The sequence below is a fragment of the Bos grunniens genome, chromosome 3 (assembly GCF_055505025.1).
Source record: "Bos grunniens cultivar Pamir isolate PY7600 chromosome 3, Bosgru_T2T1.0, whole genome shotgun sequence".
NCBI lineage: Eukaryota > Metazoa > Chordata > Mammalia > Artiodactyla > Bovidae > Bos > Bos grunniens.
Genome location: NC_141167.1, coordinates 50,481,918 through 50,626,096, shown reverse-complemented (window position 1 = coordinate 50,626,096; position 144,179 = coordinate 50,481,918). Strand labels below are relative to the sequence as shown.

The following is a 144,179-nucleotide window of genomic DNA, read 5'->3' as shown; positions in this document are numbered from 1 at the left end:
ATTGACTATGTGCTAGATCATGGAAGTCCCAACAGTTTTCTACCCTATATGGTATTATCTTAGATTTAACTCATGAAAAATTAAGGCTATGTCCTTTACTCTGTAGAACATACACTTTTATCTGTGTGCTTTTTTAAAGAGGCATCCAGTACTGTAAATGAAGTTGCTTGAGACAATGGCACTCCTTTCTAATACACATAATTGTGGGATATGTGAAGAACCAGGGACCTGTTAAAGTTTGGCTCCTGTGGCCTGTCAACTTGACTTTAGGAGTTCATTGTCAATGTGTGTATGTGTGTGTACCCATATGCTTGCAATTTACTGCCTAAATTTACCTGTTCTCAACTCAATTCTTTAGCTTGTTTATATTTTTCCCTTGATTATGAAACTCTTGACCTATTTGGTAAGTGTGGCAATTTCAGTAGTTAATCATGTAGAAAGTCTCATCAATGATGCTGAACAGTTTAATGAACTTCAGTATGCACAAATGTGTAACGTTAACATATAGCCTGAGGGCATTGTTCTTTGTCTTTCTTTAACAGAGGTATACTTTGTTCTAAGACTGCTTCAATTGGTCTTACAGTGATTCAAAAAAATTAACTGCAAGATAAAATCCATTTGAAGATTGAAAAGTGAAAAATTATTCTGAAACCATGATAAAACTCTTGAGCACCTCCCTTTCTTGAAAAAGGTCTTTTGACATACAATGCTGTACAGTACTTCCTATCAGAGCTTCTCAAAGTTGAACATGCATATACATTACCTAATGATCCTGTGAAAATGCAGATTCTCATCAAGTGGGTCAACAGAGAAACTTAAGATTCATTTCTAACAAGTTTCCAAATGATATTGGCATTGCTTGTATATACACCATATTTTTTGCATCAAGCTGAATATTATACTGAACTTTGAAACCTATTCAATATATGTAACTATCAGACTTATTCAGATATTTAACCCAGACTTATTTAAAAATTATTTTGTTGTTCAGTTGCTCAGATGTGTCCAACTCTTTGCCACCCTATAGACTGCAGCATGCCAGGCTATCCTGTCTTTCACCATCTCCCAGAGTTTGCTCAAACTCATGTCCATTGAGTTGGTGATGCCATCCAACCATTTCATATTCTGTCGTTCCCTTCTCCTCCTGTCTTCAATCTTTTCCAGCACAGGGTCTTTTCCAATGAGTGGGCTCTTTGCATCAGGTGGCCAAAGTATTGGAGATTCAACATCAGTACTTTCAATGAATATTCAGGGTTGATTTCCTTAAGATTTGACTGGTTTGATCTCCTTACTGTCCAAGAGACTCTCAAGAGTCCTCTCCAGCACCACAGTTTGAAAGCATCAGTTCTTTGGAGCTCAGCTTTCTTTATAGTTCAAATCTCACATCCACACATGACTACTAGAAAAACCATAGCTTTGACTGTATGGACCTTTGTCAGCAAAGTGATGTCTCTGCTTTTTAATATGCTATCTAGGTTTGTCATGGCTTTTCTTTTTTGGAGCAAGAGTCTTAATTTAATGGCTGTAGTCACCATCCACAGTGATTTTGGAACCCAAGAAAATAAAGTCTGTCACTGCTTCCACTTTTTCTCCATCTATTTGCCATGAAATGATGGGACTGGATGCCGTGATCTTAGTTTTTTGAATATTGAGTTTTAAGCCAACACTTTTACTCTCCTCTTTCACTTTCATCAAGAGGCTCTTTAGTTCTTTTTCACTTTCTGCCATAACGGTGATGTCATATGCATATCTGAGGTTATTGATATTCCTCCTGGCAATCTTGATTCCAGCTTGTGATTCATCCAGTCCAACATTTCTCATGATGTACTCTGTGTATAAGTTAAATAAGCAGGGTAACAGTATACAGTCTTGATGTACTCCTTTTCTAACTTTGAACAAGTCCATTGTTTCATGTCTGGTTCTAACTGTTGCTTCTTGACTTACATACAGATTTCTCAGGAGGCATGTAAGGTGGTCTGGTATTCTCATATGTTTAACAATTTTTGCAATTTGTTGGGATCCACACAGTCAAAGGCTTTGGCATAATAAAATAAAAGTTTTTTTTACCAACTTAAACATGTTTTGGGGAAAATCTGAGATAGAAACCAAAGCCTTTGACTGTGTGGATCACAATTTCCACAATTGTGGAAAATTCTGAAAGAGATGGGCATACCAGACCACCTGACCTGCATCTTGAGAAATCTATATGCAGGTCAGGAAACAACAGTTAGAACTGAATATGGGACAACAGACTTGTTCCAAATAGGAAAAGGAGTACGTCAAGGCTGTATATTGTCACCCTGCTTATTTAACTTATATGCAGAGTACATCATGAGAAACGCTGGGATGGAATAAGCACAAGCCGGAATCAAGATTGCCAGGAGAAATATCAATAACCTCAGATATGTAGATGACACTACCCTTAAGGCAGAAAGTGAAGAGGGACTAAAAAGCCTCTTGATGAAAGTGAAAGAGGAAAGTGAAAAAGTTGGCTTAAAGCTCAACATTCAGAAAACTAAGATCATGGCATCTGGTCCCATCACTTCATGGCAAATAGATGGAGAAACAGTGGAAACAGTGTCAGACTTTATTTTTTGGGGCTCCAAAATCACTGCAGATGGTGATTGTAGCAATGAATTTAAAAGATGCTTACTCCTTGGAAGGAAAGTTATGACCAACCTAGACAGCATATTAAAAAGCAGAGATATTACTTTGCCAACAAAGGTCCGTCTAGTCAAGGCTATGGTTTTTCCAGTGGTCATAATGGATGTGAGAGCTGGACTATAAAGAAGCTGAGCACTGAAGAATTGATGCTTTTGAACTGTGGTGTTGGAGAAGACTCTTGAGAGTCCCTTGGACTGCAAGGAGATCCAACCAGTCCATCCTAAAGGAGATCAGTCCTGGGTGTTCACTGGAAGGACTGACGTTGAAGCTGAAACTCCAATACTTGTGGCCACTTCCTGTGGACAGCTGACTCATTTGAAAAGACTCTGATGCTGGGAAAGATTGAGGGCAGGAGGAAAAGGAGACGACAGAGGCTGAGATGGTTGGATGGCATCACCGACTTGATGGACATGGGTTTGGGTGAACCCTGGGAGTTGGTGATGAACAGGGAGGCCTGACATGCTGCGGTTCATGGGGTCACAAAGAGTCAGACACAACTGAGCAACTGAACTGAACTGAGATAGAAGAGTATTTAAACATGGTGGGTCAATAAATAATGCATATAAAACATAAGTATTTGTTATTTGGTCTGTTACGTATTGAAAAGACTGTCTTTTCAGCAAATATGCTCTCATCATTTTGTAGAAACTGCTCTCTACATATTAACTTGATTTTGTACCACTTACCAGTAGATGGCAGTACATATTCAATCTTAAGAAAAGAGAGTTGGTATAATAACACAGTAGCCCCTAACATTCAGGTGTCATTTTGCGTGTGTGTGTGTGTGTGTGTTCCTATAAGTGTGCCCCAAATCCCAAGACAAAATCCCAAATTCTTATTTCTAAAATTGTCTTTGTTTGGTATAGGTTCTAAATATTTACCTTATTCAACTTGGATATTAATACACATTTTTATGTCATGGAATCAGAAAATCATACCCTATATGATGTCAGATGAGAAAAATAAAATTAGAGTCTATTAGATATTTAGTTCACATTTGTGTTTTGGGTGTGTTAGGAGGAGTAATTTTCTTTTAATGTAGGTATAAAATTGAAAAAAAAAATCTGGAACTTAAGTAAGAAGAGATTTTTTTGAAAGGGTTATTACAGCAGAAAGAGTCTGTTTTAATGGTGGAGAGGGACTATTGCAGTGAGCTTTGAAAGCATTCAAAACTTAGTCAAAAAGGGTTTTTCTTTCATAGGGAAAAATAAACAAGGCTAGTAAAAACAGAATGTGGGTAAGTGGGATGGGAGTGGATCAGGGATTGTGTTATCCTGAAGCTGCCTATTCTCAGGCGGGACACCTAGTAGGAGTTTTATGATGGCTCAGGTCAAAGTTCAGAGGTTTGGTGGAAGGAGAGAGGCTTAAGCAAACTTTGATTAACAAGCATTCTGTCCTTATTAATCAGTGGAGATAAGTAGTTCAGCTAATCATTTGTAAGTGAAAGAAAGAGATTTTATCTGTCTTTGTCATAGGTAAACAAGGGGAGCCTCGATTAATCTTACCTAACTCACCTGGGAAAAGTTGTTTCTTTACAGTGAATCACTGCCTGGAACACAAAAAGATGTTTTGTTTGTTTTAATTATTGCTGTTTTCCAGGGTCACAGGATTCTGATAAAGTTCAATATCGTCATAGGTAAAAAAGTTTTAAAACAAATTTAAAAACAAAGAGGATTTATTTTGGTAGTAACTTATTCTATAAATATTTATTGGAAAGTCAAGAATGGGTAGATGTGAGCTCCTGTCCTTAAAGAGCCATATGTTATAATTAAAAATTCTCCCCAAAGATCTTGCTGCATATCCAGTGCTGAATATTCTATAATTACCCAGGTAATTTGAAAAAAATGGTTTGATTTTTCCTAAATAATCTAGGCTAATAAGTCAAACTAGGTACTTAATAAATGTTGGATAAATGAATGGATTCTGCAATACACATATCATTACATATTTATATGTTTGGTCTGGAATAAATAGTAATTGACCAGAAAGTAAATTTTTTTCAAAATGTTCACTATTCCTTATGGACAAAATATTTTAGGTGTTTTCTATTGTTTAAATGTTATTTTTAAGGGTGTGTGCATGCTAAGTCACTTCAGTTGTGTCTAACTCTGTGACCCTATGAACTGTAGCCCGCCAGGCTCCTCTGTCCATGGGATTCTCCAGGCAAGAATACTGGACTGGGTTGCCATGCCCTCCTCCAGGGGATCTTCCCGACGCAGGGATCAAACCCATGTCTCTATGTCTCCTGCTTTGGCAGGTGGGTTCTTTACCACTAGTGCCACCTGGGAAGCCCTGTTTCAGGGTACACTTGCGTATTTTTTGTAAGTTTACACAGTCTAATTATTCTAGAGGTACAATACGACTTATAGTTTTCACTTTTATTCACTTAAAAACCTGGGGTTTATGGAGATAAGTTGAAAGAATGAAGGGATATTTCAAGCCCTGTCTCTAAGATCAGGATTTCAAAAAGAGCCTTGTCCTCCATCTGCTTATGAAGGGAATATGGTTTCCAGAGGAGAATGAAGGGCTAGGAATCATCATTTATATCTAGATACCTAATGAGATTTTTCATGTAATAATCCTAACAAATTTTGCAGGACAAATGGGTTCTGATAAAGATCTACAACAAAATTTTTTAGATTTAAGATACTTTTCAAAGTTAACATATTGTGGAAAAAAAAAACATAAAGGTAGGAGAGAGGATTTTGAGTAAATTCATTTAGCCAAAATTTGTTATTGAATAATACTTTGTTCCAGAATAGGGCCAGGTGCTGAGAAATATATGGCTGAATAAACAGTGGTCCCTGCCTTTGAATATTTGTCACCTAAAGGAATCAAGTGGTAGAGGTACCAGGATAGCATTCTGTCTGAGTGCAGGCGGAGCAACAGAGAGGAGCGGTTAATTCTTTGAAGGAGGGAGGTGGCCATCAAGAGAAACTAGATGAGGGTAAAATCTTCTCCACAAATTTGGCTCCCTACTTCCACAGGATGAAGTTGGTACTGGGAGAAGGGTCTCCAGCCATCCACTGCATCTTCCAGTCCTCCCTGCATCCACGTAGGGCTGTGTGTTCTCTCTAGTGGGGTCTTTGTCCAATGGAAGGTGAGCAGAAGTGATGTGTGCCCCATCTAGACTGGGCTTCTCCACTATGCCCCCTGCTTCTTCTGAGTAGAAGCAGAGGACTCTGAGGCTCCAGTGGAGGATGGAATCACTAGCTGGAAGAAAACATGGATTTCCTGAGTCAGAGTGTGGGAAAAAAATCACCTGTTAGAGAGGAATACTATTCTGTGGGTGAAAAATAAAATTATGTTATTTTAAGCCATTGAAATTTTGGAGTGTACTTGCTATAGTAATTATTACTCTAATTACCCTAGTAGTTGCTCCTAAATTGAGTTATGACAAGTTGAATTACATAGGTCAAATAACTTTAGGTTGCAAGAAACCTTATACATCTCTTCCATTTTTCATTTTATATACCTACAGAACACCCAGTTCAGTTCAGTTCAGTCACTCAGTCGTGTCCAACTCTTTGCGACCCCATGAATTGCAGCACACCAGGCTTCCCTGTCCATCACCAACTCCCGGAGTTTACTCAAACTCACGTCCATTGAGTTGGTCCTGCCATCCAGTCACGTCATCCTCTGTTGTCCCCTTCTCCTCCTGCCCCCAATCCCTCCCAGCATCAGGGTCTTTTCCAATGAGTCAACTCTTTGCATGAGGTGGCCAAAGTACTGGAGTTTCAGCTTTAGCATCATTCCTTCCAAAGAACATCCAGGACCAATCTCCTTTAGAATGGACTGGTTGGATCTCCTTGCAGTCCAAGGGACTCTCAAGAGTCTTCTCCAACACCACAGTTCAAAAGCATCAATTCTTTGGTGCTTAGCTTTCTTCACAGTCCAACTCTCACATCCATACATGACCACTGGAAAAACAATAGCCTTGACTAGACAGACCTTTGTTGGCAAAGTAATGTCTCTGCCTTTCAATATGCTATCTAGGTTGGTCATAACTTTCCTTCTAAGGAGTAAGCGTCTTTTAATTTCATGGCTGCAGTCACCATGTGCAGTGATTTTGGAGCTCAAGTAAATAAAGTCTGACACTGTTTCCACTGTTTCCCCATCTATTTCCCATGAAGTGATGGGACCAGATGCCACCCAGGACACATAGCTAATTCATGATGAACTTAGGTCTAGAATCTTGGGCTTTCCTATCAAATGTCTTTTTTTATTTTTTGTATGCCATGGCATTTTTATGTAACCCTTATGAAAATCACCTAATTTGATGTTTAAATATTGACTTTAAGTCTATTTCTTTAAGTCATCTGAGAAAAACTTATGATGGTTTTTCCTATAATCACCTTCTCTATGGTTTAAGTCAGCCATTTTTCACTCAAATATCTTAGTTTTAAGCCAAGATGTATAATTTATTGAACAGTTTCACATTCATTTTATTTAATCAGAATCATCTTAAAATATATTTCACATCTATTGTATCTTTTCTGAAATAAGAGATTCCAGAGTTGCTTGGGAGAAAGAATTCAAGGCTAGATATGAATATTATACTCAACTTATATATATGAAAATTATACTCAACTTAGATTTGTGATATACTTATTATGGGACCTCCTTGGTGGCTCAGATGGTAAAGAATCTGCCTGCAATGTGGGATACCTGGGTTCTATCCCTGGGTCAGGAAGATCCCCTGGAGAAGGGAATGGCTACCCACTCCAGCATTCTTGCCTGGAGAATTCCATGGACAGAGGAGCCTTGCAGACTACAGTCCATGTGGTTGCAAAGAGTCGGGATAGGACTGAGCAACTAGAACTTTCAATTTTCACTTTTTCGTATTTACCATAGATATTTCTACAGAAGCTGTGATTAACTTACATTTCTATGAAAAATGGTTGCTAACCAAGTATTTCCAGTCCTTCCTCCATCAAGGAACATGGAAGAATTGTGTTTCCTGATCTCCTTATTGGTTGGTGGGGAATATGACTGGTCTTATGCCATGAGCTGTGAGTGGACACTACATGTGTAACTTCCATGCCACAGCTAGTGCCAGAACTCTGCCATAGCAGTAAGCAGTGCTCACATTTGTGGCTGGTCCATCAACCTTTGTCTTTGAATGAAGGTGTCAACAACTGTCCCTCCTAACCCATGGTGGAACTATATTGGGAGTAATAGATAGAACTTTGTTGTTTTAGGCCTTTGGAATTTTTTGGTTATTCCTACAGCACAATCTAGCCTATCCTGACTGAAATCATAGCACTTCTGACATTATGAGTATGACATTGAACAATTCACTAAATTTCTTGGATTTCAAATCTATGATTTGGAAATTAACTGTTATTTGGAGACCAAATTAGATGATGGTGGGAAATAGTAGAGTAGGAGTCAGAAAGTCTGAGTTTTACTATCTACTCTGCCACTAACTTGTATAACTTAAGGTATCTATTTCTTCTTTCATTTATTCACAAAACGCTTATTAAGCACCTATGGTGGTAAAGTACTAGAAGACAAAGATGAATAAAACATAGTTTTTGTCCTCACAGGAGCTCACAGGCAATATGGGACAAGTAGATGTAAATAAACACAGAAATATGTTGAAAGCTATAGTAGAAGTGCAGTTTACTATGCAAAGCCTAGGGGAGACTGTTGCATGGCTACAGGGGAGTTAGGAAAGGTATCACAGAGAAGACATTTCAACTTGAATCTTTTCATTAGAAGAAGTAACATTTTTAGCAGGAGAAATAAGAAGTGAAAATATTTTAAATAAAAAGGCAGTAACTTTTTTCTTCTCTAACATTCACACGTCTAACCTCTCCCCACCACCCCTCCCCCGCAGCTCCCCCCTCCCCCCGCCACCAGACACAAGTATGCAATGTTTGTCATGGTATCCTAATGGACCACTTTCAAAGATCCAATAATCCTTCAGACATTATCTGGGACTTAGAGAAAGAATATAAAAAGAAGGTAAATGTGCTCTGTATTAAAAGATTCAGTTCTACGTAAATTGTGGCCAGGGGAAACAGTGCAGGCCTTTTGCACAGAGAATAAAAATTGCTTTAAGCTCAGTTCAGTCACTCAGTCATGTCTGACTCTTTGTGACCCCATGGACTGCAGCACGCCAGGCTTCCCTGTCCATCACCAGCTCCTGGAGTTTGTTCAAACTCATGTCTATTGAGTCAGTGGTGTCATCCAACCATCTCATTCTCTGTTGTCCCTTTCTCTTCCTGCCTTCGACCTTTCCCAACATCAGGGTCTTTTCCATTGAGTTAGTTCTTCACTTTAAGGTGGTTTTTGATTATTATTTCTAATGTTGTTATAAAGGTCTTCTCTGGTGTGTACGTGTCTTAGTAGTTACTCACCCCAAACTACACAAGGAATTAGGAAGTGTATTGACTGTGCCTCACACCATGACAGAGATCTTAGAGAAGAGTATAGATGGTGTGACAAAATGTTTCCTAGTGCACTCCCTGGACTCTGCTGCCAAAGCCTCATGGTTCTAAAGCCAGAACAACTTTAATGGTTATGGATGGATTGGAGTATCCTGGGGGAAGGAACTAGGAGTAGGATTGGGCTGAATACTAATCCTGGGATGCACTGAAGTATGCAGTTACTTCAGAGGGAGAGAGGAGAAAAGTCAGGATGGGAAAGCAAGTCTAGGAACAAAGGAATAAAGGATTCGTTTTCCTTGAACACAAGAAATGGTGATTCATAGCATCTAGATTTGTTTTACATTCATTTTAATTCTTCTAATTATCAACATTGCAATAAAGTCTCATATACAGAAGACTATTTGTCTTGATTCTTGTGGAGAATTAAGGGATGGACGCATAAAGGAAGGAGTGTCTGTCCCTATATCATTTTCCATTGCAGCTGCAGAAGATTAGAGCATCCTGAAGTATCAGGTGGTATCCAGCCATAGAGTTAATGATGACTAGAGCTGAGAGCAGAGGGAGTCATATCTCATACAACAGCAACACCAAAGGGATAGCTCAGGATCAGATATAAGACGTACTAACTTTCCCCCAAATATACCAGAGAAAGGGAGGCTAACATTCTGTGTTTACAATGTGAAAGTGCCTGTCATAGTTGGGTAAAACTTAATATTTCATTGTAGCTATAGCACAGGATCTATGGGATGGTAGACCAAAAACACAGACATAAACCAGGAGAGGGACCTAAATCATAAGGCAGTTCATATTGAGAAGAGATAGTAGGCTCAGTGTTAGTCCCACAGGATAGCAGAAAATTATTGAGAGCTTTAGTCAAAGAAAATTGTAATAAGATTTGTGTTTTGTAAAAGTTCTTCAGGAAATCTATGCAAGATGGATGAAAATAAAGAGCGTGTGCTAAGTTGCTTTGGTCCTGTACAACTCTTTGCGACCCTATGGACTGCAGCCCCCTACACTCCTCTGCCCATGGGATTTTCTGGGCAAGAATACTTTATGCTCTTTATGCTCTCCTTTAAAAAAATAACTACGTGTACATCTGCATTTTGATCCTGATTTTCTTTCTATCTACTTTTGGTTAACTTTGAATCTCCTACCTGCTCTTAAGATAGTAACAATCCTACTTGGCTTGGAATTATCTGAAAATGCAGTGGTTTTACTCACAAATATATCCTTGAAATCATTTATAGAGATAAATGCTTATCAATTCCATAATAACAGTAAACATTCAGAGAATAAAATACTAATAATTTAAAATTCCATTCACAGTAACCAATAATATAAAACATGTAGAAATAGCTCTAATAAGAAATGAATGAAAGCATGCTTGAATAAACGAGTATACCATATTTCTGGATGATAAGTCTGAATACTGTTATATATTACCTTGTCTAAACTTATATTGTAAGTTTAATATAATTAAAATAAAGCTCAAATTAGAATCTTTTTACCTTGATAAAAATATTTTAAAATTCTTGGAAAACAGTGCTCAGAAATAAATAACACAAAAGAAAAAGTGGAACTTATAATACTTTTATAGATTATATTACATTTAAATTTATTATAAAATAATGAGTGTATTTCCATGTGCTGTACACTGTATGTGCTTATGTATTTTATGCATAATAGTTTATGTCTGGGAGGATACTCTGGAGAAGGGAATCCACTCCAGTATTCTTGCCTGGAAAATTCCATGGACAGAGGAGCCTGGCAGGCTACAGTCTTTGGGGTCACAAAGAGTTGGACATGACTGAGTGACTAAACCACCGCCATCTTGCCCCTTGCCATCCCCTCTCCCTCTGGTAATCACTAGTTTGTCTTCTATGTTTGCAGGTCTGTTTCTATCTTGTTATATAGACTCATTTGTTTTATTTTTAGTTTACACATATAAATGAAAACAGAGCATTTTTTTAGTCTGACTTATTTCATTAAATATAATACCCTCTATCTAGGCTTTTCCATGATCCAGCTGATGTTGGCAATTTGATCTCTGGTTCCTTTGCCTTTTCTAAAACCAGCTTGAACATCAGGAAGTTCACGGTTCACATATTGCTGAAGCCTGGCTTGGAGAATTTTGAGCATTACTTTACTAGCGTGTGAGATGAGTGCAATTGTGCAGTAGTTTGAGCATTCTTTGGCATTGCCTTTCTTTGGGATTGGAATGAAAACTGACCTTTTCCAGTCCTGTGGCCACTGCTGAGTTTTCCAAATGTGCTGACATATTTAGTGCAACACTTTCACAGCATCATCTTTCAGGATTTGGAATAGCTCAACTGGAATTCCATCACCTCCACTAGCTTTGTTCATAGTGATGCTTTCTAAGGCTCACTTGACTTCACATTCCAGGATGTCTGGCTCTAGGTCAGTGATCACACCATTGTGATTATCTGGGTCATGAAGATCTTTTTTGTACAGTTCTTCTGTGTATTCTTGCCATCTCTTCTTAATATCTTCTGCTTCTGTTAGTCCATACCATTTCTGTCCCTTATCGAGCCCATCTTTGCATGAAATGTTCCTTTGGTATCTCTGATTTTCTTGAAGAGATCCCTAGTCTTTCCCATTCTGTTGTTTTCCTCTATTTCTTTGCATTGATCACTGAAGAAGGCTTTCTTATCTCTTCTTGCTATTGTTTGGAACTCTGCATTCAATGTTTATATCTTTCCTTTTCTCCTTTGCTTTTCACTTCTCTTCTTTTCACAGCTATTTGTAAGGCCTCCCCAGACAGCCATTTTGCTTTTTTGCATTTCAGATGACACCACCCTTATGGCAGAAAGTGAAGAGGAACTAAAAAGCCTCTTGATGAAAGTGAAAGTGGAGAGTGAAAAAGTTAGCTTAAAGCTCAACATTTAGAAAACGAAGATCGTGGCATCCGGTCCCATCACTTCATGGGAAATAGATGGGGAAACAGTGGAAACAGTGTCAGACTTTATTTACTTGCAGCAGGTAGCCAAATTGCATCAACTGGAGCTTCAGCTTTAGCATCAGTTCTTCCAATGAATATTCAGAGTTGACTTCCTTCAGGATTGACTGGTTTGATCTCCTTGCTTGAGAGTCCAAAGGACTCTCAAGAGTCTTCTCCAGCACCACAATTCCAAAGCATCAATTTTTCGGTGCTCAGCCATCTTTATGATGGTCCAGTTCTCACATCCATACATGACTACTGGAAAAACCATAGCTTTGACAATATGGGCCTTTGTCAACAAAGTGATGTCTCTTCTTTTTAATATGCTGTCTAAGTTTGTCATAACTTTCCTTCCAAGGAGCAAGTGTCTTTTAATTTCTTGGCTGAAGTCACCACCACAATGCTGTGATCCATGAAGGGGTTTGCCAACTTAGGAAGAGTCAAAAATATAGATGGAATTATCTAGGAAAACCTGTGAAAAAGCTTCTTGTTTAATGGAATGAATCTCCATGACATACACAGAAAACCCATAAAGTTTTGAGACTATTGCAGCAGCAAAATATTACCAGCTTTATCCTAAATGGATAGAGTAGATGAAAGAAGGCTGTTGGACTCTCCAAAGTCTGAACGAAAACAGGAAATAGGCTGACTGAACTACTCAGCTACAAACACATTCTAACCTTCATGAAAAAGAAAGAATGACTCAGAGTGACAGCACTGGCCCAGAGTGGTGAGACTCAAGTCACAGAGGATTATTCCTAGACCCTAAAATGCAATGAAATTGGATTTTGAAATTACTTAAGAGCAGTGACTTTTTCTCTTTCATTTTCTCTCCTTTTGAGTGAGGTTGTCTAAAACCTTTATGCTATGACTCTCTTAGCATTTTATTTGGGATGCAGTTAATCTGTTTCCTAGGACTATGTAAGAAGTCAGCTTGGATATTTAGCTGAAAATTTTTATAGGAAAAGTATTGAAGATGTGGCCTGGTTTCTTCTTGCTGCTTGTAGTAAAATGCAAGAAGAGAGGAGATGATAGAAAATAGATTTGAAGATGGCACACTTCGATGACTGAGGAAGTAGCCACAAACCAAGGAATAAGGAATAGAAGCAGAAAAAGGCAAGGAAATAGACTTTCTCCCTAAGACTCAGCAGAAGGAAAATTAATTGACCATAACTGCCTGGGTTTATTTCTGGGCTCTGTGATCTGTTCCATTGATCCATGTGTCTGTTTTTGTGCCAGTGTCATGATCTTTTGATTACTGTAGATTTGCAGCACTCAAGTTAGGCAGCATGATACCTCCAGCTGTTTCCTTTTCTCTTAAAATTGCTTTGCAATTTGGGGTCTTTTGTGGTTTTATATAAATGTTTAGTATTATTTGTTCTAGTTCTGTGAAAAATGTGGGTGGACCCAGACAGTATTATGCTCAGTGAAATAAATCAGACAAATACACTATGTTATCACTTATCTGTAAATCTAAAACATCAAATGAATATGCATAATAAAACAGAAACAGAGTCAGATAGAGAGAACAAACCAGTGGTTACAAGTAGGAGAGAGGGGAGGAGAGGGGCAATATAGGTGTAAGGGATTAAGAGACGCAAACTACTTTGTATAAAGTAAATAAAAAAAACAGTTATATTGTTTAGCTCAGGGAAATATAGCCACTATTTTATCATAGATTTAAATGGAGTATAATCTGTAAAAATAGTGAATCACTTATATTGTATCTGAAATTAATATTCAAAATATAAATCAGCTATACTTCAATTAAAAAAGGAAAAAGTTCACTTTTTATGTGAATGAAGGAACTGGTTAGTAATGTCTTTTTAGAATCGTAGAAAATTAGAAGCTGATATCTGAGATTTTTCTAATCAGATTACAAAGGATGATACACCAGCAGGATATGTCAACACCTGGGTCCACAGAGATTTTGATGAAGGAAAAATATTATTTCTTCCTGACTCAGAATCTTATTGTATTGATTTGAAACAAGTTATGGAGTATGGTATGCAGAATTCTGTGATGGCCCCCAAGGGTTCCACCAACTGGCATAAGATCTTCCTGTAATCCTCTCCTCTTGAGTGTGATCAGGACCTGAGGACATGATGGGGCAGTTATTCTCCTGGTTAGATTTTGTGATGCACGAGTGCTTACTTTGAGAAATTGAGGAGCAAGGTTCTGGCAGCTTAGCTAGGACCTGACAGGGGCCTCCAGTAGCTGAGAATGATCCACAGCCACTAGACATCAAGAAATGGAAGTCTCAGTCCTAAAACAGAATTATTACAACAATTTGGAAGAGGACCACAAGCTGCAGATGAGAATACAACTTTATCTGACCCCTTTATTATAGGGGTTAAGACCTGGAGCTGAGTACCCAGTCAAGCCACACTTTGACATCTGACACATGGAGAACATAAATTTGTGTTGTTTTAAACCACTAAATTTGCCTTTATTTGTTATACAATATAAGAAAACTAATACATGGGGTAAACTTTAGTATAAAATCCTCCTTTAAGAAAGAGTACTATTACCCTACGTAGCTTGGCCTGGTGCACTGTTCTGCTATTTACTAGTAAAGGCTGGGAATACACTTGTACCCAGGGGATATTCCACTTTCTAAACCTTGTCTTTTTCAGAGTGTCCCTACAGGAACTGGAGGAAGTAAGAGAAAACCATTGTAGGGTGCCAGCCAGGTTTCAAGGACCATACTTTCTACCTTTTCCTTATTTTACCCTCAAAAATTCACGGAGAGGCAGGTACTAGGAGCCCCATGTCTTAAAAGAAATGGACTCAGAATTATTTGGTCACTTGCAAAATGTGATGCCGTTAGCGAAAGTCCTATCCCCCAGATCCGGCTGACTTTTACTGTCTCCTCTTTGTTCATTAATATTATTTATTCCTTTTCTAGACATTCTACTTTAACTCCTCAGCCAACCCTAGAACAAATAACAAATATCTATCTGTGGCTGATAAACTGGCAACCCAGTCTATCCATAATTATTTCATGTTTCTTGAGAATAGAATAAAAAAAAAACTAGCACCTTTATTAATGTATAGAAATAACTTGCATAATTATACAATTAATATAATTTTTACAAGGTAGGGATTATACTGTTAGTCATATCATGAGTTGATTCAAAAGTATTTTCAAATGTCGAGGTGAAACCTAATATGAAACTATTCAGCAAGATATAAGGCAATTTCCAAGCCAACATCTGCACTTACAGTTACTTTGGGATTTTGTAGTCTTTAAATTGTCTTAGATTACACTCTTTCCAGTTACATGTTTTATGAGGTTTTATCTTTTTTTAATACAAATAACGCCTAAAAATCATCAGTAACATTTCAGGGAAGCTCAGAGCTGTAGAAGCAATTAGAGTCAAGAGGGAAGTTATCAGCCAGAATGAAAAGAGCTAAGAGATCACAGACATTGGCTGCATTCTCTCCTTAGAGAGGGCTTCATCAGTACAATACTCACACTGATGTCAAGATTAATGAAATTGCTAAGTCTGGGGCATGACAAAGACTTTGAATGCCAGTTAATGAAGAATATATAGCAAAATAGAGTTATTGGCTATACAAAAGTGCTATCTATTGCTTGATTGATCATTGTTAATAAATTTATTTTATGAATACTTATTTTTAGATACTCAATTTTTAAAATTAATTATTTACTCACTCTTCACATTGATGTTGTATGTAATATTGACATGCCTGATATATTCTTTTATTTATTAGAAAATAACTTTTGCTTTTTCTTTATTATGATACATTTTATTTTGTGCAGAATTATTCACCGCTTTTCAGGAATTTGAGAATCCACCTTCTATTGCAGGAGATGCAAGAGACATGGGTTTGATCCTTGAGTTGCGAAGATCCTCTAGAATAGGAAATGGTACCCTATTCCAGTGTTCTTGCCTGGAAAATTCCATATGCAGAGAAGGCTGGCAGGCTACAGACCATGGGGCCACAAAGAGTTATATACAACTGTGACTAACACACACAAATAATAAAACTTATCTTTTACTCCCACACTTTTTATCTAAAGAGACTTGAGGTATTACACAAGCCAACCTCACCCAACTGAGTCCCTCACCCTTATCACATCTAATTCAAACCAAGACTTTTCAGACTCCAACTAGGCCTGCCATCTCTCCTGTCAGAGATGCTTACAGAACTTTTGGAGAACACAAGAGGAGGATACTGGAGGAGAGAACAGAAGATGTTAGACCTACCAAGTGGGAAAGAACATAAAGTAATCAGCTCCATGTGTAGTGGTGGTGTTCAGAACTAAACACATACGTGAATAAGGAGAGAAAAGATGACAACAAAAAGACCTGGACTCGGAATCAAGCAGTCTGGATCTTAATCTTGATTCTAGAACATATTTGCTATGACCAGTGTGTTCTCTTAGCAAAACTCTGTTAGCCTCTGAACTACTTCATTTTGCACTCCAAAGCCAAATTTGCATGTTATTCCAGGTATCTCTTGACTTCCTACTTTTGCATTACAGTACCCTATAATGAAAAGGACATATTTTTTAGGTGTTAGTACCAAAAGGTCTTTTAGGTATTCATAGAACCATTCAACATCAGCTTCCTCAGCATTACTGGTCGGGGCATAGACTTGGATTACTGTGACACTGACTGGTTTGCCTTGGAAACAATTAGAGATCATTGTGTCATCTTTGAGACTGCATCCAAGTACTGCATTTTGGACTCTTTTGTTGACTAAGGTGGCTACTCCATTTCTTCTAAGGGATTCTTGTCCACAGTAGTAGATATAATGGTCAGCTGAGTCAAATTCACCCATTCCAGTCCATGTTAGTTCACTGATTCCTAAAATGTTGAAGTTCACTCTTGCCATCTCCTGTTTGACCACTTCCAGTTTGCCTTGATTCATGGACCTAACATTCCAGGTTCCTATGGAATACTGCTCTTTACAGCATTGGACTTTACTTCCATCATCAGTCACATCAACACTGGGTATTGTTTTTGCTTTGGCTCTGTCTCTTCATTTTTTTCTGGAGTTATTTCTCCACTAGTCTCCAGTAGTATATTGGGCACCTACCAACCTGTTGAGTTCATCTTTCAGTGTCCTATCTTTTTGCCTTTTCATACTGTTCAGGGAGTTCTCAAAGCAAGAATAATGAAGTGGTTTGCCATTCCCTTCTTCAGTGGACCATATTTTGTCAGAACTCTCCACCATGACCCGTCCAGCTTGGGTGGCCCTATAGGACATGGCTCAAGAGAATGCACTGGTCATAGCAAACACCCTCTTCCAACAACACAAGAGAAGACTCTACACATGGACATCACCAGATGGTCAATACTGAAATCATATTGATTATATTCTTTGCAGCCAAAGATGGAGAAGCTCTATACAGTCAGCAAAAACAAGACTGGGAGCTGACTGTGGCTCAGATCATGAACTCCTTATTGCCAAACGTAGACTTAAATTGAAGAAAGTAGGGAAAACCACTAGACCATTCAGGTATGGGCTAAATCAAATCCCTTACAATAATACAGTGGAAGTGACAAATAGATTCAAGGGAATAGATCTGATAGACAGAGTGCCTGAAGAACTATGGATGAAGGTTCCTGACATTGTACAGGAGGCAGTGATCAAGACCATCCCCAAGAAAAATAAAGGCAAAAGGCAAAATGTTTACCTGAGCAGGCCTTAAAACAGCCAAGAAAAGAAAAGACATGAAAGGAAAAGGAGAAAAGGAAAGATACACCCATTTGAATGCAGAGTTCCAAAGAATAGCAAGGAGAGAGAAGAAAGCATTTCTAAGTGATCAATGCAAAAAAATAAAGGAAAACAATAGAATGAGAAAGACTAGAGATCCTTTCGAGAAAATTAGAGGTTCCAAGGGAACATTTCATGCAAAGATGGGCACAATAAAGGACAGAAATGGTATGGACCTAACAGAAGCAGAAGATATTAAAAGAGGTGGCAAGAATACACAGAAGAACTGTACAAAAAAGATCTTCATGACTCAGATAACCATGATGGTGTGATCACTCACCTAGAGCCAGACATCCTGGAACGTGAAGTCAAGTGGGCCTTAGGAAGTATCACTATGAACAAAGTTAGTGGAGGTATGAAATTCCAGTTGAGCTATTTCAAATCCTAAAATATATGCTGTGAAAGTGCTGCATTCAATATGCCAGCAAATTTGGAAAACTCAGCAGTGGTCACAGGACTGGAAAAGGTCAGTTTTCATTCCAATCCCAAAGAAAGGCAATGCCAAAGAATGTTCAAACTTCTGCACAATTGCACTCATCTCACATGCTAGTAAAGGAATGCTCAAAATTCTCCAAGCCAGGCTTCAACAGTATGTGAACATGAACTTCCATATTTTCAAGCTGGATTTAGAAAAGACAGAAGAACCAGAGATCAAATTGTCAACACCAAAGCCTTTGACTGTGTGGATCACAATAAAGTGTGGAAAATTCTGAAAGAGATGGGAATACCAGGCCACCTGACCTGCCTCTTGAGAAACCTGTATGCAGGTCAGGAAGCAACAGTTAGAACTGGACATGGAACAACAGGCTGGTTCCAAATAGGAAAAGGAGTACGTCAAGGCTGTATATTGTCACCCTGCTTATTTAACTTATATGCAGAGTACATCATGAGAAATGCTGGGCTGGAGGAAGCACAAGCTGGAATCAAGCTTGCTAGGGGAAATATCAATAGCTTCAGATATGCAGATGACACTACCCTTATGGCAGAAAGTGAAGAAGAACTAAAGAGTCTCTTGATGAAAGTGAGAGGACAGTTAAAAAGTTGGCTTAAAATTTAGCATTCCAAAACAAAGATCATGGCATCCAGTCCCATCACTTCATGGCAAATAGATGGGGAAACAATGGAAACAGTTTCAGAATTTTTTTTTTTGGCTCCAAAATCAGTGCAGATGTTAACTGAAGCCATGAAATTAAAATACATTTGCTCTTTGGGAGAAAAGTTAGGCTCAAACTAGACAGCATATTGAAAAGCATATTACTTTGCCACCAAAGATCCGTGTAGTCAAAGCTATGGTTTTTCCAGTAGACATGTATGGATGTTAGACTTGGGGGTTAAAGAAAGATGAGTGCCAAAAAATGGTTGCTTTTGAACTGTGGTGTTGGAGAAGACTCTTGTGAGTCCCTTGGACTGCAAGGAGATCCAACCAGTCCGTCCTAAAGGAAATCAGTCCTGAATATTCATTGGAAGGACTATGCTGAAGCTGAAACTCCAATACTTTGGCCACCTGATGTGAAGAACTGACTCAATGGAAAAGACTCTGATTCTGGGAAAGATTGAGGGCAGAAGGAGAAGGAGTTGACAGAGGATGGGATGGTTGGATGTCACTACTGTCGCGATGGGCATGAGTTTGAGTAAGATCCAGAAGTTGGTGATTGACAGGGAAGCCTGACCTGCTGCATTCCTTTGGTTTGCGAAGAGTCAGACACCACAGAGCAACTGAACTGAACTGAACTGAACAACACAGTGAGCAAGATAAACCTCCATAATAAAGAAACCATAACATACAAGACAATTTTTTCCTTTTTTTTTCTTTCATAATAAAATGGCTTATGTTACTGTCATTTTCAGGTTAGCAGAAAAAGCAAAGAAAAACTGGGCAAGACACTTTATGTTAAAATAGTGTGAAGTCATGCACATTATTTCCATTTCCATTCCATTGGCTAAACCTAATTATATGGTATGCTTTTCCCACGTTGTATACATCCAAGGGCATCATTGGCACTGGATTTTGTGATCATGATGCCCCCCTGGTTGTGTGCAGAGTGGCAGCTCTGGCTTGGTGGCTTCTACTGCAAGAGAGCTGCAGTAGGCAGAATTGTGTTATCCATAACCTTTGCCCTCTAATGTTTCTCTAAAGATTATATTTAATTATATGTCAAAGGGGTGTAATTACGATTACTAATCAGCTGAATTTAAGGTAAATAGATTATCCTAAAATATACAGTTGGGTCTAATATAAGCAATGGAACTATTAAAAGCAGAGATATTTCTGTGGTTGAAACAGAAGGGAAATCAGAGATTCAGAGCAAGAGAATTCAGTATGCCATTGTTGATTTGAAGATGAAGGACTATGTATTAAGAAAACAGAGACCTCTCAGTTTTAGAAATGGTAAGGGACTCAATTCTGCCTACAATCTAACTGAAATTAGGAGCAGATTCTTCCTCAGAGTCTTCTGGTAAGAGCTTAGCCCAGCCACCATCCTGATTTTGGCTTTGAGAGGCCCTGGGTCAATAATGTAGCTGAATCTACATGGACTTCTTGCCTACAGAACTGTGACAGATAATAAATGGGAGCTGTTTTAAGCTGATAAATTTTGATAGTTTGTTATGACAGCAATAGAAATCTGATTCAAGAAGTTTTAAAATACAGTCTCTAGCTATGAAGTCAAATGTGAAGCCAAAATTTATTATTAAAAGGCAAGAGGAGAGAACATGTATTGCGGTGAATCAGTGGACTCTACAACAGCCACTCTTTGCAAGATTGTGGCCTCAGGTTATTCATCTGTGAAGATTTGACCTAACCAGAGGATCTCTGTGGTTCCTTTGCTATGATACAATATGATGGCAACATTAGGGGTAGAGTAAGTTCTGTCTTTCTATGTAGGCTGCCCTGCATAGATTAAGAACTTGGTGCTTTCATTGACTGCAAGGAGCATGGGTTTGATCCCCATCTGGGAATTAAGATCCCTCAGGCTGTACAGAATGGGCAAAAAAAAAAAAAAAAGGAGTGGCAGAATATAGTAAATTTTCTGTTAGAACTGAACCAGTTAATATTTGATTCCAAGACATATAAGTCATTGCTTATTTTCAGACTCAGGTGAGTCTGCTCTCAAAAACTGCACTGTGAAGTCTAATGAATTCCCCGCATATGGTAACAAATGATTAAACGATTGTATCTGAGGTTATGACCTTCCTCACCACTAGCTTTTGATTTTGCTTTTGTTCCATTCAAGGTCTTGTAAGATCTTAATTTCCTCCAATAAAGGTTTACTTAAGAACTGAAACTTATTAAACTCTGAAAGGACTCATAAAAATTCAGGTCTACTTTCCCTGTGAAATGCTAACTAAATTTCAAGTAATGCAGTAAAATAAAATGAAGCTTTTTTTTGTCTCTACCACATATCTTGTTAGTTGACAAGTTTGGAATTTAGTTTGTATGATGTTTCTTCCCAAGAATATGATGAGTCAGAAATTTCTGTAAGAAAACATGCTCCTCTATAGTCTCAAGCTGAACTCATCATTAATGAATTGTGAAGAGTCTCAGGCTTAAAAAAGTTTTTTAAAAATTATTTTTAACATCTTTCCATAAAAAAAATCACTTGTCACTTAGTTATAAGGTAGTAGAATTAAAAAAACAATTTAAAAAATTACTTTCCATATTTTTACTGGAGTTGGAACCAGATATCTGTTTAAAAACCACTGAAGAGGCCTTTTGTGTACACTCAAAATGATGTTGTACCCTTGATACCTGTGAATGTGACCATATTGAAGAGCAGATGATCAAGTTAAAGTGAGGTCTAAAGTGGGTTCTATCCTATATGGCTATGTCCTCACAAGGGGAGATTTGGACTCAGAGATAGATGGACATACAGGGAAGATGATAAAAAGACACAGGCAAAACATCATCTATAAACCAAAGACTGAGGCCACTAGAAGCTAGGAGAGAAGCATGGAACAGATGTATCCTCACGGCCCTGAGAAGAAACCAACCCTGCTGACACATTGACTTTGGACTTTTAGCTTCCAGAATTATGAAACGATAAATATCCACTGCTTAAGCCATCTAGTATGTGGTACTTTGTTATAGGCAGCCCTGAAAAATAACCATGAGTCCCAAGTTTAATTGTTTGCTAGAAAGAAATCTGGGCTTCCCCAATGGCTCAGCAGGTAAAGAATATACCTGCAATGCAGGAGACAAAGGAGACACGGGTTTGAGCCCTGGGTTGAGACGATCCCCCTGGAGGAGGATATGGCAAACCACTCCAATATTCTTGCCTGAAAAATCCCATGGACAGAGGAGCCTGGCGAGTTACTGTCCAAAGGGTCGCAAAGAGTTGGACATGACCAAGCACAAGCCCAGAAAGAAATCTATGCTAAACAGGAGAGGGCAAGTTATCTTCATGGATACTTTCCTCTGGATATTTCCTGAATGGATACTTTATTTTAGTCAATAAAAGTAGACATAAAGATGGAATTAACTAATATGCTCTTAAAATAGAGATGCTTAAAACATGCTTAAAATATCAATTGTCCCTAAGTCAATTTAAAAATACCATAGTTTTAGTTTTCTAGAACTATAAAAACTTTAAAAAGTTTATATATATAAAAAAATCAACCAAGCAAGATCAGCCTGAGGAACTCTAATAAAGTGGAGTCATACAACAAATTATCACAGACTTAAAAGACTTAAAACAACAAAATGTACCATTTCATAGTGTCTGTAGGTCAGAAGTCAAGCTGTGATATAACTAGCTTCTCTGCTCAGGGTGTTACAGAGTTAAGTCAAGATGCTGGCTGAGCTATTTTATCATTTGGAGCTCAGAACCCTCTTCCAATTTCCTTTGGGTCCTTGGCAGGATTCAATTTCTTGGTGCTGTACCACTGAGGTCTCCATTTTCTTGCTGGCTGGGGGTGGTAGTTTGCTATCATTTTAAGAAGTTGCTTATGATCTTTGACATGCGTCCCCCTGCTTTTTCAAAACTAGCTGTGGAATATTGTTTACTTTGCTTTGAACTTCTTCCTTCAAAGCCTACCTAGATTAGGCCTGTTGTTGTTGTTCAGTCGCTAAGTTGTGTCTGACTCTTGTGTGACCCTATGGACTGTAGCCCATCAGGTTCCTCTGTTCATGGGATTTCCCAGGCAAGAATACCAAAGTGGGTTGCATTTCCTTCTCCAGGGGATCTTCTGGACCCAGGGATTGAACCTGGGTCTCCTGCACAGGCAGACAGATTCTTTATCACTGAGCTACCAAGGAAGCACCAGATCAGGCCTATCTGGGATAATTTCTTTCTCCAGTCAGCTGTGCCATAGAACATGCTAATCAAGAGAGTGATAGTCCATCATATATATACACAAGTGTCTTCCTCACTCAAGGGCTGGGGAATTATGTAAGGGTGTGGATCATTGGGTGGTCATCTTAGAATTCTGCCTACTGCAAAACAAAGGTTATTCATTACAATACAGTTTAGGATGGTAGAAATGTAGCTTCACAACAGAGTACTACACAATACAAAGCGTAAAGACATTTGGTTACAGAAAGACACATTATTAAATTAGAAAAATGTCAAAAGCAGAGCAGTATAGAGCTATGTTTATCTTTGTGTAAAAGTTGGAGAAAATAAGGGTTTAAAGTTATTTGTTTATATTTGTGTACATTCACATAAACACTGAAAAATTAAAGGGAGTTGTTATATTTTGCGTATAGTGGGGGAATGGTCAAAGGTGGATAGAGATGTGAGTAAAAGCTCTCAATGAATAATTTTTTATGCTATTTTGATTGTTGAACAATTAAAATATATTATCTATTAAAACTAGAATTTAAAATTATAGGAAGCAAACAATTATTCTACCTACTACGTGCAAATCCTTGCTGGGTAAGGAGTAAAATAATGATTAAAGTACAGTTCCTGTTGTAAAGTAGCAGACAGTGTGCTAGTGGTCAAAAGTCAAATCCAGAATTGACTATAATTCAGATAAAGGAAATGTCATAACAGAAAGATTAGCAAACTAGTCACTGGTTTTAAAGGAGAAAGTGATTGCACCAAGTGCCTGCATAAACTAGTGTTTTAGTAGGATATACCCTTTTGTCTGTGAGAAAGGGCAGTTTAGATCATTGTCTATTGATCCACATAATTCAAACTTTCACATTTAAAGAACAAGAGGAAGCATTGCATCCCTCAAATCTCATTAGGTATCATTACTTTATTGATTTCTGCATATTGATTAGAAGGCAATATACAGTTTGCATGATTTAAAAAGTATGTTCTTTTAAAGTATTAGTGTGTGTGAAAGATAGAAAAATTGGATATATTTCTTTTATTTTTGTTAAGATTGCTACACAAAGAAAGGTTGCTGGTAAATTGTAAACAAGACATGCTTATTAGATCATTAGACTACCCAAACTCTCCTTGTCTACTTTAGAACATCATTATTTAAACCTGAATTTCTTCTTTAGTTATTTTAAAGTTCCCGTATTCATTCATATTTTAAGGAATAGCAAAATAAGTTCACTGGATTTTTATGTGTCTTGCTTCCTCAATTCCCTCACATCTCTGCTCAAATGTCAACTTTACAATGAGAACTTCTCTAGAATAACCTCACCTCCCTACCCAAGTGCCTGTACTCTTACCCTGCTTTTTCATAGCACTTTCCTTTGAAACTATTACATACATTGTTACATATATGTGCTTACTCTTACTCCATTACAATGTGTGGCCTATGAATGAAGCAGGGGCTTTGTTCTGCTTACAGTTGTGTTCAGCACAACTAGAACAGTATTTGGTTCGGTGCTTGAAAAAAAAAATCCATATTGAATGAATAAATAATCAATTTAAAAAAGAATCAACTCTGCTTTATATGCTCAAATGATCTAGGTTAATTCTTGCATTTCCTTTTTTTTTTTAAAAGGAAGTTTCCAGTAAATATTGAAAGAACTAAAGCTCAGTGCATCCTCTCTGCTTTGCTAGAAGCTGCCTCTTTGTGGAAGAAGCCTGAGGACAGTTATCAGGTCACTGCAAATATCCAAGGCGGATAACCTGCTAGGTTGCCTTTCTTGCAGTGCAATACAATGAAAAATAAATATCTGGTTTTGTCCGCAATTCCCAGCATAGAGCTTTTTGCAATTTAATGTTGCATATGCTAAAAAAAAAAGGCTTTCCAGGTGGCTCAGTGGTAAAGAATCCGCCTGTAGTACAAGAGCCAAAGGAGAGGCGAGTTTAATCCTTGAGTCAGGAAGATCCCCTGGAGGTGGGCATGGCAAGTCACTCCAGTATTCTTGCCCAGAGATCCCATGGACAGAGGAACCTGGCAGACTACAGTCCATAGGGTTGCAAAGAGTCAGATATGACTGAGCAACTTACCATGCACACAGGCCTAGGCCTGCTAATAAACTTACTCTTAGTGGCCTTCTAGATAGCTTTAGGATAGGGTCTTGTTACCCCAAAAGATCAATTGCATAATTAGAGTGTTAGAATTTTCAGCCTCCCCCCACCCCGGTTTTGGGGATGAGAAAGGGGTTAGAAAATGAGTTGAGTAATTAATTGCCAATGACTTAGATGCCCACTAACTAATAAATGGAGAAAACTCCATTTATTAGTTACAACAGGAGTCAGGGAGCTTTCCAGGTTGGTGAGTCCATCACTATGCTGGCAGGCTGGTGTGCCCAGAGAGGGCATGAGCTCTGCACCCCCTCCCCCTGTACTCTCCCCTGTACATCTCTACCATTTGGCTGTTTCTGAGTTATCTTTTATAATGAACTTGTTTTTGTAAGTAAAGTACTTTTCTGAAATCTGTGAATCATTCTACTGAATTATCAAACCTGAAGATGAAGTTGTAATGACCCTTGAATTTGTAGTTATCTGGGCAAAAGTGTGGGTAGCCCGGACACCCCATTTTCAGCTGGCGTCTGAAACGAGGGCAGTTTTGTGGGGTGGGGTCTGTGTCAACTGGGTAGTTGGTATAAGATTTGAATTGTTGAGCACCCAGTTGGTGTCAGATAATTAGAGAACTGGTTGATGTTAAAAAAGACATGTGGTTTTTTAGAAAACGCCAGCAACTGCAGTCTCTCGGAGTGGTTTTTCTTAAGCATCTCTTCAAATGTCTGTGGAAACAACCTCTTCCAGTTTCATTCTTTCTCTTAGTGGATAACTGCTATGTGGAGAAATTCCTTAAACTCCTTAGACTTTTACTTGAATAGGTAGACAGAGGGTTGCATAGGGATGATGGTTCAGTAAGTCCTGGAGGCATGTTTTTGGTGAGTTTCTTTTGAGGTTTTAGATGCAATTCCAAAGAAACACAAAAAGTCTTGATCTCCACCCTTAAATGAACAAATTAATAGTTAAATTTCTTATTATACATATTTGCTTGACTTTAATTTTGTGAGGACTTCGTAAAGGACTTTTACTTAAGAGAATATAAAAATTAATTCTAGGGCTAACTAGACTTATGGCTGATGTTTGAAAGATAGCTCTTAGATTCTCTAATTATTATCTTTGGAATTCTTAAAACTGGCCATAAATTATAATTAATTCAATTAAGGACAGATATATTTTGACACACACATATATGTGTCATATATGTATATATGCTTAAATAATTACAAAAATAAAATCTATTGACAACGTAGAGATACAACCAAAATTTGAGATTATGTAGTAATTCTAACTGAATGTTAAATTGACCTCTTATCATTTTAGAAGCAAATATAAAATGAGTATCATACTGTTACTTAAGTCTTCTTTGTCTTAATAATAAGAGACATGCTCTCTTTCACCAGAATTTATAGATACGTTAATGGAATTTTAAGTTTGATGGCTTTTGTAAGAGATGCTAAAGACAGAGAGGAAAATATGCTTTAACAGCAGTTTCACAGAAGGAAGAGAGGAAAATAATAAAAGCAACATTACCATTAGAGTTCTTGACACAATCCTGAAATTATACAAAGAACTTTATATATATATTATATATATATATATAATCAAAATTGAATTTATAGAAACTCTGTGAGGTACAGATATCTCATTTTGTAGAGATTTATGAAAATTATGTAGTTTTCCCAAGGTCATACCAGTTGATAGTAGTCAGAACTAAATTGAGGAACAGATCTTTTATATTCTATTTATTTTGATGTCATGTCCCACTTCAACTATATCCTCATTTTTTTTCATTTTTAATAGCAAAATTTATTGAATTATCAATTTGTATACTCTGTATTCCTCCACTTTCATCATTCCTTCAACTCTTGTTAATCTGACTTCCACAACTACCATTCTACTAAAATTGCTCATCATATTTTGTATCTGATAACAATTCACTATTTTCCTAAAGTCAGTGTCTGATTTTCTCTCTTCACTTTACTAGATGTCAACAGCATTTGACAAAGTAGATGACACCCTCCTCCTTGGAATTTTTCTTCTTCTGGATTCTATGGTAGTAAATTTTGTTGGCTTTTGTTTTCCCTTGTGACTCTGCTTCTCTTTTATCAATGACTTATCCTTCTCTTCAATGTCTTTGAACTACTTTTAAACAATGATATGCCATACATCTTGTTTGTGGGTACCATTTTTCTTTTTTACTGTATCTTCTGTTGTTAGGCAATTTCCTCCAATTTTATGGCTTTAAATTCAATCTCTTTGCTGGTGAATCCTAAGGCTTATTTTTACCTCAATCTCTTCTCTAAGCCTCATCTTACTATGAGTTATCTATTTGGATACTTAATAAATATCTCAGTTATTAACCATTTAAAGCAGAGGTCTTGGTCTTCCATCCCAACTTAATTTTTTCCCAGTCTTCCTGTCAAAGTGAATGCCATTAATATTTAGTATCTCAACCCCAAAACAGAGGAGTCAATCTTTGTTCCTCTCTTTCCCTCATTTCTGACAAACATCTCTAAGTTCTATAGACTCTTCCTTTAAAATGTCCCCAAATTGTCTGCTCTTTTATTTCTCCAGTGCTACCATTTAGTGTCATGTTGACAAATGAAATAGCCTCTTAACTGATTTCACTGTTTCCATTTGTTCACTTTCTTCCTAAACTGTGCCTTTGTTAAACCGGTCTTTACAGAGTATGTGTAGAACATTTGGAATCATATTCTCTCATCTCCTCAAAATCTCCAATTACACACAATTGCACTTACAATTGATTGGAGTCAAAAGGAGAAGAGGGTGGCAGAGGATGAGATTAATGCGCACGAATTTGAGTAAACTCCCAGAGATAGCAGACAGGAAAACCTGGTGTGCTGCAGTCCATGGGGTCGTGAAGAGTCAGATACAACTTAGCAAATGAACAACAACAACACATTTATAATAAAACTCAAATTCTTAGCTTACATAGCTCTCCGTGATCCTCTCCCGGCGTATTTCTCTGCCCTTATTCTATGTTCCTTTGCCTGGAATGCTTTCACCAGATTTTTGAATGGTTGGCTCCTTGTGACTACATAGTCTTGGTTTAAATATCTCTTCCTCAGAAAAATGTTTTCTGATTATTCAATTTGAAATAACTCTATATCACATCACACATTTATTTTCATCATAGGGCACTTGTCATTTCTTCATCTTGCTGTTTATTTTCCCTGTGTCTCCAGTGGAATATAAGATGGGTAATATCTGTTTGTTCTTTGCTATATTCACAGTGCCTAACAAAGGATTTGGAAAAATAGTAGGCTTTTAAGAAATGCTCATTGAATATATGAGTACATATCTGGAAAACAGTAGGCTCTTAATAAATGCTCGTTGACTATATGAATGATGAGATAAATGATTATCCTTCTTGTGTATTGTAGAAAAAAGATTGGGATTGAAATATACGCACTGCTGTATATAAAATAGATAACTAATAAGGACCTATTGTATAACACACAGAACTCTACTTCATACTTTGTCATGGCCTATATGGGAAAAGAATCTAAGAAAGAGTGGATATATGTATATGTATAGTTGATTTCCTTGCTATACACCTGAAAATAACACAGTATTGTAAATTAATTATAGCCCAACAAAAATTAAAAAGAGAAAAGATTGAGAACTGCCTGAAATAGATAGAAGGACATTTTTAATTGATTAAAACTTAAAATTGTACTGTTAAAATGAATTTTATTACTTTTAGGTAACCTAATCTAGATTAAGAAAGAATTGCATGGAAACCTGCTAAGGAACCAGCTTTAAAGAACAGAAGACAATGAATTTCATTTATACTATTGATTACTTTTATGCATATAGATGCTTCTAATGAGCTTTAAAGAATTATTTTAAATCAGATAAATATTTTCCTTATAATTCTTTTTCATATTATTCTTTGGCTTTGAAAGTTGCCTTTTTTTAATCCTTGAATTTACAAGTATACAATTCACTAGTCTATGCCTGAATAATTACACATTTTAAATAGCAGAGTCTGAAATAATGTGATTCCTGTAATGACAATGAAATTTTAAAATACTCGGTATATAAAAGTTATTTTCTGAATATCTTAGGTCATTTTTCAGCATGTATTTTAAAAAATTTTAAATGTATTGAACAAAAAATGATAAAAATAGATTTTAAAAAGGTAAATATCAACTGATCCTGAAAGATCAAAATTAGTTAAGATCAGGTTGGCTATCTACCACTACATTTTGTGACCAGCATGTTATTTGTTCTTATAGTTCATAATCGTTTGGTGACATTTTAATTTTCTTATAAAAGATTAATTAAAATCCTCTCAGTGAATCTCCCTTCCTGATTTCCATCCACAAATATATATTGATCACCAATTATATGTCAGGCACTAGGTTTGGTACTATATAAACAGTATATACACTATGTAACCCCATAAAGTTATACAAAGGGCTATATAAAGTTCATAAGCTTAAATACATTTGCTTGTGCTCTGTTTGGGACAGAAGGACAAGCAACAGGCGATAACTAATATCTTGACTGTGATTTTTTTCACAATTCGCATAACAAGCTGACTCATTTTCATCATGCCTAATGTTAATAATATGGTAGAAACTCTCTTAAAAAGGTAAAGTGAGCAATCACAAAAAGTGATGTATGCAAACTGAAGGTTTTGATTATAACTTAAACACATACTCATTTGCCAATAGCTGAATGATTTCTTTTAGTACAGGTCTGTTGATTGGGCTTCCATGAGGTCTTACATAAACCATTCCCACTATGTTTAATCTATGATTTTCAGCCTTAGTTTCTTTCAAAGGAGCAAGAATTTAGACACTTGGGAAGCAGTCTGTCTGAAATCTTTCTTTATTTTTATTTTATTTATTTTTGATGCTAAAGTGGTTGCACAAGCAAATAATTCAAGAGAATTTCTTTCTGTTGTGCCATCTTTATTCAACTCCCAAAAGTGGATTTTATAGAAAATAAAATCCACTTAATTTATAGAAAACAACTATTTTTCTTAAGTTTTTTTTTTTTGGTTTACAAGTTATTAAAATAGCATAATTTCAAAATAATGACAACTGACCTTAAAAGTTTCAGGCTCCAACTCAACTGATTCTTGGTAGCAAAAAACCCAAACTCTAGATGAAGAATACTTTTCAGTACTCTTTAGTATTAAAGAATGGCCTGGTGGTTACAAATATTCAGTGTGTGATAAACATTGTTCAGTATGTTTTCCTGAGGGGGTGGAGAATGTCGCTATATGGAAGATGTTTAAGAAGGTATTTTGTAATGGCATCTACCTTATAAAGTTTATGAAAGAGTTTAATAGATTACAAGAAAGCAACTAACAGAATGCCAGGTGCATAGTAAATGCTTAAGACATTATAATATTTCTACTTTGTATTTAGTATTATTTATCCCTTAATAGGGCTTCCCTGGTGGCTCATTGGTAAAGAATCCACCTGTGATGTCAGAGTCACAGGAGATGCAGGTTGGAGCCCTAAGTCAGGGAAATCCCCTGGAGGAGGGCATGATAACCCATTCCACTATCTTGCCTGGAGAATCCCATGGACAGAGGAGCCTGGCAGGCTCATAGTGTCACAAAGAGTTGGACATGACTAAAGCGACTTAGCATGCATGCACACGTCCCTTAATAAGAGACTAAAGGCTTTACTTTGGTATTTGTCTCTAGGACAATACTTGCCTATACCATGCCTCTGTGGGAATTAGGAGAAGTACTCCATCGGAGAAAACCAAGTCCTTCAGGTCCATGGTTTCTGAGAGGAGAATACTTCTGTGTGAATTAGAAAAACATGTTACTTCTTCTGGAAGCATGTCTTGGCCTGTGAACTGGCCTGTTACCCTCTTAGCTAGAAGTCTTTGTGTGATTAAAAATGACAGAATCCTCCATTGCAGGTCAGGATTGCAGCCCTAGTCTTACTGAAATTTCAGCAAGTATTCATTTTCCAAGGCAGCTCAGGGTTTGTGAACTGGTCTGCTGAGGTCAGTTGACCCAGCCTCTCCTCGTGCCAGAAAGAGAAATCCTTGTTCCCTTTAGGTGATCACATCCATTCTTCTCTTTTCATATCTGTGCAACTAGTCTGTGTATTTCCATCAGTGTTTTCATTGGAAGTTCACGTTGGTGAGGGAGTCTCTCTTAGATATCTGCCTCGGATGGAAAGGATGCAGTTTGAGTGTTGATGAGGGATGACTCTCCAGCTAACAAAGAAGTGCATCCTTAATGCATGATGTTTCACCTCTAAACAGGATGACAGAAGAGAAGAAAAATGCGGATTAAATACCAGCTTCCCATGTTTTTCTTCCTTGAATGGAGAACTGAATAACTTCCTCCTACCTGGTCTAAAGAATAAGTTTACACATAAACCAACCAGAATTTGCTTCTGCTTGGGAAGAACTACCCATCCTTTTGGTCCCTGAAGTGCTGCAGATTTCAGGAGGCAAAGACATTTAATTTCATGTAACTTAAACGTGGGAATACAGTCATCCTCTTAGATTTCTTGCTAGTACTCAAGTCAGACTTATAAAATATCAAGTGGGATTTTTTTTATCACTTGGAAACAACATGCACATGAAATGACAAGTTAGTCAAATTCTTTCTTGAGCTTAAATGATTTTCTCCCCAGTACTCTGGGTATAAACAATGTCTTTCAATGGGAAACATACTTTTCTACATTGAGATCTTCTTTTGCTGAATACTGATTCATAGTGGGATTCTACTCTTTGGGGCTTATTCATGAGTAGGACAGACATTGAAAGACATAGCAGACATGAAGGATGAACAGTTATTTGCTCTGAAAAATTTTCAGGGAATTGGAAGGCTTAGCAACAGGTTCTACAAACTGTGGTAAAGGGATGAAATGGTAGCTCAGTGGTAAAGAATCTGCCTGCCAAAGCAGAAACTGCAGGAGACTCAGTTCGATCCCTGCATTAGGAAGATCCCCTGGAGGAGGAAATGGCAACCCATGCAAATATTCTTGCCTGGAAAATCCCAAGAACAGAGTAGCTTGGCAGGCTATAGTCCATGGGATAGTGCAGAGGTGAACATGACTAAGCATGCACGCACAGGGAAAACTAAAACACACATGTTGACTCCGAAGGGCTGGCTGGCCTTTTGACTACGGGAAGACTGACGATTACCTTGTTGTTGTTTAGTCGCTCAGTCATGTCTGACTCTTTGAGACCTCATGGACTACAGCCTGCCAGGCTCGTTTGTCCATGGGATTTGTCAGGCAGGAATACTGGAGTGGGTTGCAATTTCCTTCACCGGGGAATCTTCCTGACCCAGGAATTGAACCCATGTCTCCTGCTTGGCGAGCAGATTCTTTACCACTGAACCACCTGGGAAGCCCTATGATTATCTTAGGGAAGGTCAAAAGCAAAGGTGAAAATAACATGGGGTTTGCTGATAAATGCAGGACTGCTAAAAGAACAAGCCATCAGTAAGAACAAGAGGGACATATATTTTAGCTGTATTTAAAAGAAAATACGCCTTTTTAATTTTAAAAATGCCAAGAAAATGAATAGTTTGTGCAACATTTTTCAGTTTTTACCTTTCCTGTGTTTTCAATGTTATCTTTTCTTAATTTCTCATATTTCCAATTTTATTCTTTCACAAAATATTTCCTAATCTATTCATCCAGAATTAATGCTATCTTGGTCTCTGAATGCTCTCTCTTAAGATATGAATGGTTTTCTAACTAAATTAGATTAATATGTGTATGTATTTTAGCTTTCCTACTATTAGATTCTTGAAGGCAGGACCAGTGTCTCACAAAAACATACCTTTGGAGAATGTTCCCCAAAATTTGGAATATAAATGAAAGAATGAATACCTCTGTTGTAGAACACATCACAGCATTTTAGATGTGAGCCCCTGAGGGCTGTAAAGATAAAAATGTTCCAGGGTAAGTATATCATATCTGACATAAAATATTAGGAAACCTTAAAAACATTATTAAAAAGGAAGGTAATGATAAATAGAACATAAGGTTTGTGTTTTGAGAAAACATGATGTTAGCTGAAACTCATTAAGTTTAAAGTCAACGTGAAATGACAACTTGGGTGAAACTGTTAAACCTTTGTTTAATGGAACTTAAACAATGTTAAATGGGACTTAACATAAAAAGGTTTTTAAGGTATTCTAGCCTTAAAGTGTGGAGAAGGCAATGGCACCCCACTCCAGTACTCTTGCCTGGAAAATCCCATGGATGGAGGAGCCTGGTAAGCTGCAGTCCATTGGGTCGCTAAGAGTCGGACACGACTGAGCTACTTCACTTTCACTTTTCACTTTTCATGCATTGGAGAAGGAAATGGCAACCCACTCCAGTGTTCTTGCCTGGAGAATCCCAGGGACGGGGGAGCCTGGTGGGCTCCCGTCTATGGGGTCGCACAGAGTCGGACATGACTGAAGCGACTTAGCAGCAGCAGCAGCAGCCTTAAAGTGGGACTTCCCTGGTGGCTCAGATGGTGAAGTGTCTGCCTACAACATGGGAGAAAGTTGGCTTAAAGCTCAACATTCAGAAAACTAAGATCATGGCATCTGTTCCCATCACTTCATAGCAAATAGATGGAGAAATAGTGGAAATAGTGGCAGACTTTATTTTTCTGGGCTCCAAAATCACTGCAGATGGTGATTGCAGCAATGAAATTAAAAGATGCTTACTCCTTGGAAGGAAAGTTACGACCAACCTAGACAGCATATTAAAAATCAGAGATATTTCTTTGCCAACAAAGGTCTGTCTAGTCAAGGCTATGGTTTTTCCAGTAGTCATGTAGGGATGTGAGAGTTGGACTATAAAGAAAGCTGAGCATCAAAGAATTGATGCTTTGGACTGTGATATTGGAGAAGTCCTTTGGATTGCAAGGAGATCCAACTAATCTATCCTAAAGGAGATCAGTCCTGAGTGGTCATTGGAAGGACTGATGTTGAAGCTGAAACTCCAATACTTTGGCCACCTCATGCAGAGAGCTGACTCATTGGAAAAGACCCTGATATTGGGAAAGATTGAAGGCAGGAGGAGAAGGGGACAACAGAGGATGAGATGGTCAGATGGCATCACCGACTCAATGGACGTGAGTCTGAGTGAACTCCGGGAGTTGGTGATGGACAGGGAGGCCCGGTGTGCTGCAGTCCATGGGGTCACAAAGAGTCGGACACGACTGAGTGACTGAACTGAACTGAGCCTCTGCCAGAGGTAGGAACATGTTGGTAGCCTGTAGGAAAAATAAAAGAGCAATATAGAAATATGTTGTAGGTACATAGAAATCAGTTTACCTGCAGTGTACTAAACTGAAGTGAAAGTCGCTCAGTCGTTTCCAACTCTTTGTAACCCCATGGACTATACAGTCCATGGAATTCTCCAGGCCAGAATACTGGAGTGGGTAGCCTTTCCCTTTTCCAGGCAATCTTCCCAACCCAGGGATTGAAACCAGGTCTCCCACACAGCAGGTGAATTCTTTACCCACTGAGCAACAACTGAAGGGTTGACCATAAATTTTTTAATGCTATTTTATAAGAAGTGCATATTTCATTAAAAGTGAGTAGGAGACAAAGTACCCATGTCAGTTTGATCATGTGGGTCAGGAATCATTGTCTCATATGATTAAAATATTGCTGTTGAATCATTTACATATCACCATTGCTGGGCAGATAAGTTTTATGGGAGATTAAAGAAATTCTCTCCTTTTAGAATCATGTTAGTAGCTCAACTGTCTTATCCAGGAGACTGACAAATGATGGAAAGGTCTAACTGAGTTTCATTTTAATGAAGACTACTTATTTGCAAAAGCAGAAGTAAATCAGACTACTGTAAAGGAGGAGGAAATGCTTGTGCACAGGTGTTGACACAGGTGTGTCCCATGGAGCACTGTGGCAAAAAGTATACTTGAGACTCCAATAGGATTGAAATAAAATTGTCAGGCTCTGAGGTAGAAACTGTCTTTGATCTTTCTTTTTACGGAAAAAAGCTCATTGTTTCTCACTGTGGCTTCCCCTTTCAAGTCCATTTGATTTTTCTCTTTCTGCTTCTCTGGGCATATAATGGAAGACCATTTTCTTACAGCTGCCACGTTTAGCTGTTGTCAATTCAACTAGCAGGAACCAGCATCTCTCTTTCATTAAATAAACTTCTGGCAGAGGTAATGTTAGTGATCTAGCTTAGTGTATACCTTGTCCAATCAAATATACTCAAGGAGTGTCAGATACTGCAAATTTAGCTGCCAAGGCTTGACCCTTTGGAGAGAAGTGAGTTCTTAGTGAAGGGGGGTGATCATTTTGTTTGAGAGAGAATTTAACAAATATTTCCTACTCTTTTCTTTCTTTCTTTCTTTTTTACCATTTAAACTTTTTATTTTGTATTGGAGTGTAGCTGATTAACATGCTTTGCAACCCCATGAACTCTAGCCCATCACAACCCTCTGTCTGTGGGTTTTTCCAGACAAGAACACTGTAGTGGGTTGCCATTTCCTCCTTCAGGGGATCTTTGTGACCCAGGGATAGAACCTGAGTCTCCTGCATTGCAAGCAGATTCTTTACAGCTGAGCCACTGGGGAAGCCACCTTCAGATGAGGGCACCGATAAGTGGTGAAATAATCCTTAAATGGGGCAACAGAGCAGAAAGTTAGCTGTCATTGTAAACTGTTCCCAAGTGTGTAACTCTTTAGTGCATGGAAATATATAATGCCTCCTGACTGCCTATACTCACACATGTCAGAAATTTGAAAGAATATTCCCCAGGTTGCAAGATCTACCAGTCTCATTGGCCTCCCTTCACCCAGATGAAGAAAAGTTGTCAGAGATGCAGGGAGACATGTGAGGAGAATGCCAGTTGATGATGGAGGAAGAGGTTAAAGTGCTGAAGCTGCAAGCCAGGGAGTCACAAGGCTGGCTGGAAAACCGCCAGAAGCTAGGAAGATGCAAGGACAGATCTTCTCCAGCAGGTTTCAGAGGGAACACAGCCCTGCCATCACCTTGATTATGGACTTTCAGCCTCCAGAATTGTGAGACAAAAAATTTATGTTGTTCTAAGCCACCCCTTGTGTGTTATTGTGCTATGGCAATGTTAGAAAACTAAGGCAATATGTAACAGGAAAGGCTGTAATCTTAGAGTTATGGCTGATTTTGTATAATCATTTGTTAGATACACCTCTTGAAGGATTGCCTTGGATATACCACTTCTCATAGCAGAATGACAAGAATTTATACCAGAGGTGTAGTCTAGGAGAATTGGATGAGAAAATAAGATGGGAAATTGAAGGGAGTTGAAATAAACCAGCAAGATGGTAAGAGGGTGAGGCAATGAGGAGTGGAGAAAAAGCCTGCAAGAGAGAGCTGGTAGCAGTTTTAGTAAAGGAGTGTCTAATACAGTTGATGTTAAATATCTGTGGATTCTCTGTTTTCAAATTTGCCTATGTGCTAAAATTTATTTGTAATCTCTCAAATAACTCCCAGTGCTTTTGTAGCTAATGGCAGATTAGCAAAAAATTCAAATCTTTGGACAAACTCATTCCCAACTGAGGTCAGTGAACAAGGAGCTATGCTGCTGCAAATGTGTATTTTTTTTTTTTTTTTGCAATATATTTAGTGCCACTTTGGGGGCATTTTTGGGGTAATTTCTCTGTTCAAAATGGCCCCCAAGCATAGTGCCAAAGTGTTGTCTGGTGTTCCTAAGTGCAAAAAGGCTGATATGCTTTGCAGAAAAAATAGCATGTGTTAGCTAAGCTTCAATAAGGTAGGCATCCTGTCAGTCACATATAAGGAAGGATAAGAAGAGAGACTGCAGCATCAACTCTACTAGAATGTCATGGTTAGTTTAGGATTCCTGTGGTTGCAAGATTTGACTGAGTTGAGCTACAGTCCAAGCATCATTTTTTCATTCATCTGTTTAAGAAACATTTTTTTTTTAACAGTGCCTGCTTTGTATCAACCAGTGTTTATGCCCTGAAAATACATCAGTAAATAAGTTGACCAGGTTTCTGTAATCATGGAGCTTACAGGTCAATTGAATATTCTCACAATAAACATATAAAAATGTTTAAGATACAAGCAATGGCAGGAATAGGTTTAGTGATGATCAGAGAAGCCAAACCTAAGGAAATGAATTTTAAACTTGAACCTGAAAGATGAAGAGAAGGCAGTCATAAGGATCCCTGCAGATAAAAATAATCCAAGCAGAGAGATGAACAAGGGCTAATGCCTTCGAGGAGAATAAACTTAACTCTAGGGACAAAGTGAAGACCAATGAGGCTAGAAGATAGCAAGTAATGGCTTCCCTGGTGGCTCAGACAGTAAAGAATCTGCCTGAGATGTGGGCAACCTAGGTTCAATCCCTGGATCATGAAGATCCCCCTGGAGAAGGGAGTGGCTACTCATTCCAGTATTCTTGCCTAGAGAATTCCAAGGACAGAGAAACCTGGTGGGCTACATCCCATGGGGTTGCAAAGAGTCAGACACAACTGAGCAACTAACATGAACATGAAGTGGGGACACTGCAGGGATTTAACTAAGTGAAATGGGCAGAACCTGGGATACCCTAGGCTTTGAAAATGCTTTTTATTTTACTCCAATTGCAATAGGAAGTTATGGGAGGAAAGGGAAGAGATAGGGGTTAACATAAAACTCTGGTTTGTTTGGAGGATGACCTTGGAAGTTAATGGGAGACCTGGGCAATTAGGATCCTTATTCCCTCTCTTCTGTTGGAAGTACACTCAGCCCACCATTTCCACAGCTGGAACCACTTTTGAGGATGCAACCTTAAGAGAGTAATGTGTTATTAAGATCACCTGGATGGTATAGTGATTAAATCCAGTTAAGTCCTTGCTATAAACTTGTCAGGTGGTTCAGAGGGTAAAGTGCCTGCCTGCAATGTGGGAGACCTGGGTTCGATCCCTCGGTCAGGAAGATCCCCTGGAGAAGGAAATGGCAACCCACTCCAGTACTCTTGCCTGGAAATTTCATGGATGGACGAGCCTGGTAGGCTCCAGTCCATGGGGTCACATAGAGTCTGACACGACTGAGTGACTTCACTTTCACTTGATGAGATTGTCAGATTCTTGTAGGTGTGTTGAGATCTACTCATCTTGCCAACCACCCAGGACAAGACTGTAAGTAAATACTCTTTTGCTCATGAAACCTGCCACCTACCAATCTGGAGGAAATGCTTCTTTCTTCAGTCTCTCCTCACTCTCTGTGTATGGAGGCCATCAACAAATGAACCTTTGGAATAAGAGTGGTGAGAAAACAGGGAATGAGAGAAATCATGGAGCTCATTGCAGATGTCCAAGAGACAGATGGTGGTGACTCAGACTAGAATTATAGCAATGGGGATGGTAGGTTTCCCAGTGAATTTGAGGTTCTTCTAGAAAGAATTTGGAGGCAAAGCAGAAAGGTTAAGAAATAAAGTAAAAGCTTATTTAAGCAAAGGTATGCTCTCAGAGGGAGAATGGGCAGAGAAGTGAGGAGCTGCTGCCCTGGGTTTTTTGGCAAGCTGGTTACGAGAGGCGTAAGAGGAAGGGGCACAATGTTCACTGGGAAAGGAGGAGTTTGGGGGTCGTTTTCTCTGATTTTCACCCCAGCTTCACTTTCCTGAGTGGACTTGGGGTTTTTGTTCTCATAGGTAAAGAATCTGCCTGCAATGCGAGAGACCTGGGTTGGATACCTGGGTTGGAAAGATGCCTGGAGAAGGGAAAGGCTACCCATTCCAGTATTCTGGCCTGGAGAATTCCATGGACTACAGTCGGGGAGGGGGGAGGGTCACAAAGAGTCGGATACAACTGACAGACTTTCACTTACTTATAGAAGTGTCATGGCATCCGTGCATGAGGGTACTTCTTACCTGCAAGGCTAATTTTATTGTGATAAGAGTATAATGAGCAACAGATTACATTTGGAGCAGGAGATTCTTGCCTTTCTCCACCCTTCTTTGTCTGCTAAGAAGACGGTTATCATCTAAAATGTGTGATTTCCTGTCAGTCGGGTGGTTCCTGTTTCCTGTGTCTGCCCATGGACCCTGCTGTTTACAAGATACGTGATTTCCTGCCACCTGGCCCCTGCCCCATTTCTCTGCTCATACCTAGCTACCTGCCTGCTGTAACAGTAGGAAGCAGTTGAGTAAACAATATATTTTAAAGATAAAGCCAATAGAAATGGCTGATGGATCAGAAATTGAGAGGAATCATGGGCATAAAAAGGCATAGTTAGGAAAAAGATGGCTTTGTAGGTACTATCATAGTGAACATGTATTGATCTCAGCCCTGAAGGCCTTGTGTCTGGGGACCTCCCACAGAATCAGCCCCACTGCCTAGAGTCAAGATCCAGAGCCCTGAATGAAAGGAGTACAAGGTAAGTCAATACTTAAATCACTTCTCAGATTGTATGCTCCAAAAATACCCATTTTTACCCCTGATAACCACATGGCATATGGGCTGAGTGGGCAGGATTCTATTTAGAATCCTGTGAAATGTACTGTAACCCAAAGCAGGAGCCCATCTAGCATATTAGCAAGCATCATTTAGAACAAAGTAGGAGGAGGGGGCATCTATTGTGTAATGATATACAGTGTACATCTATTGTGTAATGTTTTGGTGTAACTCAGTTGCATATTGGACATAACTCTGCAGATAGGCAACCCATAAAAGCTGTACTGAGCTCATTGGAAATGTGTGACTCTCACTGAAAGCCTACTCCCAGCTAGCCTTGTGAGTCTGACCCGCTTCTGTAAATTAACCTTATTGGCTTATTATCTCTATAGGATAGAAGTGCTCCCTTCAGCCTCAGTAGTGTTCCAAGCCTTGGTAGGGTGGATGAATTTTAGGACTGAGATCTCCTGGGGTGAAAGGACCTATAGTTCTCTCAATGCCGGGAGATTAAACCTCTCTTTCTCTTTTCATGTCCCAAATGTTCAATTGCCAAAACATCTACCTTTCGAAGTTCAAGCTATAAAAGCTTTCTCAGTGGGCTTCTTTGAATGATCTTTTATTTTTCTCCTCAACATCCTTTCTATCTTGTCCTCACCCCATTCTCCTTTTCTTCCTTTCCCCCCTCTTCCTCTTACTTTTTTCTAAATGATGCTTGCTAATATGCTAGATGGGCTCCAATTGTGGGGTATAGTACTTAAATTGATCACACATACTGTTGGTCTCTTTTGCTTTCCCCAGAAGCAAATCAGACGTTTCTTTTCTCAAATGGGGTTGTTTTCTCCTTGTACATTTTACATCTCTCGCCCTTGGAGACATGCTGTTGAAACTGTTTAGCTTCACTATAGATAACACCTAGTCCATTTGAGATTTTGCTGGGCTCTGAGTCATGATAGCAGGCCTGATGGGGTAGGGACCGAGAGAGTCACACTCCAGATCCTAGTTCTAAAAGGTAACTCAATAATTATCAGGCTCTCAATGCCTTCAAGCAGAGCACCAGCTGTATGCTCTCCAGAAGGCACTTTCAGTCCTTCACAGGAGCACTTTCCAAAGTATCCAACATATTCCTCTGGATGTGTTCTGTAAGAAACAATCCGAAGGTCAGTGCATTTGGAAAATGCTGGATTCAGTGAATTATCAATGCTTTTAATAGAACTTCAATTTCTAAGTTTTTAGAATTCCCTTATTATAAAGAAGCAGATCATAAAATCCCTTTAAGAAATACCTCATGGGGAAAGTACTCTATTCCCTGCTGTTGCTCAATTATCTAGTCACCTATGCCTTTTGGGAGAGTTAACTTTGAGGGCACTCAAAAGAGCAGTAGTGAGGACAATAGAAGCAATTTAGCCAATTGATTACTGTCTTCCCTGTGGGTAGGCACCATGTGTTCCAAATGAAAAGCATCTCTCCCTAGGGGAACTTAACTCATTTTCATTTTCTGAAAGTAGTTTAACAAGAAAGGGTTCCCCAAATGGAAACATTTTGACCTTGAGTGAGAACAAGGTTCATGGGTATTTGGTAATTGCCCAGACTTTGAGCTCTGACCACAGCTCCCTTTGATTTTTGGCATTGTTGTTCTCTCATAGCAGAGAAAATGGTTTGATTTCTTTAGCTTCTTTGTATCCCTAATAAATATGCCCTGAGAACAGTGAGAGTTGTTCTCTTTCTGGGGTATGATGAGAATTAAACTGTGGCATTGCAAGAGGTTGTTCAGAAGCAAAAATGCAATGTTCATTAACTATATTGGTTATACCCTATAGCCCTTGCTTATTCTGGTCACTATTTATTGTGTTTTGCTGCAAAAGTTCTTGTGCCTAAGGGCCAGCTGCTGATAAAGTACAGAAACAAAGTCAAATATGTGGTACAGTCACGTAAGGGATGTGAATAGAACTAATAATCTTATTGGATTTTCAAAAAGAATGCTTCTAGAATAAAGCTCTAGGCAATCTGAAATATAATAATAAAGGATAAAACTGTCATGCAATTGATTTTTACCCTGATTGCTTGCTCTACAGAGCAGTGTCTTAGCCTCTGACTCAGGAGTTCCTTTGGATCCTAGAAGATATTCTGACTTCTTACCTGATACACTTTCTCATATACTTTCTCATCCAGAAATACTCAGACCTCTATAGACAATCACGAGTTTTATTTGATTATGTATTAACCATTGTAAGGTAGTCTGGAGACACTTGTATTCACTGCCTATAATGTCCAATCAAAAGACTGTTTTTATTCTAGAAATTGGAAGTTAGAAGTTACCAGAGAAAACATGTCCTCATTGTTTAAAATTATCCAACAAATATTAAGTGTCTCTGTCTGCAGACAATGTTCTTGGTACTCAGAATCCACAAAAGCCAGGTATATCTCAGCGCCATTTTATGACTTCATAATGCTACTACACAAAGACTGACTTTATTTAGAGAATAATTACAGCAAACACCTCAAAAAAGCAGAAGGACAGGGCAATCTACTTAACTTCAGCTATCTGAGAGGTGCTGTGCTATACAATAAGGCTCCTATATAACAAAATGTTACTTTCACATCTGTATTTAAACACTATAAGAAAATATAGTGGCCATACCTTTGGGTAATTTAGCCCACACTGATTGCCCTTCTGGATTACGTGACTCTGACCTACTGACCATAATTTAGTGATCTAGGAAAAGAAACTTAGCTTTGGAGCTGTGTCAAGGTAATGGTAGTACTCTAGACTCTAGAATAAAGATCCATGAATCCTAGCTATTATGGTGTTGGGACCTGCCTGCTGCCTCTTTATATTGAATCTTAGTCACTTAGCTCTTCCTTTGATTATAATATTATTATATACGTTATATTGTTAATATTAGCAACTTTAGTATTTTCTAAGTCAATTATTTGACTTTATATACCAGAGATATTTAGATGTTTTCCCCTTGAGACAAAAATTTTTACTAGATCAATAAATGTTATAGAAGTTTGTCCAATCAATCTCTCACTTTAAACCAGTTCAGTATATTTTTTAACAATAAGCACAATTTTGGTGGCATTTCAGTTCCATTCAAGACAGTCCGGAACTCTCATTACGTTGCTTCTAACCTTTCTTCTTTCTCATTACAACTGACAACTTCCTATTGTCTTAATATACTGTCTTTGACCCTGAGCCAAAGTCTTCCTTTAGACTTTTTGACCAATTCTGGATTTTCTGGCTTGGCCTTCATGATCTGTGAGCACATTAGTTCAGACTCCCTAATATGATTGTCACCACCATTTACCATCCCCTATAGGATCAATTACTCCAACTTTAACCCTTTAAACTCTGACTTTAGTTGGCTTGGTCAGTGCAGTGAATGGACCCACCCTGATTCTCTACAGGAGGATGTAGGGGAATATTTCAGTTGGTAATAAAGGATAGATTACTAAATATTATGATTTATGATTTGAAATCTTTATCACCTTTCTGGTTTCTTTTCAATATACTTAAACCAGTTCAAATGTTGAAACAGACTTCTAAGTGTGTCTTTTTGAACACAACAAAGTATTCAGACTTGAAATCACTTCTGATATTGTTTATTAATATGTCTGCTATTCATCCCACTTTAGGAAGCAGGGGCCATGTCTGATGTGTTTCTCTATCCTGAAGTTCTGATACAAAACTTTTATATTTCAAAAATTAAACTTTTGAGTATGTTAGAAGACCAGTCCAAAAAAATTTTTTTTGAACTGACCTTTTACTATTTATCAGTTTACACCCTAGTTGACTTAAAAAAGAAATTTTTGGTTTTACCATTTTTCTTTCATTCCTATCTGTTCTGTAACTATACTACTTTGGGTCTGATAATATATTGAATCTATATTAAATCTTAGTTATATAATCTATGAAAAGCAAATTTTCATAGGTGTATACATTTAGTATTTTGGAAAATTCTGCTATTTTAATATATCACAAGGAAGAAAGTTCTGCAGCTTAGAACTCAGGTTAAAAGTGGTTGAAATATTGGCTTTGAAGTTTTGAAGAAATTTCAATAGATTTGACTCAGAAGAATCATTTCCTTTCAAGCAGTTTTAAGAAATATAATCCTTGTATACAAAGGGCCCCAAACTGGAAATATGAGTTCATAAGATAGACAATTTACTTGTTAGGGTAAAACAACTGGTGTAAAAAGAACAAGAAAAGACTTTAAAAAATAAATATAGTCATATAGTTTTCACAAATACCATTTGGGGAAGAAATGATTTGGAAAAAATTTCATACCAATCTACTTAAAAAATTGAGAATTTTTATCAGTGTAAAATGGTACTAAGACTGATAAAATATCTGATATGACCTTAAGCTTGACTTTAATGATGAAAAATGGTTTTAACTTAGGGCCAAGCATTTGATTGCCAAGAGAGACTCTCAGTATTTTTCTTTTTGTCTTCTACAATGATAGGTCATGTTCCAACAGTGGTTGGAGCATTAACTTCTCAGAGTAAGGACAATATGCACATATAGTATTGGGACTGTTACTGCATCATAGTCTGTCCTGACTGATACTACAAGAATGTGGCAGAAGCCAGAGTTGCAGTGAAGATGAAGAGTTTTGTTTTGAATAAGTCAAGTTTTATATTTACATATAAAAGACTGGTAAAATCACAATTCTTTAATAGAAGTGGCACCAATTGTAAATGTAATGGGATTCATCCCTTTTTTTCAAGTTTTAGAGACATAGACTAAACCAGGGTTACCAGAAAGGATCAGATCTGAAGTCCATGTAAATATAAGGTGGGAAGACTCTGAGAAACCGTTTGATATTGATAATGACTATCTCAGGTTTACATTTCAGCTGCATGTCTCAATTGTATAATTTCACTATGCCCATGAATTCAATCACTTGTGTACAGACACACTACCTGCTCAGAAAATTTCCAAGGAATCCTTCAGTGCCTTCAGGCAATAGGCTTTTGGAAATTGTTTTCAAGTTCCATTCTTTAATATTCTCTTCACAAGTAATTTTTTGGTTGATCCTTATCTGTTTTGTTGGATGACAGAGCATGAAGGAACCTTTTATTGAGCTCAATGGCAGTTTGATCAAAGTAATATCTAATTTGGATGCATTGGCTCTGAACATTTTCTAGGAAGTGGAGAGGTGCCAGACATCCCTAGGGCTGCTCAGATGTAAAGTCTGATCAACAGCATCTCCTGTGGAAAGACTAGACTTTGCAATTCAAATATCTGAACCAAAGTGTTGGTATTTTGCTGGGTGGATTAGTAGGTGCACACAACAAAGTGTTTAGGAGCCTCTAATCTCACCTGATGTACTGAATTCCTCATGGCATTTCCTGCTTGCATCCAAGGTGTCAGCATTTCTTCCATCATCATTCTTGTTATTATACACTCACATATCTATTCCTGTTCTTTTGCTTTTACTTTATTGAGTGTGATTGTTTCTTCTGTTCTTTCTCCATTTCCCAAACTCTTATTCATCCTCCAGATTCTGCTCAAAAACTGCCTTTCATTATGCTTGTGTTAAAGTGTCAGTGAATTTATTAATATTTGCACCTTTCTAGTTCCACAGTGTTTTTTCCATTTAGTAAGCTCATCTGAATATGGAAGGGACACCTAACCACCTTTATATTGTTTGTTCTCTGTAAGAGCCATCATAATGTTATATACACACATGAGTGTATGCTTTTATTTTGTTACATCTAAGTTACATCCAACTCTTTGCAAACCCCATAGACTGTAGCCTGCCAGACTCCCCTGTGCATGGGATTTCCCAGGCAAGAATACTGGAGTGGTTACCATTTCCTTCTCTAAGGGATCTTCTCGACCCAGGGATTGAACCAGTGTCTCCTGCATTACAGGCGGATTCTTTAACACTGAGCCACCTGGGAAGCTCTATATACTAATATAGAGCTCAATAAATGTTTATTAAGTTTAAATGGAATCAAACAATTTACAATCTCTTCTCCCTAAAAAAAAAAAAAAAACTTTTATCTAAAGAACCAGTAGCTCAACTTCTCCTGTATATCCTTTGTCCTTAATGTCATTCACTAATTCATGAGAGAGACCAAAGTAGAACATTCTTTCATATCTATATAGTGTTTATATTTTTCAACATACTCTCATGTGTATGATTGCCTTCAGGGTATCAGAGCAGCCCTTGAAATGGAAAGGACAAGTTTTATTACTTCCAGGCATGAGATTAAAAAACTGAGAAAAATGGATTGATCATGTTCTCAACACTGGTCACCAGCTATGTCAGGACTCAAATTCTGGTCTCCTGACTGGTGGAGAACTGTCTCTTGCTTTTTCCTTTATCTCATTTCATTCTGCTACAAGAATTCCTTGCAGCTCCAGCATGTTCTCAGTTTAGGAATGGACTCTCTAGCCCACATAAATTTATTGGTCAGAGTAAGCTGTCCTGTATCTCACCTGTGGCTGCAGCGGGAGACTATCACTTGTGTGCATGGGGAGCATATTTATTCCTTTGAAAAGTGTGAATGGTTTTGCATACCAATACACAGGGCTACTAGGTAGATGGTTTAACCTGATCAACAGCTTCTCCATCTTATCCTAGAGTCATTAGAAATTTTTCAAATAACCACTTGTTTGACTGATCAACTGGCCCAAGTAAATCAAGAATTTGTTAAACTTGGCAAGCTTGGAGTAGAATGTATAATAATTTGGTGAAAATCATAGATAGGAGAATCATCAAATCATAGAATATTTAGTAATTTCAAACATGACATGTTTAAAAGAGAAAGTACAAATAGGTTGAAAGCAGAGCTATAATTAACAAAATACCAAACTCTTGGACTATTCTGATAATTAGTACACAGTAGTAAAATCTACAATAACTTTAGATAAATTTATTATAAATGTATTATAGAGGAAATCAATAGAATGGGAAAGACTAGAGATCTCATCAAGAAAATTAGAGATACCAAGGGAACATTTTATGCAAAGATAGGCACAACAAAGGATAGAAATGGTATGGACCTAACAGAAGCAGAAGATATTAAGAAAAGATGGCAACAATACAGAGAAGAAATGTACAAAAAAGATCTTCATGACCCAGATAACCACAATGGTGTGATCATTCACCTAGAGCCAGATATCCTGGAATGTGAAGTCAAGTGGGCGTTAGGAAGCATCACTATGAACAAACCTTAGTGGAGGTGATGGAATTCCAGCTAAGTTATTTCAAATCCTAAAAGGTAATGCTGAGAAGGTGCTTCACTTTATATGCCAACAAATTTGGAAAACTCAGCAGTGGCCACAGGACTGGAAAACGTCAATTTTTATTCCAATCCTTAAGAAACGCAATGCCAAAGAATGTTCAAACTACCGCACAATTACACTCATCTCACATGCTAGCAAAGTAATGCTTAAAATTCTCCAAGTCAGCCTTCAACAGTACGTGAATCGTGAACTTGAGATGTTCAAGCTGGATTTAGAAAAGGCAGAGGAACCAGACATCGAATTGCCAATATCCATTGGATCATTGAAAAAGCAAGAGAGGTCCAGAAAAACATCTACTTCTGCTTTATTTACTATGCCAAAGCCTTTGACTGTGTGGATCACAACAAACTGTGGAAAATTCTTCAAGAGGTGCGAATACCAGACAACATTAACTGCCTCCTGAAAAATCTGTATGAAGGACAAAAGCAACAGTTAGAACTGGACATGGAACATCAGATGGGTTCCAAATCAGGAAAGGAGTACATCAAGGCTGTATATTGTTACACTTCTTATTCAACCTGTATGCAGAGTTCAGTTCGGTTTCTCAGTCATGTCTGATTATTTGTGACCCGATGGACTGCAGCATGCCAGGCTTCCCTGTCCATCACCAACTCCTGGAGCTTACTCAAACTCATGTCCATCGAGTAAGTGATGCCATCAAATCATCTCATCCTCTGATCTCATCCTCTGTCATCCCCTTCTCCTCACGCCTTCAATCTTTCCCAGCATCAGGGTCTTTTCAAATGAGTCAGTTCTTCACATCAGGTGGCCAAAATATTGGAGTTTCAGCTTCAGCATCAGTCCTTCCAATGAATATCCAGGATTGATTTCCTTTAGGGTAGACTGGTTGGATCTCCTTGTAGTCCAAGGGACTCTCAAGAATCTTATCCAACACCACAGTTCAAAAGCATTAATTCTTCAGCTTTCTTTATAGTCCAACTCTCACATCCATACATGACTACTGGAAAAGCCATAGCCTTGACTAGATGGACCTTTGTTGCCAAAGTAATGTCTCTGCTTTTTAATATGCTGTCTAGGTTGATCATAGCTTTTCTTTCAAGGCGTAAGCATCTTTTAATTTCATGTCTGCTGTCACCATCTGCAGTGATTTTGGAGCCCAAGAAAAAGTCTGTCACTGTTTCCATTGTTTCCCCATCTATTTGTCATGAAGTGATGGGACCAGATGCCATATCTTAGTTTTCTGAATGTTGAGTTTTAAGGCATCTTTTTTACTTTCACCAAGAGGCTCTTTAGTCTTCTTCGTTTTCTGCCATAAGGATGGTGTTAACTACATATTTAAGGGTATTGATATTTCCCTGGCAATCTTGATTCCAACTTGTGCTTTATCCAGCCCAGCATTTTGCATAATGTACTCTGCATTTAGGTTAAATAAGCAGCATGACAATATGCAGACTTTAGGTAGTCCTTTCCCAAAATGCCAGGCTGGAGAATAACAAAAAGGCACTAGATTTCAAGCCTTTCAGAAAGTCTTAGGATGTTCTTAACTATTTTGCTATATTTAAATGATTATTGAAGGAATGGTTCAACTCAGGCTCAGGAAGAATTTGGACCCATAGACAATAAATCTTGTTCCCAAAGAGTAAACCTAAGTTTATTATTTCCCAAGAGTGTATTAAAGTTGTACATTTAATAGGGAAAGTTGGGAGAGTTCTTAGTTATGAAAGAGTCTCTCTTTTACTCTGTAACCTGGAGTCCGAAATGGAGGGAGATTCTTAGTAAAGTTACCTAACCTGAAGTATTCAGAAGAAAAATCTATTCTCTCATTTGGAATGAAGTTATAAGTTCCAAAGCAAGAAAGGAACAAAAAATTACATCTACTTGAGTTTAAACTTCAGCTTCTAAACTCTACTTGGATAAAAAAGAATGAACGATAAAGCTATATCTCATGTTTTCAAGTCTTATGTTTAATAAAAATCAAATGTAACTCTGCCAAATGGGCAAGTGGGAGTCAGATGTATAATTAAACTTCCTTCTGGAATATATGCCACTCAGAGATCAAATGGCTAGCATCAAATTGGTCTTTCCAAATGTGATCTATCGCCTCACGGAAGGCTGTTAATAGTTTTTCACCATGGAAATTTAAAGGAATAGATTTTTTTTCAAGTAGATGTTCTAACTCAGTTAAGAATCTAAGCACACATTTAGAGGAAGAGAAAAATGAATAGTATATTGTAAATTGTGCTTAATACAAGTAGTATCTCTGACTTTAAGCAGATTGCATGTTGAGTTTCTTTTAGATTTAATGTCACATATGAGTTATTCCCCAGGCTTTTCTTCTTAGACCTCTCTCAATAATAATTTACAATAAATGGATGGGGATAGCCATGTGATAAATGACATTTTATATGAAAACACTGGATATTTGAGTTTGCCCTTTTGTGACATCTAAGGAAAGAAAAGGAGTTGAGGGGAGGAGTTGTCAGGAGATATTCATAGCCAGAATAGAGCAGATGAAAATCCAGCATTACCTTTAAATACCATTCCACATAGACAAGCTCACTCTGTAAGAAGAGGTAAATAACATTTCAATTATAGGAAAAAAAAATTGTTTGCACAGGCACTCCCTTCTACTCCAAGCCCAAAACGGATGCTTTTTTATAAGATTATTTCTACGATAATGATTGCGATTCATTAGATATCATTAAATAGCTATTCTCAAAACCAATGTACTAAAAATAAATACATTATTTTAAATGTCATACTTGTTTCTGGCATTTTCTATTCAGAATTTTTTTTAAAAGGAGAAGTCTTGCTTGAATGCAACGAGCAGTTATTTCTTCTATTAAAGCGACAGGTTGCAATTGATCTTTTCCAGGGTGGTTAATGAGCAAAAGCAGTTCCCATGGCACCAGAAGGGAAGAAGTTCTATTGTTTGAAATCATATTTGGATCTTGGAATTTTCAGTTTTTCTTCATATTGAACAAAGCACGTAGATGTCATTCTGAATCTGATTACTGATTTTTGTTTTTCACTCTTTTTTCTAGGTAAAACCTAACTGTAAGCTTGTACTCAGGGTTAATATAGCTTGCCACAATAGGTGGTACTAATCTAAAGAAATAGTAAATTAAACACTCCTCTACTAAAGGTAACCAGTCTTAAGAAGTTTATTGTTTCTTAGCAGTGAGAATGAACCTAGAAACCTTCCTGTTTCTAGGAAGCTGTCTCCCCCTTTTCAATGAGTGATGTTATACACTTTACTCGTGTTCTTGCTGTACTAATGTAACATGATCTTGGCCTTCCTTTGAGTTTTCAACTAGGAAAAGGGTTATTTCTCGTTTCGTGACTAGCGCAGGATTACTGCATGCTGAGCACATTAGCTGTAGTTATCTCCCTTGAGGTCAATAGTAGTTGAATGTATCTTAGGGAAGATCTTAAAGGTCAATGTAGGCATAGAAGTTTCTGGGTGTCTTCAGTTTGATGGGTTTGTAAAGAGAAAAGTTGTACCCTCTGTTAAGCAAGTCATTAGTGTTGTCATGGGAGAGTTCATGTAACTCTGCTCCCTAAATCTTGCCTCTGGATAAAGGAAAGATACAGAGGACAGTTAAATGACTGGAACATGGAATTGGGGATTCATATACTTTATTTCTGTCATTAATGTGCTTAGGCTAGCCACTAAATTTTTCTTAATTTGTTTGTAAATGTTCAAAGTTCCCTATGAAAGAAAATATGTATTGTTTAAACAGTTTTTCTGATAAAACCTCTATGGTCACAACCGTCTTATTTTCTTCTGGAGTGTTAATATACATATGGAAGTAGTGTAGGATAGTATTAAAGAAGTTCCTGTTGCAGCATTAGATTTTTTTCTAAAGATACAAGTGTAATTTTGGAGATGCAGATCACCTTTTGCAGGCAAAGGGGCATATATTTGATTCACATCTAATAAGAACAACAGCAGCAATAATAATAAAAAAAAAAAAACCAGCAATGATTAGCTGGAAGTTCAATAGAAGTATTAACTACAAATGAACTCTTCTATCCAGTCAATTTTGAAAAACTGGGATGTTTGGCACAATGTTTAGAGTTGTGACACAGTTTCAAAAAAGTTAATTCCTTTTGACTCCTGCCAGTTAGTATTAAACTTATGAGGCATGAAATCATCTAATTCTCAATAATAGGTTTTCTATAGAGTTCCCAATAGAAAACATTTATGCCTGAAACATATGTGCCTAGATATCACAAACCACAGGAACATTTATTTACAAAAATGCAGACTGTCTTTCCCTTTCAATGCTCAGGAACGAAATAATTTTTTAGAAAGATGGGGGGAAATGGTCCATAAATTTGCCCATCTCTTTTGTGAAGCCTCAACAAATCAACCGAGTTAAAGCCTGGGATATATCACATTTGCATATTTATATATCCAAACTTTTGGCAATTGCCACTTTCCCATCTTCTCCATTTTGCTCCAGTTTTCTTCATTATTTTTTCTATTGGAGTGGTTATGTTTTATTTTTGTCATCAAGTGAAGAGGTACAGGATGCCTGATAAAATCAAACTGAGATGAAGAATTATCCCATTTTATAGTATGAAAAGATCAATTTTAACACATCAAGTTTCATGAAAGGCAGGAGAGATAAATGTGCATTGGACACCGAACTGTCACTAACTTATTCTCAATCCTATTTTCGCCTAATATTTCAGAGTATAGTCAGACCCTTATGACAGAATTCTGGATTGAAATCTTGAAATCGTTTAGATTCAAAGGAAAGTATATCACTGCAGTTTAGCGCACCTCATGATCTTTTTGAACATGCTGACCACTTATAGAAAATAGTTGGCTCTCAGTTTCTTCTTTCCCTTCAGGTTTCAAAACATTTCCCAGAAGATTATTCTATTTTCATGAATCTCTAATACCTTGAAGTTTTCACTCTGGGCATCTATTTTAGTATGAATTTCCATTTAATAAAGTTTATATTTTGTATTGGGTTTAGATATAGTACATTTTACTGCAGAAAACATAGAAAATAAAAGTACAAAGAGTAAAATGAAAAACATTTACAATATGCAAGTCTAGAGATGATCATGATATTTGTGTCCCTCTCTTTCTTTTTGTGTACATAACACACACACACACACAACCAAACACACATGCATACACATAAAATTGAAACTATTATAAAGTGACATTGAAGTTATACATATTTTCTTTACCATCCTCTTAAAAGTGAGGAATCTTTTCTGTAAACCCTGCCTCTACATTATAATCACCTTCAGGAGCTATGAAAAAAATTTAAAAATGTCTGTCTTAGCCAAAGATATTTTGGTTCAATTGTATTGTTATACTGCATAGATAATTATTTAAAAAAAAAAAAAAAAACCTCCCCCGATATTTCTACTTCTCTACAAAGTAGAGAATAAATGCTATAGGAAATTCTTATTTTCTCTAAATCATTGTCCTTGGGAATGGGTCTACAACTTCATATTACAATAAACTCCTCCCTATTTGATGTCTGAGGGTTGATCACATCCTTTGATTGTAGATTGGATTGAATTATAGTTTTAAATTTTGACTTTGTATATTTTTGCTGTTGCTCAGTCATTAAGTTGTGTACAACTCTTTGTGATCCCGCAGACTGTAGCAAGCCAGCCTTCCCTATCCTTCACAATCTCCCAGACTCATTGAACTGGTGATGCTATTTAACCATCTCAACCTCTGCCGCTCCCTTCTTTTGCCATTAATCTTTCCCAGCATCTGGATCTTCTCCAGTGAATTGGCTCTTTGCATCAAGTGGCCAAATTATTGGAGCTCTAGCTTCAGAATCAGCCCTTCCAATGAGTATTCAGGGTTGATTTCCTTTAGGATTGACTGGTTTGATTTCTCTACAGTCCAAAGAATTCTCTCAAGAGTCTTCTCCAGCACCCCAATTCCAAAGCATTAAGTCTTCGGTGCTCAGCCTTCCTTTATGGTCCAACTCTCACACCTGTACAAGGACTACTGGAAAAGCCATAGTTTTGACTATACAGACTTTTGTTGGCAAAGTGATGCCTGCTTTTTAATATGCTGTCTAGGTTTGTCATAGCTCTCCCTCCAAAGAGCAAGTGTCTTTTAATTTCATGCCTGCAGTCACCATCCACAGTGATTTTGGAAAGAAAATCTGCCACTGCTTTCACTTTTCCCTTTTCTATTTGCCATAAAGTAATGGAACCGGATGCTGTGATCTTAGTTTTTTTAAAATGTTGAGTTTTAAACCAGCTTTCTCACTCTTTCACTCTCATCATAGTATACACTTACAAATTCATGACACCCTTTTGAAATAACTTTGCAAACTTCTATTGTTAGAGTCAGTGGAGTATATTTCTCTGATCCTTTGATATATGTCTTTCTTTGGCCAATAGAATGTTGATGAACATGAGATGAGAAAGGAGTTTAAAGATATTTCCCATATGCAGGGAGGAAAACACACCCACTTAGTAGTAGTCTGGTCAGCAAAATGTACCATTAGGTCACACAGAGGGCACCTAAACTCAACCTGTAGCTGAAGTCAAGGCTGGCTTGCTCAAAGCATGAAGCAGAAATTTCCTGCTAACACATAGGTCAATAACAAGGAAAAACAGATGTTTGGTTTTAAGCACTAATATGTTGAGGATTTTTATATAGCATCAGTACAGAAAATAAAACTGACAGGTTTAACCTTTGTTCTGATGTTGTTGTTGTTATTTGTTTCTATGACACTATATACTGCTTATTATACCTTTGACCTTTCTTTAGATATTTTGGCCTCTCTCATCACCACTTAAATGATCTTGCCCTAAAACTCCATCCTCAACCCTTATCTGTTCTTACTCAAATTCTTCCCGGCTATTCCTTTTGTTAATAATTCCCATTACTTCAACTATATTGCATCTTGATCAGTAATGCCAGAATTTGAGTAGAAAGTTCTTGTATTTTATACATGAAATTGCCATCGAGCCTTATATTCAGTCATGAATCACCCATACTGGTTTAAGAATACCACCTACATTGTTAGTTCAATTAAAAAAAAGGAAAAGAAAGAGAAGGGAAAGAAAGATTCTTTTAGGCTTCAATCTTCGTGAACTCCCATAGCCAATAAATTGGTAACCTGGCAAACTTCTTGAACTACATCCTCAAAACCCTTTTTATGATGAGTTTCCTAGCTACTACTAATCTCCAGAAAATTTAATAATTCTGAACTGCTTGTTATCACTTTGCTTTAAAGCTTGTATTTATATTTTTTCCTGACTTCTTTCTCCAAACTCATTTATGTCAGGGCCTATATTGTCTTCATGTTTGATTTTATAGTGGCCGACAAAGTGCTGACACATGGTAGGTATCCAGAAAATATTTTGTCAAGTGTATTGTGTCATAAGGTATCCAAAGCTTAATTAATAATAATGGCCTTCTCAGATACTGGCAGTATGACCAAGAATACATTGCTTCATGTTGATTATTTTCAGTTTTCATGTATATCAATTGGGAATGTGCTGTATTATTTATCTTCAGCAAAGAGATGTTGAATGATTAACAAATAGAGTCATTTAAAACAAAAATGAAGTGCTAGAGAAATGATAATGAATTATATTAGATTATGGAACTTGGCTCATTGTGTTATTAGTATTCTGTCTGTCTATTGAAATCACATTGCCAAATGATGACCTAATTATATCCCATTTGCCAGATGGTTAATTGTGTCAAGCAAAGAAGATTTGGAGTTATTGTAAATATTATCTTTTGATAGTAAAACATTTTCCAGAATTACTAATTTATCTTTTAAAATGATAATTTCTACCTTGCAACTTCAGAAACCTACTTCTGACTAATAAAATTATTCTGAATACATAAAGAGAAGATAATGATTCTAAAAGGACTAGACTCTAATCAAAATAGCCAATTCAAATTTAAAACAATTTGATTTTATTTACAATGTTGGGACAAATTTTGTTTCAAGGAGCAGGATAATATAACATGACCCATTACATATCTTCCAACTGTTTCTCCTGTTTTTTATTCCTAAGAAAGCCTCAGGCTCTGAGATACAAGCTGTGCATGTCCAAATTTCAATAAACACTCCTATCAACATTGTGAAATTAGAATTCGTACTCATAATATCCCATAATATACAGAATTCATGTTCATAATATATGAAATTAGAATTCATATGCATAATATATGTCATTCTAATGTATATGTAATATGAACATACAGTAGTTATTCTAATGTATAACAATCATTCTAACATGAATATATGTTAGAATATATGAATATATAATATTCATGTTAGAATATATAACATGAATATATGAGAATGCTCATGACTCCAATGTATATAATATATAAAAATCATTCTAACAAAGTGAACATATAGCAATCATTCATATTATATGATATATAATAATATGAACTTGTAACAATCATTCTGATGTATAGAGCTTAATTTATTCTTCAGTGTCCAAGGTAGCACTTTACCTTCCCCAAAACAGGGCCTACTGAAACTTTTAAAGCATCTGTGCTACTTCTAGGCCCCACTTAATCTGGTGTAATTCAAAGCAAAACCAATACAACAACATCAAATAAAGTATGAATGTCCAACAGTTTTACTATTTCTTGTCATAAGTAGTTCTATACCTTTGTATAAAATATAAACTTATTCCAAAAATTGGTGCTCTGCTTTGCTCATTCCTTTATTTCTGGTATGTCTATTAGGTCATCCAGATGTAATCCAAAGGTTCTCTGATTTGTTATTATCCATTTATTTAATTCTTATATCCACTATTGATAGTCACCTTGCCACTCTTGAATCAAATATGAAAACAAAAGACTTTAGACTGACAAAATGTATTTTAAAGGTATTATTCATGTGTCAAACTATTTCTTGCTATAAGGAAAGTTAAACACTAACAAAAGAAGAAACAAAAACAACTTAATAAAATTAACATGTGTTCACTGACTCCATGCCATCTGCAATATACTGGGCCTTATATGACTTTATTTTCTGAAAAGTTTGGCTCAACTTCATGTTGTTATTTGCTGAACTCAGGCAACTGGATTGCAATAAAGTCACAGCTTACAAATACTAATGTTCCATGACATTCATTTCTTATCTTTATCACAGTTCAATATATTTAAAAAATAAAACGTATTTACTATGTTACACTCATTAAGGTCCAACATTGATCTAATCTGTACCATATCACAGTATTTGCAGCCAATCACCTTAATTGTAAAATGAATTGCTTAGTCACACATTTAATAATGAGTAGAATTGGCCTTCATAACTACTTCTCTATTGTTATCAATCAGCTATTTACATAGTCATGGGGGAAACCATATCATTATTCACTGTGAGACAGAGTAACAAACATCAAATTTAATTGTCCTACTAGGCACTGGAGTCATAATCTTTACGCAGCACTTAATGTTTTCATTACTTATCAATTCACTCATAATTATGCTGCACTCACAAAAGTTAAGCATCTAGCAAACAGTAGCTCTTTACTGCTGTTTATGCAGAGATGAACAAATAGATGCAAAATGTGTTTGAGTGAATCTATTAACTTGAATGATTATATAGAATGTCAGTTGTTCCAGTTTAGCTTTACTGATATTGTTGAAACAGATATCAGATGTGCTTGCTTTGTATGGGTGAAGGTTTCATACCCTTTTATTGATGTTAATTTTTAAAATGGCTTTTCCTAAGACATTTTTAATGTTGTTGCTATCCACTAACGCCATTTTTCTAAAGGAGTTATTCTGAGAGACGTGAGATGACTAAAATATACAATGTCATTAGTTCATTCATTCATTTATTCCTAGTGCGTTTTTAAAACCATGCTAGGATCTCAGAATATAAAAAAAGATTTAAGAGAGCAGAAGTTATATCCTACAGCATATCTTATTTTGTATTATTGAAAACTTTCCTTCTGAATTTGAAACAAAATGTTGATATTCATTATTATCTAGGAGACATTATATTGGATGCCCCATCCAGAACAATAAATCAGGAAGTTTTTTTTTTTTTTAAGTTATGAGAACAGATAGGAAGAAATAAATGTTAATATCCACAAGCGGCATACTATGCATGTATAATATCCAAAGATTCTACAGAAAAACTTAAAACCTTAATAATTAAACTATTAATGATCGTGGGTACAAGTAAATGAACAAAATTAATTGGCTTTCTATATTCTAGTCCCAAATGAATAAGAAATGAAATTCTAAATTGGTACAATTTACAATAACATAGAAAACTACCTAGAAATAAATCTAACAAATATGTACAAATCCTCTAAACTGAAAATTATAAAACATCGGTGAGATGAAGAGCTGAATAAATGGAGAAATATACCTTTACATGGATTGGGAAACTCAGTATCTGTCATGATATCAGTTACCCCAAAATTGAGCAATAGATTTAACAAAATTCCAGCAAAGTATTTTGGGTTTTTTTTTGTGTGTGTGGAAATTGAAAATCTGATTCAAAATTTATCTTGAAATGCACACTACCAAAAATTGTGAAGGCAATTTTCAGTAAAAATAAAGAATAAAGTAAAGCTGAAAGACCTACATTAATAACTATCAAGATATAAAGAATAATTACTAAATGATTCCATTTCCAGAATGCCAAGAAAGCAAGCAGATTTATGCTTTGTATTTAGGAATGCATGCTTAGATAGTAAAACTCTTCACAGCCTTTATTATATAAGTTGTATCAGTGCTTTACTTAGGAGTAGCAGTAAAAGCATGCAGCGACAAGATAAGGGTATGAGTTTATGCACATAAAATTATACCTCTTGACTTATCTAGAGGTTATTTGAATGATGTCTTTATGATAAGTCATTGAGATGTCCGGTTTTGCTTTGTGTACTTTTCTGTGTTATTTTATATTTCATGACAAAAGCCTTAAAAAAGATATACTGAAACATATAAATATACAGTTGCCCCTCAAACAACATGGGTTTGAACTGTGAAGGTCCCTTTATACACGAATTTTTAAAAATAAATACATAACAGTGCTCCATGAATCATGCTTAATTAAATCCACAGATGCAGAATTTCAGATATGAGGTACTGATCAATTTGTACTTAATTTTTGGCTGCATGCACAGGATTTGTGTACCTAACCTCTGCCTAGTTCTTGTGTCAACTGAGCTCTGAGATTGGTGCTTTGGAAGAAGATAATCCCAGACTATGAGAGACTATAACAACCAGAGGAGGAAAAGCTTGAACTGAGCACAAGTATGCCAGTGGAGAGTGGAGACAAGGGAAAGAGCATTCCAGAGAGAGGAAGAGTCTGTGCTGAAGTCCAGTACTAGAAGAGAACAAGGGCACTGAGGAATTGAATAAAGCCTATTATGCCCGGGATAGGAAGAAGCGTAAGAGCTGCTCAGTTTGAGGTTTGAATGGTTGACCTGGCTACAGAGAGGTTTGTAGGACAGGTTATTCTTGTGAGCAGTGGGGAGCTATTGAAAGTTTTTTTGTTGCTGTTCAGTCACTAAATCATGTCTGACTCTGTGACCCTGTGGACTGTAGCCTGTCAAGCTCCTCATCCATGGGATTTCCCAGGAAATTGCAAGGTTTAGAGTAGGGTTTACTGGAGGAATGTAGTCAGATTTGCATCTGAAAGAGGTAGCTCTCTTCAGTGGAAGAGTTTGAAGAATGGGTCAAAAGGCCAGAGAACATAATGTGGGGCTCAGTCAGTAGGCTATGAAAATAGTCTAGATGAGCACTGACAGGATGTGGGCAGTGGAGATGGTAAGAAATGGATAGACATGTAGGAGTTCTAAGTTTGGAGACAAACTATTGAAACGTGATCACTTTCTTGGCAAAATAATGCCTGGTATACTACTAGCTGCTGAATCCATTTTCTTTTAGAGGAGCAGGAGCTTCAGTAAAGGAGACAATAACAATCCTGCTAATAATCAGTTGCATTTCTTTAAGAAAAACTAGTACCGTACACATTCATCTGGGATTCTCCAGTGGCTCAGGCAGTAAAGAATCTGCCTGCAATGCAGGAGACCCAAGTTCAATCCCTGGGTAGGGAAGATCCCCTGGGGAAAGATATGGCAACCTAGTCTAGAATTCTTGCCTGGAGAATTCCATGGACAGAGGAGCCTGGTGGGCTACAATCTATGGGGTCACAAAGAGTTGGACATGACTGAGTGACTAAACACACACATACACACATGCACTTATTTCTCCTGCCTGGCTCAAATTAGAACATAGAGGTTCTACTTCTTAGGCTGTATCTGTCAACCCAATTTCCTGTCTATAGATGCAGTGACAGAGAAGGCAATGGCACCCCACTCCAGTACTCTTGCCTGGAAAATCCCAAGGATGGAGGAGCCTGGTAGGCTGCAGTCCATGGGGTTGCTGAGAGTCGGGCACGACTGAGTGACTTCACTTTCACTTTTCACTTTCATGCATTGGAGAAGGAAATGGCAACCCACTCCAGTGTTCTTGCCTGGAGAATCCCAGGGACGGAGGAGCCTGGTGGGCTGCCGTCTATGGGGTTGCACAGAGTGGACACGACTGAAGTGACTTAGTAGCAGGAGCAGCAGCAGATGAAGTGAGGTCCTTATTTCCCCAGTATGATTGTACAATGATAGACCTCTTTTTTGCTACATGACTTAAAAAAATTAAAATGCAGATAACCTTATGCATTGTTTTGTCTCTTACCTCCTTTTACATTTCCCTCTTAAGTCCCTGTCTCCCCACTACTTTATAAGTTGCCTATTGTATTGCACAGGAAGGATCCCACCTACTCCTTAGTTACTGAAATTTCATTTGAAAAATTATTGCCTTTGAATCAGAATTGGCTTAGCAATTGTCTGTGAGTCAAACTTCATATTCTACTTCCAGCAACATGTCCCCCTAGTCCTTAGAGTTGGGGTGATTCATTTTACTCCCCTTTGACTTAGTTTTTATTTTTTCCAGTTGAATTGTACAGTGATAAATGTCTCAGAAAGGATTTTAAAATATGATATTTATATTTTTATATTTATTATGCTATGAAAATGCTCCCTGGTCATAATACTTGATTACTATAAATCCCAGATATTTAGGGCAACAGACCATCCTGGTTCAAGTGGAGAAAGTGATGTGTGACAATTTCAACTGATTGATCAGTCCTGTTGAATCTCGGAGGTCAATGTTTTACTAGGTTTTAACTCTAATTGCAGACTTTTCATCATAGCCTTGTCCCAATCATTTGCATAAAAGGCAAGTGTTTGTTGCTTGTGGTAAAAGTAAGCGGGTTAAAGTGGCTAGATTAAAGTAATCTATCACTGAAAATGTCCTCAAATGAGAACAAAATCCTGCCAGTATTATACCCGCATCTTATACCATTTTTGAAACTGAAGTTAGCTATTTTTTTTCATATATACATTAATACATGCAGGACTGAAAAATTTTTGAACTTTAACTCTTCCTTTTAAGTTATCACCTAATCATTATTCACTATATGACCACATAAGGAAAAGTTAAATAATTCATAAATAATGCTTTGAGAGATACGTTGTTCAAAAAGAGCAGAATTACTTTTCTCATTTCAAGTAAGAGTTTTCTGAAGTATATTTCTTAAAATAAAATATTAACAAGTAGTATAGTGGGTTACTGAAAACTTTTATTCTGAGTTCTCTGATATTCTCTTCAGAGCTATTTAAAGGTTACCTTTACCACTTTGATATCTTTGTTCTTTAGTTTTCTTAACCATTCTCTCTGGGCAATAGTTTCTTTCTGGTCAAATTGAAAAATGCCCTCCTTACCTTCCATTTCTCCTAGTACAGCTAATTCATATAGACTCTTGGAATTTTCCTCCTTTTCCTCTATATTGAAGTTATATGGATTTTGAAAAAATGTCTGAGCAGTTTGAGTAAAGCTGCTTTGGTTGATTGACTGCATACAATATAACTGATCAAGGCAAAGGCTCACTTCTGGTAAGAGACATGGTGCTTAGCCCACTTCTTCCTTTCCAACACTGCATGCTATCCCAGAAATTCATGTCAGTAAATTGTCCATTCGTGGCTGCATAGGGCTATATAATCTGCTGTGATCTGAGTACTTCTTCCCACAAGATAGGGTGAAATCCACAATACGTTATGGAGATGATTCAAATCTACATTCCAGTGTAAGACATTTTACTACTTTTGTTGCACTTTTACTGATCTAATGGCTTCTCTGTTGGCTCAGACAGTAAATCTGCTTGCAATGTGGGAAACCTGGGTTTGATCCCTGGGTTGGGAGGATCCCCTGAAGGAGAGCAAGGCAACCCACTCTAGTATTCTTGTCTATAGAATCCCCATGGACAGAGGAGCCTGGTGGGCTGCAGTCCATGGGGTTGCAAAGAGCCGGACATGACTGAGCAGCTAAGCACACAAGCGCACACACTCTGTATCTCTTTAGGAAAAGCCTTCTTCAAAGCTGATTATTACATACAAGTTTGTTTCAACTCTTGTTTTGCCTGCAATATATCTATATAATTTTAATACAGAGTATAATATCAAACAGTATGTATGTTTATGATGCTATAATACTATAGCAAATTATCAATCTCATTTGCTTTGTGGTGCTTTTTCTTTTGTAATTATAAAATGATGGTAGAGGGTAACTTTTGAGTAACCCATTTTCATCTTAGGGAATTTAATTACCACTCACTTAAAATTTAAAATTCACTCACTCATAACAAATGTGAAATGTGGTTTTGTTTTGTTTCAACTGTTTATTGGGTATTAAAATGGTTATATTGCTGTCTTTTCATCTTCTCTTTGGTTATAATTGACCTAATATTTAAAATATAACAATTTATATCAAGTGTGTAACTCTCCCACTCCCATGTTTGTGTTTCATATTTAAAGGTTGACTATGCAGTCTTATAAAGGTAGCTAAAGATCACATAATTTGTAAATAATGTATAGTGTGTTGGGCTGGAATGTGTGAAAATCTACAATATAATAAAGCTCTAGATTTTCCAGAAAATGTTTTCTTTAAAATTTCAGCCTAGAATTTAGATGGAGTTTTGGGTTATGAGGTTCACACTTTAGTTAAAAAGAACAGAGACATAAAAGATGAAAAGTCATCACTATTACTACCACTATAATAACTATGATTTAGACAGTTCATTTTTTAATAAGAGTAATACTGAATATTTTGAGTTACTCCAATTCAAAAGTTAGTCTTTTGGGCTTCTGTTTCAATGGGACAAATACAGTTGTCAGTGATCATTTTATTCATTTATTTAAAATCCCTCTTATTCAATATTTGAATGTAAATAGCAAAAACAATGACTCTTTTCCTGACTAGCACAGAGGTGAAAGAAATATGGGACTGGAGCAAGGAATGATTTCAGGCAGGTAGTGACAAGACATGCACTTCCTTCAAAGATGAATTTCAGCCAGGGAGTTAGATTTCTGCTTATGTGCTCCAATTTCTCTCTTATTGGAGTCAGTGACTACCTCATGGTCTCAGCATTACTCCATTTTTGCCTTGTTTAATGGAAGGTTCATGGAAAAAGACAGCATATATGGATGATTTATTATGGTCTGGAAAAGGTCACATTGGGAATAAATTACTATTTTTTTTTTTAATTTCTGAGCATGCACCATTTAAGCAGTTTCAACTATTGTTCAAATAACCATTTGAGAATCTAATTTTGGAAACCTTTCAAAGAGAACTTATTTAGAAGAGAAAATGCTTTCATTTCTGTTTATTTGCATACAAACTTGAAATTTAAAACTTCTGATTTTGTTTGTTTTTAATTCCATTTTCTTTCAATTCACCAATACTTTTTTTTTTTAATTGGACTTGAACTTTTTACAGCAAGTTCCATGCTTCTGCTAGCTACTCTGATTTTGTTTTACATCCACCCTCCCATTTTGTTCTGCCAGACACTTCCAAAACCAGGGATGGTCATTCATAGAATTTCTCTGATAGAGAAATTCTCTGAATTCTCTGATAGACTGGTTCCCATTTTCCTTCAAGAGGAGATACTATTTTGAATAAATCCTTTTGTTTATTGCTGTCCCCATTTGAGAGACTATTACTAATATGAATAACTTGCAGAGATGTAACAGTTCCCTCTCAATTCCCAGTTACTATTTCCATAGCTGATACAGCTGTACTTCCTCCTTCAAGTTGACTTGAACTATTCCCTTTATTAACTAGTTTTTACCTTCCTTTTGCAGTGCTGTAATAGCCATAACACATATTAAATTTATCCTGAGACTCCTTCTTTTAAATATCATTTTGATTAAACATGCATCATTATAAATTACACAAGGCACAAGCACAGAACTCTTAATAATTTTAAGGGAAAACGTGTAGTCAATAGTAAGTTAATACTCCCTTTGCCTTTGTTTTATCTAAAAATCTATGTGTATACTCAAATGTCAGAATTTTATGATCTTGAAATAGCATTTTTGAAGTTGACTTTACTTTTATGGGGTTAAAGAATTACACATTCTAGATGTTAAAAGTACTTTTGAGCCCTGTACATTAGGTAGTTGTTCAAATGATTTGTCTTACTCCTCAGATTTAGACTTCAGAACCAGGGATAGTAGAGGTCATCTCTCACTTGTATTAGACTCATCCAACTGTTACTGTTTTGATTTTTGATCACAAATCATCATTCTTGGCAGTGTCTATTTGGTGCTTGTGTAAGGCTGACCTAATAAGAGAAAAAGGCTCCCCACACCTCCCAGATAGTAGGTCCTAAATTTGGTTTCAGGTGATGGGAAAAAACACTGAACACATTTCTCCTGCATTCCAAATAACAATTTGTGGCTACTGTGCTCTAATGTGTTGGAGAAGAGAGCCCGTTATCCAGACCTAAACTGCAGGCAGAATGGTCTTGTGCCCCTGCAGTCAAGTAAAAGTGTCATCTCTGTCAACAAGAATCAGACTCACTTCTCAGCAATGCAGCAGCCAGGAGTCCTTGCTAACAGTTCCTCTGAAGCTGCTTAGGGGCACCCATGCAGAAAAAGCAAAATCCCACCGTCAGTCAGGGAGTTTGTGAATGTAACAAATCAACCTGTGTGGATTCATATGGATGAAATAAACCAGGAGACAGTGCTTGCTGTTGATGGGCATTCTTTTTTAGGGACCTTAATTTTACTGTGCTGATAATTTTTGCAGAGCATGAAGCCAGGCTTCCTTTGGATGCAAATGATTTATGAAGGTTATTTCTTTGGAGGAGGGCTGATTCCACCGTGTGTTTTGTGCAAGGTCACACTCCATCCTTTGAATTCTGTGTGTGTGTTAATTGCAGCAATTTGAATTATTTTATTTAAATTGCCAATGAAATTGTAGTAATTAGAACAGCATGAACTGTTTCTGTTTGCTTTTTTTCTCTGCTGCATATGCCATTTTGGACTCTACCAGGTTAACTTTATTAGTGCTCTAATTTACTCCTCAACTTTTATATCTGCAGGTTTTACAGAGGATTGGTATCAGCAACTTGAGACTGACTTTTTTCATATATAATTTAGATGATGCCACGTAAACCGTGGTTCTCTTCAAATGAACAGATAGTTTTCTTTCAAAGATCATGTGTTAAAATTTCTGTATTTTAAATTTTAATGCCTGCCATGGAGCTAAAGTGATAAATCTATAGATCCCAAGTCTCAGTCTTCATCATGGACAGGTGCTCTTGCCCTAAGTCCCATATACAAAGATACATAGGAAGGTTCTTAACGAGTTTTTGCATCTTTGATAGAGAAATATTACAGACAATTCTGATCTATAGCTTTTTCCTAATAGCACACACTTGCAAATTTGTTGTTTAGTCACTAAGTCATTTCTGACTCTTGCTATCCCATGGAGTAGCCTGCTAGGTAGGCTTCTTATGTCCATGGGATTTTCAAGCCAAGAATACTGGAATTGGTTGCCATTTTCCTCTCAAGAGGATCTTCCGACCCAGGGATCAAACCTGTGTCTCCTGCATTAGCAACTGGATTCTTTACCATCAAGTCACCAGGGGCGCCTCACATTTGCAAATAGAAATTAGTTACACTACTACATCATTCCCTTGCCTTTCCTGTACACATCAAAGCCCATTTCCTAACCAGACACTTGAGAGTAAACTCCCTAGTCCCATAATTGTAGATATCTGTTTGAGGAAAGGCTACTTGAAGGACTAATTTTTCTCTCTGAATGTAAAGTTTTTTTTTTCTGGTTTGATGAACAAAGTTGATGCGTAAAAGAAAACTCAGTACAAGAGTCCATCTCCAATAGCTTGTTTGTCATACCAGCTGAGTCAAATCTAAATATCCTTACAAAGTCTCGTTTGAAAAGATGCCTTTAACCCAATGTTCATAGAACTACTATTTACAATAGTCAAGACATGATAGCAACTTAAATGTCCAGTGACAGGAGAATAGATAAAAAAAGATGTGGCTCATTTGTGTATGAATCCCAGGGACGGCGGAGCCTGGTGGGCTGCCGTATCTGGGGTTGCAGAGTCGGACATGACTGAAGAGACTTAGCAGCAGCAGCATGTATACTTACCACAATGGAATATTACTCAACCATAAAAAGAATGAAATCATGTCATTTTCAACAATATGGATGGACCTAGAGATTATCATACTAAGTGAAGTACATCAAAGAAAAACATATAAGAAACCACTTATATGTGAAATCTAAAAATATGATAGAACTAAACTTTTTTACGAAAGAGAAACAGACTCACAAGCATAGAAAATTTATGATTACAAAAAAGAAAGGAGTGGGGGGCGATAAATTATGAGTCTTGGATTAGCAGGTGATGGACAGGGAGGCCTGGCGTGCTGTGATTCATGGGGTCGCAAAGAGTCGGACACGACTGAGCAACTGAACTGAACTGAACTATGTATAAAATAGATAAACAGCAAGGTCTGACTTTATAGGACAGGGAATCATATTAAATATCTTGTAATAAACTATAATGGAAAAAAAAAGCAAATATCCTTCTAATAAGTTGCAGGAAGACTTTATGAATACACTGTCATACACACAAACCATGAACATTTTAAAAGTTGCAAAGGGATTTATAATGTCATTTGCCTTGGTTCACTCATGTATCTTTCATGGCATCTTAAATTGTCTTTTAAATTCTTCCTCACAATCTTTTTTCTATAATACTTTTCTGGTAAAGAATATTCTAAGAAAATATGTTGCATTTTTTAAGACTAAGAACATTTTAAGAATATTCAGAGCAATTGATATTTAAAACTAATAGTCCAAAAACCTTTTTTTAGATTGTGACCTTTCAAATACTACTGTAGACTGAAAATGTGATTAACTCACAAACATACAGATGTTTCTCTGAAATCTTAAACAAAATTCATCTCCCAACCCTTACAAACCTATAGGTTCCATCTGTTATCTACTTAATGATATAGGTTATTCAGAAGCATTCAGCCATTACGGATGTGAAATTTTGGTCAAATTTTATTTTGTAAGGAGACGTATTTAATTTTCGGTCAGTTTTCCAAGTGTCAAGATTATTATCACCAAGATCTCTACCAAACTTTCTATAGTGACAGGGTAGGCACAGCTCTGAGGACCCAGTCTGTCAAATGTGTCTGTGTTACTAATGACAGTCTGACACTGTAAAGATTAGTTTATGGTGACAATGAATCTCAGGAGACTAAATCAGACGGGGAATGATTCATGGTTGCAAAATGAAATACCACATTGTTTCAGGTATTTCAGAATATTTAACTTTTTCATGGTACCAATCAGCTACAGCATGTGAAGTCACAGGGTCAGTAGTTAGATCCTTGATTTAGTTGATTGTAGTGAGAGTAGCAGAGTCACCATAGTCTCTCCTGGACCCCACGTGGGATTAGTCCAGGATAACTTGTGAACATGAAAGTCTGAAATTAGCTTTCTAAAAGAATAGTTTTTCTGGATGCAAGGCTTTGGGTCATGGAAGTGACTACCTTTGTCGCTTAGTAGTGACTTTTGTTTACAACTTTGCTCATTTGGAAACGAGCTAAGGAAAACCTGGTTTCCTTACCCAATCATGGGGTAGAAATAAAATGGACCCGTGTGAAATACTACAGATCTCCAAATAATTAAGGAATGTAATTAAGTATGCTGTGGCCATTTATCATATGGTACCTCTTGCTGGATCCAGTGTGAGCACAGGGGACCAGCGGAGATAATGCTTCTTCCCCGCCTTGATTCTAATAAAGGAAACTGCTGGCCTCTGTACTTCAATTTATGGCTTTTGATTTATTTTAGCTGAGTCATCCCAATGATATTCTTTTTATTAAAGCTTCTCCCTGCTTAAAATTTTGCTTTCCTAAAAATGAGAAATTCTAGTGCACCCTAAAGAATAACTTTTCATAGTACATGAATTCAGACTACCAAATCTTAAGAGATGCTCTACTTCCTTACCTGTGTAGATTTCATTCATCAGTCTCTCCTCTAAATTTCTTAAGGTTTTGCAGTTCAAAACAGATATCCCACCACTTGATTATACACTGTATGCTGTAGTCATTTGTGTAGTGATTCTTAAAACAGGGACAGGCCCAGAGGATGATTTCCAATGACCCAGAGCACCTGGACTTCTTCCTCAAGTGGACCTTTGATGATATACAACTCAAACTCTGTTCATTACTTTTGTGGTTGATGCATTAATCCAGAAAATAATAATGATATTTATTCTTTTAGGTATATCTCTAATTGTTCATATAATAATAAAGATGAATAGAAACACTTTTATTTTCTATATGTACTTATAGAATAATGCATATAAATATGTGATAACTTTATATCAGATAAATTACACAGCCAATTAAAAGAGGAAGGGAAAGAATGATGCCATTTTTCATTTGGAAGAGGCTTTTGACAGCAGAGTCCTTATTTCTGCCATGAAGAGATACAGTTTTCACCTGAAAAATCAGTCAACCAAAGGCAAATCCTTAAGTAATAGGTTCTGAAGTAGGCAGAACTGGGTTTAAGTCCCTGTTCAATTGCTTACTATCTTTGTGACCTTGTAAAAGCTGTTTGTTTATTCTCTGGGTGAGAAAAGAATCAAATACACTTTCTTGGGATTGCTGGGTGGGTTCAGCACATAAATATATGTGAAAATGTCTCACGTAATACCTGGCATCTGACAAGGGTTCAGTTGCATCCTCACCCACTGGAGAAATCTCAGGGACACAGAGAAGGAGGATATTTTATACATCATGAGGAGATTCCCCAGGGTTGACACTGTCAGATTTTTTTAATTTTCATTGTGATATTTTGTTTATTTCTTAATTTCTTCAACCTATACAAGTGGTAGAAAGCTGAGACTAAGTATGAGATTTTGCATAAAGGAATTCTGAAGACATTTTTTAAGTAAGCGCAAGATAGCAATTTTGAGAAGTGCCCTTTTGGATTAAAAAAAAAAGAAAAAGAGAGGAAGTAACATGAACGACTTCCTTTGCCATATTTTAATTTTGAATTTATGTGAATTTATTGTATTAAAGCTTCAATGTTTAATTTTTAAAAAACTATATACATTACTGGCATTTCAAAGAATAAATATTTTTAATGTTTAGTCACAGAGTTTTTACTCCATAAATGATGGCATTTTAATTGTATTTTCTTTTAAAACACATGGGAAAATTATTTCCCATAAAAAGCTCCTTGACTGTGGTCTTGTCTTAGTGTACATATTTGTTGTCTACTGGGAGATAGTGGAGGGATGCCATATCAGTGTCCATAGACATACATTTTGTAGGAAGACATGGTAAGTATGTGATTTAACAACAGTCATTCATTCTCACTCCTATGACTCAAAAAGTATAGAACAGAACAATATAATAAACATATGATTTAGTTATATAGTCTGTTGCACTAAAAAGGTCTTAAGAATCTTCCACTTCTTTATTTTTCCCAGAAATTCTCACTACCATCATCTCTGAGATGATCTAGCCTCATGATATACCCCTGAGAACGATAAGAAAATTTTAATTGATATTAAAAAATTAGCCAAATATATAATTTCTATATAGATAGCCAGATAATAATAAACATAGCCTTTTTAACATTTATTTTTAATTGGGGGATAATTGCCTTACAATATTGTGTTGATTTCTGCTGTCCAACAGTGTGAATCGGTCACAAATCAGTCATAAACATACATACATTCCTACCCTCCGAACCTCCCTCCCACCTCTCCATCCTACCACTCTAGATCAGCACAGCGACTTCCCACAAGCTATCTATTTTACACGTGGTAGCATACACAATCAGAGAAGGCGATGGCACCCCACTCCAGTACTCTTGCCTGGAAAATCCCATGGACAGAGGAGCCTGGTAGGCTGCAGCCCATGGGGTCGCTAGGAGTCGGACACGACTGAGCGACTTCACTTTCACTTTTTGCTTTCATGCATTGGAGAAGGAAATGGCAACCCACTCCAGTGTTCTTGCCTGGAGAATCCCAGGGACAGGGGAGCCTGGTGGGCTGCCATCTATGGGGTTGCACAGAGTCAGACACGACTGAAGTGACTTAGCAGTAGCAGCATACACAATAAACATATATTTAAATAATTATTTTATTGTTTAATTTACTTGTGCATTTTATGAATATATTTGTAGTTGTCTCATTGAACTAGTCAATGACATCTGCTAAAACTGAGAAGAGGTTCTGAAGGCTCCTATTCCTTTACCAAAATGTGTTTGGTTTTGAAGGGAAAATCAAACCTGTAAACAAGTAAATGCTGGTAGTAAAATTTTGGTAAATTGAATTGAATAATTTGTTTTTTTACTTTTGAATTTTGTGTATACTTTATACTGCATAATTCATATATTCTCTAAGTGAATAGGTCAATAATTACCAAAAGTTTTAGTTAACCTGCACCTTTCCCCCATTGGGCTTCCCTGGTGGCTCAGATGGTGAAGCATCTGTCTACAATGCAGGAGACCTGGGTTTGATCCCTGGGTCAGGAAGAACCCCTGGAGAAGGAAATGGCAACCCACTCCAGTACTCTTGCCTGGAAAATCCCATGGATGGAGGAGCCTGGTAGGCTACAGTCCATGGGATTGCAAAGAGTTGGACATGACTGAGTGACTTCACTTTTCCCCATTAATCGATTAGCATTGTTTCCTATGAAATAAAATGTAATAATTCCTAAAACACTTTTATGTACTTTCTAACATCTCTATATAAGTATATAAATGAATAATTAAAACACTTTTAGTGTACTAACATCTCTATATAAATATATGATGAATAAGTAATTAATGAATAAAGAGGAGAAGAAAAGGAAAAGAGATACTGAAACCTTATTTTAGGAACCACTAATTGTTTGTTGAATTCCATGAGAATATACTTATATCTTTGAAAATTTTCTATTTCAAATTTTGAAAATTCAAGATAGTGTCAAATGTATTATTGCTGCTACAAGGGGTCTTTCAACACATCAAGTTTCTGTGTGTATTTACATATTTTTCCTAGTCTTTCACTAAAGAACATTTATTGACTACTGCACTAGAGATTGATATGGATTAATACATTTTTAGCAAAATGTAGAAAGCCTATGAAGACTATCTCTGACTTCTAAGTGTTTGCAGCCAGAAAAAGAAACATATGTGGCAACAAAGACACTAAAAGTCTTTGATATCAAGTGACCACAGCCCAACTAAATAGGCCTAATAATCAGAGGAACTGAGTTGGCTCAAATAACTGATAATCATTTTCAGGGAGGACAGATGTATCAATTATGCAGTCAGAGATCTATATTTCTCCAGATTTTTGGCTTCAATGCCTCTGATCTGTCTGACTTATGTGATTTAGGTAGATTCCAACCTTACACATGCAGAATAACCAGCAGAAGTAACAAACTCATCAGGAGAAAGAGACCCCCTCTTTCTGAGTAACTCTAAGGAAATACTGTCCTAGAAAACACTCCACTGTCCCAGAGTGTGAGATGCTGTCAATAGGACACCTAGGGTCACATTCTGAGGCTTAGAACCTGAGTAATTTACCCCCCAAAATATAGGCAGAGAAGGATTCTTCAGAGGAAAATCAGGGTGCTATTTCCACAAAACAGCAGGAGTATTGAGTACCAGGCAGGACAAAGGTCATAGTTTCAAGTACTTAGAATGACGGCCCTGTGCACTGTTGTTACTGTCTTTGTAACTAAGGAAATGGTCCTGATTCTTGGTCAAAAACTATTAGTGTGTTGTCTTAGCTGCAGATAACACAGCAAGTAGGTATTTTTTCCTGCCGTGTACTCTGCTCTAACACTCACTTACCAGACAAACTGATGTTGCCGTTTCTAGCAACTAAGCTCAGAGTTGTCCTGCTGTCTGAAGACCAGCCAGTCTTCTGCAGGCAATTCATAAAAGGATCGCAGCAGGTATGAATAGATAGCCAGGGATTAGTAAGGGTCACAGTCATAGCATTTCCCTTCCTATCAACCTGGCTAACTCATACTCATCTCTGTAAATGTGACTCATAGGATATCTGCGACAAGACTCAGTTCCTGACCCTTTTTTATGTAGGAAGAATAGACTACTATTCTTTCCCTTTGGGGTTTGTGTGGAGAGAGAGGTGAGGGGATACTGAGAGCACTTGCCCTTTTGTTCTAGAGGACTTGAAAAGGAATTATGAGGATGATGGGAGCAGATAGAGGCAGAGAGCAGTGAACAGAGGAAGACATGAACAAAATTATGGATGGCTTTGAAACATTGTGCTATCATTTCATAGTGGCATTAATATTCTCTGTATTAAGTTTTTAATTTTATACTGTGTTGTCATATGATAGGCTTACTGTATGTAAGAGAGTTGTCACAAATATGTATGTGGGTAGTATAAGATTGATTGCTGGCTATGGGAATACTGGAGATGGAATCTCTCTATAAACTGAATAAAATAGCAGTGACAGAAGTACCAAAGAAATGGTTATTAAGTTCAATTGAGTAAATAAAAGTATCTCTTTTCCTAATACTAGTAGTAGAATTGGTTTATGTGACTTTAATCACCAAAGGGTATATTTGACATTTTCTTAATGGAACCTTCTCTAAATCAGCATTATGATACTTTTTATATTCTTAAATACACTAAACATTTACAAACCTTTTTTTCTTTACTCCAGAACCATTGATAATTTGCTGTGATTAAACAAAAGCAATCAAAATGTACAGCTCATTTCTCAGCTCTCTGGACTTTCTGAATTCTTGTGGCTGATGACTATAACTTGTTTCTTCCTTTGCTCTTAGGTTTTCTATCAGCTGTTCCCTTCCCATCATTGTCCCTGTGTTTACATAAAATAATGTTGCACTTGAAGTTCATAATAGTGATTATGAATGTTATGGAAAAATCAAGAAGTTCTTCCTTTTTCCAATTTCCTACTTTAAACTGCTAAAGACTTCGAGGTCAGAATAGTAAGTTTGTGATTGGATGGCATGTGTGCTTGCTGCTGCTGCTGCTGCTAAGTCATTTCAGTCGTGTCTGACTGACCCTGTGCGACCCCATAGACGGCAGCCCACCAGGCTCCCCTGTCACTGGGATTCTCCAGGCAAGAACACTGGAGTGGGTTGCCATTTCCTTCTCCAAGTCGTGTCCAATTCTTTGCGACCTCATGGACTGTGCATGTCAGGCTCCTCTGTTCATGGAAATTTCTAGGCAAGAATACTGGAGTGGGTTGCATTTTCTCCTCCAGGGGATCTTCCCCACCCAGGAACTGAACCGGAATCTCTGGCATCTCCTGCCCTGGCAGGCAGATTCTTTACCACTGGTGCCACCTGGGAAAGTTTGCTATAATTGTTTGTAAATTAAAATTAATAGTCTCTGTGTAAGACCCACAGAGTTCTGCATAAGTAATGTTCTTAGGGGTATGGTGCATAGATTTTAAAAATAGGTTATCTTTTATTAAAATTACTATTCTCCTGATAATTTTAAGGTAGTAGTCATTATGCAGGGTTGAGATAGAGCCTCCACCCAAAATTTGCTTTGGGCATTGAGAATGATGTTGTCATACATTCAACAGGATCTAAAATGGTTTAGTATGCAAATTAGGATTTCTGGGGAGAGCAGGAAAGCCTTCTAAATAGGTCCAAAAATGACTCTGGAGATCAGGAGTAACAATAAGGTTGGAATTTTATGGTGGATAGAGGGTAGACAGGGATGAGGGTTCCCCTACATGGGTTAGGGCTTGTATGGTTTTAAATTCCCATCAGTTCCCCCTCCCCCCGCCAAAAAAAAGGATACCTGGCTCTTTATTACCTTGCCCAGATATGAGGCAGAAGGGAAGAGAGTAGGGCTTAAAAGCTGTCAGCAATCAAATATTAAAAAAAAAAAAAATGAAGTCAGACCCTACTATACCTAATAAATATTGGATTGGCCAAAAAGTTCATTTGGGTCTTTGTAAGATGGCTTGGAATAACCTGAACGAACTTTTTGACCAACCTGATAATTAAGCAGTTGATTTAAAGAAACACTTGCTCTAGTCATCAAGCTTTGTTTCTAAATCCTATCTTGTCAGGCCTACTTTAAAGATGAGTGATTCAGGCTTCTAGGATGCTTGTGATCCTCAAATGAAGATAGTTCCTTTCCCTAACTTTCTTTATGAACAAAAACTAACCAACCAGCCAAACAAATAATAGAGCAGACATGAGCCCACTTCCCGCGAAGGGTTTCTCTACTACAGATCTCTTCACAAAGGCTTTGACTGCTTAAGGGTCTCTGTACCTACACGATGTGCTGTCAGTGCTCTGTGAAAATGAGACAATGGTGGTAAATTGGAGATCTATGGGGAAGCACACAGCAGAGCAAACTGGCTGCTTCTGAATGGCCATCAACAGGATTTGCTTCCTTTTATCTCATTCGTCTGTGCAACAGAGGGCTTGAAGTGCCTCAGGAAGTTCCTTTATCCTGGGCAGAAGGGGTTTGTGAGTCTTGATTTCAATGCCCTTTTATACTGTCACTGTCAAAGGAGATGCTGTGCAAAGAGTGAATCTGTAACAGAAATGGTTGTCATGGCAGCCTTAAAGAGCCAGCATCAAAAATATTAGCAAACAATTTAGTAGGTCAAGCACATGAATAGTCTGGGCCTGTTGCCATATAACATCCATCTGGGTGGGAAAATACTGCAGCTGAATCAGAGGACAGAGGTGGAGGGGACAATGGCATGCTTCCTGGTGTCAGTGGGACCTTTTCAGTTTGCTCAAAAAACTGATAATCACCATACCTGATACAAAGTCATTTTTCTCTAAGAACCTGTTAGGAGCTTCATAGGAAGTCCAGAGGGATTATATTTCTGGGTTCCATTACAGTTTTCACCACAAGTTGTACCAAAGCGTTCCCTGTTGAACGTGTACACATCTCACTTGACATGTGTAATTTCAGCCCATTTTAGTTCTGAAAGTCCATTCTAATCTCCCTTGTTGATAGTAGCTTGTTTATGTAGGATGATTCTTGATCCCAGTTCTTATTATTGTCCTAGTGTGATAATAGTTATAAAATGTTTTATACTATAAAAGCTGAATTCTGTTTTCTAGCTTCTGTGTCTCTTTCAAAATTAGATCAGTTTTTTGCTGGGGGTGGTGGGAGATAAAAAGTACATTCTTGCTTTTGCTTTCTAACGTAGGCCTTTGAAAAACAGCATAAACTATATAGCATGTTTATATCATTGTTCTCTGCACGTTTCCAGGTGTGTATGTGTGTGTGTGTATCATTTTCTCTCATTTAGATATTGCTATTCTATAACTCTTGGATGATGAATGAATTGGATTGCTGGAAACATTGCATCAGGTTCATGGGTAGACTATAAACTTAAAGAGAGCTCAGGCTCATTCTGTTTTGTCACCAGGCCTCAGGGCTTAGTGTACTACTCAGTTTAACATAGCGCTCAGAAAATATTTGTTGAAAGAATAAATAAGCTAATGTTATAGAACTGCTTTTCCTTGCAATCATATACCAGAATTCTATATGTTGGTTGTTATTCTTTTGCTTTTTAAACCTTGTTTTACTCCTATTTTTATTTTATTTTTGTACTTACAAATAACGGGCAATGTAGATGTGTTTAAGGAGACATGGCAGGCTCTTATTATTTCTTCAGCTGCTAATCTTATCTCCATTCCTGCTCTCTGTGTGCTGTGCTTATGTCACAAAACATCGATCAATATTCACATCTGATTTGTACAGTCATTTGGCAATGTCAGTTTAGTGTCCCTCTGTTTTCATAGGAATGACTATGGAGAGCTGTACTTTTTTCTCATTTATCTTAATTTATTATGTGCCCTGGGACAAACAGTTGCAAGTTATTTTACACAGGATAACCATCATTTCAGTTCAGTTGCTCAGTCATGTCCCACTTTTTGTGACCCCATGGACTGCAGCACACCAGGCTTCCCTGTCCATTACCAGCTCCTGGAGCCTACTCAAACTCATGTCCATAGAGTCAGTGATGTCATCCAGCCATCTCATCCTCTGCCATCCCCTTCTCCACCTGCCTTAGATCTTTCCCAGCATCAGGATCTTTTCCAGTGAGTCAATTCTTTGCATCAGGTGGCCAGAGTATTGGAGCTTCAGCTTTAGAATCAGTCCTTCTAAAGAATATTCAGGACTGATTTTCTTTAGGAATGACTTGGTTGGATCTCCTTGTAGTCCAAGGGACTCATAAGAGTCTTCTCCAACACCACAGTTCAAAAGCATCTATTCTTCAGTGCTCAGTTTTCTTTATAGTCCAAATCTTTGTGAGATGTTGTCACAGCATCCATATGTGACTACTGGAAAAATCATAGCTTTGTCTAGATGGACGTTTGTCAGCAAAGTAATGTCTCTGCTTTTTAATATGCTGTCTAGGTTGGTCATAGCTTTTCTTTCAAGGGGCAAGTGTCTTTTAATTTCAGGGCTGCAGCCACCATCTGCAGTGATTTTGGAGCCCAAGAAAATAAAGTCTGTCACTGTTTCCATCGTCCCCATCTATTTGCCATGAACTGATGGGACCAGATGCCATGATCTTAGTTTTTTGAATGTTGAGCTTTAAGCCAACTTTTTCACTCTCTTTTACTTTTTTCAAGAGGCTCTTTAGTTCTTCTTCGCTTTCTGCCATAAGGGTAGTGTCATTTCCTTATCTGAGGTTATTGGTATTTTACCTAGCAATCTTAATTTGAGCTTGTGTTTATCCAGCCTGGCATTTCGTATGATGTATTCTGCATATAACTTAAATAAGCAGGGTGACAATATACAGCCTTGACGTACACCTTTCCTGATTTGGAACCAGTCTTGATCTGCATACAGATTTCTCAGGAGGCAGCTAAGGTGGTCTGGTATTCCTACCTCTAAGAATTTTCTGTGATTCCCACCTCTAAGAATTGACTGTGATCCACACAGTCAAAGGCTTTGGCATAGTCAATAAAGCAGAAATAGATGCAGTTCTGGAACTCTCTTGTTTTTGCAATGATCCAGCGAATGTTGGCAATTTGATCTCTGATTCCTCTCCTTTTCTAAATCTGGCTTGAACATATGGAAGTTCACAGTTCACATACTGTTGAAGCTTCACTTGGAGAATTTTGAGCATTACTTTGCTAGCATGTGAGATGAGTGCAATTTTGTGGTAGTTTTAACATTCTTTGACATTGCCTTTCTTTGGGATTGGAATGAAAACTGCCCTTTTCCAATCCTGTGGCCACTGCTGAGTTTTCCAAATTTGCTGGCATATTGAGTGCAGCCCTTTCACAGCATCATCTTTAGGATTCGAAATAGCTCAACTGGAATTCCATCTCCTCTACTAGCTTTGTTCATTGTGATGCCTCCTAATGCCCACTTGACTTTACATTCCAGGATGTCTGGCTCTAGGTGAGTGATCACACCATCGTGGTTATCTGGGTCAAGAAGATCTTTTTTGTATAGTTCTTCTGTGTATTCTTGCCACCTCTTCTTATATCTTCTGCCCATACCATTTATTTCCTTTATTGTGCCCATCTCTGCATGAAAATTTCCCTTGGTATCTCTAATTTTCATGAATAAATTTTTAGTCTTTCCCATTGCATTGTTTTCCTCTATTTCTTTGCACTGATCACTGAAGAAGGCTTTCTTATCTCTTCTTGCTATTCTTTGGAACTCTGCATTCAAATGGGTATATCTTTCCTTTTCTGCTTTGCCTGTAGCTTCTCTTCTTTTCTCAGCTATTTGTATGGTCTTCTCAGAGAACCATTTTCCTTTTTGCATTTCTTTTTTGTGGCATGGTCTTGATCCTTGCCTCCTGTACAATGCCATGAACCTCCATCCATAGTTCATCAGGCCCTCTTGTCTAGCAGATCTAATCCCTTGAATCTATTTCTCACTTATACTGTATAATCATAAGGGATTTGATTTAGGTCATACCTGAATGGTCTAGTGGTTTTCCCTACTTTCTTCAATTTAAGTCTGAATTTTGCAATGAAGAGTTCATGGTCTGAGTAACAGTCAGCTCCCAGTCTTGTTTTTGCTGACTGTATAGAGCTTCTCCATTTTTGACTGCAGAGAATATAATCAATCTGATTTCAGTGTTGACCATCTGGTGATGTCCATGTGTAGAGTCTTCTCTTGTGTTGTTGGAAGAGGGTGTGTGCTATGACTAGTACATTCTCTTGGCAAAACTTTACTAGCCTTTGCCCTGCTTCATTCTATACTCCAAGGCCAAATTTGCCTGTAACTCCAGGTATCTCTTAACTTCCTACATTTACATTCCAGTCCCCTATGATAAAAAGGACATCTTTTTTAAAGGGGTGTTAGTTCTATAAGGTCTTGTAGGTCTTCATAGTACCATTCAACTTCAGCTTCTTCAGCATTACTCTTTGGGGCATAGACTTGGATTACTGTGATACTGCATGGTTTGCCTTGGAAATGAACAGAGATCATTCTGTTATTTTTGAGATTCCAAGTACTGCATTTCAGACTCATGTTTGACAAAGATGGCTACTCCATTTCTTTTAATTCTTCCCAACAGTAGTAGATATAATGGTCTACTGAATATAGTTGCTCATTTCAGTCCATTTTAGTTCCCTGATTACTAAAATTTTGATGTTTACTCTTGGCATCATCTTTGTGACCTCTTCTAATCTACCTTGATTCATGGACCTAACATTCCAGGTTCCTATGCAATATTGTCCTTTACAGCATCGGAATTTGCTTCCATCACCCAATCACATCCACAGCTGGGTGTTGTTTTTGCTTTAACTCTGTCTCTCTATTCTTTCTGGAGTTGTTTCTTCACTCTTCTCTAGTAGCATAATGGGCATCTACTGACCTGGGTAGTTCATCTTTCAGTGTCATATCTTTTTGCCTTTTCATACTGTTCATCGGATTCTCAAGGCAAGAATACTGAAGTGGTTTACCATTCCCTTCTCCAGTGGACCACATTTTGTCAGAACTCTCCTCATGACCTGTCTGTCTTGGGTGGCCCTACATGACATGGCTCATGGTTTCATTGAGTTAGACAAGGCTGTGGTCCATGTGATCAGTTTGATTATTTTTCTGTGATTGTGGTTTTCATTCTGTCTGTTCTCTGATGGGTAATGATAAGAGGCTTATGGAAGCTTCCTAATGAGAGACACTGATTTTGGAGAAACTGGGTCTTGTTTCTCAGAGAAACTGGCGCTGATGGTCAGGGACATGTTCAGTAAATCTTTAATCCAATTTTTTGTGGATGGGTGGGGCTGTGTTTTTTCCCTGTTGTTTGACCTGAGACCAAACTATGGTGGAAGTAAAGAAGATAATGGAAACCTCTGTCAAAAAGTCCCATGCATGCACTGCTGTACTCAGTGCCCTTGATCTCGCAGCAGGCCACCGCTATCCATGCCTCCACTGGAGACTCCTGGACACTCACAGACAAGTCTGGGTCAGTCTCTTATGGGGTCACTGCTCCTTTCTCCTAGGTCCTGGTGCACACAGGGTTTTGTTTGTGCCCTTTGAGAGTCTGTTTCCCCAGTCCTGTGTAAGTTCTGTAATCAAATACCACTGGCCTCCAAAGTCAAATTCCCTGGGGGTTCTCAGTCTCTTTGCCAGATCCCCAGGTTGGGAAATCTGTTGTGGGTCCTAGAACTTTCTTAACAGTGTGAGAACTTATTTAGTATAATTGTTCTGCAGTTTGTGGGTGTTCTGCTCAGTGGCTCTATGGTGAGGTTAATGGCAACCTACTCCACGAGGGCTTATGCCAGATGCTGTGTGACCCAGGTCTGCTGCATCCAGTCCCTCAGCCCCTGTGGCAGGCCACTGCTGATCCTTACCTCCACAGGAGATACTCAAACACTCAAAAACAGGTCTTGCTCAGTCTCTGTGAGGCCTCTGGGTCCTGGTGAACACAAGGTTTTATCTGAGCCCTCTGAGCATCTCTGGCAGGTTTGGGGTTTGATTCTAAATGTCAGTTTGCCCCTCCTACCATCTTGCTGGGGCTTCTCTTTTGCCCTTGAATGTGCAGTATCTTTTTTTGGTGGGATCCAACATTCTCCTGTCAATGGTTCTTCAGCAATGAGTTGTAATTTTGGAGTTCTCACAGGAGAAGATCAGAATAACCATACTTTTGCCTTTTAAAGCTAGAAGTCTAATGTTTAACTACACAATGATTAAGCTTCTTGCTTATTTAGTTTCTGATTGTCTACTAGCTTAGAGATTTCACATTAATTGATGTCTAATTTGCCTTAAATTGAGAGTGCTATTTGATCTTAGTTTCATTTCTCACTAACACAGTTATTCTGATCATTCTATCACTACACACAAGCTTTGTGGGCCACCCAAGGCCATTTTTGGATTTTTCTGGAGAACTAAGAATGAATTGGAGAAGGCAATGGCACCCCACTCCAGTACTCTTGCCTGAAAAATCCCATGGACAGAGAAGCCTGGTGGGCTGCAGTCCATGGGGTCGCTAGGAGTTGGACACGACTGAGCGACTTCACTTTCACTTTTCACTTTCATGCATTGGAGAAGGAAATGGCAACCCACTCCAGTGTTCTTGCCTGGAGAATCCCAGGGACTGGGGAGCCTGGTGGGCTGTCATCTCTGGGGTCGCACAGAGTCGGACATGACTGAAGCAACTTAGCAGCAAGAATGAATGCAAACAGAAAAATTTCCTTTTTTTTTTTTTTTCCTGGAAAAAAAATCTGGGGCAGATGTTCAATACTCAGTACCACTGATGGAAAGTATGTAACGTGTGTATGGGAATTTTTATGTCAGCTATAACAAAATAGGAAGTGGTCAGTAGTATGGTTAAGGACAAAAAAAAAACAAAAACAACAACAAAAAAAAACCACCAAACTGTATGCCCTGACTATGTGTGTTAGTCACTCAGTCGTGTCCAAATCTTTACAACTCCAATGGACTGTAGTCTACCAGGCTCCTCTGTCCATGGAATTCTCCAGGCAAGAATACTGGAGTGGGTTGCCATTTCCTTCTCCAGGTGATCTTCCCGACCCAGGGATTGAACCTGGGTCTTCTACATTGCAGATTCTTTACCATCTGAGCCACCAGGGAAGCCCAAAGGTTATCAAATTTTGTCTTTGTAAAAACTGTACCAACAAAGTAAAATGCATTTTTGAGCCATATTTGGATTATAGGCTATGTTTTCATTAACTAATCTCAATACTCCTTGTTGACTTCTTTAGCCCTTGCAGTACCTTTTGTTTGATATTGGCATTAAGAAAGATGCATGGATGGCCACTCTACGTTTATAGTCATTTTACTTCAAAGTTAGGGACTTGGTTGTCTTTGTTAACTGTGAACTTGAACTATTGTTCCCACATAGCCGTGAAGCCCATGGCTTTTGATTCTTCTACAGTCTACTTACTGCTTCATTATCATATACCAACTATCCGATCATCCCTCTTCACTCATGGAAGACTTTGATACCCAATTCATATGTTTACTCCTGCCCTAAAGACCTGTGGACTTTGCATGTCTTCAACAAACATGTTGGGAAACTGGCTTTTAAAAAAATATTCTGGTCTCTCAGGCTCCTGAGTTCTTCATCTTTAGGCATTGTTACTTCCATGCATTTTATCCACTTATTCCCATGGTGATACTCTGAGCTTTCTCATTATTTGGAAATAGTACCCACCCCTTTAAAGTACTAAATTCAAAGAGTCTACTGTCTGACACAGTTTCCTAACCTTCAGATAGTCTAAAAAAGTTATTGCTGATCCTCCTCATTTAGCTATTCAATCCTTTGGCCCATCTATGTTTTCTCTAACAGCCTCCTCTCCTCACCCCTACTTTATTTCTTCTTCAGATTGAACTTCAAGTTACCATTACCTTCATGACTCTCTTAGCAATATTTTCAACTCTATTACCTGTTCTGCTATTGAACTTGTGCAGGAAAGACATCTTGATTAATCTAATAATCTTGTCTTTACATTTGAAGTGCTTAATGTAGCTGAAGAATTTATAAAATGGTATAGTTTTGTTCAACATAAATTTATGTCTTCAGCTTCCACTGTGCATTTAAAACTGCTTCTCAGTCCTTCCATGTTTTTTTTTAACCATCTCTCTTTTATATGTAAATATATCTCAGAAGACCTAATTTACTAATTTTTCTCTCCCACATAGCCTCACCTCTGCTTCCTGCTGATTCCTTTCTATAAGCAATTGAACATGCTCTTGTTACTATGTAAATAAATAAAACATAGTGGAAAAAACAAACACAAAACCAAAATAGAACTCTGTATCACAGTCTCTTTAGATAGTATAGTTCCTTCTTTCATTCACAAAGTTCCTTCTTTCATTCAGTACTGTACTTTTTTCTACTTCTGTGTCCTCCAATCTTCTCTCAGCACTTTGTTCTTACTACAATTGCCAAGGTTATCATTGTTGATAAATATCAAAAGTTTTGAGTCCATATCTTCCTGAACCTTTTACCCACGTTTGACACTGTTGACTCTCTGTTCTTAAAGAATATTTCTTTTGCTTTGTTGACACCAATTCTCTTGGGTTTTCTCTTACTATCGTGGCTGCTAACCTTTATGCTAGCTTTAGTATTACACTCTATATGGTCTTATTTCTCTACAACTGTATTGAATCTGTATTTTACACATTTGCTCTATACTTTCTATGGCACTGTGAGCTAGACATCTCTGTTTGGAAGTCCCCGAGGCACTGAAATCTGAATATTCCCCAAACTGAACTCATTACCTCTCTTTGCCTTAATTCTGTTCTTGCCCTACTTTTCCCTTTCCCTGTGAATGGCACATCCTTCGTCCAGTTTCCCAATCTATAAACTTCATGTTTCCCTCTATCATTCCTCACACAGAGAAGAATCCCACCAATTTTACTACTCAGCATTCATGATTAAATTGATTGACAGTTTTGTAAAAAAGTTTACCAAAGAGACAGGGGCAATAAAAGTATGTTATGGGAAAATCTAATTTATATTTTACTTCAAAGGAAACTGACATTAGGTTGATAGAGTGCCTGACAGTCATCCAGTTGTGGACAGTGAGTGGTGATGAGGTGAAGAAGTGCTTAGGGGAGCAGGAACATAAAAAAAAAAAAATCTTGGAGTCTAGTAGGGGTAAGGCACATTAAAAAAAAACACAGAAGAATAAGTATATATCAATTATCAGGATAAAGGAGAGAGTGGAATAAGAAATGAAGCTGATATGGAAAGTCAAGGCTAGTTTGTGGGAGCTTCCTATCTTCTATCAAGAATTTTGAACTTTAAGAACAAAGGAAAGTTGAGTTCTAAGCAGGAGGGTAACATGACCTGGTGATATTTAATTTAGTAACAGTAGGGACTTGTTGGTTTCATAGCATGATTTTCATACACACACGCACACACATATATATGAATTGTTCAGTCACTAAGTCATGTCCAACTCTGTGATCCCATGGACTGCAGCATTCCAGGTTTCCCTGTCTTTCACTATCTCCTGGAGTTTGCTCAGATTCCCATCCATTGAGTTGCTGATGCCATTCAACCATCTCATTCTCTGTTGCCCCCTTCTCCACCTGCCCTCAATCTTTCCCAGCATCAGGGTCTTTTCCAATAAGTTGCCTCTTTGTATCAGGTAGCCAAAGTATTGGAACTTCAGCATCTGTTCTTCCAATGAATATTCAGGGTTGATTTCTTTTGGATTGATTGGTTTGATGTTCTTGTGGTCCGTATGTGTCTGTACATATATCATATATGTATTTATTTAGAGATAATCTTCCTTTATATTCTGCTAACTTGTCCTGAATAGCTTGTTTGCCTCACCAAAGAAAAGACCCTTGATGGAAAACATGCTTCTAATAACCCAAACAGTTCTTTCTGGAAAAGATAATTTTGACTTATGCTATAAGACACATTCTAAAAGTTATTATCTATGCCTATATTTTTCACATAGATTTGGTAGATTTCTTTCCACAGGACCAATTTTTTTTTTTTCCAACTCATGCAATGTGGTGCAAGTAGGTAGCTATTTTAAGGTCTGTTCACCTCTAATTGAGAGATGATAAGAAAAATACTGTTCGTGGTTTGGGGATTTTATTCTGATTTGACAAATAATGAGTAGTTTTCTTTGATAGCACTTTTTAAGATGCAGCTGGATCAAAAATCAACCACAAAGGGAGCTCAATTTTATTTATCATTAATTTCGACATGTTTCCACAGATGTTTTCTGGAAATCATTGTAACCTGCTTAATTTGTCTCTGTATAATAGGAAGCAGATAGCCTCAATTAACGTACTGATTAGCAAGTTTTTTAAATGAGTTTCAGTAGTTTTTACTCATTATTGTGGTACAGTACACTGAATCCTAGAAGTTGTGATTTAAGCATTATTAGAACATAAAACCTGAACCATTGCAGAATTGCTTTTCTATGGCATATTTGTTGTTTGCTAGTAACTTCTGTCTGTGCGTATGTGTAAGCAGGGAAGACATTGAAACCACATGGAAATGAATCTATAGAATTGTGAAGTTTGCAGACTTGCTGATAAGTCCATGCAAGCCACAGATAAATGGGGAACCAGTTGTGGTAACCCATTGGTGACTACATAATTATAATTCATTTTGAAGATGTGGCTGATACCAAGAACCAAAGCAGACTCTAGCCTCACTTCATGATGAATATATAGATATTTTATACAAAGAGTTCTTTTGCATACTCTTTACTATGAGGAAGAGATAAAATACTTCTTCCTTGGAACCTGGATTAACTCCTTTAGGAGGCAGTTTAAGTATAGCAGTAGGGTTTTTGGAAAGATATTAGCAAGTTTCTTTTGTCCTGAACAGGGAGCAGTAAAAACATCCACTGTCTATACATTACCAAGAAAATAGTATATTCTCTGGCTTGGTATCTGAGTCTTCTAAACAAGAAGATTTAAGACCTGTGGGATCTTCTAAATATCGTAGGTACTTTGATAGTAATAGCCTTTTTTTTTGTTGGAACAGGAATGTAGAAACCATGGTCAAAGCATTAGGCCTTCTCCTTTGAAAGTTTACAGCCAATTTTTCTCCTGTTTCTATTAGGGGCATTTATTGTTATAGCTGTAATGTGCCAGATGAAGCAAAGACCAGAGTATCTTGCAACTGACTGTTAGAGAACTTCTCTTCCACAGAAAGGTGCTTCCTTGTTGCCAATTTTATGGTAACATAAAGTTTCATGACATTTACGGAAGTGTGTGTCATGAAGCAGATGGCTTGTTAGCCTATTTTAGTAATCTCATTCATATCCATACAATATTAAAACTTTTCCAAGTTCATGAATTATAAAAGAACACTAGATGCTATGTGGTCCAAAGAGTCCTTTAATTATTAAAATTAGATATGCCAAAGGATTCAAACCTGAGTGGAAATTAAAGATGAGCTTTGAATCAAGATAAGGATCCTGAATTTGATTCATGCAAAATTACTTCTCTTCAGGAGGTACTGAATTTCTACTAGTATTACAAGTACTAATTCAACTTTATCTCTTATTATTTCCTGACTGAAAACCTTTGTGAGAGCTAAACTCATATTACAAGGACTGTTCACTTTCCTAGGAGCATGAAATGCACTCTATTAATTTAGTGCTTTTGCATATGCTGCCTTTATGTCTGAAAATTTTTTCCTTAGCTTTCTCACATGCAACTTTGAAACATCTACTGTCAAGGCCCATTTCAAACAAAACTTCCTCTAAGAATATTTCCATGGGGATGTCCTTAACAGTCCAGTGGCTCTGTGTTTCCGCTGCAGGGCACATGGGTTCCATTAATGGTTGGGAAACTAAGATCCCACATGCTGCAGAATGCGACCAAAAAATGAATGAATAAAGAATGTTTCCATGATCCCTGCAGTCATGTGTGATTCCTCCTCTGAATCCCATTATATTCCTCTGTATTATTTTATATCTTGTCCAATATTATGTTCATGCATTGTTTGTCCTGTGTCATCCATTAGACAACCCTTCTAAATCTGATGACTAAAAGAACATCTTAGACGAAGTAGGTGCTTACTGGATATTTATTGAATTTTATTTTTTAAATATTCTCATAAAATATTATAAAATATTCTTTTAATATATATTTTTCTTATTTAAGTGTGAAAATCATATGATCTTTTTATGTTGACTCTCAGGAAGTTCTGAGCTGACTTCTGTTCATTTACAATACCTTCTCTTAGGCTTTGCTGATACAATTTTTCTCTTTCTTCTCCATTAGCACCTGGCTCTATCTTTGTACTCTTATTTCTGTGGTTATGAATTTTATAACAACTTCTAGCTATATCAGATTCTCAGTCATTCGCTTACTAGACATCTATTGTCTTTTACATAGTAGACATTTAGGCTAGACACTAAAGAAATGAAAATTAATAAGACAGTTTACGTAGTCCACAGCCTAATAAAAGTGTAGTTGAAGGACTGAAACAATTACAATAAAGAAAATAAAAACAAAAGCACAGCTTTCAGTTCTTTATTCTTTCCCAATGGTGGTAAGAGAAAACCATATTTGCCTTACGAAAAACTAATGCTTTTTCTTGCTTGTTCATAAGAGTTCTCTGCAATACTAGAAAGCTCCATTCCCCTCTTCTTCAATAATCTTTTTTTGAAGCAAATAGTAGTAGTTATAGGCTTCTCTTCATCCAGAGAGGGTGTTAAAGAAAATCCAGATCACTGAAAGCCTATTAATCTCTTTGGTATTGTGAAATGTTTTACTTCCTTTAGTAGAAGTGAATAAATTATGTAAATCTATTTCCAGTGCGATCTTGGAATAAGGTAATATGGCAATAATCAAACTGCCAGAAAATGTTGCTTTAGTGTCAACCTCAAAAAACAAGCCAATTAGACTTAAAAATGAGCACTCCAATCTTGAATTTTTCTTCCTTGAAGCATATCTGCAGTAGACTCACAGGGTGATGTTTACAGGTGCATAATCAGAAGATGTAATTTTTCACTGTTTCTTATTACAAACACTTGCTTTTCAAATTTTGTTAAACTATTTCGCAAATAATTTAACACATAGTTTTATATCCCCGATTAGTGTTGTGGAAAGAACACTAACTTAACAAATGAGACATCTGAGTTCAAATTCTAACACAGGGTACTTGGTGTCACCAAATTGTTGCTGGCGTGGGACCTCTCTCAACCCTTGTCTACAAAATGCAAAGATTGGACTTGTATAGTCTCTAAGATCTTTTTCAGCTCCCCAATTTTATATTATTGCAGGTTTGATTTAAGAGATCCTGTGAATAAAATTAATTAAAATAAAGATTATTTTATTTAGATAATTTATTTTGCATTCTTTTCCCCATTTCAGTTAAAATGGAATCTTAACTTCATTAATTTGCTACATTAAAAAAAAAGTATTCTGAGTGTAAATTCATAAGTGTTCTGTTTCTACAAACATTAGGACTCTAAAAAAGAAAAAAGCTATGTTTGATCTCTGCATCTTGGCAGATAGTAATTGGACTGATCACTTTGAAAATTCACTGTTGGCCAATTAGCAAGAGCCAGTGCATTTAAAATATGCATTCTGGGTGACTAATCTTATGTAAAATTATGTACAAAAAGGCACGTAATTATAATCAGATCCCCATTTGTTTGTAAAAAGGTGATTTTTTTCCAATTAAAAGCAATAAAGATGAAGTATAGGTTTTTTTCTTCTAACTTAAGCCTTTACTAAAACCAGTATCTAACGATATATGAGGAACATATGTAGTTTAAAAGCAAACAGACAACAAAAGCAGTGCTGTACATACCTATAGAGTACTTAGCGGTTCATCATGAGTCCTTCTCCTGTCCATCACGATCAAACCTCCTTCTCTACATGTCAGAAGTGAGGCCATCTCCTAGATAGTCTTTCTTAATTAGAAGTTTTGAAGATTATTGTGGTATATTTATGAAATTTTTTAAAAAACGTTCTCTCTGAAATGTGCCTGGGATAAGCACACCATTCTTTACTATAAAATCCAGAGGTTGTGCAGTTTCCTTCACATCCTGACCTCTCTGTGTCAAACCAATTACTAGCCAATTTTCAATAATGAACAATCATATAATCACAAGATTGGAAGAGACCTTGAGAAGGCATATGTTTCACCCTCCCATCCCAATTTGCACAGAAATCATTTTGGAAAGTGATTCTCTACCCTTTTCTTTCACATTTAAAAGTGAAGGATCCACAGTTTCTGAGCTCTAGTTAACCACTATAGTAACCGGCTTGATGGTACACATTTTATTGCCTTCCTTTTCTTCCCTATCTCATTCTTCACTCCTCCGATGACATTTCCTGGGATCAGCTCCCAAATGAATTGCTTGTACTCAAATCCTAATCTCAGAGTCCACTTTAGGGGAACTCAATTAAGACACTCTAATTATAGGCCTTAATAAAAAAGAAGCCATCAATTACATAAAGCATTAGATTGATTACATAAATGTTAACCTAAACTGTATCTTCTGATGTGTATATTGTTACTAAAAACCAGGTGCCAAAATGTCCTTCACATAAAATAGCTTTTTTGTATTAGTCCTTATGCTGTTTCTAAATCCTGGTCTGCTTAGCTTTAACTTTCATCATGATAATAGAGGTATCCAAATCAATAATCATACATTTTGATCCACAATGCAGGCATTTCATTCAGGAATAGCTAGAAACAAATCCTTATAATATTGAGGGGATGTGGGAAAGCTTTTTAGGGAATACTTCAGCATATCTGTCAAAAAGAGTTGGGAGTCTCATCCTATTCTTATATTTCACAGATGTAGATAAATATGGGTTGGAAAAAGTCATCTTGGCTAAATCTGTTAGAGCTGTATTTTAAGTAATGTGTAAAAATCAGATTTTAGCTTAGTTGATTAGAATTAATATAGATCAAGCACTGCTGATAGCTCAAAATGTCAATTAGAACAATTTGAATATGTAGCCTGGCTGGGGGCCACACAAACTAGAATTTTACTCACTCTTCACCCTGTACTTCAAGAGTTATAAAGAAAATGTTAAAAGGCTACATGGAGGCAATCCAGTAGGTCATCATAAATTACATTCTGTCCCCAACTCCTGAGAATAGGAGGGTGAATCTTAGGGACAAGCATATAAAAACACTACATCTATAAATTTTCCTTTCAGTCTCTTTTTCTGTTTCATCATTTATGGAGAGAATAGATGGGTAAACAAGTTGAAGTTTCCTCATTTTTATTCCTCCTTTTCGAATGGAATGATATACTAACGTATACCACTAGTTTGAGTGGTAGCCTTTAACTCTGGCAGCTCAATTTTCACCTGGGTAAAGACAAAGCAAGCCTTTGAAGGCTGCTCTCTGTAATCCATTTGTAGGCATACAGGCTCACTCAGTCACGTCCAACTCTGTGACCCATGGACTGCAGCACTTCAAGCTTCTCTGTCCATGGGATTTTCCAGGCAAGAATACTAGATGGGTTGCCATGTCCTCCTCCAGGGATCTTCCTGGTCTGGGAATCAAACCCACATCTCCTGCATCCATAGGCAGATTCTTTACCAGGGAGCCACCTAGGAAGCTCTTGTTGGCAGGAAATCAGGAAGCTTATGGTATCTAGAGGCTTATGATATCCTGTACCTGCCATTCCCCTTCTTGATCTTCGTATCTTAAACCTAGTATATAATGCAGCCTTCCTTTCATATCCTCACTGTGAACACCAGTCAGTTGGACTTAGTTTTCTGAGTATGTTCTTCTCCACCTGGAAAAGCTATCTGTTTTTTATTCAGTTGATCTGATTATAGTAGATATTTTATCCATCTCTTCACCACCCCATTGGCGAAGGGTAATTCTCATCCTGAGGCTATGGAGATGACCAAATGCACAATATCTAATCCTGAAAAGGAAACTTCAACAGAAGTGTCCTGATTACGCATACTCACAGCTTGGGGGAGGAAGACACTGAATGCAGTCAAGGTCCACCTAGGTTATACTTGGGAGCAGGGTGAACAAGCAGGGGGTTGGGAGACAGGAACAGAGGATATGGTAACCCTTGGTTCTTGTGAGAGGATACTAATGATTCATTTAAATCATTTCAAGGACTAGCAGAGACATGAAACCCAGTAGGCTGAGCACTAGGAGAAGTAGAGCTGGCCTGGCTGAGAGGGAAGCTAGCCTGGTGAGATCCTTTCTTCCCTCATCCATGAGGGCATATCTGGTGAGAGTAGGGGAACTCACAGTTAGATCTTCAGGGCCCTGTGAGTTTTAAAGATGTCAAGACAGCACAGGACATATTTGGTCTTGTAATAAATTAACTTTATTTCGAGTTTTGGGACCAGTTTGGTGTTTTCCGTAATATCCTGGTCATAGTCTGATCTCTGAATAGGATTATCCTTCTTATATGAAGAACTGTCTGTTTCAAGTCTACCGGTTTGGACTAAACTTGGAATATCAGTCTATTTGATGTTGATGATGATTACAAATAACAGTTTGGACTAGAATTGGATTCACCACATTTCTTGTAACATTGTGGGTTTCATAAATCATGTACAGGCAGGTTAAGCCATCAAATCTAACTTTCTCCAACCTTACCCCTGCACTTATCTCTCCTTCTGAACTCTCACCACACATTACAACTGTTTTGAAATCTCCTATGCTAGGTATAAGGGCTTCCCTGGTGGCTCAGCAGTAAAGAATTCAGCTTCAATGCAGGAAACCTGGGTTCAGTCCCTGGGTTGGGAAGATCCCCTGGAGAAAGAAATAGCAACCCACTCCAGTATTAATGCCTAAGAGATCCCATGAACAGACGAGATGCTAGAGTCCATGGGGTCTCAAGAGTCAGACATGACTTAGCAACTAAACAATAACAACAACACCAGGTATATCAATGATCCCTAAGAATAATTTTCAAATCACATTCTTTAAACAAGTTCTGTTCAAGTTTCAGTAAAAATGAAAATGTTAATGATGATAGAATACACTATGGTGTGTGTGTATGTACTAAGTCACTGCAGTTGGGTATGACTCTTTGCAACTTCAGGGACTATATAGCCTGCCAGGCTCCATTGTCCATGGGGATTCTCCAGGTAAGAATTATTACGTATTCATTATTATGTACCAGTTGCTTTGCTGAGTTCTTTGTATACATGTTCTCAATTAATTCTCACAATCATGATTTCAGAAGTAAGGAAAGTTAGGCTTAGCTGTCTTAGGCAACTGTTCCATCATCAGACAGTTAATGGCAAAGTCAAAATTTGAATATGAATCTATCTTGGACTCCAAGGATTTGATGCACGTCTTAAAAATCTCATAAAAAGTTAAACAATGTAATTAAACATCTCTGAAGTTCCAAATGAAGACTATGAGTTCCTGGAGTTTTGGAAAACCTTGACACTTATTTAGAGACCCCTGGGCCTGACTAGGACAAGTGCCCAGCACAATAGTCTCGGATGTCCAGCGAGCATTAGACCTATGTTGCCAACCATTATCTCATCAGATAATACCCACAGTGCAAGGCAAAATGCAGAGATCCTTTGGGAGACAGATTTTAGTATGGGAAAGAGGCTTTTAATGCAAGAGTAACATCTTTGAGCAGGGCAGCAGACCTTAAAATGAAGCTATTAGACTTATACATTATGGGGAACAATGCCATGGGTTAGAGAGTAGAAGGGGATGTTCTTACAGTAGCAATGAAATCTTCTAAGTCTTTTGGGAGACTATACCAATGATTTATAGGGTACAATGATTGTATCTTTCTCCTTCCCTGCTTAGTTTTGTGGCTAGTGCAATTAAGAGCAGTTTAATCCTCCTAATAATTGCAATTTGTATCTCACCTTCTTGCTGTATGACAATTCCAAGGGAAGAAAAGAAGACAGACTGCCACTCTGAAGGATTTATAGCTTTGGCATCCCCATCTGGGAGGGACCTTGGTACCCCATAGGAACAGAGTAATGGAAATTTTCCATGCTCAGGGTTGATTTGAGTTTGCCTATCTGGTCAGTGCCAGCTTATTCTGTGGGAAGCATGTGTGAATCCCAAGATATTTTAGTTTTGTTAATCTGATCAGTGCCAGTCCATTTCTGGCTTTCCTGTCCACCTGCTGACTCCCTGGTGTTGGCTTCCTGCTGCTCTGTCCATCTGTTAAGAATTTATTTACAAAATACACTAAAATGCAAACTGCACCAGAGTGGGACTCAGCATCCCCCTGCTCAGGAAATGGCATTGCGCCAGAGCATAATTTCCAATTGTTACTAAGCTTGAGTACAAGAAATTGGAAGATGCAAGGGACTCTGACTTCCTCTTGAAATCCCTCAGGCAACATGGCAATGAAAATAATCTTTATTTCCATCCAGGGTAGGCAATGCTTATAGAGAAGTAGAGTCTAATTTCAGAGTGGTTTGTAGAGATAACACTGGATTGGTAAACAGGAACCCGTGCTTATGAGCCTAGGTCTCTCATTACCTGTTTATGTAACTTTAGTTAGAGCTTTACTTTTGGAAAAAATTGCATGTTAATATCTGAAGTTCACTCTAGTACACAGTCAGGGTTTTTCTTACTTTCATGTAAATACATAAGTGCATGTACATGAAACATATAGTTGTAACATATATGGAAGCAAATTAAAACAACTGGAGATGTTGACTGTCATACACACTGAGGGTAGGATATTTTTATGAGATACAGGTTGTCCTGGAGGTGTGGGGGGGTGGAACTCTTAGACTGATGAGGTAGGAAGTCTTCCAAAAGGACAAAAACTAGAAACAAGTCCAAATAGCTCAAAAACTATCAAGAGAAAGAGAAAGATATCTTTGAGGGTGCAAAGAAAGTAACTGAGAAAAAAGAATCTGCAGTTTTTCTATTTCTCTTGGTTTAAGGCTATGTGTGAAAGCATGAGTTGGGATATTATTCATCAATGGCACCCCACTCCAGTACTCTTGCCTGGAAAATCCCATGGACGGAGGAGCCTGGTAGGCTGCAGTCCATGGGGTCGCTAGGAGTTGGACATGACTGAGCGACTTCACTTTCAGTTTTCACTTTCATGCATTGGAGAAGGAAATGACAACCCACTCCAGTGTTCTTGCCTGGAGAATCCCAGGGATGGGAGAGCCTGGTGGGCTGCCATCTCTGGGGTTGCACAGAGTTGGACATGACTGAAGCAACTTAGCAGCGGCAGCAGCAGAGCATAGAACAGGTGATTGGATTAATACCTCAACATACAAATGGTTTTATGAAACAAAGATTTAGAGGGAATGTTTCTGTTATAGTTCTAGTCAGTGAGAGAACCATGGTAGAAGTGTCTTAGCAGAGCCCAGCAAGAAAGGTGGATTAAAAAGGCCCTCCATTATTTTAGCCATCATAAATAATATGAACAAAATTGGGGCTCAGTAATATATAGAATTTTCACTTTCCATGTGCCTTACACTAGCTTAATGATCATCACATATAATTTTCTATTAAATGTCTTTACTGATTATTGATATAAAACTTGGTAATTAGTTTGGCAAGATTATATCTGTATGTCAGATATTTCCAAGAGGACTCAGAAATGGTAAGGGTGTGGATACCAATTAGGGTAATATTGTGCAAACTCTTAATCAGTATTTCCTAGATAGGATAAATAATATTAATATATTTTGGGTTTTTATTAATTTATTCACCAACCATTGTGCTCTGATCCTTATGGAGCATATAGTCTAGAAGTAGAGGAGACATTAAATAATTTTGAAGTATACATTTAATATAATTTTTAAATAGCTTTTTACTTTTAGGTTTAGGCTTCCAGAAATATTGTAGCTCAAGTACAGAGTTCTTGCGTACTAGAGTTCTTCCTTACCAGCATTTTCCCTATTAACATTTTGCTTTGGTGTCCATTTGTTACAATAAAGAAACAATACTGATACATTGTTATTAAATAAAAGTCATCATTTAGAGTTAATTCTTTGTACAATTTCAGTGTTTTTGACAAATTTATGTCATGTTTCCGACATTATAGTATCATATATAATTATTTCAGTTATAAAAATGCCCTGTGCTTCACCTATTTCCTACTTCCTCCCCATCCTCAAACCCCTGAAAGCCACCAATCTTATTTTCTCTGTCATTTTTCCTTGCTCAGAATGTCTTATAGTTAGAATTCTACAGTATGTAGATTGTTCCAACGGGCTTTTTCACTTAGCAATATGTTTTTAAGTCCCCTCTGTGTCGTTTTGTGATTTGATAGTCAACTTTTTACCACTTAATATTCCATTATATTTATGTTTATTCACTCATCTATTGAAGGACATCTTGGTTGTTTTTAACATTTGGAAATTATGACTAAAGCCAATATAAATGTTCATGAGCAGATTTTTGTGTGGTCATAAATTTTCAACTTATTTTGATATATACCTAGAGACACTATTGCTGGATCATATACTAAGCATATGTTTAGCTTTGTAAGAAACTTATAAAATGTCTTCCAAAGAGGCTGTGTTATTCTATATTCTTGCCAGCAATGAAACAGAATTTCTGTTGCTCTACACTCTTGCTAGCATTTGTTATTGTCAGGGCTCTGAATTTTGGCCATTATAATGGGTATGTAGTACTAACTGGTTATATTAATCTGCAATTTTTAATGACTTTTGAGGTTGAACATCTTTTCATATCCTTATTTGTCATCTGTTACCTTCTTTGGTGAGATATATGTTCATATCTTTTGTCCATTTTTTATTGAATTATTTTGTCATTGTTGAGTTTTAAGTGTACTTTGTATAGTGTGGATACAAGTCTTTGATCAGATATGTGTTTGCAAAGTGAGTTTCTTATAGGCAACTTATAGTTGGGTCATGCTTTGTTAAAGAAAAAAAAAATGGTTAGATTTAATCACTCATAGTCTCTGGCTATGATTTGTATATTTTAACCATTCACATTTAAATCCATTATTTGTATAACAACTTTTTAATTTGTAGTCCTTTTCATTTTTTTTGGTCTTTCACTTTTTCTGCCTGCTCTAGTTTGAACTGAAGGGCATCTTATGATTCCATTTTCTCTCCTCTCCTAATATACCTATTATACTTCTTTAAAATATATTTTAATGTTTTTCTTAAAGTTTGGCATATATATTTACTACTAATCTAAGTCTACTTTAATAACAGTATACTGCTTCATGGGTAGTACAGGTACCTTATATTTATTTAATTATGACTTTAAGTGGTAAGTTACAACATATTTTATACTTGAGCTCTAAAATTAGCATGGCATAAAATCCTTCATACATGTTTATATTATGGCAGAACATAGAATATTGAATTATCGGCCTCTATTCTTTTTTTTTTTTAAATATTTCCAACGTGCCTCATTCCTTTATTTAGGTGTACATTCCCCCCTGGTACTTTTTTCCTTCTTTTTTTTTTAATATAAATTAATTTATTTTAATTGGAGGCTAATTACTTTACAATATTGTATTGGTTTTGCCATACATCAACATGAATCTGCCACGGGTGTACACATGTTCCCCATCCTGACCCCCACTCCCACTTCCCTTCCCATACCATCCCTCTGGGTCATCCCAGTGCACCAGCCCCGAGCATCCTGTATCATGCATTGAACCTGGACTGGCGATTTGTTTCACATATGATATTATACATGTTTCAATGCCATTCTCCCATATCATCCGACCCTCACCCTCTCCCACAGAGTCCAAAAGACTGTTCTATACATCTGTGTCTCTTTTGCTGTCTTGCATACAGGGTTATTGTTACCATCTCTCTAAATTCCATATATATGCGTTAGTATACTGTATTGGTGTTTTTCTTTCTGGCTTACTTCACTCTGTGTAATAGGCTCCAGTTTCATCCACCTCATTAGAACTGATTCAAATGTATTCTTTTTAATGGCTGAGTAATACTCCATTGTGTATAACAGCCTCTATTCTTTAGTGTCCTGTAATGGGGCTTTCCAGGTGGCAATAGTGGTTAAAAAAAAAAAAAAAGAAAAGAAAAAACCCGCCTACCAGTGCAGGAAATGCAAGAGACTCCAGTTTGATTCCTGGGTCAAGAATATCTCATGGAGTAGGAAACCTACTCTAGTATTCTTGCCTAGGAAATCCTATCAACAGAGGAGCCTGGTGGGCTACACTCCATAGGGTTTCAAAAAGTCAGACATGGCTGAGTGACTGAGCACCACAGTGGTATTATTACACTGCATGTCTTTATGATGGAGGGTGTTGAGAGAAAATTCTCCATGGATTGCTCATGTTTCTTCACAGCTTGGACTTTCTGATCTGTTTGAATAGCAAGCAGCCCTGGAACATAGAAATAGGATCTCCCTCTAGGGAGCTTTAGAAGTATATTTCCCCAGAGCTATCCCAGGGTACTAAAAATAAGGCCTGGATGCACCATGCATGAATGACTTAAGAATTAATAAATTTAAATACATATCCATTTTGAAGAAAATATATTAAATAAAATTAATATAGTTTGTGGAATTTTAGGCTGTATGGAAATGAAAAACATTCAGGCAAATCAGGTCTCTGCTAGCACCTGAAGCACCTCTGAACATCAAAAACACCTATTCCTCAAGACATTTACTTCCATCTGCTGGAAGATTGTTGTGATATACTGATTTTGCAGGAACAAAACACTGCCATCTGCCAGTAAATCGTTGTCATAAATAAACAAATGGATGAGGTCTGTCCTGTGAATGGGTCTGCAGGGCACAAACTGTACAACCATATGGGGTAGCCTTGAATGGAAGAAAACTTTTCTCAGAAAATTCACCCTATAGTATGGGATCCTAACCTGGAAGTCTGCACAAAGCTTCTGATCTCTTAGAATCTTCCAGCTTTGTACAGACTGCTCAAACCTCAAGTGATTTTCATGAAAGGGAAATGAGGCAACTTACTACCTACTAGAGATAGCACTAGACATAGATGCTTCATAATGTCTAATTTAATCCTCCCACTAACATTTTGATTTGGACTAAGTTAAATGTGTTACAAGATGAGAAAACTAAGGCTTGAGAGTACAAATTATGTTCCCAGCTAATAAGAGGTAGATCTAGGAGATATAAACACCAAATTGTCTATTCCAAAGCTTGAGACTTTCAGTGATAAAATTTTGCCACCACACTGAAATTCTTATCATGGTATTTGTGCAGGAAGTTTGAGAGGAAATAGTTCTTTACAAGTTCATATGCCTATTCATATGTATAGAACTGTTTCTATACATATGTATAGAAATATACATATGTGGAGGTGATGGAATTCCAGTTGAGCTATTTCAAATCCTGAAAGATGATGCTGTGAAAGTGCTGCACTCAATATGCCAGCAAATTTGGAAAACTCAGCATTGGCCACAGGACTGGAAAAGGTCAGTTTTCATTCCAATCCCAAAGAAAGGCAATGCCAAAGAATGCTCAAAATACCACACAATTGCACTGATCTCACATGCTAGAAAGTAATGCTCAAAATTCTCCAAGCCAGGCTTAAGCAATATGTGAACCATGAACTTCCAGATGTTCAAGCTAGTTTTAGAAAAGGCAGAGGAACCAGATATCAAATTGCCAGTATCCGCTGGATCATGGAAAAAGCAAGAGAGTTCCAGAAAAACATCTATTTCTGCTTTATTGACTATACCAAAACCTTTGACTGTGTGGATCACAATAAACTGTGGGAAATTCTGAAAGAGATGGGAATACCAGACCACCTGACCTGCCTCTTGAGAAACCTATATGCAGCTCAGGAAGCAACAGTTAGAACTGGACATGGAACAACAGACTGGTTCCAAATAGGAAAAGGAATATGTCAAGGCTGTATATTGTCACCCTGCTTATTTAACTTATATGCAGAGTACATCATGAGAAATACTGGGCTGGAAGAAGCAAAAGCTGGAATCAAGATTGCTGGAAGAAATACCAATAACCTCAGATATGCAGATGACACCACCCTTATGGCCGAAAATGAAGAGGAACTAAAAAGCCTCTTGATGAAAGTGAAAGTGAAGAGTGAAAAAGTTGGCTTAAAGCTCAACATTCAGAAAACGAAGATCATGGCATCCGGTCCCATCACTTCATGGCAAATAGATGGGGAAACAATGGAAACAGTGTCAGACTTTACTTTTTGGGGCTCCAAAATCACTGCAGATGGTGACTGCAGCCATGAAATTAAAAAAAGCTTACTCCTTGGAAAAAAATTATGACCAACCTAGATAGCGTATTGAAAAGCAGAGACATTACCTTGCCAACAAAGGTTCGTCTAGTCAAGGCTATGGTTTTTCCTGTGGTCATGTATGGATGTGAGAGTTGGACTGTGAAGAAAGCTGAGTGCCAAAGAATTGATGCTTTTGCACTGTGGTGTTGGAGAAGACTCTTGAGAGTCCCTTGGACTACAAGGAGATCCAACCAGTCCATTCTGAAGGAGATCAGCCCTGGGATTTCTTTGGAGGGAATGATGCTAAAGCTGAAATTCCAGTACTTTGGCCACCTCATGCGAAGGGTCGACCCATTGGAAAAGACTCTGATGCTGGGAGGGATTAGGGGCAGGAGGAGAAAGGGACGACAGAGGATGAGATGGCTGGATGGCATCACTGACTTGATGGATGTGAGTCTGAGTGAACTCCAGGAGTTGGTGATGGACAGGGAGGCCTGGTGTGCTGCAATACATGGGGTTGCAAAGAGTCAGACATGACTGAGTGACTGAACTGAACTGATGTTCGTATTATTTGTCATATATACAACTATACATATGTATATATGTATAGAAATAATTCTATACATATTAATCATGTGCCCATGCTTCACCATCTAGAAAAAAGTACAAATTATCACCTTTTCAGTGTTGCCCAAATCTTGCATTTTCTAATAGGCCAATATTTTGCTGCCTTTACTCAACACCAGTGCACCCCTAGGAAGGACTTCTTAGAAGAAAGTATGCTTAGTAAGGATTCACAAAGTAATGAGTTACATCCCACGTACAGAGACTAGCAATTTGGAGGATGTAGGAAATTGTCTGAAATTGTGGTAGAAATCAGAATGGTACTTTCTTTCACAATGTTGGACATGTAGCCTTAACATTATGTTTCCCATTTTGCTTGCCTATTGTTTAAGAAGTTTGTAGAGCCTGGTGGGTTGTCGTCTATGGGGTCGCACAGGGTCGGACACTACTGAAGCAACTTAGCAGCAGCAGCAGGCTTTTTTGCAGAAGTTAAGGCTGTTGTTCTGTTGCTAAGTCGTGTCTACCTCTTTGCAACCCCATGAACTATAGCATGAGATGTTGTAGTTGTCCTTGATGTTAAATCATGGTTCTGCCGTGGGATCTTCAGAAAGATATTCTTGGATTTTCTCAAATAAGAAGTTAAGGTAATAATATGGCAGGAGTAAGGGAAAATTAAATATATTTATCAGGGAATGTTATAGTCCTTGTCTTTGTTGTCCTAAAAACAGCAGCAGAGTAATATTTTCCGTGAATGAAATAATGCCATTTGCAGTAACATGGATGGATCTAGAGATTGTCATACTGAGTGAAATTAGTCAGAGAAGAAGAACTATCATATGACATCCTTTATATGTGGAATCTAAAAAGAAATGATACAAATAAACTTACAAAACAGAAAGACTAACAGACTTAGATAATGAACTTAATGGTTGCTGGGGGGAGGGGATAGTTAGGAACTTTGGGAAGGTCCTGTACTCACTGCTGTGTTTAAGATGGATAGCCAACAAAGACCTATTGTGTAGTGCATGGAACTCCGATCAACGTTATGTGGCAGCCTGAATGGGAAGGGAGCTTGGGGAAAATGAATCCGTGTATACGTATGACTGAGTCCCTTTGCTGTTCACCTGAAACTATCACAACATTGTTAATCAGTTATACCCTAATACAAAATAAAAAGTTTAAAATAAAAATAAAATTAACGTTTTCAGATATGACCATTAATAAATTAGTGTCACAAAATTAACAGTAAAATAAATAAATAAAAGCCACAACAGCAGAACCTTTATCTTAGCAATGTCTTTCTTAAGCTGAACTGATTTGCTGGCATTTCTGAACCTCATAAGATGATTTCACTTGTAAGTAAGTCTCTGTCTTCTTCCAGCCATTCTCTGCTGGTGTCACTGATGCTTTCTACCTGTATATTGAGCTTCACTCAGTTTCTGACCAGCATTGATCTTGGAAAGGTACCTGTTGAGATCATTGACACCTCAACCTCTGGGATATGGAACAAACGTGATTGCCTTTGATCTGATTTTTATCTCAGGCATCTGTGGGCTCTGTAGATTGCAGCTTGCCCTTTACATTCTCTACACCTGGAAAAAGTCCACTTTGCCAAAGTCATTTAACCTCATACCTGTTTTCTTATGGATCAATTTGCTTAATGAACAATTGATTTAAAATTTAACTCATTTTACTAGTTGTTTCTTGCCCTTTCGTGTTTTGTACCTTTTATTTATTGAAGCACCATTATCAGGAATCTAACTTGGTTCTGGAATGTGGTATCTAAGTTTTCAACTGGTACTGAAGCTCTTTTTCACCTTCTGTCCACATCCTGGGGTTGGACATCCTCCATAGCTTTTGCTAACTGGATCCTATCCAATGTGATCTCTCCAGCTGTTGGCTGGTCATCTGCTCTAAATGGACTGAGAACTTCAAATCTGGCTGGGGATGCACATCTGTGTTAATATTACCCATTAATACTACTCACTACTTGGACTTTCCCTGACCCAGCTCACCTACTACAATGAATCTTCTGAAATGGATTTTGCAAACTAAGACTGCATTCACAGCCTCTCTTATGACTGTACCCAATACCTTGGGCTTCTAGTTAGCCTCCAGAGATGGGCTTATAGGCAGATCCCTTCTTGAGAATATTCCCCTTTTTCCTAAGATGCTGGAGTTTTATTATAACTCTCATTCGAACCCACATCCAGTGCTTAGACTATGAGTTTTGTCCCAGAAAACCCTGTTTATCTTTTGTTTGCTCACACCTTATATCGTGTTTATCAGTGTTTTGGTTTCTCTTAACAGAACAGGTTGAGTAGAGACTCTTTAAAATCAGGTTTGAGTAGGAAGCCAAGAACCTATGACTCCTAGAAGACAGTTTTCCTCCCGCAGCATAGACTGTTTGTGCTGGGCAGCCATGCATTTCTGCCAGAGTTTAATGAAATAATTTTTCAGAAATCCCTGTCAGTAAAAGAGGTGAGCAAGTGCACAAACAAAAATGGACTTAAGGCAAAGCAGTGCCCACTGTAAAGAAGAAAGTGGTACATGTAACTATGGGCATCCTCACTCAATATGTACAGCTATATCCGCAAAAAAAAGTCTCTAAGCATGTTCCACTGAAGTATTATTAAACATTGTATATGGAATTACCTCTGACTGAATCAATTTAAGGGTTTGTTCAATGCAATCTGTGGAGGCACATTATTAAAGTGGCCCGTTCCAAAATAAAAAGTCAGATCCTCATTAACTGGGACAAAGAATGTTAGCATCCGAGCTCAAGAACGGAAGGAAAATCCCTATCTCCAAGTTACAGATGTGGGTGTTAGTAGCAATGTCACATAACCCTGGGATTTCATTAAAAGTGTCAGGCTATGTCACAGGGGCACTCTGCATTGACAGGCCCAGTGGAAAAAAACTGTGATAATTGCTTTCATTCCTTGTTTACCTTTCACCTTAGCAAGAAATACGATTGTAAATAAATAACCTGATGCTGACACATCACGAGTTTTGCACAGAAAACTGCTTTGTGAAATGTACATTTCAAGGACTGCAGTGCACTTTGCATAAGAGAACTAATAGAATTTATCCCGCTGGTTTTACTTACGTGACTACTGAATTCCCTTATTCTTAACTGAAACCAGGTTATTTAGTAACTCTTGATTTCTTGAAACAAACGATGAAGTAGCCAATAGCAAAAGAGAAAAAAAAATAGTAAAAACAGGAAAAAAAAAAAGGAAGATAGAAATAAGCTAGGTAAAGAGGAAGAAAGAATGGGGGAGGAGAGAGAGGTAAAGAAAAAGAGAGAAAAAGAAGGAAGAAATAAAGAAAATGAATGAATGAATCATGTTTTAGAGGGAAGCATGCTGTTGTTCAGTCACTCAGTCATATCTGACTTTTTGACCCCACGGACCGCAGCATGCAAGGCTTCTTTGTCTTTCACCATCTCACAGAGCTTGCTCAAACTCTCGTCCATTGAGTTTGTGATGCATTCCAACCATCTTGTCCTCTTGTCATCCCCTTCTTCTCCTGCCTTCTATCTTTCCTAGCATCAGATCTTTTTCCAATGAGTTGGCATTTTAAAACAGAGACATCACTTTGCTGACAGAGGTCCATATAGTCAAAGCTATGGTTTTTCCAGTAGTCATGTACGGATGTGAGAGCTGGACAATAAAAAAAACGCTGAGCACCAAATAATTGATGCTTTTGAACTGTGGTGTTGGAGAAGATTGTTGAGAGTCCCTTGGACTGCAAGGAGATCAAACCAGTCAATCCTAAAGAAATCAACCCTGAATATTCATTGGAAAGACTGATGCTGAAGTTCCAATACTTTGGCCACCTGAAGTGAAGAGCCGACTCATTGGAAAAGAGGCAGGTATGCACGGACTGAAAATCTCCTACTAATACTCTTACTGGTGGAAAGGCGTAATTATACTATTTACTATTAAACATTTATACTGTTAGCTGGTAATGCACCCATAAACAATCCAGAAAAAATGTACAGGATAATCCTTTCTCTGGTTTGGGAATGCGTCTTTCTATTCATAAGGAATCCTCAGGGAACTTCTAAGTGACTTTTCTCTTCTATTCAATTTTTCCTCTCAGTTCTTAATGAGTCCTTCAGTCTCCATACTCAACATAACCCCTTTACCTCCATAAAAGCTAAATGTCCTTGACCTCCTTTTGCTCTCTCCTTTTAATTCCTCTGCTCTGCTATTCTAGGGTACCTCTGTTATTTGCCTCAACCTCTAGCTCCAGTTCATTTCCAGCTACTTCTAGTCTATTTGGGCCCTAAATTGAGGATACAGATGAGACTATTTAGAACATTTTTTTTTCTTTTAGTTTTTGTGGATACCTCATTTGTAGGATAATTTGACTTTAAATCCTGCCAAGACACATCCTCTTTGAGCCTGTTGTCTGTGCACCATTATGCTAAGAAGTCTTTTGTTATTATATAGAAAGTGACTTGGTCTCTTCTCCTACCTTGAATCTTAGTGCCACCTGCCTCCTTGTTGAGGAGGCTTTGTTATAAACAAGAACGTAGTAAGAGGGTTTTGAAAAGGGTGGGAACAGGAAAAAACCTTGGCTTTTTCAGTTTTATAAAGAGTATATATTCATGCTTGTTTTTTAAAATGAAGCTAAAGTAGAAAATACTCTAAAAATGTCTGGAATTTAGTGCACATTTAATAAATGGTAGCTGCTTGTATTATGGACTGCATTGCTGAAGAGGATCTGATAATTAGTCTGTTGCATTGGACAAGTGCACACTCCTTTGTATATCAAATTTTATACTTGAAGAATAAGACATATTACAGTAGGATTATATGACAAGTGAGTTCTAGAACCAAACAACTCATTTGAGGTGACATTTTTATTTCTGGTACCTGATGGAACCTCAGGATCATGTTAATAGCACACAGAACCAGATATAGACTTTGTCCTTCTGACCCAGAATCATAAACAATGAACTAAAGAATTAAGGAGATGGTTTTATTCAGGCTGCCAAAATAGGCACAGTGCTCTTTAATAAGGAACATCTCAGAGAAAAGGATTGGGAACTGAGAAACTGTATCTTCAAAGGAATTTTGAAGAAAGGAGGAGTCAGGTCTTACCTGAGTTAATGAGGAAGAATGCAAGTGGATCTTGTTTGGAAATAGTCCAGGAAGGGGTAATTCTTGAAGATAACTGGTTAGCTGATGAGCCTATTAACGTCCAGAACACAAAAATATGTCTGGGGAAGGGTGGGAGTATTCACAGTAGTCCTAGTTTCTTAGAGTCCTGAGCCCCCATAAAGTTCAACTGTCAGTATACTCTTCTACTCAAAGCAAATATCATGTTATTGATCAATTTAGAGATGATCAGAAACCTCTTGAATGGGACAAAACAGGGTGAGAATAATAGTGTCTGGAAGGTTCTTGTTCTTATAAAACTAGTTGAATCATTTGTTAGAGCTGGTAGCAAAGACCAGCTATACTAAGAGAAATATTAAATACCACATTAAAATGAAGAGCCAGAAATTGAATTATGGAGATTATTACTCCAGTGAATTCCAAGATAATGGTGGAGGAAAATCTTTTGGTTATCAGTACAGTTCATTTCAGTTGCTCAGTCGTGTCCAACTCTTTGTGACCCCATGAATTGCAGGACGCCAGGCCTCCCTGTCCATCACCATCTCCCAGAGTTCACTCAGATTCACGTCCATCGAGTAAGTGATGCCATCCAGCCATCTCATCCTATCTCGTCCCCTTCTCCTCCTGCCCCCAATCCCTCCCAGCACCAGAGTCATTTCCAATGAGTCAACTCTTCGCATGAGGTGGCCAAAGTACTGGAGTTTCAGCTTTAGCATCATTACTTCCAAAGAAATCCCAGGGCTGATCTCCTTCGGAATGGACTGGTTGGATCTCCTTGTAGTCCAAGGAACTCTCAAGAGTCTTCTCCAACACCACAGTTCAAAAGCATCAACTCTTCGGTGCTCAGCTTTCTTCACAGTCCAACTCTCACATCCATACATGACTACTGGAAAAACCCTAGCCTTGACTAGACGGACCTTTGTTGGCAAAGTAATGTCTCTGTTTTTCAACATGCTATGTAGGTTGGTCATAACTTTTCTTCCAAGGAGTAAGCATCTTTTAATTTCATGGCTGCAGTCACCATCTGCAGTGATTTTGGAGCCCAGAAAAATAAACTCTGACACTGTTTCCACTGTTTCCTCATCTATTTGCCATGAGGTGATGGGACCAGATGCCATGATCTTCATTTTCTGAATGTTGAGCTTTAAGCCAATTTTTTCACTCCTCTTTCACTTTCATCAAGAGGCCTTTTAGTTCCTCTTCACTTTCGGCCATAAGGGTGGCATCATCTGCATATCTGAGGTGATTGATATTTCTCCCGGCAATCTTGATTCCAGCTTGTGCTTCTTCCAGCCCAGCGTTTCTCATGATGTACTCTGCATAGAAGTTAAATAAGCAGGGTGACAATATACAGCCTTGACGTACTCCTTTTCCTATTTGAAACCAGTCTGTTGTTCCATGTCCAGTTCTAACTGTTGCTTCTTGACCTGCATATAGGTTTTTCAAGAGGCAGGTCAGGTGGTCTGGTATTCCCATCTCTTAAAGAATTTCCCACAGTTTATTGTGATCCACACAGTCAAAGGCTTTGGTGTAGTCAATACAGCAGAAATAGATGTTTTTCTGGAACTCTCTTGCTTTTTCCATGATCCAGCAGATGTTTGCAATTTGGTCTCTGGTTCCTCTGCCTTTTCTAAAACCAGCTTGAACATTTGGAAGTTCTTGGTTCACGTATTGCTGAAGCCTGGCTTGGAGAATTTTGAGCATTACTTTACTAGCGTGTGAGATGAGTGCAATTGTGCAGTAGTTTGAGCATTCTTTGGCATTGCCTTTCTTTGGGATTGGAATGAAAACTGACCTTTTCCAGTCCTGTGGCCACTGCTGAGTTTTCCGAGTTTGCTGGCATATTGAGTGCAGCACTTTCACAGCATCATCTTTCAGGATTTGAGATAGCTCCACTGGAATGCCATCACCTCCACGAGTTTTGTTCGTAGTGATGCTTTCTAAGGCCCACTTGACTTCACATTCCAGGATGTCTGGCTCTAGGTGAGTGATTATACCATCGTGCTTATCTGGGTCGTGAAGATCTTTTTTGTACAGTTCTTCTGTGTATTCTTGCCACCTCTTCTTAATATCTTCTGCTTCTGTTAGGTCCATACCATTTCTGTCCTTTATCGAGCCCATCTTTGCATGAAATGTTCCTTTGGTATCTCTGATTTTCTTGAAGAGCTCCCTAGTCTTTCCCATTCTGTTGTTTTCCTCTATTTCTTTGCATTGATCGCTGAAGAAGGCTTTCTTATCTCTTCTTGCTATTCTTTGGAACTCTACATTCAGATGCTTGTATCTTTCCTTCTCTCCTTTGCTTTTCGCTTCTCTTCTTTTCACAGCTATTTGTAAGGCCTCCTCAGACAGCCATTTTGCTTTTTTGTGTTTCTTTTCCATGGGGATGGTCTTGATCCCTGTCTCCTGTACAATGTCACAAACCTCCGTCTGTAGTTCATCAGGCACTCTATCTATCAGATCTAGGCCCTTAAATCTATTTCTCACGTCCACTGTATAATCATAAGGGATTTGATTTAGGTCACACCTGAATGGTCTAGTGGTCTTCCCTACTTTCTTCAATTTACGTCTGAATTTGGCAATAAGGAGTTCATGGTCTGAGCCATAGTCAGCTCCTGGTCTTGTTTTTGTTGACTGTATAGAGCTTCTCCATCTTTGGCTGCAAAGAATATCATCAGTCTGATTTTGGTGTTGACCATCTCACGATGGTTATGCAGCATGGGTTATTGAGGTTCTTAAAATTCTCAAGCTAGAATGTCAATGTTTTTGTTGAGCCTGTCTATAGCCTTTGCTATTTTTTAGTATTAGGACATCCATGATTTGAGTATTTCATCAAACATTTTCATTTTCTGATTGAATATAGACAATTTATAACATCATGTTGGTTTCATATGTATAGCAGTGATTCAGTTATCCATATATATATATATATATATAAAATTTTCAAAAATTTTTCCATTATAGGTTATTACAAATTATTGAATATCATTCCCTGTGCTATGCAGTAGGTCCTTATTTTCCTGTTTTATGTATACCAGTGTGTAGATGTTAATCACAAACTCCTAATTATCCCCCTGCCCCCACCCCTGCCACTATCTCCTTTGGTAAACGTAAGTTTGTTTTCAATGTCTGTAAGTCTATTTCTGTTTTGTAAATAAGTTAATTTGTTGCATTTTTTTTTTTAGATTCCCTACAAAAGTGGTATCATATGATATTTGTCTTTGCCTGACTTCACTTACTATGATAATATCAACGTCCATCCATGTTGCTGCAAATGGCATTATTTCATTATTTTTTCTGATTGAGTAATACTCCATTGTGTGCATATACAACATATTCTTTATCCATTCATCTGTCATTGGACATATCTGACACTGGACTGCTTCCATGTCTTGGGTTTTGTAAATAGTGCTACTATGAATATTGGGCTGTATGTATAATATCAAATTAGAGTTTTTTCCAGATGTGTACCCAGGATTTAGATTGGAGGACCGTAGGGAAGCATTATTTTTAGTTTTTAAAGGTAGCTCCATACTATACTCCATGGTGGCCACACCAATTAACATTGCCACCAACAGCACAGTAACATTCCTTTTTCTTTACACCTTTTCAGCAGTTATTATTTGTAGACCTTTTAGAAAAGGCAGAGGAACCAGAGATCAAATTGCCAACATCTATTGGATCATAGATAAAGCAAGAGAATTCCAGTAAAACATCTATTTTTGCTTCATTGACTATGCTAAAATCTTTGACTGTGCAGATCAAAACAAATTGTGGAAAATACTTAAAGAGATGGGAATACCTGACCACATTACCTAACCCTTGAGAAACCTGTATGCAAGTCAAGAAGCAACAGTTAGAGCCAGACATGGAACAAGGGATGGGTTCCAAATTGGAAAAGGAGTACATCAAGGGTGTGTATTGTCACCATGCTATTTAACTTATAGGCAGAGTACATCATGTGAAATGCTGGGCTGGATGAAGCACAAGCTGGAATCAGGATTGTCAGGAAAAATATCAATAACCTCAGATATGCAGATGACACCAACCTTATGGCAGAAAGCAAACAGGAACGAAAGAGTCCCTTGATTAAAGTAAAAGAGGAGAGTTAAAAAATTGACTTAAAAGTCAACATTCAAAAAACTAAGATCATGGCATCTGGTTCCATTACTTCATGACAAATAGATGGGGAAACAATGGCTGGATGAAGCACAAGCTGGAATCAAGTTTGCAGGAGAAATATCAATTACCTCAGATATGCAGATGATACCACCCTTGTAGCAGAAAGTGAAGAGGAACTAAAGAGCCTTTGATGAAAGTGAAACAGGAGAGTGAAAAAGCTGGCTTAAAACTTAACATTCAAATAGATGGAGAAACATTCTTGGGCTCAAAAATCACTGTGGATGGTGACTGCAACCATGAAATTAAGAGATGCTTACTCCTTGGAAGAAAAGCTATGACAAACCTAGACAGTATGTTAAAAACCAGAGGCATAACTTTGCTGACAAAGTCCGTATAGTCAAAGTTATATTTTTCCCAGTAGTTATGTACAGATGTGAGTAAAAGTCGCTCAGTTGTGCCCGACTCTTTGCGACCTCATGGACTATACAGTCCATGGAATTCTTCCAGAATACTGGAGTGGGTAGCCATTCCCTTCTCCAGGGGACATTCCAATCCAAAGACTGAACCCAGGTTTCCTGCATTGTAGGAAATGCAGTACTTGGATGCAATCTCAAAAATGACAGAATGATCTGGTTTCCAAGGCAAACCATTCAATAGCACAGTAATCCAAGCCTATGCCCCAACCAGTAATGCTGAAAAAGCTGAAGGTGAATGGTTCTATGAAGACCTACAAGACCTTTTAGAACTAACACCCAAAAAAGATGTCCTTTTCATTATAGGAGACCAGAATGCAAAAGTAGGAAGTCAAGTAACACCTGGAGTGTTACTTGGCCAAGGCAAATTTGGCCTTGGAATATGGAATGAATTAGGGCAAAAGCTAATACAGTTTTGCAAAAGAGACTCACCGGTCATAGCAAACACCCACTTCAGAAAACACAAGAGAAGACTCTATACATGGACATCACCAGACGGTCAACACCAAAATCAGATTGATTATATTCTTCACAGCCAAAGATGGAGAAGCTCTATACAGTCAGCAAAAACAAGACTGGGAGCTGACTGTGGCTCAGATCATGAACTCCTTATTGCCAAATTCAGACTTAAATAGAAGAAAGTAGGGAAAACCACTAGACCATTCAGGTGTGACCTAAATCAAATCCCTTATATTAGACAGTGGAAGTGAGAAATATATTTAAGGGACTAGATCTGATAGAGTGCCTGATGAACTCTGGACAGAGGTTCGAGGCATTGTACAGGAGACAGGGATCAAGACCATCCCCATGGAAAAGAAATGCAAAAAAGCAAAATGGCTGTCTGAGGAGGCCTTACAAATGGCTGTGAAAAGAAGAGAAGTGAAAAGCAAAAGAGACAAGGAAAGATATTCCCATTTGAATGCTGAGTTCCAAAGAATAGCAAGGAGAGATAAGAAAGCCTTCCTCTGTGGTCAATGCAAAGAAATAGAGGAAAACAACAGAATGGGAAAGACTAGAGATCTCATCAATAAAATCAGAGATACCAAGGGAACATTTCATGCAAAGATGGGCTCAATAAAGGACAGAAATGGTATGGACCTAACAGAAGCAGAAGATATTAGGAAGAGGTGGCAAGAACACACAGAAGAACTGTACAGAAAAGATCTTCACGACCTAGATAATCACAATGGTGTGATCGCTGACTTAGAGCCAGACATCCTGAAATGTGAAGTCAAGTGGGCCTTAGAAAGCATCACTACAAACAAAGCTAGTGGAGGTGATGGCATTCCAGTGGAGCTATTTCAAATCCTGAAAGATGATGCTGTGAAAGTTCTGCACTCAATATTCCAGCAAATTTGGAAAACTCAGCAGTGGCCACAGGACTGGAAAAGGTCAGTTTTCATTCCAATCCCAAAGAAAGGCAATACCAAAGAATGCTCAAACTACAACACAATTTCACTCATTTCACACACTAGTAAAGTAATGCTCAAAATTCTCCAAGCCAGGCTTCAGCAATACGTGAACCGTGAACTTCCAAATGTTCAAGCTGGTTTTAGAAAAGTCAGAGGAACCAGAGGCCAAATTGTCAACATCTGCTGGATCGTGGAAAAAGCAAGAGAGTTCCAGAAAAACATCTATTTCTGCTGTATTGACTACACCAAAGCCTTTGACTGTGTGGACCACAATCAACTGTGGGAAATTCTTTAAGAGATGGGAATGCCAGACCACTGACCTGCCTCTTGAGAAACCTATATGCAGGTCAGGAAGCAACAGTTAGAACTGGACATGGAACAACAGACTGGTTTCAAATAGGAAAAGGAGTACGTCAAGGCTGTATATTGTCACCCTGCTTTTTTAACTTCTATGCAGAGTACATCATGAGAAACGCTGGGCTGGAAGAAGCACAAGCTGCAATCAAGATTGCCAGGAGAAATATCAATCACCTCAGATATGCAGATGACACCACCCTTATGGCAGAAAGTGAAGAGGAACTAAAAAGCCTCTAGATGAAGGTGAAAGAGGAGAGTGAAAATGTTGGCTTAAAGCTCAACATTCAGAAAATGAAGATCATGGCATCTGGTCCCATCATTTCATGGCACATATATGGGGAAACAGTAGAAAAAGTGTCAGACTTTATTTTTTGGGGCTCCAAAATCACTGCAGATGGTGACTGCAGCCATGAAATTAAAAGACACTTACTCTTTAGAAGGAAAGTTATGAACACCCTAGATAGCATATTGGAAAGCAGAGACATTACTTTGCCAACAAAGGTCTGTCTAGTCAAGGCTATGGTTTTTCCAGTAGTCATGTATGAATGTGAGAATTGGACTTTGAAGAAAGCTGAACACCGAAGAATTGCTGCTTTCGAACTGTGGTGTTGGAGAAGACTCTTGAGAGTCCCTTGGACTGCAAGGAGATCCAACCAGTCCATTCTGAAGGAGATAAGCCCTGGGATTTCTTTGGAAGGAATGATGTTAAAGCAGAAACTCCAGTACTTTGGCCACCGCATGTGAAGAGCTGACTCACTGGAAAAGACCCTGATGCTGGGAGGGATTGGGGGCAGGAGGAGAAGGGGACGAGATAGGATGAGATGGCTGGATGGCATCACTTACTCGATGGATGTGAATCTGAGTGAACTCCGGGAGATGGTGATGGACAGGGAGGCCTGGCATGCTGCGATTCATGGGGGTCACAAACAGTTGGATATGACTGAGTGAACTGAACTGGACTTCGTGCATTGCAGGTGGATACTCTCCCAGCTGAGCCACAAGAGAAGCCCAGATATGAGATGTGAGAGCCGGACAATAAAAAATGCTGAACATAGAAAACTCATGCCTTTGAATTGTGGTACTTGGCAAACTCTCGAGAGTATCTTGGACTGCAAGAAGATCAAACCAGTTAGTTTTAAAGGAAATTAACCCTGAAGAAACTAAAGTTGAACAGTTCTATGAAGACCTACAAGACCTTTTAGAACTAACACCCCCAAAAATGTCCTTTTTTATAGGGGACTGGAATGCAAAAGTAGGAAGTCAAGAAACAGCTGGAGTAACAGGCAAATTTGGCCTTGGAATACGGAATGAAGCAGGGCAAAGACGAATAGAGTTTTGCCAAGAAAATGCACTGATCATAGCTAACACCCTCTTCCAACAAGACAAGAGAAGACTCTATACATGGACGTCACCAGATGGTCAACACCAAAATCAGATTGATGATATTTGTTGCAGCCAAAGATGGAGAAGCTCTATACAGTCAGCAAAATAAGACCAGGAGCTGACTGTGGCTCAGATCATGAACTCCTTATTGCCAAATTCAGACGTAAATTGAAGAAAGTTGAGAAAACCACTACCATTCAGGTGTGACCTAAATCAAATCCCTTATGATTATACAGTGGAAGTGAAAAATAGATTTAAGGGTCTAGATCTGATAGATAGAGTGCCTGATGAACTACAGACGGAGGTTCGTGACATTGTACAGGGGACAGGATCAAGACCATCCCCATGGAAAAGAAACGCAAAAAAGCAAAATGGCTGTCTGGGGAGGCCTTACAAATAGCTGTGAAAAGAAGAGAAGCGAAAAGCAAAGGAGAGAAGGAAAGATATAAACATCTGAATGCAGAGTTCCAAAGGATAGCAAGAAGAGATAAGAAAGCCTTCTTCAGCAATCAATGCAAAGAAATAGAGGAAAACAACAGAATGGGAAAGACTAGGGAGCTCTTCAAGAAAATCAGAGATACCAAAGGAACATTTCATGCAAATTTGGGCTCGATAAAGGACAGAAATGGTATGGACCTAACAGAAGCAGAAGATATTAAGAAGAGGTGGCAAGAATACACAGAAGAACTGTACAAAAAAGATCTTCACGACCCAGATAATCGCGATGGTGTGATTACTGACCTAGAACCAGACATCCTGGAATGTGAAGTCAAGTGGGCCTTAGAAAGCATTACTACGAACAAAGCTAGTGGAAGTGATAGAATTCCAGTTGAGCTATTCCAAATCCTGAAAGATGATGCTGTGAAAGTGCTGCACTCAATATGCCAGCAAACTCGGAAAACTCAGCAGTGGCCACAGGACTGGAAAAGGTCAGTTTTCATTCCAATCCCAAAGAAAGGCAATGCCAAAGAATGCTCAAACTACTGCACAATTGCACTCATCTCACACGCTAGTAAAGTAATGCTCAAAATTATCCATGCCAGGCTTCAGCAATACATGAACTGTGAACTTCCTGATGTTCAAGCTGGTTTTAGAAAAGGCAGAGGAACCAGAGATCAAATTGCCAACATCCGCTGGATCATGGAAAAAGCAGAGAGTTTCAGAAAAACATCTATTTATGCTTTATTGACTATGCTAAAGCCTTTGACTGTGTGACTCACTATAAACTGTGGAAAATTCTGAAAGAGATGGGAATACCAGACCACCTGATCTGCCTCTTGAGAAATCTGTATGCAGGTCATGAAGCAACAGTTAGAACTGGACATGGAACAACAGACTGGTTCCAAATAGGAAAAGGAGTACGTCAAGGCTGTAGATTGTCACCCTGTTTATTTAAATTATATGCAGAGTACATCATGAGAAACGCTGGGCTGGAAGAAGCACAAGCTGGAATCAAGATTGCCAGGAGAAATATCAATAACCTCAGATATGCAGATGATGCCACCCTTATGGCAGAAAGTGAAGAAATACTAAGAAGCCTCTAGATGAAGGTGAAAGAGGAGAGTGAAAAAGTTGGCTTAAAGCTCAACATTCAGAAAACAAAGATCATGGCATCAGGTCCCATCACTTCATGGGAAATAGATGGGGAAACAGTGGAAACAGTGTCAGAGTTTATTTTTCTGGGCTCCAAAATCACTGCAGATGGTGACTGCAGCCTTGAAATTAAAAGACGCTTACTCCTTGGAAGGAAAGTTATGACCAACCTAGATAGAATATTCAAAAGCAGAGGCATTACTTTGCCAACAAAGGTTCATCTAGTCAAGGCTATGGTTTTTCCTCTGGTCATGTATGGATGTGAGAGTTGGACTGTGAAGAAGGCTGAGCCAAAGAATTGATGCTTTCGAACTGTGGTGTTGGAGAAGACTCTTGAGAGTCCATTGGACTGCAAGGAGGTCCAACCAGTCCATTCTGAAGGAGATCAACCTTGGGATTTCTTTGGAGGGAATGATGCTAAAGCTGAAATTCCAGTACTTTGGCCACCTCACGTGAAGAGTTGACTCATCGGAAAAGACTCTGATGCTGGGATGGACTGGGGGCAAGAGGAGAAGGGGACAGCAGAGGATGAGATGGCTGGATGGCATCACTGACTCGATGGATGTGAGTCTGGGTGAACTCTGGGAGTTGGTGATGGACAGGGAGGCCTGGCGTGCTGCGATTCATGGGGTTGCAAAGAATCGAACATGACTGAACGACTGATCTGATTCATTGGAAGGGCTAAAGCTAAAGCTCCAACACTTTGACCACCTGATGCAAAGAGTTCACTCATTGGAAAAGACCCTGGTGCTGGGAAAGATCGAAGGTAGGAACAGGAGATGACAGAAGATGAGATGGTTGGATGGCATCACCAACACAATGGACACAAGTTTGAGCAAACTCCTGGAAATAATCAAGGACAGGGAAGCCTGATGTGCTACAGTCCATGGGGTCACAAATAGTTGGATATGACTGAAGGACTGCAGAACAACAAGACGTTTTAATGATGGCCATTCTGACAGACGTGATGTGGTACCTCATTGTGATTTTGAGTCACATCTCTCTGATGATTGAGCATATTTTCATGTGCCTGCTGGCCATCTGTATGTCTTCTTTGGAGAAATCTCTACTTGGGTCTTCTGCCCATTGTTTGAGTGGGTTGTTTGTTTTCTTTTTATTAAGCTGTATATGGTGTTTGTATCATTTGGAAATTAATCCCTTGTTGGTGGCATCATTTGCAAATATTTTCTCTCAGTTCATAGGTTGTCTTTTTGTTTTACTTATAATTTTCTTTGTTCTGTGAAAGCTTTTAAATTTAATTAGACCCCACTTATTATTTTTGTTTTGGTTTCCATTATTCTAGGAGATGGGTGCAAAAATATATTTTTATGATTTATGTCAAAGGTTGTTCTGCCGGTGTTTTCTTCTAGGAGTTTTAAAGTGTTCTTACGTTTAGGTCTTTAATCTATTTTGAGTTTATTTTGTATATGGTGTCAGAGAATGTTCTTTTTTTTTTCCTTTGGGTCATAAATTTTATTTTTTTTAATTTCAATTAATTTTTTAATATAAATTTATTTATTTTAATTGGAGGCTATTACAATATTGTATTGGTTTTGCCATACATCAACATGAATCCACCATGGGGTACACATGTTCCTCATCCTGAACCCCCCTCCCACCTCCCTCCACATACCATCCCTCTGGGTCATCCCAGTGCACCAGCCCTGAGCATCCTGTATCATGCATTGAAACTGGACTGGTGATTCGTTTCATATATGACATTATACATGTTTCAATGCCATTCTCCCAAATCATCCCACCCTCGCCCTCTCCCACAGAGTCCAAAAGACTTCTATACATCTGTGTCTCTTTTGCTGTCTCACATACAGGGTTATCATTACCATCTTTCTAAATTACATATATATGCGTTAGTATACTGTATTGGTGTTTTTCTTTCTGGCTTACTTCACTCTGTATAATAGGCTCCAGTTTCATCTACCTCATTAGAACTGATTCAGATGTATTCTTTTTAATGGCTGGGCAATACTCCATTGTGTATATGTACCACAGCTTTCTTATCCATTCTTCTGCTGATGGACATCTAGGTGGCTTCCATGTCCTGGCTCTTATAAACAGTGCTGCGATGAACATTGGGGTACACGTGTCTCTTTCAATTCTGGTTTCCTCAGTGTGTATGCCCAGCAGTGGGATTGCTGGGTCATATGGCAGTTCTATTTCCAGTTTTTTTAAGGAATCTCCACACTGTTCTCCATAGTGGCTGTACTAGTTTGCATTCCCACCAACAGTATAAGAGGGTTCCCTTTTCTCCACACCCTGTCCATCATTTATTGCTTGTAGACTTTTGGATCGCAGCCATTCTGACTGGCGGGAAATGGTACCTCATAGTGGTTTTGATTTGCATTTCTCTGATAATGAGTGATGTTGAGCATCTTTTCATGTGTTTGTTAGCCATCTGTATGTCTTCTTTGGAGAAATGTCTGTTTAGTTCTTTGGCCCATTTTTTGATTGGGTCATTTATTTTTCTGGAACTGAGCTGCAAGAGTTGCTTGTATATTTTTGAGATTAGTTGTTTGTCGGTTGCTTAATTTGCTATTATTTTCTCTCATTCTGAAGGCTGTCTTTTCACCTTGCTTATAGTTTCCTTTGTTGTGCAGAAGCTTTTAAGTTTAATTAGGTCCCATTTGTTTATTTTTGCTTTTATTTCCAATATTCTGGGAGGTTGGTCATAGAAGATCCTGCTGTGATTTATGTCAGAGAGTGTTTTGTCTATGTTTTCTTCTAGGAGTTTTATAGTTTCTGGTCTTACATTTATATCTTTAATCCATTTTGAGTTTATTTCTGTGTATGGTGTTAAAAAGTGTTCTAGTTTCATTCTTTTACAAGTGGTTGACCAGTTTTCCCAGAACCACTTGTTAAAGAGATTATCTTTTCTCCATTGTATATTGTTGCCTCCTTTGTCAAAGATAAGGTGTCCATAGGTGCGTGGATTTATCTCTGGGCTCTATTTTGTTCCATGGAGCTATATCTCTGTCTTTGTGCCAGTACCATACTGTCTTGAATGTTCTAATTTCATTCTTTTAGAAGTAGCTATCCAGTTTCCCCAGCACTGCCCATTGAAGAGACTATCTTTTACTCCATTGTATTAATATATTCTTGTCTCCTTTGTCATAGATTAATTGGCCATAAGTGTGCTGGTTTATTTCTGAGCTTTCTATCCTGTTCCATTGATCTGTCTTTCTACTTTTGTGTCAGAATCATGCTATCTTGATTAGTATAGCTCTGTAGTATAGTTTGAAATCAGGGAGCCTCACTCGTCCAGGTCTGTTTTTCTTTCTCAAGATTGTTCAATTTTATCAGAAGACTTTTCTGCATCTATTGGTATGATCATATGATTTTTATTCTTCAATTTGTTAATGTCACTTTCTACAGATTGATTTGCTTATATTGAAAAATCCTGCATCCCTAAGATAAATCCTACCTGATCATGGTGTATGATCATTAATATATTGTTGGATTAAGTTTGCTAATATTTTGTTGGGGATTTTTGAATCTATGTTCATCAGTGATACTGGCCTGCAATTTTCTTTTTTGTAGTATCTTTATCTTGTTTTGGTATCAGTGTGATGGTGGCCTCATAGAATGAGTTCAGAAGTGTTGCTTCCTCTGCAATGTTTTGGAACAGTTTCAGAAGGCTAAGTATTAATTCTCTTCTAAATGTATGGTACTCTTGCCTGGAAACCCCCATGGATGGAGGAGCCTGGTAGGCTGCAGTCCATGGGGTCGCTAAGGGTCAGACATGACTGAGTGACTTCATTTTCACTTTTCACTTTCATGCATTGGAGAAGGAAATGGCAACCCACTTCAGTGTTCTTTCCTGGAGAATCCCAGGGATGGGGGAGTCTGGTGGGCTGCCGTTTATGTCTCACAGAGTCAGACACGACTGAAGCGACTTAGCAGCAGCAGCAGCAAATATATGGTAGAAGTTGTTGTGAAGCCATCTAGTCCTAGACATTTGCTTGTTAGTTTTTAACTACAGATTCAGTTTTAGTTCAAGTATCTGTTCATATTTTCTATTTCTTCTTGGTTCAGTCTCAGCAGATTTTACCTTTTAAGAATTTGTCCATTTCTTCTAGGTTGCCCATTTTAATACTGCTTGGTTGCTTATAGTAGTCTCTTATGAATGTTTATATTTCTGTGATGTCCGTTGTAACTTCTTTTTCATTTCTGATTTGATTGATTTGGGCCCTCTCCCTTTTTTCATAATAAGCTTTACTAAAGGTTTATCACTTTTGTTCACCTTTTTCCACTCCTCTTTTAGTCTGTATGTTTCTAGATCTGAAGTGAATCTCTTGTAGGCAGCAAATATATGTGTCTTAGATAGCAACTAGTCCAGAGAGAACTCCAGTCCATATAAGGTCTGCTACCATGGTAAGGTCTTCAGAAACCTCAAGCTTCAGCTCACAAGGCTTCTCAAAATCCTGAGAAAATGGCCAGCCAGAAGGCTATATAGAGTCCCAATGGGATTTAGGTAGATTGGATTTAGATCTTAGTGACAATGAATAAGGTGGGAAGGAGAAAAAATGGAAAAGCTAGGTTGAGTGGTATGCATTAGATATTGAAGGAAACCAAAAAAAAAAAAAAAAGAAAATTTGGTAAAGATTAATAATTTAGAGGTCTTTTCTGGGGATGTTTTTCCAAGGACAGGGGAGGGAGAGGAAATGAGAAAGTTAATAAAATCTCTATTAAATAAGACAAGCCAATGCATTGAAATACAGACTTTCTCAATAACCTTTCCTTGAAAATAAAGTTAAATATCTGGAAACATCTAATATCTTTGTATTTTTGGAAATATTTTAAGTATTTCATCATAAGTGCCAAATATTATTATAGAAGTATCAAAGTGCGATTAATTTTCACACTGAAGTTTGTAGAAATGAAATTTTTAAGAGGCAAGAAAATAAGAGCATGTAGAGTTCAATCTCACTTTGCCATGTACACATATATATGTATTAACGTACATTTATGAAGATATATCTACATATATATTACACATTTATACACACACCATATGTAGGATACATTTATATGGTATTAATTGACAATGGGCTTTTGCTGGATGTTAGTATTATCAATGATTTATATTTTTTATATCTTTGTACTATCATATTTTCTGTGAAAAACTACATAAAAATTATGTAAGAAAAGAATTTAAGGAATATTTAAATACATAGGGCAGCAGAGGATAAGATAGTTGAATAGTATCACTGACCCAGTGGACATGAACTTGGGCAAACTCTGGGAGATAATGAGGGACAGGGAGGCATGGTGTGCAGCAGTCCACGGTGTTGCGAAGAGTTGGGCACGACTTTGTGACTGAACAACAAAGTGACTAAACAAAAATAACATAGATAGACCAAAATATGTCCACAAGTAACAGCAATTATCTAAACCCAAGGAGTCACATGATAATTACAGTGACAAAGAGAAATAGATTGAATCCTAAAAAATAAAATACCAATGCATGTTAAGTCCTTTGGACTGACATTTAGTTAATAATGGGTAAGACTGGCATTTTGTTAACTTCCAGAAACAGCTGTGGCAAACTTCCTAAAAAAGAGATATTTAAATATATAGGGTCATTTAAACTTCTTACATTAAAAATGGATACAAATAATTTATAGAATTTACTTGCTGGTTTTAAAATAATCCTTATGCTAATCTAATGGAAAATTAACACAGACTTAGATACTGAGTTCTGATTTGCTGAAATCAATGATAATTTTTTGCTCTTTGGATTAAATTCCGGTCTCTGTATTGTTTTAAAGATTACATGTGAAAGACATTATTTTAAATTTCTTTTATTTTATTAGTAAACATCTTGTTCTTATAAAGTCAAATTCATCAGGGGAGAATAAAGCCTCTTTTAATAAAAGGAGACTAGTAGAAATTCTGTAGAATTGAAATAAACCGTTCCAGAAAACAACACTATTACTCGTAGACTGTATCTTAAATATTGAAATGTCAGGATGAAGAAAAATTAGATTGTGTGTAATGAGAATTACCTTAAAAACCATCAGAAACATTTAAAAGCACTGCCAGTATGACACATGACACAAAACATTCAGCTTAAAAAAGGAAAATATATTCAGATGGGTTATTTGTCATTGGGAAGTGTTTTTAAGTGAAGATTCAAAATACAGCTCTATCTCTAGAATGGGATCTAAAAGGTAAATCCAGTTCAATGCATGGAATATTTTGATCTCTTGAAAATCACTATTGTAAACAGATGATATAGTTAGAGGGGTGAGAATGGTGGCAAGTAGAATCCCACTGCAGGTCTCACCCAAGATCACAGTGGCTTTTTCTGTCTCTTCTTGTCAGTTCCCATTTTTTCCACCCTCCATTTTGGGATACTTAGGGATATTTTGCTTCCCCAGTGGCTCAGTTGGTAAAGAATCTGCCTGCAATACAGAAGACCAGGTTCAACCCTGGGTCAGGAAGATCCCCTGGAGAAAAGAATGGCAATCCACTCCAGTATTCTTGCCTGGAGAATTCCATGGACAGAGGAGTCTGTTGGATTACAGCCCATGGGCTTGCAGAGTTGGGCAGGACTGAGCAACTAATGTGCTGGGCAGTATTTGCACGGGGCTAAATTTGTTAGTTTGGGTGTCTCAGATATTGTCAATGTCATCTCTCCTGGCTGATTCATAGACAACACCAGAAAGATGATGATGGCTGCACTTTTGGACAAGAGGCAGAATAGAACTTTGATTACATGTAATCGTGGTATTAGTCACCTAGTCATGTCTGACTCTTTGTGACCCATGGACTGTAGCCTGCCAGGCTCCTCTGTTCATGGAATTCTCCAGGCAAGAATATTGGAGTGTGTTACCATTTCCTTCTCCAATAATAGTGGTATGAAGGTGAAAATTTGGAAAATTTGAGTGGAAAATTTAGGTTGATTCTGAATCTAATCTGTTGTTTTACTATGACCAAAGAATCCATTCTTGACTGCCCACTAGTTTATGTCTTTTGATTCCCCTTAGCCTCATTTGGAAGCTTAAAAAAAAAAAAAGAATGTTGACTCATTGACCTTTTTTTTTTTTCATTTCTTCTATAACAATGCTAATTCTCCCCTAAGTAATATAAATGGATCCTGACTAGAAGGGTCACAGTTAATAAAAGGAAAAAAAGTTAAAGATTTCTGTTTCAAGATGTTATTAAGGAGTGGCCCTACTATAGATTCTTAACAAGGATCTCTGATATCTAGTCCTCCAAGAAAACCATCTTCACCAAACAACAGAGGGAAGATAGAATGATGCTTAACTAAATATAGACTTCCTCTATTCTGACAGTAGATTGATTTTTACCTTCAACTTATTCTTATGCCCTCATGTCTTTTCTTCAGGTTAGTAGAGAACACCAACCCCAAATTTTATGTTTTTCTTTTCAGTGATATTCAATTTATCAGAATCATCTGAAAAATAGATGTAAGGACAGATATTATATAGGTATACATCTATCCATTTTTACTCTCTGTTACTATAGAAAATGTGGTGTCTTTGATAACTTTAGTTAAAAAAACAAGAATACTTTCTGGACTTCCTCCAAACATATCACTCTCATATTCATGATGAGAGCTTATATCTTATACAAACTGATGTAGAATGGTGAATTAAAGAAGAAAATGTGAACATTTAATTGTGCTCTACTTGTAGCATGTGTAAAAGTATGCAAAATATAATGGTGCTATCAAAATATGGGTTCTTAAAAGATTTGAGTATATGTAGTTTATCTGCGAAGTCATCCAGGAAATACAGGTAGTTTATCTGCGAAGTCATCCAGGAAATGCAGGTATGGAACTAAGATTGAAAAGGGAAGAAATTTCCTTGTGTTATCAAGTAGGTCAATACTGTGGACAAAATCTGCTCAATTCTGCTGGAGAACTCTGGGAGACAACATAGACTACTCTTCAGTTATGTCACATTCAGTGGGTAGAGGAGTTGATGCTCATATTTCATTGCCTTACTCCTGCTCCTAGGGACTTGAACTTCCAGCCTGCCCTCTTAATGGGTTAGAGTAGCAGGTTAATAGGTACTACTGATGTGTATCCATAGCATTTACTACTGGGTGTGTGTGCACGTGTGTGTGTGCACAAGTGCTTAGTCACTCAGTTGTGTCACTCTCTGCTGCTTAGTTGCTCAGTTGTGTCTGACTCTGCAGCCCCATGGACTGTAGCCCTCCAGGTTCCTCTGTCCATGGAATTTTCCAGGGAAGAACACTGGAGCCGGTTTCCATTTCCTACTCAAGGTGATCTTCCCCACCTAAGAATCAAACCCATATCTCTGACTTTTCCTGTATTGGCAGGCACATTCTTTACCACTGAGCCCCCTGGGAAGCCCCAGCATTTACTATTACTGATGGTTTTAAAAAGTAAGTTGAATTTAAATACAGGAACAAATTTATTGGAGGATTTTCCTTGTTGGCTCAGATGGTAAAGAATCTGCTTGCAATGTAGGAGACCCAGGATCATTTCCCACATTATTTTTTTACTTTATTTTTTAATGTATGAATATCACTCTTCTAGTCTGTTGAATACTGCCTCCATGGAATTGAAGTCTGCATGATTACTTGGGCTTGGGTGGTTATTTTCACTCCAAAATAAATTACTTACCAGTTGGTACTACTCTTAAAGGTTAATACCAAAAGATACCTAAAAGAGAAATATTAAAATATAAACTGTGCTTCATGTATTGTTATTTACAAATGTATAGAAATTAAAGTGCCTATGTGATATTCTTTGAAATGAAGTATGAAGTATGACATCTTTTTGTTAATGACTTTACCATTTTATGTGATTATATCAGGTGAAAGGTTGCCACTTGAGCTTGGATGACAATAAATTAATGAAAATAAAACATCAGGTATATAACCTTTTTCTTACCTGAATTATACATTTGTCTCAGAATTATATAAACTTTTAATTCTTTTTATGATCTTTTTTCTAAAAATAGGATCTTAGAAATAAGGTTCAATAGATTATTTTCACATGGATATTTATACTCTCTGGTAGAGAAGTATTACATTCTTTACTAAAATTGGAGAAATATTGCTCGTTATAGATTGAAGTCATACACTTATACTTCCATGTTAATTGTTTTTATACTTTCTCTTTTCAAAATGAAGTTGAGGCTGGTCTCATATTTATCTTAGTACAGTAATAATGATAGAATCTTAAAATAGCTGTTGATTAATTGATAGGTTCATAGATATTGTAATAGGATATTACAAATAAAATGTTTTTATTTCATTTTTTGGCTGAGACCTTAAAAGTTTAAGGACAAGACAATAGTGGCAAGTATTTTTACACTGAGATGCAAGGCTATTTTTTTCAGATTTGCATTAGGAGATGGCCAAAACTCCTAAGATGCCACAGATTATACTTGAATGGAAGTAGGCTTAAGAATATGCTTTTTTTTGGTGACATCTTACAAGTCTCACTCATTCCATCTTGTAATTACAGATTATAATATGAAATCTCTTTTCTATTAGTTGCATGCTATTACTTTCATTTGACAGATATGGAAACTAAGGGTTTAAAAGGTTAAATAACTTGTAAATTTCTAAAACAATAATCATAAATATAATAGAAATAAGGTTTCTCTATATATTACTATTCAGAGACTTAATGCCATTCTTATAATCTTGTACTTTTTTCTTTCTTATAATACACTTGTTAAAAAATAGGTAAATGTTTTTTAATAATGTTAAGTAACTGAATGATGCTACTGTAACCAAAGAGCTGAGGCTAAATGGATTATGTTGTAGTATATCCACTGAATCTGAATATAAATACCCTCAGACATAGGTAAAAACAGGTTTAAATTTCATATGATAGATAACATACATAGGACACATGTACTGCTTACAATAAATTTGTGGAATTTATCATGGGATACCCAAGCCTGTTAAAACCTACTAAATATAACTTTAAAGTAATGCTAATTCTGAATGGGGGAGGGGAGTATGCATCATCTGTCGACAATTTGATAGCCTGTGATATGTGTAACCAATTGTTCTTATTTACATTAATTTGCATTGTGAAAAGCAATTTTACAGTTTCAGTCAGACTTAATAGGCAATTTGCAGCTGAGTGCCTAATGGCATAGTTACTTAAGCCTGCCCCAGGGGGGCTTTCTAGAACTGATATGAGACTAAACCTTTTAAATGTTCAATTGAACATCTTAAAAAGTCAAAAAGTCTTTAGCTATTAGACCCAGTTTGCATTTGCTTTGTCTTATTGAATGCTTCTGAAGACTACCTTTTTGTATTTAAAGACTATTTCTCTCTGTAGGCAAGAGATTAGATTCTATAAAATATTGTAGCATAAACCAGATGAGTTTTTCTTCAAGGCAGTAATTGAAACAATACAGATACCAGGTAGTTCGCAAGTGTAATAAACATGTCTTTGATTCAAGACTTGAAACTTTTTTCCTTGAACAAGGTATATATTAATATGCCTTAAATTATATTTCCTTTCAGGCTTAAGAAAATAAAACTTTCACAAAATTAACTTAAGTTTCTAGACCTTTCTCATGTACAAAGAATTTTTTTAAAAAAGCATTTTTATTACTCTCATTTAATCATTTCTATGTCTTCTCATGGTTTTATTGCCTCCTTTGTTCTTATTGAGTCTAGCAGATTCCTGCATACACAGTAGGCATTCAATAAATATTTACTGGAGTTTAGAATTACTGGGAGTTGTGTGTTAGTTGCTCAGTTGTGTCCGACTCTATGTGACCCCATGGACCGTAGACCACCAGACTTCTTTGTCCATGGGATTTTCCAGGCAAGAATACTGGAGTGGATTACCACACCCTCCTCCAGGCAATCTTCCCAACCCAGGGACTGAACCCCTGTCTCTTGCATTGTAGGCAGACTCTTTACCATCGGAGCCACAAAGAAAGCCTAAATATTTATTGTTTAGAATTACTGAGAGAACAGGTATTATGCATAGGTAATATCTTAAAGAATAAGCAAATTTAGTTAAAGATTGACTGTGTTTGCACACCATGATATTATCCATATAAGTGGTGATTTATACCCCCTGCAGAAGGTCATCTTTAGTTGGAGAAAGTACATTTCTCCCCTTGTACAGTTGACTGAGCCAAGATGAGGCACACAACATGTCTGGGTTTGGGTATAGACAGATCTTTCTGTGCTCAGCTTTTCTGTGGAGGCAAAAGGAAGAGAACTTGATGAATAAAGCTAGTATCATATTTTTTAAAGGTATACAAATGATCCCTCCAAAAATAACATCATATTTTTAAAGTATTTTCAAAATAGGCTAGGCAACTTGTATTGGTTTTCTCTACTCTGCATTGTTTAATACATAACACTTAAGGGGGACAGGAGAGATTCACAGGCTTGAGTAGGATTCACTAGAAAAAATGTTGATCTACTCCAAAGAGTAGATGCGGTTTATGTGAAAAGTATTCCTATATATTTCATATAGAATGGAGAGAAAACATCTCTCTCTCTCTTTTTTTAAACATTTCCTTAGTTCTTTTTTCTTATTTTCATTGTTCTTTTTGTTGTTGTTCCAGACTTTAAACTTTTTATTTTGTATTCGGGTGTAGCCCATTAACAATGATGTGGTAGTTTCAGGTGAACAGCTAAGGAACTCAGTCATATGTACACGTGTGTCCATTCTCCCCCAAACCCCTCTCCCATCGAGACTGGCACAAAACATTAAGCAGAATTCCATGTGCTATGCAATAGGTCCTTATTTATTATTCATTTCAAATATAGCAGTGTTGATTACTAATTTTAAATATAACAACATTTAGAACCGGACAAGGAACAATGGACTGGTTCCAAATTGGAAAAGGAGAAAGTCAAGGCTATCTATGGTCACCCTGCTTATTTAACTTATATGCAGAGAGCATCATGCGAAATGCCAGGCTGGATGAAGCACAAGCTGGAATCAAGATTGTCAGGAGAAATATCAATAACCTCAGATATGCAGATGACATCACCATTATGGCAGAAAGCAAGAGGAACTAAAGAGCCTCTTGATGAAAGTGAAAGAAGAGAGTGAAAAAGCTGGCTTAAAACTCAGCATTCAAAAAACGAAAATCATGGCATCCAGTCCCATCAATTCACGGCAAGTAGATGGGGAAACAGTGGAAACAGTGACAGACTTTATTTACTTGGGCTCCAAAATCACTGCAGATGGTGACTGCAGCCATGAAATTAAAAGACACTTGCTCCTTCAAAGAAAAGTTATGAGCAACCTGGACGGCATATTAAAAAGCAGAGATATTATTTTGCCAACTAAGGTCCGTCTAGTCCAAGCTATGGTTTTTCCAGTAGTCATGTATAAATGTGAGACTTGGACCATAAAGAGAGCTGAGCACTGAAAAACCGATGCTTTTGAACTGTGGTGTTGGAGAAGACTCTTGAGAGTCCCTTGGACTGCAAGGAGATCAAACCAGTCAATCCTAAAGGAAATTACTCCTGAATATTCATTGGAAGAACTAATGCTGAAGCTGAAACTCCAATATTTTGGCCACCTGCTGTGAAGAACTGACTCATTAGAAAAGACACTGATGCTGGAAAAGATGGAAGGCAGGAGGAGAGAAGGATGACAGAGGATGAGATGGTTGGATAGCATCACTGAATGGTTGGACATGAGTTTGAGAAAGGCCCAGGAGTTGGTGATGGACAGGGAAGCCTGGTGTGCTGCAGTTGATGGGGTTGCAAAGAGTTGAACACAACTGAGCGACTGAATTGATTTAACCTTTGAATGTTTACATGACCTTCTCAAAGTCCCTAACCATCCCTTCCCCTCAGCCACCCTAAGTTCATTTTCTGAGTCTGTGAGTCTCTTTCTATTTTGTAAGTAAGCTCATTTCTATCATTTCTTTTTAGATTCCACATATAATTTTTATTGTAGTATAATTGCTTTACAATTTCATATTACTTTTTGCTGTACAACAAAGTGAATCAGCTCTATGTAAACATATATTCCTTCCCTCTTGAACCTTTCTCCCACCCCACCTCTTCCCACCCATCTAGGTCATCACAGAGCACTCAGCTGAGCTCCCTGTGCTATGGACTTAACTTTTTCTACACAGCCCTAAGAAAAATAGGCTGCTTTAGACTGCTAGTAACACATGCTGCTTGGGCTTCTCAGACACTTTCTTGTGTACTGCTAGATGTTACAGTAAAAACAAGTTTTTGCAAAAGTTGACATGAATGCTATAATTCTAAGTTAAGAAACTGAGTGTGTGAAGTAGAAAGAATCTGAGGTTTAAGAACAAAGTTCTGCTTTATAAGATATAGGTAAGAGTTCACATTCTGCTGCTATGAAAAAAGTCACTTTCCTGGAGAAACCTGTACCTCATCTGCCAAATCAGGTTATTATCATACATTCCATTAGGGCAACTGAGATTAAATGAAATTCATGTCAAGAACTTGGTGAAAAATGAAAATCAAGACATAAACTTTTTCTAGCACCTATTACATTGCCTGATGTAAAATTAGGGGTTTTATATATTTGATAAGTGAATGAATAAATGGAAAGACAGAAATAGGAGTCTCCTCATCTTGTGCTTTACATAAATACACCCAGATCTTTGTGGCCTCAGAAGGTTTGTGAGATGTCAGTTTAGGGAGTAAATCTGATTGTAATAGGGATGGGATTTTTATGTAGTTAGAATAGGAAAAAGGAGTCCAAAATGGTGGTCGCTAAAAGACAAAGAAGGGAAAAGCCTGTGAAAATAGATCAAAGGAAGGTCTTAGGATCAAGAGTGAGGACCTCAGGTAAAACAAACAGCCCTTCTGGTTACCCCAATTTACATAGGGCAGGCTCAGAGAGGGGAGAAAAAAACATATAAAAAGAGGAGCCAAATTTGAGCTGGGGGTTTCTCTTCTCATCTTTTGGGTTGCCTACTCTCACACCTCGAGGATATATTTTCCTTTGCTTGCCAATAAAACTGAGCTGTAACACTGGATCTGTCCATCACTACAGATTTTTGCTGTGGCAAGACAGAACCGAGGAAATTACACATTCCCCCAACAGAATAAGAAAGTGAAAAAGTCAGCTCAGTTCAGTTCAGTCACTCAGTCGTGTCCGAATCTTTTTGACCCCGTGGACAGCAGCGCCACAGGCCTCCCTGTCCATCACCAACTCTCGGAGTTTATTCAAACTGATGTCCATTAAGTGATACCATCCAACCATCTCATCATATGTTGACCCCTTCTGCTCCCACCTTCAATCTTTCCCATCATCAGGGTCTTTTCCAATGAGTCAGTTCTTTGCACCAGGTGGCCAAAGTATTGGAGTTTCAGATTCAGCATCAGTCCTTCCAATGAATATTCAGGACTGATTTCCTTTAGGATGGACTCATTGGATCTCCTTGCAGTCCAAGGGACTCTCAAGAGTCTTCTCCAACACCACAGTTTAAAAGCATCAATTCTTTGGCACTCAGCTTTTTTTATGGTCCAAGTCTCACATCTATACATGACTACTGGAAAAACCATAGCTTTGACTAGACGGCCCTTTGTTGGCAGAGTAATATCTCTGCTTTTTAATATGTCATCCAGGTTGGTCATAACTTTTCTTCCAAGGAGCAAGTGTCTTTTAGTTTCATGGCTTCAGTAACCATCTGCAGTGATTTTGGAGCCCCAAAAGATAAAGTCTCTCACTATTTCGTCATCTATTTGCCATGAAGTGTTGGGATTGGATGCCATGATCTTAGTTTTCTGAATGTTGAGTTATAAGCCAGGCTTTTCACTATCCTCTTTCAATTTCATCAAGAGACTCTTTAGTTCTTCTTTGCTTTCTGCCATAAGGGTGGTGTCATTTGCATATCTGAGGTTATTGATAGTTCTCCCGGCAATCTTGATTCCAGCTTGTGCTAGAAATGAAAAAGTAAGTAGGAGTTACTCTAGGAATAGTATAAAGATAGTTCTGGATTTATAGGTAGGATGGCAGTTTTACTACTGAAACAGAGTTTTATAAATAATCCACTACATTCTTTTACAGTTGTACCTTATTTTTTGCTAAAAGAAACTTAGGAATCATTATACATATATAGACTTTTAATCTGAGTCTGTTAATTTACTAAGTGAACTATGAATAAAGAGTTGTATATTTTTTTCCCAGATAATACTTTTGGAAATAAGTTTTTGATGACACACAGAAAAAGTGGTTGTGTGGTCATTTAAAATGGGTCAGAGCTAAACATGCAAGTGCAATGGAAACTTGGCCTTGAATCTGCTCCTAGAATGAAAATCTACTATGCAAAGGAGACTGGGAGTGATCTTGAGCGGCCTTGGTCTGCAAAGGCTTAGAGCAGGGCTTGGGTTTCCAGCTGGAGATTGAGGCTGGGTAGTGGCAGTGAAAGCATCAGATCCTAGGCACTAGACCAGTGGTCAGTGACAAGGGCCTTGGCCCTTTGGCTTTGCAGAAATGAATTCCTACAAAAATGGAAAGTAGTGAAACAAATATTTATTATGAGGAAAAAGAGTATAGTACATGTAGATACACACAAGGGCAGACTAAGAGGGAGAGTGCCTGGTCACGCCCTCACGGCAGTTTGAATCACTTTGATAGGGCATTTCTTCTGGGTTTCCTTTGGCCAATCACTTTGATTTGCCTGTTTCACAGTCCATATTTGATATATCTCAGAATCTTCCCATGTGTGTACATGCATCGTTAACCAAAGTGGATATTACCAAAAAGGCATATGAGTAGGGAACATCCCTTGACATAACTCCCCTGTGGCCTCCAAAGAGCCTTTTATGTGCATGTGTTGTCAGGGAGGTCTCTTGACTTCAGGAATGAGAGGTATGTGGTCTGGCCAGGGCCCAGCCTCCTGCCTTAATTGTCCTGCTAATCTCATCTTGGAGTTTCAGTCCATAGGGAATGGATCTCCAATTGCTTTACCTTGGCAGGTAGGGGGAGGTCCTCCTGCCTCAGGAGGTGTCCTGGATAGGCCTGCATCTTTAATTACCAGCATTAGTCCTGGAAAGGGCATTTCTAAGTCCTAAATATGTATAGCCTACTAGAGCATTTCAGTTTCCCTAAGTTTTCTTTAAGATATGTTTTTAAAGCCTTTGTTTCTAAATAAGATGGTTAGTCTAGTTCTTCAGAGCATAGCAATGATACAATTGCAGTTTCAATGAAAGCAGCTTTGTTGGAGTTCCCTAGTTCATTGTTTTTGTCAGAGGTCCTAAGAAATATCACTGTTAGAAGACTTGGGTTTGACTCAAGTTTTGTCATGTGATTACTCTATCAGTTTAATTGTTCACAGGACATAGTAGGAGTCAACACATGGCACATGCTATTCAATACACATTATTTTTATTCTTTTTTGAGGGCAAAGGACTATTAAGGAGAGAAAAAGGAATCGCTTTCAACTAACTTCAATTAAGTATCACCTAAAAACACAGTAAATGAAAAACAATTTCAATATAAATATTGAAAGAAGTTTTCATTTATTTATATGTTACTTTACAATTAGGTGGTCTAATGAAGTCAAAGAATTTTTGTGATTCTCTCCCTAACTCTTCAAATGTAGTTCCTAGATCAACAAAATTAGCATCACCCCAGATTGCTAGCAATTCAGAATCTTGGACCCCATCTCAGATCAACTGAATCAGGAACTGCATTTTAATAAGATCACTAGGAGAATTAACACACATTAAAGTTTTCTGACTTTTTCCTTTTTTGACGTGTACCATGGACTAACTTCTTTTACTTTACAGGTAAGGAGAAGCCAAACAACAGCCCAGTTAATCCCAGAAGTAGAACTAGCTGGGGCCCAGATGTTCTTTCCTTTACACCCATTAACTATCCAGCGTATGTATGCTTTATCCTATTGTGTTCCATGGGCCTGTTTCATAAGTCTTTCTATGGGGCAGTGACTGGGATAACAATATGGAGATGACTTACTTCTTTGAAACAAGACAGATTTTGCTATTCCAATCAGCCAAGACACACTGCTCCAGGGGGAATGAATAGCAAGTGCAAACAGTATGCAGCAGAAAGATTTAAGGCAAGTAAGGGTTGTAGCCAGGTAAAACCACCACAGACATGGAGTTCAATACAGAGTTCCCTTCATTGCATGAAGAAATAGCAAGTCTTTCAAAGAGATTTGCAGTGGTTGGCAATCCTTGGCCTGCCCAACATTTCTCTTTGCAGTGCCATTCATTCATTGAAAGAAACAAGGGGTTTCAGCCTGTGACTGCATAACTAAACCCTCTTCTTTGCCAAGTGATTAGAGAGCAGTGTGGGACTGCTTACTTTAAACGCCTTAATAGAATGAAATCAGGGATGTCATTCCTCTTTGTAAAATGCTGATATCCATAGAGAGATGTAAATCTAATATTTTGACATATTGAAATTAACAGCTACAATGGTTATTCACTGGTTATTTGCATATGACTATTTCATGTCCTGGGACCTTTTTAAAAGCTTAAAGTATCTCCTGGGGAAAATTGGAAGCTCAAGGAAGTGGAATTCAGGAAATAGATGAGTTCTCCCCTGTATTTCAGTGATTTTTACTATAGAATGAGATAATTTACTTATAGAAAATGTTTTTGGATTTACTATTAATTAATTTGTGCTTTCATTTATTTTCATTTCACAGTTTTTCTCCAAAGGAATTTAAGCAGCTTCCAGGATCAAATTCATTAGAAGATAACAAATAAAATAGTTGAGGAATTAGGGTCTAAAGAAAAATGAAGCTGACAAAATAAAATAAAGCATGCCTGGGGGCAAAGGGGCTTCCATGGTGGTTCAGACAGTAAGGAATTGCCTGCAATGTAGGAGACCTGGGTTCAATTCCTGGGTTAGGAAGATCCCCTGGAGAAGTGAATGGCTACCCACTCCAGTATTCTTGCCTGAAGAATGCAAGCCTGGTGGTTACAGTCCATAGGGCTGCAAAGAGTTGGACACGACTGAGTGACTAACACATGGGGCAATCCCCCAATTGCTTACTATTATACATTAAATCAAATTGAAATGCAAATGTTTTTCAGCTCCTTATAATCATGACAAAATAATATATAGTCAGTACGAGGATTTAAGTTAGCTGTAGCAAAAAAGATGCTCCAAACTCAAAACAACATTTCATGATTCTTGGCTAGAAAGTTCTGTAATTTTTTCTATTAAAAAAAATAAAAACACTTTAACATCCAGGTGTTTTGTCCCACATCATACAACTCTCTGAATAGGCAGGTTTCATATGATTAATCTTCACTTTAAAATTTGCCAAAACCACTATGAGGTACCATTTCACGCCAGTCAGAATGGCTGCAATCCAAAAGTCTACAAACAATAAATGCTGGAGAGGGTGTGGAGAAAAGGGAACCCTCTTACACTGTTGGTGGGAATGCAAACTAGTACAGCCACTATGGAGAACAGTGTGGAGATTCCTTAAAAAACTGGAAATAGAACTGCCTTATGATCCAGCAATCCCACTGCTGGGCATACACACTGAGGAAACCAGAATTGAAAGAGACACGTGTACCCCAATGTTCATCGCAGCACTGTTTATAATAGCCAGGACATGGAAGCAACCTAGATGTCCATCATCATATGAATGGATAAGAAAGCTGTGGTACATATGTACAATGGAGTATTACTCAGCCATTAAAAAGAATACATTTGAATCAGTTCTAATGAGGTGGATGAAACTGGAGCCTATTATACAGAGTGAAGTAAGCCAGAAAGAAAAACACCAATACAGTATACTAATGCACATATATGGAATTTAGAAAGATGATAACAATAACCCTGTATACGAGACAGCAAAAGAGACACTGATGTATAGAACAGTCTTTTGGACTCTGTGGGAGAGGGAGAGGGTGGGATGATTTGGGAGAATGGCATTGAAATATGTATAATATCATATATGAAACGAGTCGCCAGTCCAGGTTCTATGCATGATACTGGATGCTTGGGGCTGGTGCACTGGGAGGACCCAGAGGGATGGGATGGGGAGGGAGGAGGGAGAAGGGTTCAGGATGGGGAACACATGTATACCTATGGCAGATTCATTTTGATATATGGCAAAACCAATACAATATTGTAAAGTTAAATTAAATAAAATTTAAAAAAAAAGAAAAAACATTTGCCAAAAGATAAAATTTAGACATGAAATTGATAAAATGAAAAATGTAATGTTTTTTGAAGTGCTAGAAATTTTGATTGGTATTGTTAAGACTTTTACTACTAAACATAGATAATATATGTTAATTTACTAATTAGCTATGAGGAGGTACTGATATGTGGCTCACAGTCTATATAAGGAGAAAAGATATATTGAAGATACACATGGCAATGAGAAAAACAAGTAAAAAAGCAATGCATCAGACTAGCTACCTAAGCAATGTGAACACATTCTTTAGGGCACTTAGGTGACATGCAGCCATTAATTGGCTAGTTGGCTTTCACATGGTGTCAATTAATCTTTAAAACCATTAAAGCCTAGCATGGCACTAGAGGAAAGCAATCACAGAAATCTTTCAAACTGGGAAACAAAGATTATTCTACTAATTAGTATCTTCTCTTTGCTGAAAGCAACTGAAATCTATGTTGGCATAAGTGTGCAATTTTTAGCAATCCTGCAAGGGCTTTCTTTCAATTGTTTCTATATTTTATTTTAACATTTTTCTCTCATTTGATCTCTTCTTAAACATGTTTTGCTTTGTTTAGTTTTGTTTCTAGTACAACATGTGGCTTTTTTTTTTTTTTGTCTGCTAATAAGAAATGTAATGATTGCTGGGGGATCTTATTGAAAAGTATATAGATACTAGAAATGTAAGATCAATCCAGTCAATCCTAAAGGAAATCAACCCTGAATATTCAATGAAAGAACTGATGCTGAAGCTCCAATACTTTGGCCACCTGATGTGAAGAGCCAACTCATTGGAAAAGACCCTGATACTGGAAAAAACTGAAGGCCAAAGGAGAAGGCAGAAGATGAGATGGTTAGATAGCATCACTAACTCAATGGACATGGATTTGACCAAACTCCGGGAGATGGGTGAGGGACAAGGAAGCCTGGAATGCTACAGTCCATGGGGTCATGAAGAGTTGGATATGACTTAGTGACTGAACAGCAACAACAGCAAATACTAAGTGTAGTGAAGGTGAAGGAAGTGCTATGGGAACGTATAGCTAAGGGCAAGTAGGGAAACTTTTCTTTACGAAGTGCTCGTTGAGCTGGGATCTGATGGATGAGGAGGGTGTAACTATGAGAAAGGGAAGAGTGAGAGGGAAGAATCTGGAACTAGGTCGGAGAGATGATGCAGTATTTCTGAAGTCACTGAGAAGGAGCATTTCATGTTCAAGGGCCTGAAAGGAGACAAATAGACTGTAGGTACAGTGTCTCAGTAAAAAGAAAAGAAGGGCTTCCCTGGTGGCTCAGTGGTAAAGAATCAGCCTGCCAATGCCGGAGACACAGTTTCGATCCCTGGTCTGGGAATATCTCACAAGCTGTATGGCAGCTAAATCTGTGCACCTGTGCAACTATTGAGCCTGAGCTCTAGAGCCCAGGAGCCACAACTACTGAGCCCACATGAACTACAGTCTGTGCTCTGCAACAGAAAAAGCCTCCACAATGCGAAGCCTGTACACCACAACTACAGAGTAGCCCCCACTCAACACAACTAGAGGGAAACCCCTGCAGCAACGAAGAGCCAGTTCAGCCAAAAATAAGTAAATAAATAAAATTATTTTAAAATAAAGGAAAAGGAAAGAAATCATCCCACTGATTGTGCCCAATTCATTGTAGATTTTCCACTAAAGAAAGCAAAATCTAATGATAAGTACTTTCCTGGAGCTCACACAGCCGGACCCTGCTGACAAAGCCACAGGCCCAGATTTTCAGCTCCTATGCTATGTATGCTTGCCCTATTCTGTACAATCTACCCAGAACTGCTCCTTGAATTTACCCAAAGCTCTTTTATTTCCTCCCCTTCTCCATACACAGAACATCATTAGTCTAAAATTATAATTAGACAACTAGTACCTGCCTCAAGGAATGTGAAACACACTTGGCTCAGTAAGAAGTGTGTAAAGAGGCCAGCGTCCCACTCACTTCAGCTTGCACGTCTGTAAGTACAATAATTTGGAGGGAAGGAAAAAAGCCTAAGAACTAAGGCTTTATCCTGCCTTCTATAATAATGGCCAATATACGATGGCCTCTAAAATTTCAATTAACAGGATGAGGCAGAGAGAAATGCTAATCAATTTCATCAAAAGGCCTGTTTGGTATCAAGATTAGCAAGACTAGCTCTCCAGTAGGAGAGAGCTAGGGTCCTGGGTATGCAGGCCAGTAAGTCACACTGCCCACTGGCACATGGGATCATTTGGAAGTGGCCCTGAACTGGCATGAGGTTGGTGCAGCTTTTTAATGCTTGTCATTTCAGAAACAGCAGCTCATAATTGTTTAATCATAAGTGCAGAGCCTACAAACTAGGCTTTCATAGAGTGGGCTGCATTAAAAAAATGATTCAACTCTTTAAGCCTGATACCACATTTCAGGTAGTAGAGATTGTTAAGTAACTTTTTTGTTGTTGTTAACAAAAGACAATCTAATATTGAAATCACCAAGTTGTAAAAATTGATGTTTTGCCTCTTTTTATTCTGTTTTTGTAGTTTTTAATGAAAGAGAGACACAATGAAAAGCCTTCTCTCCACCTGAGTTTTTATGGAGAGTAAGTCAGTCAGTATTCCCCATATAACTGTTGAGAGAATCAGGTAATGTTTTGTTCAAAGACTTTATGCCAGGATATGCTTCACATTGAAGTATTGAAGTTACCAAGGGTGACTTATAGGTCCTTAAAGATGATTTTGGGGGTAACGTCAAAAAGCAAATATGAAAGTAAAATGCAGTTCCATATTTGAATATTATATAGCAGTTTGAAACAGTGGTATGCAAGTATATGGATGAACATTAGCAACATGATAATAAATGAAAAAAGATTCTGAAAGATTAAATACAGCATGCTAAAGTTAAAAATTAAAACATTAATTTTTTTAAATTTAAATTTATTTTAATTGGAGGCTAATTGCAATATTGTATTGGTTCTGCCACACATCAACATGAATCCACCACGGGTGTACATGTGTTCCCCATCTGGACCCCCTTCCCACCTCCCTCCCTGTATATACATATAATAAAATATATAAAAAATAGATGCCAGGTAAAGATGAATAATGGCTGCCCACCCCAGTATTCTTGCCTGGAGAAACACAACTGAGTGACTAACTTTCAAAGAGGAACATGGTATTCAGGATGACGGTTAATTTGGGTTAGAGGAAAAAGCACCAGGGTGATGGGGAAACCAGTGGTCATGTATGGATGTGAAAGTTGGACTGTGAAGAAAGTTGAGTGCCAAAGAATTGATGCTTTTGAACTGTGGTGTTGGAGAAGACTCTTGAGAGCCCCTTGGACTGCAAGGAGATCCAACCAGTCCATTCTAAAGGATATCAGTCCTGGGTGTTCTTTGGAAGGGCTGATACTAAAGCTGAAACTCCAATACTTTGGCCACCTCATGCGAAGAATTGACTCATTGGCAAAGACTCTGATGCTGGCAGGGATTGGGGGCAGGAGGAGAAGGGGACGACAGAGGATGAGATGGCTGGATGGCATCACCGACTCGATGCACGTGAGTTTGGGTGAACCCCGGGAGTTGGTGCAGGACAGGGAGGCCTGGCGTGCTGCAATTCATGGGGTCGCAAAGAGTCGGACATGACTGAGCAACTGAACTGAACTGATGGGGAAACCATACTGTTAGACTTAAGTTGAAGCCAAATACTAGTTGTGCCCTTGGATGGTGGATTCTCAGGTATTTATTTCCTTTTTAAACACAAACAAATATAATAGATTGATTTAAAAAAAAAAGTCCTCAGTTTTTTCTCTCCTTCTATTCCTGCCTCTTGCAGTGATTTTGTAATTGCACTCTGCAGAAGTGAGGGAGAAAGGTTCCAGAAATAACAGACATTCCTGACCCTGACTGGTCATTTTAATTGTTCCTTTGAAGGGAGAAGAGATATACAAACATAGCCAATCACAACTGGAAAGGCAACATATAGCATCGTGGGAGATCTACAGAGCCTCAGACCACCCGTAAACTTGCACTTGAGAAAAGCCTGTGCAGATATAAAGCACAGACATTCCAAATTATGAAGTTTTCTCAGATTATAGGCTTTACATTTCAAAGCTGTGTGACACTTTAAAGATTAGGATTTATTGGGTGAAAGTGGTGTAGAGTGTGGTAGAGGGAGTGAACCAGAATTGCATGGTATTGGGAGAGGCTTTTTAACAAATGCATACTTTTGATGTGTGTATTTGTATTATATCACAGGTCTTCAAACAGTCAATCCTGGTCTCCCAGCTCATAATGAATTCTTTTCTTTACAATTCCAACAGAGGGTCTTTTGTGGGGGAAAAATCATTTTGCCCATATTAAAAAACTTACCTAATTGGTATACAACATGGTGTGGTGCTCGGTTATTTGCAGTTTTGGAAATCTCTGTTCCCCATGGATTTCTGATTACAGCTAGTTCAATATCCATCTTTCACTGTACTAGTCAGTGATTTTACCATTAGTGCCTTCTTTCTTCAGCAGTAATCATATAATTTTTAGGCTCCGGGTTGCTATCTTAAAGTATTATGCTTTCTAGGGATATGTGCATTTTACTAAGAAATCTTTGAACAATGGCCTTGGTCAACATACCTGTTACTAATTAAATATCAGAGAAATTGGTATCTATATGCTGCTTGTCTGAAGTTAGCCTAAAAACTGACTTGGGATGTGATGTTCTAGTTGGGGTGCTTAAAAATCGTGTTGTTTCTATTTGTACTGAAATAGTATTAGCAGCATTGTTTCTGAAATAACATATGGAATTTTTATTTCAGTATCCAAACTGGCCTCAGAGCTTCAGTATTCAATAGGAAGACACATTGTTTTGGCAAGGATCCAAGAGAGAAAGATAATAACTCATTCTGTTAGATCCCTACTGCTGGTTCAACTATACATGAATTCAGCTAAATTATCTATGCTGATGGAGGGGAAAAGTGACCTAAGTGATCAAAAACTAGAAAAGAAAAAAAGATTGGCTGGATAATACAGAGACAATCTTTTTAAAACAAATGTTTAAAATTAGTCTACTTAGTTCTTTCAGAATTCAATACTGATTTTCTTCTCTCTTGGAGGCAGTTAGATGGGGTGTTAAGCATTTTGCACAATAAAAAATAATAGTATTAACAGAAAAAAAATATTAATAAGGTGGCTCTGTGGTCAAGAATCCATCTACAATATAAGAGATGAGGGTTTGATCCCTGGGTCAGGGAGATCCCCCAGAGAAGGAAATGGCAAGCCACTCCAGTATTCTTGCCTAGGAAATCCCTTACACAGAGGGGCCTGGTGGGCTACAATCCATGTGATCACAAAAGAGTTGGACATGATTTAGCAACTAAACAATAGCAACAAAAATCTATTGGATACCTAATTTTGTCATATATATAGCTATAAATAAGATATGATTATGTCTACTTTTTTTTTCAATGTGTGTGTGTGTGTGTGTGTATTTCTTACTAGAGTAAGAGCTAACAAAATTTATCCACATTAAATATTTTAAAAAATCATTTAATGGCTACATTTTCTTTACATATGAACATCTATATACTATTGTAACACATATTATTTATTTAAAAAATTAAAATAATATTAAAAAGTTATAATGATGGGTGATAAAAAAGAATTCTAATAAAAAATTATAATCATCTGCCTTTCTCCTTTCACAAATCTAAAGTCCTTCACAGATAAAACTACTTTGTAATCATTTAGATATTTCCTTGAATTTTTTAATTTATTATTATTATTTTATTTTATTTTTTAACTTTACAGTATTGTATTGGTTTTAAATAAAACTATTCTACTCTTTCTGTGTTTGTATTTTGAGAAGTTAAGATTTTACATTGTTAGTTTTTTTATTAGGCATATGGTTAGGTAGCATCACTAACTCAATGGGCATGAATTTGACCAAACCCCAGGAGATAGTGGAGGACACAGGGGACTGGCATGTTAGAGTCGATGGGGTCACAAACAGTAGGACATGACTTCAGTTCAGTCACTCAGTTGTGTCTGACTCTTTGCGACCACATGGACTGCAGCATGCCAGGCTACCCTATCCATCACTAGTTCCTGGAGCTTGTTCATACTCATGTCCACTTGAGTTGGTGGTGCCTTCCAACCATCTCATCCTCTGTCATCCCCTTCTCTTCCTGCCTTCAGTCTTGCCCAGCATCAGGTTCTTTTCCAATGAGTAAGCTCTTCGCATCAGGTGGCCAAAGTATTGGAATTTCTGCTTCAGCATCAGTCCTTACAATGAATATTCAGGACTGATTTCCTTTAGGATTGACTGGTTTGATCTCCTGTGGTCCAAGGGGCTCTCAAGAGTCTTCTCCAACACCACAATTTAAAAGCATCAATTCTTTGGCACTCAGCAGTCTTTATGGTCCAACTCTCACATCCATACATGACTACTAGAAAAACCAGAGCCTTGACTAGATGGACCTTTGTTGGCAAAGTAATGTCTCTGCTTTTTAATATGCTGTCTAGGTTTGTCACAGTTTTTCTTCCAAGGAGCAAGCATCTTTTAATTTCATGGCTGCAGTCACCATCTGCAATGATTTGGGAGCCCAAGAAAGTCTACCACTGTTTCTCCATCTATTTGGCATGAAGTGATGGGACCAGATGCTATGATCTTTGTTTTTTGAGTGTTGAGTTTAAGCCAGCTTTTTCACTTTCCTGTTTAACTTTCATCAAGAGGCTCTTTAGTTCCTCTTTACTTTCTGCCACAAGGGTGGTGTTATCTGCCTATCTAAGGTTATTGATATTTCTCCAAGCAGTTTTGATTCCAGCTTGTGTTTTGTCCAGCACAGCATTTCATATGAAGTTCTCTGCATAAACAGGCTTCAATATACAGCTTTGACATACTCCTTTCACAGTTTCGAACCAGTAGTTGTTCCATGTCTGGTTCTAACTATTGCTCCTAGACCTGCATATAGATTTCTCAGGAGGCAGGTAAGGGGTATCCCCATCTCTTGAAGAAGTTTCCATAGTTTATTGCCATCCACACAGTTAAGAGCTTTGGCCTGTCAATAAAGCAGAAGTAGATGTTTTTCTGGAACTCTCTTGCCTTTTCTATGATCCAACAGATGTTGGCAATTTGATTTCTGGCTCCTCTGCCTTTTCTAAATCCAGCTTGAGCATCTGGAATTTCTCAGTTCATGTACTGTTGAAGCCCAATTTGGAGAATTTTGAGCATTACGTTGCTAGCATGTGAGATGAGTGCAATTGTGCAGTAGCTTGAACATTCTTTGACATTGCCTTTCTTTGGGATTGAAATGAAAACTGACCCTTTCCAGTCCTGTGGCCTCTGCTGAGTTTTCCAAATTTGCTGGCATATTGAGTGCAGCACTTTCACAGCATCATCATTTAGGATTTGAAATAGCTCCACTGTAATTCCATTACCTTCACTAGCTTTGTTCATAGTGATGCTTCTTAAGGCCCACTTGACTTTGCATTCCAGGATGTCTGGCTCTGGGTGAGTGATCACGCAATCGTGTTTATGTGGGTCATTAAGATCTTTTTTTGAATACTTCTTCTGTGTATTCTTGCTAAGTTAATATCTTTTGCTTTTGTTACATACATACCATTTCTGCCCTTTATTGTGCCCATCTTTGCATGAAATGTTCCCTTGGTATCTCTAATTTTCTTGAAGACATCTCTAGTCTTTCCATTGCATTGTTTTCCTCTATATTTGCATTGATCACTTAGAAAGGCTTTCTTATCTCTCCTTGCTATTCTTTGGAACTGCATTCAGATGGGCATATCTTTCCTTTTCTCCTTTAACTTTTGCTTCTCTTATCTTCTCAGCTATTTGTAAGGCCTCCTCAGACAACCATTTTCCCTTTCTGCATTTATTTTTCTTGCAGATGACTATTGACAAGGGTCCAAAATGCAGTATTTGGGGGGTGCAATCTCAAAAATGACAGAATGATCTCTATTTGTTTCCAAAGAAAACCATTCAATATCACAGTAAGCCAAGTCCATGTCCCAACCACTAATGCCGAAGAAGCTGAAGTTGAATGGTTCTATGATGACCTACAAGACCTATAACTAACACCAAAAAAAAAAAAAAAAAATTTCCTTTTCATCATAGAGGATTGGAATGCAAAAGTAGGAAGTCAAGAGATACCTGGAGTAACAGGCAAGTTTGGTCTTGGAGTACAAAATGAAACAGGGCAAAGGCTAACAGAGTTTTGCCAAGAGAATACACAGGTCATAGCAAACACCCTCTTCCAACAACAGAAGAGACAATTCTACACATGGACATCACTGAAAATACTGAAATTAGATTAATTGTATTCTTTGCAGCTGAAGATAGAGAAGCTTGTATAGTCAGAAAAACAGGACTGGGAGCTGACTGTGGCTCAGATCATGAGCTCCTTATTGCAAAATTCAGACTTAAATTGAAGTAAGTAGGGAAAAGCACTAGACCATTCAGATATGACCTAAATCAAGTCTGTTATGATTATACATGACTTAGCAACTAACAATAACAACAAAGTAGTTCAAAATGAACTACCCTCAAATTTAGTAGCCTAAAACAACAAACATGTATTATCTCACAGTTTCTGGAAGTCAGGCATCCAGGAGCCCATATAGCTGGTTGGTTTTGCTCAGCGTCTCTCATGAAGGTGCCATCGGGATGTTAAGTGGGGCTGCATCATTTGAAGCTTCATTTGGGATTGGACAATCAAATTCTTAGAAGCCTCATTCAGGCGGCTGTTGGAGACAAGCTTCAGTTCTTTGTCACATGGGACATTTTAAGGATGCTCAAAATTTTGTGTATCCTCAAGCATGGCAGCTGATTACCCCCAGAGCATACACATAGGCACACGTATTTTTGAGTTAAAAGGACACTGTAACCTTTTGTAACCTAATCTTGTGCATGACATACTATAATTTCTGTCCCATTCTATTGGTCATACAGACAGACATTGGTCTAGTGCAAAAGGGAGTTATCTGAGCGAATGGACACCAAGAGGCAAAGCCACTGGAGTTCCTCGAAAGGGCTGAATATCACAATTTGTAGCAATCTATCACTTTGAGTCTTCTGCTGCTCCCAGTTTCTCTTGCTGCTGCTGCTGCTGCTGCTAAGTCGCTTCAGTCGTGTCCGACTCTGTGCGATCCCATGGACGGCAGCCCACCAGGCTCCCCCGTCCCTGGGATTCTCCAGACAAGAACACTGAAGTGGGTTGCCATTTCCTTCTCCAATGCATGAAAGTGAAAAGTGAAAGTGAAGTCGCTCAGTCATGTCCAACTCTTCGTGACCCCATGGACTGCAGCCCACCAGGTCCTCCGTCCATGGGATTTTCCAGGCAAGAGTACTGGAGTGGGGTGCCATTGCCTTCTCCACAGTTTCTCTTAGTTACTCAGATTACCCAATGTGGTAATAGCACAATTTTATTTAGATCAAAGCTCAGTTTATATCCTATGGCTATTAGAGGTATATTTTGAGACTTCACATGTCTGAGAATTTATATCCTAACTCAGTTTGTCAGGGCATAAAATTCTAGGATGAAAATAATATTTCCCACAGAATTTCAAACACATGGCTCAATTTTTGTTTATCTCTGTGGTTGCTTTTAGAAAGTGAGACACCATTCCTATTCCCAGTTCTTATATATTTATTTCTGGAAAACTTTAAGGCCTTCTCTTTATTTGTGGTGTTTTGAAATTTTTCAGTGGTGTACCTCATAAGGTTGCAGTACAGAATGCCCCATTACATTTGAATTTCAGATAAATAATAAATACATTTCTTACAGAAGTGTGTCCCAAACATTGCATGTAACATATAATACTAAAAATCATTGTTATACTTAAAATTTTATGGCCAGTCTTGCATTTTTATTTGCTGGATTTGCCAAACCTAGTATCTCAGAGTATCCTCCTTCCTTCCTTCTTTCCTTTTTTTCCTTCCCTCTCTGCCTCCTTATCTACCCCACTCTCCTATCTGTCTTTTGGTCTTTTTCCATCTTTCTATCTTCTTTCAACTGTGTGGAAAACTTTGCTATTCAATTTGGGGAGATGAAATAAAGATTATTTCTAAAATATCTCCACCTCCTTGTTCTCAGTTAAGTGCTTGACACATGTGCTCTTTCCTGGGGAGATGGAGGAGCATTCTTATGGTTGTATGTAGTGGAGATGGGACCTGGTTACAAATTTTCCTTATTTAGATTTTTTTGGTCTAAATGGTCTTGCTTCAGTTACATCACAACTACTATCTTCTCTGATACCTACCCCATGGCTCTAACTTACACATATTTCAATGGATGTGTGTCCTGAATTAGCTTGTATGTTTTGTCATTTTATGCAGGATTTTAGCTTTTAGAACTTAAGGTTAAATTTGCTGAGTTAAGACTATATTCTTTTCTTTTTCTGAAGTTTTCTGCCCTTTCTTTCTTCTTGTGTTAGTTTGAGGTCATCTCGGACACAACTAAAGCGACTTAGCAGCAGCAGCAAGAAGCAGACACCAAGATTGTTTAGATAAGTCAGAAATATTACTCCTCATAGGAAATGCACGTGAGGAAAAAACAAGAGAGAGACCTGATGGAGGCTGAAAGATCTGTCAGACCACTTTGCAGTTTTGATATTTTGAAGGAGTGAGGAAAGGAAGAAAAATTGAGTGGAGGAGTTTTAGGTAGCAATACAATTCAAAGAATTCAGTAAAGTTGATGAAATTGATCAAGCTAAAGTCACCTGTCAAAGAAGTCCACATTTCCCAGGACCTGATCTGTGTTAGTATTCCTGCAAAGCTTACTCCTTGGCCAGGAGCAGCTTATGGGAAATGTGGCCTCAGTGTAAATGCAGTGGTATATTTCAGAGTAAAATAAATGAGCTGTTGGTCATTTATGCTCCCCACAGTAGAAGATCTGAGAGGTGCATTTTCATGGCTACTATATTCATCCTCTTCCATTCATTCTATCCTTATGGTTTATGATTATAATTAGCACCCACCACACATATATGTTTTAGCACAGAATTTCACAGAAATATACACCACAAAAACATACATATACAGATACATGTATATGTTATTATACATAGAGGCTAATCTGGAGAAGGAAATAGCAACCCACTCCAGTATTCTTGCCTAGAGAATCCTGTGGACAGAGGAGCCTGGCGGGCTGCTGTCCATAGGGTCACACAGAGTCAGACACGACAGAAGCAATTAGCATGCATGTATGTGTTGGAGAAGGAAGTGGCAACCCACTCCAGTATTCTTGCCTGGAGAATCCCTGGGACAGAGGAGCCTGGTGGGCTGCAGTCTATGGTGTCGCACAGAGTCGGACACGACTGAAGTGACTTAGCAGTAGCAGCAGAGGCTAATACATAGAAACACACACACACACACACACATATATATGATCATGAACTCATTATTGCAAAATTCAGACTTAAATTGAAGAAAGTAGGGAAAACCACTAGGCCATTAAGGTATGACTTAAACTGAATCCCTTACCATTATATAGCAGCAGTGACAAACAGATTCAGAAGATTAGATCTGGTTGACAAAGTGCCTGAAGAACTAAGGATGGAGGTTTGTAGTATTGTACAGGAGGCAATGATCAAAATCATCAACAAGAAAAAGAAATGCAAAAAGGCAAAATTGTTGTTTGAGGAGGCCTTACAAACAGCTGAGAAAAAAAGAGAAGCAAAAGGCAAAGGAGAAAAGATAAATTATACCCATCTGGATGCAGAGTTCCAAAGAATAGCAAGGAGAGATAAGAAAGACTTCCCAAGTGATTAATGCAAATAGGTAGAGGAAAACAATAAAATGAGAAAAAATAGAGATCTCTTTAAGAAAATTAGAGATACTAAGGGAATATTTCGTGCAAAGATGGGCACAATTAAAGAAAGAAAATGTATGGACCTAACAGAAACAGAAGATATTAAGAAGAGGTGGAAAAGATAAACAGAATAACTATACAAAAGAGATCTTAATGACCTGGATAACCATGATGGTGTGATCACTGACCTAGAGCCAGACATCCTGGAGTGTGAAGTCAAGCAGGCCTTAGGGAATATCATTATGAGCAAAGCTAGTAGAGGTGATGGAAATCCAGCTGAACTATTTCAAATCCAAAAAGATGATGCTGTGGAAGTGCTGCATACAATATGCCAGTTTTCTTTTTTTTTTTTTCTTAATGCACATTTTAACTTTTTTAATTTTTTTGTTATTTAAACTTTTTTTAGAACAGGAAAGAATCATCTTTTTATTTGTAGCAGAAAGCTAGGCAGAAGAAATAAATCTAACAGAAAACACTGTTATTTCCTAAGAATACTGCAAGGATTAAAATAGAGTCATATCCAAAAAAAATTGTGGGGGATGGCTGTGTATTTAAAAGATACTTTTACTATAGGTGTCTATGTATTGCTTGGAAATCATTTTTACTTGCTTCCAGATTACTGCTTCTATTCCTGTCAAATTCAAAACATTTTAATAGATGGTGATGCAAATTCAGCAGTGGCCACAGTAGTGGAAAAGGTGTTTTCATTGCAATCCCCCCAAAAGTCAATGCCAAAGAATATTCAAGCTACCACACAATTGCACTCATCTCACACACTAGCAAAGTAATGCTCAAAATTCTTCAAACTTGGCTTCAATAGTATGTGAACTGAGAAATTCCAGATGCTCAAGCTGGATTTAGAAAAGGCAGAAGAATCAGGGATCAAATTGCCAACATCTATTGGATCGTAGAAAAAACTAGATAATTCCAGAAAAATATCTACTTCTCCTTAATTGACTACACTAAAGCTTTTGACTGTGTTAAGTTCAGTTCAGTTGCTCTGTCGTGTACGACTCTGCAACCCCATGGACTGCAGCATGCCAGGTTTCCCCATCCATCAACAA

At 37.7% G+C, this 144,179-nt stretch overlaps 1 long non-coding RNA gene across 1 annotated transcript; it reads left to right on the top strand.

Moving 5' to 3' along the window:
* The first annotated feature begins 35,584 nt into the window (after positions 1 to 35,584).
* On the top strand, positions 35,585 to 130,125 carry LOC147375607 (uncharacterized). Its single transcript, XR_015160243.1, has 3 exons — positions 35,585 to 36,158; positions 128,945 to 129,038; positions 129,829 to 130,125. It is a non-coding gene; the product is annotated as an uncharacterized LOC147375607 (long non-coding RNA).
* The last annotated feature ends 14,054 nt before the right edge of the window (positions 130,126 to 144,179 follow it).